The 127,205-nt window shown below is 39.1% G+C and overlaps 6 protein-coding genes and 4 long non-coding RNA genes across 14 annotated transcripts; 8 read left to right on the top strand and 2 right to left on the bottom strand.

Moving 5' to 3' along the window:
• The first annotated feature begins 36,110 nt into the window (after positions 1–36,110).
• Positions 36,111–37,825, top strand: LOC145422284 (uncharacterized). The gene is made up of 2 exons (XR_013903558.1): positions 36,111–37,150; positions 37,231–37,825. It is a non-coding gene; the product is annotated as an uncharacterized LOC145422284 (long non-coding RNA).
• Positions 37,826–38,376: 551 nt separating this feature from the next.
• Positions 38,377–44,775, top strand: LOC145422280 (uncharacterized). The gene is made up of 2 exons (XR_013903553.1): positions 38,377–40,095; positions 43,389–44,775. It is a non-coding gene; the product is annotated as an uncharacterized LOC145422280 (long non-coding RNA).
• Positions 44,776–53,323: 8,548 nt separating this feature from the next.
• On the bottom strand, positions 53,324–55,664 carry LOC113013489 (caspase-8-like). Its single transcript, XM_026154462.2, has one exon. The coding sequence runs from the start codon at positions 54,708–54,710 to the stop codon at positions 53,571–53,573; it is 1,140 nt and encodes a 379-aa protein (XP_026010247.1). The 5' UTR covers positions 54,711–55,664; the 3' UTR covers positions 53,324–53,570.
• Positions 55,665–56,102: 438 nt separating this feature from the next.
• On the top strand, positions 56,103–57,445 carry LOC145422287 (uncharacterized). Its single transcript, XR_013903560.1, has 3 exons — positions 56,103–56,544; positions 56,975–57,053; positions 57,253–57,445. It is a non-coding gene; the product is annotated as an uncharacterized LOC145422287 (long non-coding RNA).
• A 1,647-nt stretch (positions 57,446–59,092) lies between these two features.
• On the top strand, positions 59,093–60,150 carry LOC145422282 (uncharacterized). The gene is made up of 3 exons (XR_013903555.1): positions 59,093–59,206; positions 59,667–60,023; positions 60,119–60,150. It is a non-coding gene; the product is annotated as an uncharacterized LOC145422282 (long non-coding RNA).
• Positions 60,151–60,158: 8 nt separating this feature from the next.
• On the top strand, positions 60,159–62,232 carry LOC145422278 (uncharacterized). Its single transcript, XM_080293429.1, has 3 exons — positions 60,159–60,402; positions 60,504–60,618; positions 60,989–62,232. The coding sequence occupies exons 1-3, from the start codon at positions 60,322–60,324 to the stop codon at positions 61,108–61,110; spliced, it is 318 nt and encodes a 105-aa protein (XP_080149555.1). The 5' UTR covers positions 60,159–60,321; the 3' UTR covers positions 61,111–62,232.
• A 1,074-nt stretch (positions 62,233–63,306) lies between these two features.
• On the top strand, positions 63,307–66,941 carry LOC145423432 (uncharacterized). Its single transcript, XM_080295862.1, has 2 exons — positions 63,307–63,574; positions 66,566–66,941. The coding sequence occupies exon 2, from the start codon at positions 66,591–66,593 to the stop codon at positions 66,939–66,941; it is 351 nt and encodes a 116-aa protein (XP_080151988.1). The 5' UTR covers positions 63,307–63,574; positions 66,566–66,590.
• Positions 66,942–80,533: 13,592 nt separating this feature from the next.
• LOC113019627 (butyrophilin subfamily 1 member A1-like) lies at positions 80,534–85,954 on the top strand. The gene is made up of 6 exons (XM_080293414.1): positions 80,534–80,584; positions 81,654–81,753; positions 82,015–82,353; positions 82,571–82,852; positions 83,132–83,257; positions 85,285–85,954. The coding sequence occupies exons 2-6, from the start codon at positions 81,678–81,680 to the stop codon at positions 85,326–85,328; spliced, it is 867 nt and encodes a 288-aa protein (XP_080149540.1). The 5' UTR covers positions 80,534–80,584; positions 81,654–81,677; the 3' UTR covers positions 85,329–85,954.
• A 9,617-nt stretch (positions 85,955–95,571) lies between these two features.
• Positions 95,572–104,000, bottom strand: LOC113015296 (uncharacterized). 3 transcript variants are annotated; one of them, XM_080293411.1, is made up of 12 exons: positions 103,803–104,000; positions 103,638–103,688; positions 103,388–103,485; positions 103,237–103,302; positions 102,868–103,140; positions 101,771–101,821; positions 100,539–100,676; positions 100,388–100,456; positions 99,416–99,484; positions 99,148–99,231; positions 97,620–97,721; positions 95,572–95,964 (listed from the first exon to the last, which is right to left on the bottom strand). In XM_080293411.1, the coding sequence occupies exons 3-11, from the start codon at positions 103,392–103,394 to the stop codon at positions 97,621–97,623; spliced, it is 858 nt and encodes a 285-aa protein (XP_080149537.1). In that variant the 5' UTR covers positions 103,395–103,485; positions 103,638–103,688; positions 103,803–104,000; the 3' UTR covers positions 95,572–95,964; position 97,620. The 3 variants fall into 3 exon arrangements, with proteins under 3 accessions (XP_080149537.1, XP_080149539.1, XP_080149538.1); XM_080293413.1 differs by lacking the exon at positions 97,620–97,721; XM_080293412.1 differs by lacking the exon at positions 101,771–101,821.
• Positions 104,001–105,365: 1,365 nt separating this feature from the next.
• LOC113015286 (uncharacterized) lies at positions 105,366–114,423 on the top strand. 3 transcript variants are annotated; one of them, XM_080293408.1, is made up of 7 exons: positions 105,366–105,448; positions 106,615–106,726; positions 108,440–108,784; positions 108,869–109,126; positions 110,134–110,235; positions 111,370–113,013; positions 113,871–114,423. In XM_080293408.1, the coding sequence occupies exons 2-7, from the start codon at positions 106,621–106,623 to the stop codon at positions 113,876–113,878; spliced, it is 2,463 nt and encodes an 820-aa protein (XP_080149534.1). In that variant the 5' UTR covers positions 105,366–105,448; positions 106,615–106,620; the 3' UTR covers positions 113,879–114,423. The 3 variants fall into 3 exon arrangements, with proteins under 3 accessions (XP_080149534.1, XP_080149535.1, XP_080149536.1); XM_080293409.1 differs by lacking the exon at positions 108,869–109,126 and having other exon boundaries at positions 105,367–105,448; XM_080293410.1 differs by lacking the exons at positions 105,366–105,448; positions 106,615–106,726 and having other exon boundaries at positions 108,667–108,784; positions 108,853–109,126.
• The last annotated feature ends 12,782 nt before the right edge of the window (positions 114,424–127,205 follow it).

The raw sequence follows: 127,205 nt of genomic DNA, 5'->3' as shown, positions 1-127,205 counted from the left end.
GGGTTGGTTAGCATGGTGGCCTAATGATGCGAAGAATCATGAACGAATCGTTCAATACTCGAGAATCACTTTACTGACTCATGAATCATTCATGAGCCAGTAACTCAACTCCAACTGACTCACTGACTCATCCCTCTTGCGGTTAGTTTCATTATTAGAAATATATCTAGCTTATAATTAAAATTGTGGAGAAAAACACAACATCCAGTATCTTAACATAAACATTTCTGCTCTGAAATGGAAGAAAAAACCCTGAGTAGAATCTCACATCAAGACAATAGCTCCTCGGTTCACAGTAGCATCGCTCTGCTAACATGCTAACAACACATTTGAGCTACTCACCCCCTCCCTTCCTGTGCTGATTTGTAGGGTACGCGAATCACTCAGGACTCACTAACTCCTTCCTTTCCCGTGCTGAATCATAGTGTGAAGGAATCACTCACTCACTCACCCCCTCCCTCCTGGCTCACAGCTTCTTCTTCTTCTTGGTTGGCACCAATGTTAAGATGCATTACCGCCCCCTGGCTCACAGCTCAGTGGACATTTAGATGAGAAAATATATATTTGACACATTTAAGGAAAATATTAATAAAATAAAAATAAACAAAATAAATGTTCCCTATAGAATTTTTTTTGCTCTTTTTTGTTCTATAAAATAGTTGTTTTCTTTTAGAATCACTCATCTTAGCAGTAGGATATACATGAAAAGAGAAACAAATTAAGTTTGAGTGAAAATGTACATTTTTTGGATTCTCTGGTCAACTGACTCAGTGACTCAAAAAGTCCGATTCACTTTGGTGAGTGACTCATTAAAACCTGATTCAGTAAAAAAACAAATTTACCATCACTACTGGATACAGATGACTTGCTGAGGATTCAAGTATGGGTTTGACTATCTATCTATTTATCGATATAGTTACAGTTAAAAGCTTATATACATGATCATGGGCATGAATGTATTGGTAATGTGGGTTTAAGGCTTTTAATCATAACAACTGGTCTTTTTTCAGGATGTATACAGCATACGGCTGCAAGGGCTTTAAAAACATTTATATGGCTGATTTTTTATCTATGAGTGTAATTTCTGGTCTAGAGCTGAGTTTCCCACAGTGAAGGAGTCCCACCAAAAGCAGCAGCAGAGCCACCATCACAATAGTGAAAACAACCCTTAACACTAGGAAGGCCCAGAGCCCAGCCATTTGGCTTTTCTACCTTTAAAACCCGGAGAGCAGCCAAATGGCTGGTAGGCTTTTAGCTAAGCTTTAGCTTCAGGCAAGTGGAAGCTAAATTGGCTAGTCATTCATATGTAAATTGGGTTGTTACCTGGGAATTCTGGAGGGAGGGGAGTGGGGGTGTGTGGATGAGGGGGTGGGGGAGCTGCTAAAAGCGGTGAGCTTCCTTTTGTTTCATCTTGATGCATTCTCAATCATCCAGGGAAACAAATCTCCAAAAGTCACCAACTTGGAGTGTTTCAGTTTGCCATCTTAGGGAGAAATCAACACACATGGGTGTATGTCCTTTGTTGCTGAGATTTATTGATAAAAACAGTACAAAAAATCAACCATTTGTACACATTTTTACAAATAATTATAAAAAGTGAGTGAGTACATTTCAACATTTTCAACAATCACTCACAATCCTGGCACTGCCATGGTATCTGTAGTCTGCATTTACCACATGTGTATCTGTTGCAGTGAACACATCGCACAGTGGCATGATTGTTCTTGCAATTGTGTTTGACCTGACACATGGCTCTTTTTCCAGGGCTCGGTGTGGAGGGTTGTGTCAAAGGCAACTGTTCTTTTCTTGCCTTCTTCGCAGCTACATGAGAGTGAGCTAACTCCCTTGCAAGCTCCACCAGGAAGTCCACCCGTCTTTCCTTCGTCCCGGTGCATGCTTGATACAGCACATGTGCATTCAGTGCTGCCATGTCAATCATGTTATAAAACACGGCAACTGGCCAGCGCCGTGTTCCTCTGCGGACAGTGTACTCCCGAACCATCTGGTCCATCACATCCACGCCACACTTTGTTTTGTTGTAAAGGGTGACAGTGTTTGGCTTCCTTTTGGTAGTGTTATCAGTCTGAACCACGCCGTGCATGCTGCTAAGAATATAGACTGTCTTCTTCCGTTTGGCCGCATACGCCGTCAGCGTGGCAGCAGAGGTTGAAGGAATGGAGAGTTTAAATGTTAGTTGTAAACAGCTATATCATATAATAACTGCAGCTGTAGCTGTGATCAGACATCCCCCTGCAGGCCCTGAAGCTGAGCTCTGAGGTCCTCACAAACCTGCTGGAGCCAGCTTCCATCCTGGGGAGCACGTTTTTGTGTTTCAGCGCGGGGCGAGGCACAAAACCCAGATGGTCCAGATGGACCAGATGGTTCGGGAGTACACTGTCCGCAGAGGAACACGGCGCTGGCCAGTTGCCGTGTTTTATAACATGATTGACATGGCAGCACTGAATGCACATGTGCTGTATCAAGCATGCTCCGGGACGAAGGAAAGACGGGTGGACTTCCTGGTGGAGCTTGCAAGGGAGTTAGCTCACTCTCATGTAGCTGCGAAGAAGGCAAGAAAAGAACAGTTGCCTTTGACACAACCCTCCACACCGAGCCCTGGAAAAAGAGCCATGTGTCAGGTCAAACACAATTGCAAGAACAATCATGCCACTGTGCGATGTGTTCACTGCAACAGATACACATGTGGTAAATGCAGACTACAGATACCATGGCAGTGCCAGGATTGTGAGTGATTGCTGAAAATGTTGAAATGTACTCACTCACTTTTTATAATTATTTGTAAAAATGTGTACAAATGGTTGATTTTTTGTACTGTTTTTATCAATAAATCTCAGCAACAAAGGACATACACCCATGTGTGTTGATTTCTCCCTAAGATGGCAAACTGAAACACTCCAAGTTGGTGACTTTTGGAGATTTGTTTCCCTGGATGATTGAGAATGCATCAAGATGAAACAAAAGGAAGCTCACCGCTTTTAGCAGCTCCCCCACCCCCTCATCCACACACCCCCACTCCCCTCCCTCCAGAATTCCCAGGTAACAACCCAATTTACATATGAATGACTAGCCAATTTAGCTTCCACTTGCCTGAAGCTAAAGCTTAGCTAAAAGCCTACCAGCCATTTGGCTGCTCTCCGGGTTTTAAAGGTAGAAAGGTAGAAGCCTGGGCCTTCCTAGTGTTAAGAGGAGGAGGAGATCACGAAAGTTGTCAGAAAAGAGATTAGTATCTCTGTGAAGCCCTGCAAAGAGACCAGAAATTTGCATATTAAGAAGAAACATTTGCAATTTTTCTTTTTGCATCGTCTTTCACACCATGGTGTCTCTTCTAACATCATGATACCCTAAATTTAAAAAAATATTTCTATCCCATTGTAAGATTACTTAAAAAATATATAAATAAAACCTTGCCATGCAAAATGCACTTTTTAAAAGAATCTAGTTATGTTGGTTAAATAATGGTACATAATAATATTGAATGATAAAGCGTGCTTTTCAGAATTCATGAGCATTTATCTCCGAATGTAGGTTTTGCTAATCCTTTAATTTAAAATACAACCAGCCTACATGTTATTTTGAGCAATGCTTGGATGGCTGGACAGAACAGTGACACAGTTGACAAAACTGACAATGCTCCCAGTATGACTAAAATGATATAGGTTTGTCAAGTTTAAATGTGATCAATAAAGTTTATTATATAAGTTTACTACAAAGTGAACAGATATAAGTATGAAATGTAAGGGTTTTATTTTGAAACATTTACACCTCACCTTGGACAGACAGCCAACTTTCTGATGATTCTCCAACTCGTGATATTCTGCACTTGTAGAATCCTTCGTGAGACTTGTAGACTGTGCTAATGGTCATGTTTCCCATAGAGTTGGTACCAATGAAGATGTCATCCTTATAGAAGGAAGTAGCAAGGCTAGCAAAAGCCATTTTGGTTTTGCAGAACAGAGTCACAGATTCGCCCTCCATCACAGGATGAGCAGAAGTCTCCAGGATTAAAGCAACAACTAGACAAGATAGGGCTTGTCAATATTTATATAATTTAACCTTCCAACATTCATAAGGTCACTGGCAACCCATCTAAACTGAATGCAATTTTCAGTTCATTCAGTTTTAAGATGCGCTAATCTTTTACTACAGGCAGAATCAAATAATTAAAATGACAAAAGATAAACCAAAAACAAATTACAGTACACAATTTTGTTCAATTATTAAATGATGAAGCCTATAATTACACTTCACAATACAATATACAGAACATATTAAATTCAAGACTTATTACCTTCTCTTTTTTGTTCTTTCACAATCAACAAACTCTCTGGTGATTCTCCAGCCCCAGAGATTATACACTTGTAGAGTCCTTCATCAGACCTGGATACATTGTGAAGGACCATCTTCCCAGAATAGCCAGTTCCAATTTTCAGATCATCTTTATAGAAATCAGCTATGTGGTTTAGAAGAGCTCCTTTCTTTTTACAGCACAGGGTGACAGTTTTACCCTCCATGACAGGGAAAGTTGGACTCTCCAGTATCACAGAATTAACTGAAATTAACAGAATTAACTGAAACATTTATACAGTATGTTAAGGCCTAATATTCATTCATTAGAAATTATTTTTGTTGTTTAACTATCGGGTGTTTAGGCTTTCAGGACACCTGGTTTTAACTAAAGAATTATGGTTGTCAAAACATTCATGAAAAGTATAATATCTATTGATACAAAAAAAACATCTAAAACATTGTGCTGCCAAATCTATACATGTCATTATCTTGTTTTTTCTTAGTTTTAAATATAGAGGTGCACTTGTAAGCAAAAAAACCCCCACATTTGCACGATAGTTGGGATGGGTTGGATCAAACCTTTCTAGAATTTCAAGTTTCTCAAGTACACAACAGTACATTTTACTGGCTCAGGTCTGAGTGGGCCAAAATTCTGCCACAGCAATGTAAACGTGTAAATATTCTAGTAGGCAATGAGCATATCTTCACATTGCATATTGACACAAATATTGTGACACATATTGACACAATATTTATGGAAATTTGAGATGGCCATACAGAAAATATTCTAAAAACTATATATGATATTACAGTGGCTTGTTTTTTTTTTTTTTTTTTTTAAATACTTTAGTTTTTAGAATATACTTGTAATAGAATATAATTTTTTTTCCAAACATTTTTTACAAATAAATAACTGCAAAGTGGGGTGTGCGTAATTATTCAGCCCCCTTTGGTCTGAGTGCAGTCAGTTGCCCATAGACATTGCCTGATGAGTGCTAATGACTAAATAGAGTGCACCTGTGTGTAATCTAATGTCAGTACAAATACAGCTGCTCTGTGACGGCCTTAGAAGTTGTCTAAGAGAATATTGGGAACAACAACACCATGAAGTCCAAAGAACACACCAGACAGGTCAGGGATAAAGTTATTGAGAAATTTAAAGCAGGCTTAGGCTACAAAAAGATTTCCCAAGCCTTGAATATCCCACGGAGCACTGTTCAAGCGATCATTCAGAAATGGAAGGAGTATGGCACAACTGTAGACCTACCAAGACAAGGCCGTCCACCTAAACTCACAGGCCGAACAAGGAGAGCGCTGATCAGAAAAATGCAGCCAAGAGGCCCATGGTGACTCTGGACGAGCTGCAGAGATCTACAGCTCAGGTGTGGGAATCTGTCCATAGGACAACTATTAGTCGTGCACTGCGCAAAGTTGGCCTTTATGGAAGAGTGGCAAGAAGAAAGCCATTGTTAACAGAAAACCATAAGAAGTCCCGTTTGCAGTTTGCCGCAGCCCATGTGGGGGACACAGCAAACATGCAAACACTACTGTTCACAAACGCTGTCCATCGAATCTGACTGAGATGGAGCTGTTTTGCAGAGAAGAATGGGCAAGGATTTCAGTCTCTAGGTGTGCAAAGCTGGTAGAGAAAAACCCTAAAAGACTGGCAGCTGCAATTGCAGCAAAAGGTGGTTCTACAAAGTATTGACTTAGGGGGATGAATAATTACACACACCCCACTTTGCAGTTATTTATTTGTAAAAAAATGTTTGGAATCATGTATGATTTTCGTTCCACTTCTCACGTGTACACCACTTTTGTATTGGTCTTTCATGTGGAATTCCAATAAAATTAATTCATATTTGTGGCTGTAATGTGACAAAATGTGGAAAGTTCAAGAAGGCCGAATACTTTTGCAAGCCACTGTAGATCTTATATTGTGCTTAATATATGTTTTTCTTGGTACAGCTTGTAATATTTGCTCATCCCAGCATTGAAGTTGAATGAAAATGGCATTTTCTTAATTTTTGTGACTAAGAATTTCATGTTAAAAAGTATTTTTACAGTGTTGTGTAATTCATCTTTATACAAATCATCATTTGCAATTAGTCTGTGCTCAAATATGGGACTTGACAGGACTGTTTGGAAATTTTTTATTTTTTTTACATTTTAATTTGCCCATTAGTACACATTTTTAAAAATATTTGTCCCAAATTACAAATTCTAATTTTTTTTATGCTAAAAAAAGTCAGGTTTTTCTTGAAGATACTCATGTTCAAACATTGCTGTAGAATTCAATGTCAAAAAAGGGCCTGAAAGTGGGTAGTTGAACCATTAAAATATATATTTATAAATATCTTAAAGTATTTCATATATGAAGTTAAAATTTCACAGCAATAATTATAAATGTTCTGATTTTCTACCATAAAATACTATAATGTAAATTGGAGGCGTCAAAGCAGAAGGTTTGATTTGAAAAAGAATTACTCTATGGTGTTGCAGAGTTTTAAAGGAATGGTGGGTAAATTACTTTTCTTAAGAGACCACATGAGCACCTGGTAATGCTGTGGAGGACTGTACCAATAAGCATATAAAGACATAAAATTAATATTGAGCACAACTGAATTCAGCTTATTGGCGTCGCCCTCGGCAATATTACCAGTCTGTTTTGCAGCCCATCCCTCTTTTTAAGCTTTAATTTTAAATTTATACTCAAATCAGTAAAATGCTTTTCAAAAACATTGTACATTTTGACATTTTAAATTTTAAAGTGACGCTTTTCAGTTAACAAGCTTTTATTTCGACTCCATGTTTATTTCTCACCTCTGACAGCCAGCCAGCTTCCTGGTGATTCTCCACCTCCAGATATTCTGCACTTGTAAAGTCCCTCATGGGACTTGTAGACTTGGTGGATGGTCATGTTTCCTGTTGAGCTTGTCCCAATGAAAATGCCATCCTTATAGAAGAGAGCTGGAAGGCTGGCAGACAGTGTCTTGTTTCTACAATGCAGAGTTACAGCTTCACCCTCCAGCACATGAGCAGGGCCCTCCAGGATTACTGAAACAACTAGAAAACATTTTACCACATTTTTAAAGTGTAAATGTTTACTTAATCTCTTTATCAATTTGTTGGTGATCCATCAAACTTGAGGGTAATTATTATAAACACTGAAAAAATGATTTTGCAATGCCATTTATACTCAACACTTTCTTTTATGTCCAAGTGGAAGGAAGCCTTGGGCTGGACCCAGGACACATTAAAGAGATTATACATCTCGGCTGCCTTGGGAGGTAGGGAGAGAGGGAAGTCTGGGCATATCTGCTCATACTGCAGGCCTCAAAACCCTCATGAGTGGTCAAAAATACATGGGCAGAGTTGCATTTTTTATTTATTTTTTTTGTATTTAACTTAAATAATCTAAAAAAAACCCCACAATGTTCCACTGCTAAATGGTTAGATCTAACAGAGTTTCGTGTATAATTTAAAGGATACATGAACTTGAAAGCAAATACCTTCTCCATTTTGATTTTCCAAACTGCTGTTTATCACCACCAGGGAGGTCTCTGGTGATTCTCCAGCTCCAGAGATTATACACTTGTAGAGTCCTTCATCAGACTTGGAAACATTGTGAAGGACCATCTTCCCAGAATAGCCAGTTCCAATTTTCAGGTTATCTTTATAGAAATCAGCTATGTGGTTTAGAAGAGCTCCTTTCTTTTTACAACGCAGGCTGATAGTTTCGCCCTCCATGACAGGGAAAGGTGGACTCTCCAGGATCACAGAACCAACTGAAACATTTAATAAATGTACAATAAAAGTTCAGTCCTGAATTCAGATTATACAAAATTGCATTTAATGTGAATTATACATAAAATATTAGATAATGATATGCCATGTGGGGGGTTACAAAAATAGTTCATACATATGGTAAGAAACAAGGGGGAGATTCAAATTCATGTGACAAACTACTTAAAAAAACACACGCACAGGAAAAACATTCCCAGACATCACTGTGGCCATATTAACCTAACATGTATTAGACAAGAAAGTGGCAAAAGATAATTCATCATCACAAATATCTAATACTACGGCTACTTGTTCAGTTATTATACCTGCAGTGCAGGTTATTCAGTTTTGTAACTGTACAATCGAACAATATGCTGGGTTGGCTTCCAAATGGTCTAAAAATATTAATAATACTACTGTAATCAAAAGATACATTCCAAGGCTCTTGCCACAATACTACATGAAAACTACACAAACTTGCAAATTTAACAGCTACTATAGCTCCACATAGTGTAATAAACAAAGTTATATCTGTAACTGTTTAGTTAACCTAGGAAAAACTGCATTACCCTTGATGTTAGAATTAGTTTTTGTGGCCACGATAGAGTTGTTACTGTAATTGTTTTAAATTACCTGTATCAGAACCTGAGTCATACTTAACTCCAATTTCTTGGATAATGAATGTATTTAAGCACTTATAAGACATTTAACTGTATCAGGGATATTGAATGACAGACTTCCCAAAAGAGAATATTTTAGATATAATGGCATATGTATTATGTGATCATCTTCATGTAATTAAGCTATAAGGTCAACCAGACTTAAATTCTCACCTTCAGTCATAGGATGAGAAAGATGCTCCTGTGACACAGCTTCACCTGTATATAACAGAAAATATTCTGTAACCATATAATTTAGTACCGTATTTTTCGGACCATAAGGCGCACTGAATTATAAGGTGCACTGTCTGTGTTCATACATAAGGCACACCAGATTGTAAAGCGCATTACGCAAAACAAAACAGTCTAATAAGTCAAACTTTATTCAACTCATTCTTCTTGCTTCCTCCACTTCCATACAATTGATTCATGAATTCTCTCGCAGCTGCCCTATTCCGATGTTGTTGCAGTATATTAATAACTAACCTCGTATTGTGGATGGATTATCTCAGTTGCTCTCCTGTCTGAAGTTTGATCTATTTACAGCATCCTGCCATGCGATTGCGTTTGACCATAACCACTCGATGTGCCTCTAGCGATCACGTAGCACCAGTGTTGGGGAGTAACGGAATACATGTATCGACGTTATGTATTTAAAATACAAAATATGAGTAACTGTATTCCGTTACAGTTACCGGTTAAAAAGGTGGTATTCAGAATACAGTTACTTTGTTGAAATAAAGGGATTATACGGCTGTAATGCACTTGTCTCAATCTCTCCTTGTGACCTGCATAATGATGTGACGAAATATTTATTATTGTTCAAAAAATTATTTAATATGAAGGCAATAGACAGAGTTTTACAGGCATAGCCCTAAAGAATATAGTCTCATGGGGAGTGTAGCCCAGTTGTAAGTAAGCTATTAAGACTCGACTGTATACTGTGTTCGTGTTTTCCTCCAAAACAATAAGTTCCGTTGGAGCAGCAAAGTTGACCCAGACAACAAAGTAAAGCTAGTTTTTGGTTACGAACCCAACACGGAACCCAACGCATTAGCCAGAGGTCCTTTTACTACGGTTCAGAGCCGCGGACCTGTTTCATATACGCGCGGAATAGTTTTCTATACGAGATCGCTGCAAAAATTGCAGCCTTAGGTCCAACCTACTGTTACTCATTTTATATTAAGATTTAAAATTCTAGTTGGTATTGGTATGGCGAATAGCCTTCAGTAATAGTAATAAATCACACAGCAATAGTACATTCATGTAGTTGTAAAAAGCATGATAATATATTAAGTAAACCAAAGTATTCCGTTAAGTTACTCTATTTGAGTAATGTAACGGAAAACGTTACAAAATGGATTTTGGGGCATGTGTTCTGTAATCTGTAGTGGAATACATTTTATAAGTAACCTTCCAAACACTGCGTAGCACATTATTAAATACCAGCTAGCCCAACTTCAGTAACCCTACAAACGTCACTGCTGTTTAGTTTTCTGTCTTCATTTATGTTGGAAGTGATAGCAGAGCTGTACGTTTTAATTTTTTCAGAAATCTCTTAGTCAGAACATGTTACATCATGTTTGGGTGGAAACTAGCGAGCTAACTTCTAACTCTGTTAAATTTAATACATTCTGTTTTCATGGATGCCTGGATGTTAAACTTAGGGTTGCCAACCGTCCCTTAAAATACGGAATCGTCCCGTATTTCGAAACAAAAGTACACGTCCCGTATTGAGCTAATAAGGGACGCACTTTGTCCCGTAATACAGTGAGAATCAAAAGTAGTCTATAAATGTTTATGGAATTAACACTTTGTTTGAAAACATAATTCCCAGCCCCTCTCCTGCTCTGTGACCAATGAGCTGACAGCACACTTATGACAATTCGAGTATGACAATTCAGATTACCGCTCATCTCATTGGTCGAGGAAAGGTCGCTTGCGGAGAAAATACCGTAAGACAACAGATGACCACAACAAGAAGCATGGCCAACAGGGAAGCAAACGCCGACACTGCGGTGCAAGTCTCGGACGACAGTACACCTAAAGCTGGGCAGACACTGAGCGATTTTTTCAGTCGCGTTATTCAGCTCCTGCTCAAACTGCACGATTGACTCGCAGGGGTTAGAAATTCATAGGTCACGATGCAAGTCTCACACTATACGGCTCGATGCTCTGATGCGACCTGAGTGCTCACACTGTGCCTCCATAAAATGAAGGTTATAACAGAAAATCTGTCGCGCTCTCTGTCTTTCACTCACACAGACACACCACCACCATCAACTTTGCTAAATTGCTAATGAAAAACATTGATCAGGCAGCTGTGATTGAGCAGCAGTGTAAATCCAACTATTTTCACGGTTGTTGTGGTCGTGATCATTTTGTGATGCCACATCGAAAAGGCTCGGATGAGCTTTCCAAAGTTCTACAAGTTGTGCGTCCATCGCTTGTGTCCAGATCACACGCTGCACAGCCGTGCTGCGCCGTCTTTTTCACCGACGTTTACGTGTTTGCGAGTGAGCAGTGTGAGCAGCTGCGGTGACATAGATGAATAATGATGAGTTATGATGCGTAATCATGGGAACAAGTGGGTTTACAAACAGGAGCAGCTGATTAGAAAAGCTGAAATAATACCTCAACTGAAGCCAATTGTACTAAATGCACTAAATGTGCACTGTTACAAGAATATTTTTCTTTCTATTGTTTTCTATTATTTTAAGTTAAGCAGGACAGAGTTCTTTTAAAGAAAGATTTACTTATATTCTCAAAAGTTAAGCATGACAGGCTTCTGTTTAAGAAAGAGACCTGTTTTACTGTGTTAATGTTGTCATTTTGAGCTAAAAATAAATGGCTAAATGATCATTTGTTTCACATGTGTTCATATCACAAAGAATAGAATATGCATCTACTTAAATCAACTTCAAGTCAAATGGTTAAAAAAATAATTTCACACACAAAAAAAGAGCTAGAAAATTCACCAAACTGGGAAGGGTGAAGACAACTGGGTCGCCCGGCCCTGGCCACGAGGTGTCCCTTATTTATTTTTCAGGGAGTTGGCAACCCTAGTTAAACTTAATTATTACACCAAGTAAAGCAGCAACTCTGATCATTTTATTAAGGATGAAAGAATTTAGACCGTCTTTAACTTTCAGCATTGCAACAGTGTTTGTTTGACTTTGGGACCTGAATGAGACGGAGTATTGCACCCAGATTACTCTGCAAGGGTCCTGACTATGGTAGCCGTAATGCTCCGACAATCTATTTTTTGAGAGATTTTTGAGTGCCGTGTACCACACAAAATCCGTTCGAGGTCAGTGAGCACAACCAGAATTCATACATAAGGCACACTGGATTATTGGCGATTTTTGTGAAGATTTAAGGATTTTAAATGCACCTTAGAGTGCGGAAAATACGGTAAATAAATCAAACAGTGTAAACCTGTGTTAGCTCCTCAAAGCTGAGGCAACATAGTTACTGGAAACATTCCTGGTTGCCAAAATGTGCCCCTTAATCCTTAAATTCTCCTTGATAGAGTCAAAAATACCCTAAATTTCATCCTTGCATCCATCCTAAAGTTTGATTACTTTTGTTAAAGTGACATAAAAATAAACAACATTGAACATTTTTTTAAACTGCTGTATAAGTGCTGCAAATTTCTTGTTTGATCTTGCTAAAATTTGACACATATTTATTAAGATACATTTTAAATCCTAGAACAACTAATTAATCTATTCTTATACACTTTTATATGTAACAAACTTGAGGCTTTTATTTTGAAATATGTTTATGTCTCACCTCTGACTGACAGCCAGTTTTCAGGGGATTCTCCAACTCCAGATATCCTGCACTTGTAGAGCCCTTCGTGAGACTTGTAAACTCTGTTGATGGTCATGTACCCTGTAGAACTGGTCCCAATGAAGATGCCATCTTTATAGAAGACAGCTGGGAGACTGGCGGACATTCTTTTTCTGCAGCACAAAGTTACGGTCTCTCCCTCCATCACAGGATGTGTAGGACTCTCTAGCATAACAGGAACAGCTGAAATAGATCATTGACATCCACATATTATCAAAAATACCTTCTGCCCCACTGAAAATCTGCATGACAATCACATCTTGATGGTTTCATTTAACAGATGAAAGATTACAGAAGCTTTGTCAAATGTATCAACCTAACTGTATATTTTGACATATAAGACAATAATTCGTATATTTTTTTTACCCCTACAGTACATCAAAAATGTATCATGCATCCTGATAAGCACACAAATCCTGATGCGCATAGGTTGGTATCCAATTTGGAACCAAGAATATTTCCAGCAGTGTTACATTACGAATGGTATGCATACACCATAAACAAAATATACAATAAAACAAAATGACGACATATCCTTTGTGCTGTGCTTACTTTTGATAGCTAGCCAGCTCTCTGGTGATTCTCCAACTCCATGTATTTTGCATTTGTAAAATCCTTTGTGAGACTTGGAAACATTTTGGACTGTCACCTCTCCTTCAAAGCTGATGCCAATGAGTAAGTTGTCTTTGTAAAAATAAGCCGTAAAATTGGAGGAAGTCGTCTTGTTTCTACAGTACAGATTCACAACTTCTCCCTCCATCACCGGATGGACGGGACTCTCCAGTATCACAGAACCAGCTGAAAAATGTGTAGAACGTTTTTTTTCTTCTTCTGACTTTATAAAAGCTGGATTGTGTAATTTTCACATTTCAGATTTTAACTTTGAGAAAACATACTTGACACAGTGATATTGATGGTGTTACTTCGCTCCGCTCCACTCTCACACCAGTATTCTCCACTGTCTGATACAAAAGCATAGTCGATCGTGCAGGTCTTCATCGTAGTGTTAGTGGAACATTTCGAAACGATTTGCTCAATGTTCCTTACTTTCCATTCCGCTGAAATATTAAACCCATTACAAGTGAAATAGACTGACTCATATTCAAAGAGCTGCAGCCTCGATGGAAGGATTTGAAATGCTGAATCTGAGAAGAAAGCATGTCATAAATGTAAAATTCAGTTTAATGCAGAAATTAGGGGAAAAAAGAACAAGGTTAAGCAAAGCCCATCAAAAGAGTGTGAAAGAAATGTGTGTGCGTGATTTTTTTTGTTAAGATTAACGTTAAGTTGACTACTACTTACCAGATACAACATATGCAACCAGCAGCATCGACCCTTAAAAAAACAGCAAGGACAGTTTTGTATAATGTTGATTGTATAACGATATATATAAATATACACTAATTTTTATAATCTACTTTGGAGAGTGACAGAGCACCATACATATACTGTACATGCACTGCACATTAAACCATGGTTACCTGGTGATGCTGTCATAGTCTGGCTATACTCAGTATGTTTTTACTTCAAGTTCTGAAACAATTTTGTAATTTTCTTATTAGTATTGTGCTGTGTGGAAGGAGCTCCCTTTTTATTCAATCCTAATCTCAGGCTAACACGGTTCTTGCTCTTATAAATGAACAAGAGGGGTGTTGTCTAGTACTTTTGGGTCATGAATTCACAAAAAATAAATGTAAAAAAATATATAAACAATAACGGTTTAGCATATCTTATTTTATTTTCTTGAAATATTATTTTAGCTGATAGTTTTTACTATGAGACTTTTGGATGTCTATTATTTTACACTTCACAATTCCGTGTTGTAGAGATTACATGAACAAATGTTAAGAACCTAAAGTAAAACTAAAACTAAAAGAAAAGTCTTGCATTTAGATGCTACTACTATGGTGTCCCATATTTGAGCATAGGCTAATAAAAAGTAAAAACATATATTGTTGATTTTAATGCCTCTTACAATATTATAAATTTTACTTGAATTATATGACTGCTCGAGGGGAGTAGGTCTTAAAACAGCAGGTAGAGTAAGATTTTAAAAAATGTCTAACAAATCAATTTTCTCAGTTATAATTAGAGTATCATCTGAAAATGATAAAACATTTAAAATAAAATCTGTATTTATGTTTTTGTTTTTATGGTTAATAAAAAAAATAGCATTTTTGTCATTTTGTGTTCATCTTAAAAAAAAGCATTTGAAATGTTTTGTTTGCCTTTTTGTGAAATTCAACTATAAACCATCAGAAATTGCCACTAACATTTGACATTTGTGACATTTTAGTTAGTCAAATCTGGGCGTCTGCAGGAGTGCTGGCCTTCTTTCCACATTTTTTACTTGCTAGCTCTAAAATCCAAATCCTGGTAAATTACAATGATAAAAAAAAAATCACAGGAACATTTCAGGCTCCTTTCTTCAATAGTTTTTGCCTCATTTTTCAAAAAAGTGATGATTTTTCCCAAAAAAGTGTCTAAACAAATATATAAGTTAAAATTTACAGCAATCATTCTCTGTGTCCTCATTATAGACCATATAATTGTATGCAAATCAAAGACAAACAAGAAGAAGGCCCAAATAAATTTGATAGGATGAACCAATAGTAACTTACAGGTTAAAAATTACACCAGCTGATTACTTATTGATAACTTATTGGGACACACATTGCACATATTGCATTGCAAGTCTTGCGTTTAAATGTTTGACATCATCTCATTGATCATATAATAACTTGCAGAAATGTCCAATAAATAAATAAAAAAGACATTAACTTTGCATTATGCCGAAAGAAGAATGGTGGAAGTAGAATAATTTCAAAATCTTAAAACTAGCCAGTGAATGAAAAACAGCAACATAGTTTGCAACCTGTCATGCCTTACTTATGTGAAAGAAAATTTATGAGGACTACAGAATAATACACTACTCACAGATTGTGCTCCAGAAAGCTGTGACCATCATGCTGTCTTGATGTTGTCTTGGCTGTGACAATGAGACAACAATAAAGCTCGAAGTATTTGAGGTCTTGCACTTCCTTTGCTGTTTTTTTTTGGTTGTTTGTGTGTTTACGCTAATATTCATGAACTAAGATACAACTTTCATTTTTAAACCGTATGACCATTTATTTCTGTGTCTAGTAGGGTGTTTCTTCTGTTTGTTGTCTTCATGTGTGGTTTGCTTTTGATATGCTGCAGCTACTAAATAAAACTTTGAAGACATGCTGTAAAAACTCAATACATGTCTCTAAATGTCTACATGTACCTTCAGACTTGGTTATTAATATTCTACAACCAGTTAACTGTCAACACAGCAGAACTAAAAAGCTTTTGATCAGTAGCACACTCAGGCCTCCATCAAGTGATAAATAGGTTGTAAAAGGTAATTTTGCAGGAATTCTTTCTTTTACTCATTTAATGTATTTCAGTGCAAATGTATTAAATTTAAGTAGTAATTTTAGATGATGTAATATGCATTTTATTATATAACCATGATGCATTTCAAGTGTGACTCTTTTCTTATACTTTTTATGTAATATTATTAAGAGAAACTTATAAAGTAAAACAGCTCCAGGTTTTAATTTATAAAGATTTCAATATGAGCCACCACTGTGGTAGTGGCAGGAATAGTTATAAGTGAGGGGCTCCTCTACTCTGATGGATGTGACTTTCAACAAGTAAAAGTCATAAACTATGTATTATTTCTTACTTTATTTCTTGTCTGACTTCTCTGTTACATTTCTCTGCAGCTTTGAGTGATGTCTGTAATCACTGCTCTTTTTTTCTTGTATTTTGCATCTAATCTTTTGCATTTTTTTCTTCCACTTTCTTCATCATTCTTACATGATTTTTTCATAGTGTTTCTCTCATTTTTCTGCTGCTCTAACTTTTAGAATAGAATAGAATTCAATTTTATTGTCATTGCACATGTCACAGGTACAGAGCAACGAAATGCAGTTTGCATCCATCCAGAAGTGCTTAAGCCATGATATAGATATATTACAATATATATTAGCAATAATATAGATATGTAAGTATATTACAGAAATGGGTCTATTGTGGTATGTAATATGTACACGGTATGTTATGAATATGCTATAACTATAAGTATGTACAGGCTGTAGTGAGTACAAGCTATGTACAGGATATAAATATGAAAAAAAAACTATACAGAATATGAAATAAAGAACTATACAGAAATATGAGATATACAGCTATACAGAAATGGGAACTATGCAAGTTAAGGGTTAAAAATTATCGTATTGTACAGAATGATTATTTACACAGAGCTATACAGTAGTGCAGTTAAGAGGTTATATAAAGTGCTAGTGGTTGTGAGTGGTGGTTCAGTCCATGTTATTATTGTGTGTTTGAGGGTACAGTTGTCCATTGTGGGTGTGTGTATGTCCAGTCCATGTGTTAATGTGGGTCAGATGTCAGGAGGCAGAGTTCAGGAGTCTGACAGCTGTGGGGAAGAAGCTGTTCCGGTACCTGGTGGTCTTAGTCCGGAGGCTCGTGTGGCGCCTCCCAGAGGGCAGGAGGGTGAAGAGTCCATGTGATGGGTGACTGGGGTCTTTGATGATTTTCCCAGCCCTTTTCAGACACCGCTTCCTGTAGATGTCCTTTGTGGCAGGAAGTGGTGCTCCGGCAATGCGCTGGGCAGTTTTCACGATCCTCTGCAACGCCTTCCGGTCCGAGGCAGAGCAGTGCCAGTTGGAACAAACATGGTCTAAAGTCTTGTCTCCTCTGGTGTGGCAGGAGACATGTTGGTGGAATCTGGGGAGGACTGTCTTTAAGTTGGTGTGGTTGAAGTCGCCAGCAACAATAATCTTGATCTCTTGATTTGTTGGTAAATCACACATTGTCAATCAGCAGCAATGGCAAAAACTGTTTCAGTAGTACATCTATAATATGAAGTTTAATATCATAGATGCATCTACTAATCATATTGAACAAGTTCAAATCTTGGTGAGTCAGAGATGAGGTTTTCTGAAAATTTTGTGAATGCAATGAATTGAGAAATATGTCCCAAAGGATTTTCTAAATGATACCATAGCTGCATCTACTAAGTCTTGGACAAATAAATCCTGGTGACCTTGACCTTGAGGTTAGAGGTCAAGTTTTCTGAAAATCTTTCTGAAAATGAGTTAACTTGGGATTTGCAAATTCATACTATAAGTGCACGTTATCAAACAAATCAGGGACTGCAAAAATTCAAATTTTGTCAAACAAGAAATTCTGATGCTTACCAAATTTGTGAAGTTATTTCACATTTACTTACATAACCATAAACAAGAATTATCGTGTGGCTACATGACATTTAGTTATTTCATCCATATTTTGAAAATTTGATGTGTTTCCATTACAACATAATATTTTCACTATATCACTATAACACAACCATGCTCAGACAATCAAGAAAAATTTTTATAAAGAATTTTTTGGAAATTTACACACATTTAACTCAAGTCACCTTATTCCAAAAACACACACTAAAACAAAAACATTAGAAGAATATCTAATAAATGTGGCCCAATCCTAGCAAGTGAATGGGTTGGACAATCTCCTTGATTTAGCTGACATTCCTTTTAGTGATCTGTAAGGAGGGACAAGATGATTTCTCCCAGCTGTGTTTCCCTCTTGTCTCCCATTCCCTGATTACTCCAGTGTGTATTTTCTTGTGTTTTCCTTGCCCTCTGTTGCGTAGCTTTCTATTGTCGTAGTGTTTGGATTTGAGTTTGTAGTTCTATGATTTTGTTTTGTGTTCGGATTTTTTCTTTTTATCCAGCAATAAAAGCTGTGCTTTAAGGTTAACCTCCCGTCTCTGAGAGTCCTGCTTTAGAGTCCAATCCTGCCTGCCACATAGTGCATCATGACAGTAACATTGTTTTGTTTCAATCTCTACACTAAAACCCCATTCCATTTTTTAAAATATGCATTTGGCTACAAAATCAAAATTTTGGCAATTAAAGTGAGCAGGAAAATTGCTCTGTAGTTTTTGCAGCATTAACCTAGCCTGGCACATCTTTTAACTAGCTGCATAAAGCTGATACCAAGGAAAACAAACATAATCTGGACAAGTAAAACCAACAATTTATGTCAGTTTCAGGTGACATTTGACCATGTTGAAATTTGGAGTTAGTAAATAGTCTGTCTGGAACAAAAGAGAAATTGTATTTGACAATTTCTCGTATCAGTCAGCTATAATTACATTTTTAAACTTGCCTAGTTTTGTATTTAAAAATATATATATAAATAATTTAATAAAAAAAATAAATAAAAAAAAACTTGTGAAGGAAACAGCAATGCTACCTATGCCAGAAGCCCCAAGGACAGGCTACCAAAAATCCAGTGGGTTCTTCACACTTGTGTCAAGCCAGCCTCAACTTTGTTTTGTGTTCCCTGTGTATTCCATGTACTACGGGAAGAGATGTTGAAAACTGATTTCAAAATAAAGCCTGTGAGGTAGCATAACATAAGCAGCATGGAAAGTGATAGGAAAAAAGCATCTGCAGACTGTTCAAGTTTCTTTTAATTGTCCTTTGTTTTCTGCCGTCGCCTTTCAACAATTATTTCACAAAACATCAGAACCTGGCAGTTTCATATCTCACCTGCTTTATATAGAATTCCACTCACATCTGAACCTCATTAACCTCTTCCATTGAGAAAACAGGGTAGACTAAATAACACAGTATAGACAAAGAAAAAGTAAACTCAATCTTCCACTTAACAAACTCATTCACCCAGCTGAATGGTTTGAAAAGTCAATCTCTTCACAAAATCTGACTCATGAGGTTATTTTAAAGAAAATAAACAATTTTACACAAAAGAAACTTCCTTCATTTGGTTACACCCAATTGACATGATCAATGACATCATATCCTATAAAAACAGGAAGTACTGGGGCAGCCCTTCACAAATACCGGTTTCACAAATAGGACCTGCACAAAGGAACACACAATGGTAAGTATAACCAAACTGCATAAACAAATGAAAGATTCAAATCAACTAATGATGAAGTGACCTTTAGCTTTAAGAACACTTGCACAGATGTAATGAATGTAACCAATACTACCACAAACTACCACAGACCCAGGATAGTATGCAAGGTTACATGTGCTGTGTTTACATTAAAGCACTATGACTGACTATAAGATAACAGAACACAAAAGAACAATATATGCAAGTAACAAATGGTAAATTAATTCAGTCCTAGCCACTTTGTCACAAAGCCCAACCTTGGGTGAATTTAGCTTCAACATTTACCCTGATTTCAAAATAAAAGCCCACTTTGAGTGAATTAATAGACATATGTTAAGTACATAATAACAAATATAACTTAGTCCTGTTAAAAAACTAATATTAGATCCGCATGACGTACCCTTCCACCCTAGTAGCACCCTGTCAACATCAAGGCCATCTTCTTTTACATTTCAAAGGAAAAGCCTTGTGAATTTTCATTTTCTAGACTTTCAATGTATTCAGAATGCTCTTGAAAGGAAATCTCATGTTTCCGCATACTAGTTGTACATTATACAACCACACAGTGATACCATGTCAATTTCAAGTCAGTCGGATTCATCCATTCATCCATCCATTCGCTTCCGCTTATCCTTTTCAGGGTCGCGGGGGGTGCTGGAGCCTATCCCAGCTGTCGTAGGGCGAGAGGCGGGGTACACCCTGGACAGGTCACCAGTCTGTCGCAGGGCTAACACACAGGGACAGACAACCAGTCACACTCACATTCACACCTAGTGACAATTTGGATTTTCCTATTAACCTATCCCCACAAACTGCATGTCTTTGGACGGTGGGAGGAAGCCGGAGTACCCGGAGGGAACCCACGCAAACACGGGGAGAACATGCAAAGTCCACACAGAAAGACCCCGGCCTGATGTTGGAATTGAACTCAGGACCTTCTTGCTGTGCAGCAACAGTGCCAACTACCGTGCCGCCAGTCAGTCGGATTTTGCTTTTTAAAATAAAAGCCCTTTCCAATTGCCCATATATCGTTGTGACTTTAGAATGCTCTATAAAGGAAACTTGCCATCTCCACAGGATAATTACAGTCTATATTGACTGTAGAAAACCTCACACTTGTCAAGGGGTTTAAAACTGACTCAAGCGCAGACCAGAAATCCTTTGCAAAGAAGACAGTGCATTTATTTACAGTGGAAAACACCAGGTGATAATATATACAGAATGTGGCAGGGGAAAAGGGTCCGAGGGTCCAGGGAAAAGGGAATTAGTCCAACAGAAACTTCCTCAGCAGTTCGTTCACATACACTCATATGGTTTACGCTGCATTGCAGTGATTCGATTTGTTACATAGAATTTTACCGCTGTCCAGCTTCTTTTTTTAAGTGCTTTCAGTGAAGCCTCAATACAGGCAACGCACTCTGACTTTCCTGGTATTTTACCAGACTCAATGAAGGACATTGGTGTCTTTTCCACAGCATTGACCTCAGCTGATGTCCAAGTCATCTTCTTTGATGTTCCTAAAATAGAAAAGAAAGTAACTTAATACAGTTCTAATAATTAATTTAAGATAAATTAACACAAACTAAAAGGGTAGAAACTGCAGTTTTAGGGTAATTGTTGGGTTTGCAAATGTAAACTTCTGCAAACTAAACCACTCAACTATGACCTTTGATAGCAACTTTATGGATGAGAAAAAGAAAACTTAATGCAAGTCAGCCAGTTCAGATACAACAGAAGCAGGAGAGGAGTCAAAGAAACCCTGCAGGTTAGGTTTACAGGGTCTGTACCCCAGTATCTGACTCCATCCTCACTCTGAAATGGAAAACCCGGATTATACCTCATCACCAAGTTAAACTCAGAATTTTATCCAAACATGTTTTCTGGCACAGAGCCCTGATTCCTGGAATCCTCTTGTCCAGAATTAAGAAAGTGTACTTTATTGATCCCCGTGGGGAAATTCCTCTCTGCATTTAACTCATTCACTCAGTGAAGCAGTGGGCGAGCCATTGGGCTGTTCAGGGAAATCGAACCCCCGACCTTCCGATCATGGGGCCACCACTCTACCTACTGAGCTATCCCTGCCCACAATATAATATGAGATAAAGACTTCTGTCTGTATTCACCCACCCAAGGAGTATGACTTTGGTTGCTTCAGGTTAAAGTATTCACATACAGGAACTCTCAAAAAAGAGCTGACAGATGAAGTGTTTTTCTGTTAAGTAACAAAAGTAAATTCTTTGACCAGTAACAGTCTTTTTTGGACAAGAGCATAATAACCAGCTAATCAACGAGATAGTTAGCCTTAATTAAGAAATTTGGCACACATTTTATCCACTGTAACGCCTCTAAGTTTGCTTAGAGGTTAAATTAAGACAGGTATCTCAGATGTGCGGTAGGTGTGAGAAGTACCTGTTTTAGGGTCATCAATGTCAGATCCAGTCTCCATTCTTCTCTTAGGTGTTGAGGATGCTGTTTAAAAAAAAAAAATCAAATAATGATATATATATATATATATATATATATATATATATATATATATATATATATATATATATATATATATATATATATATATATATATATTACATTTCTGTGTTTATAAAAACCACAAAAGAATAAAAACAGGTACCATCTAGTTAGTCTGCTGGATACCTGTGGGTGTTTCAACAAACTCATTGGACGACACAACGGTGGTGGGTCTCATTAGCAACAGGGATGAGACCGACTACAGAAGTGAGGTGAGACGCCTGGCCACGTGGTGTGCTGACAACAATCTCTCTCTGAATGTGGAGAAGACGAAGGAGATTGTTGTGGACTTCAGGAGAATGCACACCCAACATGCTCCTCTGACCATTGACGGAGCGTCTGTGGAGAGAGTGAGCAGCACCAAGTTCTTGGGTGTGCACATCACAGAGGATCTCTCCTGGACGTACAACACCACAGCACTGGCCAAGAAATCACAGCAGCGTCTCTTCTTTCTCCGCAAACTAAGAAGAGCAGGAGCTCCAGCCCCCATCATGTACACTTTCTACAGAGGCACCATCGAGAGCATCCTGTCGAGCTGCATCACTGTGTGGTTTGGAGCCTGCAATGCGTCCTGTCATAGAACCCTCCAACGCATAGTGAGAGCTGCAGAGAGGATCATTGGTGTCTCTCTCCCCTCCCTCCAGGACATTTACAGCACCCGTCTCACTAAAAAAGCCCTTTGCATAGTGGCTGATCCCACGCACCCAATGCAAAGCTTCTTCAAGCTGCTGCCGTCAGGGAGGAGACTGCGGAGTCTCCAGGCCAGGACCAGCAGACTGAAGGACAGCTTCATCCATCAGGCTGTCAGGAAGCTAAACTCCCTCCCGATTCTGCCCCCCCCTCCCCTCTTCTCCACCACGGTCTCACTGAACTCTGTCACACACACATACACACACACACTCACTCTCTGACGCACTCACTGGCCTGCTCCAGTCACTTTGTGGAGCATTGGACTGCCATTACCTCATAAGACTTTGCTGTTACACTATCTCTTACCGTACACTACTAAATCTTCATGCAAATCAAATCATTTGCACTATTTGCCTATTTTGCACCACTATGCCTTCTTACTTGAATATTGTATATTGTATATTGCATAGCTTTTTTTTTGTTATAAGTAAAATTGTATTGTATTTATTTAAATTTTTACTTTTTAATTATTTTATTTGCATTTTTCTAATCACTAGGGTTTGAGAGTAACGCAATTTCTATTCTGTGTATGTCCTGTACATGTGGCAGAATTGACAAATAAAGTTGACTTGACTTGACTTGACTTGGAAGTTGGCTGGCTTTTCGATCTTTGGGATCATTTGACAAAAAAGAAAAAGTCAGTAATGGTATATGGTTGAACTCAGTGCCCATTCAGCCTTCACACTATGCAATGTATTTTTTGTTAGACGTATTAACTGTATGTAAAGATGACTGGTATGTCTCCACATCTTTGCACTATTCAAACATTAAGCCATAACAACAAGCGCAGACATCTTTTGCTTGTCGTTTGGACCAAGAGTCTGCACAATAGTGATGGGGCAATGCAGCAAGGGATGTAGTTCTTGTCCATCCACCTGCCAGAAACAAACTGAAATCAGCTGTCAATAATGACAACTCACAGCCTTTTTATAACATTGAAGTACACTTCAAACCAAACTGATAAGAAAATTTAACAACTGAACATACATTCACGTGATAAGAACTAAGTAAAAAGAGAGAAACTCTTTCGGAACAATTTATTTGGGATGCACTTTGAGGTTTTAGTTTATCCCCTTTGTTAACTAGTGATGGGATTTCCGGCTCTTTTTAGAGATCCGGCACTTTCGGTTCGGCTCACTAAAAAGAGCCGGCTCTTTCGGCTCCGAACCGGCTCTTCAGGTTGTTTTGTTGCTTTAATTAATTTATTATTAACAATAATATAAAATTATGCACAAAAGGAATTACTAACGTAAAAACAAGTGGTTTTATTTATATATGTTTATATATAAATATATGCGGTGGCCCCTAGAGACAAAACACGTACAAACTCCAAAATACATTTCTAGCATGAACTGAACTTCCAAAGCAGAGCTACTAGATCACTTAAATTACACAATTGAAAGCATGTGTGTATTGTTTGTGTATTTATACACAGGCACTCATATATATATTCAAATAATTTAAAAAAAAAAGTTCATTTACCTGTTATTACCACACACCAAATCCGGTCGTTGGTACTTGCTGGCTTGTGTAGCCACAAGATAACAAAGGCTCAACACTGCGCCTAGCATCCTGGAGCACTTCTGTTGTCTTTTGTACGTGTTTTGAGTTTTTATGTGCTTCTGAGTTTTTACGTGCTTCGGAGTTTGTACGTGTTTTGGAGTTTTTACGTGTTTTGGAGTTTGTACGTGTTTTTACGTGTTTTGGAGTTTGTACATGCTTCAGAGTTCATACGTGATTTGAAGTTTGTATGTGCTTTGTCTCTAGGGGCCACCGTAAATATACTTTTATTTATTCACTCCACATAAAATGTAATAAATAAATCATATAATACAAAAATCAACTATTCACATTTCAAGTTTTAACTATTTAAATTTTCAGCTTTTTCCTTTTAAACCAATTTAAAGTGAAAAGAACACAAAACACTGCAAACCACAACACAATTAAATATAAATTATAATATGAAAACAAACAGAAGATGCACATTCTCTGTCATATGGACCTGCATGAATAAACTTTCTCAATCCTTTATCATCTGCAACCGAAAATAGTTGTGGATGATCACTATACCTTTCTAATGTTGTTGTCCCTGGCTCTTTCTCTCTCTCTGGCTCTGTTCCTGTGCTACTGAGTGTAACTACCGCCCCTTCCCCCCTCTGCCCAGCGTAAAGCACAGAGTGAAGCGGAAAAAAAGTGCGAGAGAGAGGCTGAGAGAAAGAAAAAAAAAAACAAACAAACCACGTGACGGCTCGCGATAAGGAGCCGGCTCGCGTCGTTCACGTCTAAGAGCCGGCTCTAAGAGCCATTTCGTTCGCGAACGACCCATCACTATTGTTAACAGCCTGCCACCATAAGATTCCACATTTTAGCTACAAGTTTAAAAACTATCATGTCATCTATTTTTATACACAGTAAATGGCTGGATGCTAAAAACATTTAAACCTGACACCTACTCAGTGTTGAGGAACTGAAAGAAAGTCCTTTGATGCATTAGTCTCTGAAAGATCACTGTCCACATCTTCCTGCATTTTTTCTTTAAATTAATTTGGAAGTCTGATAGTCTGCCTTGTTCTAGAGCAATGAGCACTTTGGTGACTTTAGCCAACTCAAGTGTTCCTTCAGGCAGTCTATAGTACTCCCTATGAACTCTGATATCATGGCCTAGAAAATCTGCGAGGATGTCCATCTCATTGTCTCTCAGTTTTAGGACTGTGGACAGTGTGTGGACACATGCCTTCCCAACTTAGTTGAGGACAGCATTTCTGGTTGCTTCGCTCCACATTCCTTTGCAATCTGTCTGATGGTTTTCGATCCCCTGAAGTGAGTGTCTGCTTCAGGTCCAGAGAAGAAAAAGGGATTTTCATCAGACACACCACAGGCCCACCGATGTGAAACCAAGGCTTCCATTGAAGACATCGATGGCTTATTTCGATGCGCTGGAAATGCAGACAAAGTTTTGTTCACACTCTAAAAGTCCTACTGCCAAATCCGAACTCCTGAAGTGTCTCGCAGGGTGAATGCAGTTAGTGGCATTTTTGATACCTCACTTTATCTCCTGCGGTTAAACAGTATCACTTCACGAAGAGTCAAATTGGTCAGCATGGACCAGTTCTTCTTATTGAGATCACTGGCAAGTCTGGTTTGGTATTCTTTTCTGTTTTTGTCTTCATCAAAGCCAGCCACATCCTTGACTGCTTCAACCACAAAGTTGAAGTTGGAAGGTACATTGAAAAAAAAATTGAGGATTTCTGTCTCCCTGCAGAAGTAATCATGCTATGTCTCGCATTTTTTTGTCCGATGTACTTATGTTTGGTCTTGTCATGTCCATGTTTTGAATACAAGTGTCCTCAGAGTCTCAAGATACTTTTCTCCTCTGATGATGTTTCTGACTTCATCCTAATACATAGCATTCACCAGTTCCCAAACCGTTCTGCTGACACAATCTAGGACAGACTGTGCAAAGTGACTGGATCCAACTTTTGCCTGGTTTTGCTGTGCTGCAATTCTGTGAAAGCTTGCATCTTGAACTATGTCTCGATAATGCCTGGCAATGTTGGGTCTACGCTTCCACAGGCCCCGCTGGTTTAGAAACGTATTCCCGTTAACGACAAGGAAGCAAGACAGTCAGCGATCGTTCGATTTTACTTGAGCAAGGGAAGCCCCGGTCGGAGTCTCAGAGGAGCACTCTGAATCCAACTGCAAAATGACTCCGACTTAGGCCTCCGCTTGCCACCTTTTATTGAAAACAATTACAGTACACACAAGCACCTCCCATTGTAAAATCCCAGTTACCAGTGATGGGAATAACGGCGTTACAAGTAACGGCGTTACTTTTTTCAGTAACGAATAATCTACCTAATTACTATTCCTGTCGTTACAACGCTGTTACAGTTACAAACAAGAAAATGCGGTCCGTTACTATTTTTCATCAAACAGACGGTTGAAGTTGTGTTCAGGTTACCGCATTTTATATTAGTTGCACGGAAGTAGCTGTAAGTAATCTGGGTGCTACAGCTTTAAGCAGCTGTGCGCGCTCCCGCGGATGGTAATCATGATTACTGTCTAGCACAACACCTGGAGCTAAGGGGGCAAAACAATCGCATGAGTGCTGCTGTTTGACTGAGGAAGAATAAAGTAGTCGTGGTAATCCAGTCACATGGCCACTTAAAGACAAAGCAACAAGGTGATATATACCAGTTTATAAATTGTGTTGATAGGCCACGTAAAACCAGAGTCATGATAAACAATATATACGCGTGTTTTTCCTCAATAGTTTCGTCACGTTTACTGTCTAAGGACAGCGCAGCAAGCACTCTCTGCTTATGGGCGCAAAATAAAAATAAAAAAAGGGAAGTTTTAGGAGTGACGGCGAGAGAGAGAGAGAGCAGAAAGAGAGAGAGAGCGAGTTTTGAGATGTGAGAGATTTGTTACATTTAGCGTGTTTGGAGTGTGTAGTTAATGTGTTGTCTTGTGTAGTGTTGTGGATAGTTTTGTGTTGTGTCAGAACAATGAGGCGACTGCTGTCTCCAGGTAGAAACAGGAGTGATACACCTGCTGCTGTCAGACCTGCAGGTATCAGGCTGTGATGTTCTCCTTTAAAGTGGACAGAAATTATTTTTTTGGAGTGGCACAAATAATTTGTGTGGCATCTTATTGAATGCAGAACAGCTGATTGTTCTGTAAATAGTTTGAAATGGTTATTTAAAAAATCAAGGTAAAAGGTAAATGGCTGCAAATAACTTTGTTGTTTGGAAAACTTGTGCATAGGATTTTAAAACTGACAATTTATATTTGCATTTAAACATGTTTGTGGTTGTTACAGTAAAAAATATAACTTTTTCGACTCTGATTTTATGTTTTGTCCGATTTTAGATCAATTGTGTTAATACAGTATGTCAAAACGAAAACATAACTGTAAATTCAGACACGTGAGGTTGTGCTGAAAAGGATGATACCAAACAAGGCAAAGTAAATCGTTTTTAAAGGTAAAATGTGGAGGGAAAATCAAGTAGTTAAAAATGGCCAATTATACCCTGGAACCCAGAGGGTTCAACTTTTTTTTTAAGTAACGCAATAGTTACTTTTCAAGTAATTAATTACTTTTAGAATATTGTAACCCAGTTACTTTTTTGAAGAAGTAACTAGTAACTGTAATTAATTACTTTTTCAAAGTAACTTACCCAACGCTGATGGTTACAAAAGACAAGGCACTATGTGTGTATGTGTGTGCACGTGTAAGTGCATCTATGCATGTGCGAGAGTGTGTGTATGTGTTTGTGTTTGGGGGTGCGTTTGTGTGACCTCCTGCTCACCAAAGGGTCATAAAGGCAGGAAGTTTACTAAGCAACAAAACAGAACCCTCACATAGATGTCCCTATAATAAAACACTACAGCCTCCCCCACCAACAGACTGGCTGGGGAAGGAGTCAGAAACAAAGGAATGTCTTTGATCATAAATTTGTAAGTCGTGGGTCAAACTGTAAGTAACACAATGACAACACTTAACAATTCGACTCCAACAGGCAGTTTATGCAATGTAATCATTTGCCTTCACCGGTTTCTGAGTTTGCTGACTTAAAATTAGTGTCCCACAGCCAGCTTTCAGAATCTCAATATTACGTGCACGGTTCCCCTTGTTTCTAATGAAGTCAAAAAGTAGTTTTCGCTCCTTTGATTTCAAAGGAAAACTCATTGCTTCTGCTACAGCTAGTTCACTGCTGTGCTTGTGTATTAAGCAAAAAAAAAACCCCCAAAAAATCCCCGCTTATTTATCCCAGTTTTATTATTTCATAAGTTGACCATTTATTCATTTAAAAGTAATAAGTATTATACACGTTAATTATTTGATATTGTCTCCTTAAATGATATCAGTTGTGTAACAAAAAAAAAAAACAAAAAAAAAATCAAAAGGAAAATAAATGAGCTCCTCTTTGCTTCATCCAGTTTGGTGAGCACGAATGCGTGATCCTGCGGCAATATATTCATGTTCCCCTTGTTTTGTATCACGGTCTTATGCAGCGTGGGTCTGCTAAGGTCCTCCAGTGGAAGGGTTTTTAGTATCTCAACAAATTCTGTCAAGCCGCCATTAACAAGGTCCACCGTGTGCCTTGTTAAGTAGCCAGGCATTTGAAAGGCTGTCTACCACCACAAGGGACTTGGGAATTACTATTACCTCTAACTTGAATCCCCTGTCCAGGTTGGCAAAATCAAAGCCTCTTACCTTGTGCAAGACCTTTAAGCCTCCACAGACAAGTTACTACGGTCAAAGTGTTTCTTGATCATATGCCAAGAGCTTTTCAGCTGGTGCATCTTGAAGGGTGCCATGTTCAACCTAGAAAAAGGTATTCTCAGGCCTTCCAAGGCTTTTAGTTCCACCACCTCTCTGTCGTAGTCAAACTCAACTGTCAGTAGTTTCCTGGTGTCCTCAACGGTCGTCACCTGCAGCGGAATGATAATGTCAGGGTCCAGGAGTAAATCTTCAATACTTTGCGATCTCGCGAAAGTGTCCGCCAATCCCTTCATGTTTTCTACACCAACGACCTCCGTGGCTGTTGTGTTCTGGAAAGAACAGAAAGTGAAATAAGGTAATTAAAAAAACCTGTCAAACGAGGAAACGCAAAAACAGTGTAATTAGGTAAGTAAAGAACAGGAAATTGCAATTTGCAACAGTTAGGGATATGCAAAAATATTACCTGTACTGTAAATACAGTCTTTAAATCTAGCAGAGAAAAAAGTTGTGCGTGTTATCCGAGATGCTGTTGTCAGAAATCCAGAGACGCTGCTCCTGTGAGTTTCAGGGCCCGAATGACTGAGCTGAGCACTCCTCCCCTTATATAGGGTCTGTTTGGTAAGTGTAAGAAATAACTTTTTAAAAAACGTGTTTTTAAAATTGTTTTAAACAGCAAGGCCTTTAGGTTTTCCAGGTAAGTATGAATGTTTTTTTTAAATGGTTTTTACACTTTGTAGGCAAGTATAAACTGCTTTTTAATTGTGTAAGTATGAATTTTATTTGGATGTTTTCTTACATTTAGTGTTAGGGGAAGGGGACTGAGCCTGCCATCTACATCAGAATCAGAATCAGAATTGAAGCAGAAAAGGGTTAGGGTCATCCCTCCGGTAGGAAACCCAACTTGCTGGTTGTTTCGGTTACGGGAAGCCCTTCGTCTTTTCCCATAAAGGACCACGGTCAAGCCTTCTGAGGCCATCGGGTCCTCGGGTGTGTTGGTGTTGTTGTTTTTAGTGTTGTACTTGTTGTGTTTGGGTTCACCTTTGCTATATAAATAAATCACAATTAATTTTTTTAAAATAACTCTAATAGGAGTCTTTATCTGGCAAAAAAAAAAGTATATAATATTAAAATTAACAAAAACAAAAACATGAAATAAAAAACCTTTTATTTAATAAAAAGTTAAAAAATGGTGTGCCATATGCGCAACGTGCTGACCCTTCAAGGGTCTTCCTCAGGCCCTTGGCACGCACACGCACGCACGCTCACACACAGATCCAGAAAATGTGGCTCTATTGCACACTGTTGTGGCTTCTGTGAGAGATGTGTACTGGTCAAATGTTTTTTTACATTTAGGGTAAGGGGTTATGGGTTCGGTTGAGAAACGAAAGCCTGTCCCCATCATAGGGTAGGAACACGGAATGCACGAGCCGTCAACCCCCATGGCCTCGAGTCCCACATTCTTCTCCAAATTGAGGCCCCAGGTAAGTATGAATGTGTTTCCGTGACTGCAATCTCAGGCCATAGTTTCCAGGAAGATAGAAAAGTGTACACATACACACACGTCCAGTTAGTAAATGGTCTCACAAAACTCACAGATTCTGACTTGCAGATTTCAGAGGGACTGACGCTGATGGCACAACGATCCAGCGAAGAATAGCACAGGTCCACCATCTTAAATAGTGCTTCAATCTGCTGGAATCAGCCGCAGGTGTTATGGTGAGCGCAGGTGCGTGGGCTAGGGGTGGGAGCCCGTAATGAGCACCACCCCTGGCAGAGAGGAGAGAGAGCGACAGTGTTGGGAAGGTTACTTTTAAAATGCATTTCAATACAGATTACAGAATACATGCCCCAAAATGTATTTTGTAGCGTAACGGAATACTTTGGATTACTTAATATATTATCATGCTTTTTACAACTACATGAATGTACTATTGCTGTGTGATTTATTACTATTACTGAAGGTTACTCGCCATACCAATACCAACTTTATTTTTTAATCTTAATATAAAATGAGTAACAGTCGGTAGGGTAGGGTAAGGCTGCACTTTTTGCAGCGATCTCGTATAGAAAAATATTCCGGGGGTATATAAAACTGGCTGTGAACCGTAGTAAAGGGACCTCTGGCTAATACGTCGGGTTCGTGTCGGGCTCGTAGCCAAAACTAGCTTTACTTTGTTGTCTGGGTCAAGTTTGCTAGCGAGAGACAGAGAGAGGCGTTGAAAGTCTGCTCCAACTGAACTTATTGTTTCGGAGGAAAACACGAACACAGTGTACAGTCGAGTCTTAATAGCTTACTTAGTATGTAAGTAGAGGTGACATAGGGCACAAGATTGAGACACAGGAATTTGTGTGTTTTATTTGGGTTTCCACCAGTGGGGAATTACCAAAAAACAAAGAGCATAGGCTTAACATATGAAACAGAAAAAGGCCGCCGTGTATTCCCTTTATTTCAGTCCACCTTTTTAAACTGTAACAATACAGTTACTCATATTTTGTATTTTAAATACGTAACGCCGGTACATGTATTCCGTTACTCCCCAACACTGTATGCAGATGACACCCAACTCTATGCAGTGGTTTGTATCATATCTATCTAATAGACTCCAATTTGTACATGTAAATGGAGAGTCCTCTTCACACACTAAGGTCAATTATGGAGTTCCACAGGGTTCAGTGCTAGGACCAATTCTGTTTACATTATACATGCTTCCCCTAGGCAGCATCATTAGAAGACATAGCATAAATTTTCACTGCTATGCAGATGACACCCAGCTCTATCTATCCATGAAGCCAGATAACGCACACCAATTAGTTAAATTGCAGGAATGTCTTAAAGACATAAAGACCTAACTTTCTGCTTCTTGATTCAGATAAAACTGAGGTTATTGTACTTGGCCCTGAAAATCTTAGAAATATGGTATCTAACCAGATTCTTACTCTGGATGGCATTACCTTGGCCTCCAGTAACGCTGTGAGGAACCTTGGAGTCATTTTTGACCAAGACATATTAAACAAATATGTAAGACTGCTTTCTTCCATTTGTGCAACATCTCTAAAATTAGAAATATCCTGTCTGGGCCTTTAGGGCTGGGCCATATTATACCGTTCACGGTAATACCGGTATAATGTTAGGCAATGACAGGAAAATGAAATATCGCGATAGAATGAGTAAAACGCGCATGCACAGTTCCTTTGTTTTCTTACGCACATGGCCGATTGTTGAGTGAAACAAATGAACCAGAATTGGTTTGTAAAAATGGTGCAACTTCAGTGATGTGGAACTGGTTTGGTGTTTGTCCGTCAGATACACGACAAAGCACATTTTTTGCAGAACATGCAAGGGGCCGTCGTTATTGTCGTATTTGTCGGACTAAGATGCTCTTAAATCTGGGAGTAATCTGGGTCCTAAACTCCGTATTCTTCAGGTCAAACGAACACTGCAGCATCACTGAGAGTTAAAAACTGTCTAAATTCTTTCATCTTTAATAAAACGATCAGCATTGCTGCTTTACCAGGTGTAACTATGAAGTTTAACTTCTAGGCATCCATGAAAACAAAATTTATTACATTTAAGGGAGTTAGAAGTTAGCAGGAAGCTAGCGGAAGTTAGCTAGCTAGTTTCGCTAGTTACCTAAGCATGATATTGCTATCATGATATCATTATATATGATATAGTATGTTCTGACTGAGAGATTTCTGAAAAAAATCAAACGTACAGCTCTGCTATCACTTCCAACATAAATGAAGACAGGAAACTAAACAGCAGTGACGTTTGTAGGGTTACTGAAGTTGGGCTAGCTGCTATATAATGATGTGCTACGTGATCGCTAGCAACACAGCTATGTTAGCATAACATAAACAGTGAAGCTGGAGGACGAACACTAACACTTTTCCACTTATAAAAGTTAACGTGAAGGTTCCTGATGGTTAGAGACAAATGTATTGTGGATGAATAATCTCAATTGTTCTCCTGACTGAAGTTTGCCCCGTGTATAACATCCTGCTATGCGATTGCATTTGTCCCTGACCACCAGAATCCCTCACATTAACTTTTAGACCGTTTTCAACTCTGTGTTTGTTTGACTTTGGGACCTGAAACAGATGGAGTTTTGGACCCAGATTACTCTGTGAAGCTCCTCACTACGGCAGCCGTAATGCTCTGACAATCCATCACAAACATTTTTTAACAGATTTCTGCACGCCAAAATCGGTTTGAGGTCATTAAGCACAACCAGAATTCATACATAAGGCACACTCTCGATTTTTGAGAAAAAGGATTTTAAGTGTGCCTTATAATGTGGAAAATACGTTATTCAGAAGAAAAGAATATATCGCGATATATATCGTTACCGCATGTGCTTCAAATTATATCACGATATGGATTTTAGGCCATATCGCCCAGCCCTATATACATCTTTTCCATATGGGCCAGTTTGGATTCGGGAGACAGACACTATCTCTACTTTTAAGATTAGGCTTAAAACTTTCCTTTTTTCTAAAGCATATAATTAGGGCTGGACCAGGTGACCCTGAATCCTCCCTTAGTTATGCTGCAATAGACGTAGGCTGCCGGGGGATTCCCATGATGCATTGAGTTTTTCCTTTCCAGTCACCTTTCTCACTCACTATGTGTTAATAGACCTCTCTGCATTGAATCATATCTGTTATTAACCTCTGTCTCTCTTCCCCAGCATGTCTTTATCCTGTTTTCCTTCTTTCACCCCAACCGGTCGCACCATCGGCCACCTCTCCCTGAGCCTGGTTCTGCCGGAGGTTTCTTCCTGTTAAAAGTGCTTGCTAATAGGGGGTCATATGCTTGTTGTTACTACTGTTATTGTGATTTGGCACTATAGAAATAAAATTGAATTGAATTGAATACAGCAAAAACAAAACATATCGCCTAACACTAGGGATGGGTATCGTTTATCCGATACCGGTGCCAAACCGGTACTTTTGAAATGGTGCCGGTGCTTAAAGAATGGAGACCACAAAATTGGTCCAAAAACCTCTCATGTTCAGCTGTTTTTTTTTGTAAAAAGATAACAATGTTAGCCTTTTCTGCAGCTATGGGGCATATATGGTATCACTCTTGGCTGGAAGCAGTGCTTAAACAATGGAAAAAACACAAACCTTGTCCAAAAACTTCTCATGTTTAACTGTTTTCCACTTTTTCTTTGGTCATTTTAGCCTTTTTGGCCAGGGTGAAGGGAGCATCTGCCATCAAACAAGAAGACAGCCGCATGTAGCTATGATGGTGTTTGCTAGTTCACCTTACATGCATTAATTTAATAACGTGGCTAGCCTACTCAACGTAAGTTACACACGAACAACATTAAGCTACTCACGCAGAGAAGAACGGCTGCTGCTGCCGTCATCATTTCTGCTACACTGGCAGGGCTAGGGGCCAAGACTCTCCTCTTCGGGTTCTCGGGGGATGTTGCAAACTCCGAATCCGATAACAGGCACCACACCCGCAGTAGATGTGCTCGGTGTGAGGTCTCGCAGCAAGCTATCAAATATGGCGCATTTCTCGGCTTTTAAAAAAAAACGCTATGCGTAGCCAGGTGTTTCATCGGATTTGAGGTGTTACCTCCTTTGACAGTATTACAGTATCAGCTTAAAGCACTTGTTGCAGGCTGCTGAGTTTGCATCTTTTGCTGTGAAGTACAGATAGACTTTGACCGCTTCGCCTTGGGCATTTTTAATCTGTAGCTATGCTCTAAAAGAACGTACATACCTGGACCCGCCTACTATCCTCGGAAACGTAAAATGATTGGCTAGAATCTAAAGTGTATCACAGCTCGGGAAAAAAAGCACCGAAATAAAGCACCGAAATGTTCGCTGCTTTTCGGTCTGGTTACTACCGTTTATGTCAGAACACCGGTACCCATCCCTACCTAACACAGAGTCAGCCAGCATGCACGGGGACCATGACAACACTGATATCATGTCAATTTCAAGTCAGTCTGATTTTGGTTATTAAAATTTACCGAAATAGTATTGTCTTAAAAGAATCAAGACACAATGTTTTCAAAAATTTTTCCTTGTATTTCTCCTGTTATGAAATATAATAATTTTAATTTTAACACCGGTAACTCCACTTAACTTGGAAAACCAAAAAAAGTAACAGCTCAATAGCAGGAGAGTACATTACTTTTAAAGTCCCAAAGGTGCAGTGACGATAACATTAAAGGTGCACATAGGGTAAATGAAAATGTCACGGAAATTTGCAGTAGTGTTAAAACGTTATACCATACTATGCTGTTCAAATTATTACGTTGCTGGAGACAACAGAGTACATCTTCAGAGATTATGATGCAAACATCCGTCTCTGGTTTAACAGCACAGGAGAATTCCACGCTTCATCCCTTGCTTTCTTAAAGTCATCGTTAGTTGTGTCAAGGCACTGTTCATTATACCACCTTTGACATGTGTCATATTGTATCTATTAAAAAACCCCACAAAAAATACAAACAAAGCAAAAACAACAGTTATATTCAAAGACTAATGCACATTTTTCAGAAATTCAAATACTGTCCAACTCACCCAGTTCATTATTAAATGTTGATCATTGAATGTCCTGATCCTCAGAACAGAATTTTGGAATAGTAGCTGGTGGCTTTGTCATTTAACACAGTTGCTACTTGTGTCAAAAACTAAACTACAGGATCAAAATAAATCAGGCAGATACTTGTTCGAGGGCCAATTCGTGCATATGTCAGACTGTATACAACTTTCTATAGATTAGACCACAGCATAAAGTGCAATTGTGCCTTATAAAACGCCCTCCAAAAAAAAAAAAAAAAAATCACTAATAATAGTACTAACAAAATAATACATTTCAGGCTTCATACACACTACTGTGACAGCAACATGATGAACTTAGTCACCCCATACAGTTGAGTTATTCATTTCTAGACACATTGCAGAATCCCACAGTGCAAATGTCCATAAAAGGTGAACAGATAAGTGGCTGCTTGTAAAAAAAAAAAAAAAAAAACCTGTTCCCCACCGTGGCTCAGCTCCGTGAAAAACACACTCCGCTCCGGATTCCTGGTGAAACACCAGGGCCCTATTTCAGGAAGCCGGTTTAGTGGAAAAACTGAGTAAGTATACCCTGAGTTAACGAAAACTCTGGGTTTTCGGTTTCACAAAGCGAGTTCAGCTGCAGCCTGAGTGAGTCACTATGACGACACACTCCGCGAAGCTAACCTGCCCCCTAGCAGGTTTACTACAACTAACCCTGACTGTCTCCGCCCCTTTGTCGGAAACCTGACAGTAGGAAGTGTCGGACATGGCGTGCCACTTCCTTGAAGAGCCAGTAGATCGTGAAGCCCAAATTCTCCGCAGAGCTCTCCGCCGGGAGAGAGTGATCAGAGCGCGTTTGGACATTTTATCATTTCCTGATGATTTTCTGTGCGAACGTTACCGTTTCTCAGCACAATCTATAATTTATTTGGATAACATCCTCAGGCCATATATTACGCATGTGACACATCGCGGACATTCTCTCAGTTCTGTACATATTATTTGTATTGCACTTCGGTTTCTTGCAAACGGGAGCTTTCTGTATAATATTGGTGACGCTGAGCACGTTTCCAAGGCTACCGTCTGTCGGGCAGTCAGGAATGTTACAGTTGCACTGAAACGTCTCCTGTACTCGTCTGTGGTGTTCCCCGGTCACAGACCCACAAGATTTATCAAAGAGGGATGCCACAAAATTGCAGGTATCAGGATGACCAAAACTTAATGTATGATGTGGTGATACTTGGACTACTACTTAAATTGCACATTTATTTTCAGGGTTCCCAGGCGTGATTGGCTGTATAGATGGCACTCACATTCCAATCATTGCTCCTTCAGTAAATGAAGGAGACTATGTGAACAGGAAGTCTTTCCACAGCATTAATGTACAGGTACATAGTTCCCTGTAGCATGTCAAACTAACAAATTATTTCATTATAGTAATGGATGCTAATTTGTGTTCTCTGCACTGTGAAGATCATATGTGATGCTGCCAACATTATCACAAATGTGGAAGCCAAGTGGCCAGGCTCTGTCCATGACTCATAAATATTCCGTGAATGTACACTGAGCACAAAATTTGGACATGGTGAGTTGAGAATACTTTAAAATATATAAAGACCAATTGCTTCAGGGACATTTGAACTGAAGTGTACCCTTCTGTCTTAGGAGAGTTCACTGGCTACTTGCTTGGTGATAGGGGGTATCCATGTTTACCCTATTTGCTTACCCCTTACCCTGACCCTGAACCGGGCCCACAGCAGTGATATAATCTGGCTAATTGCAGGACAAGAGCCAGAATTGAAATGACTATCGGAATGCTTAAGGCCCGGTTCCAGTGCCTGCAAAGACTCAGGGTCACCCCAGAAAGGGCATGTGACATTATTGTGGCATGTGTGATTCTTCACAACATTGCCACAATTAGAGGAGAACACTGTCCTTCTGAACCAAACATCAGCAGTGATCCAAACCAGGAACATCCTGACCCTCCCACGGACATACAAGATGGAAGAGCAGTCAGAGACACCATATGTCACAATCATTTCTTTTGACCCATCACCTCAACATGTTGAAAGAAGAATAAACAGATTTTTTGTTCAACTGGCTTTATTGGTCGCCTGTGTTTCCTGTACACAAAGTATTAAAAGATGTAAACCTCATAAAGTGTCTCTGTTGCTTCCTCCTCTGTAACAGCTGTCAATGTTTCTTCATTATTTTCCTGTAGTAAAGAAATAGACAACATTGCTGTTCTACTGTAAACTCATATAATCTGTGGAGTATTACTCACAACTGCATGTTGGTCTGGCTCAACAGGAGGCTGCACCAGATGCAGTACACCATCACCATCAACTGATAGAATATGAGGTTTATACAGGTCACTTATAACTTACAAGGGACCAAATGGCAATTAACAAACATACCAATCACCTTACACTTCATTGTCATTATGCTCTCAAAGACAACCAAGACTGAGGGAAGGCAAAGTCAGTAGGAAAATAACTTCACTACAAAATAATCCATTATGGTAAAGAGTTTATCAAATGAATGAGTAGCACTGCAAAGGTGACTGTGAAGAAAGGATGTATGCACATCATGTATTATTTTGAATTTACCTCTTATGTCGGCACTTGTGTCTTGCGGGGTTATTGACTCAGAGGATGTCCCCGCAGAGATGCCTTCGGCCACAGGGCGCCCACTGTTTTGGCTGAGGGCCAACTGCTCAGCCTCTGTGAGTGGTGGTGGTGGAGGACCCCCACCTGTTTTTCGGGCCTCCGCTTTTTTTCTGTTGGCTATAACGGGCCACATTTGAGCATACAGAGTGTTAGGTATTTTAGTACCACGGTTAGCATTTACAGAAGATTGTTTTATACAGAAAAGAGTTGCTCAATAAGGCCCATCTACTAGTTGTTTTTCTCTTTCTCTGTGACCCAAGAATTAATGTGAGACTCACAGGCTGGTACCTCAAGGTCGAAAACACCACAGAGATGAGACCACTTCCTTACTCCCATCCTCCCTTTTTTCTTTATCTCCTGGAAAAGGCTCGTTAAAGGCTAGGTGGTTCGTTTCAGAATTCACTGATGAAAGAACTCTGTATTCTATGTCTAGGAGTGTATTTTGCTGGGATGATCATAAATTATAGCTGAACTGATAAACTACACACAGGATACTTCTTGGCTCACAAGGCAGGAAGACGTTTCCTTATTTGGTCTGTACCGGTTTGAACTAGGAAAGCTGACACACGAACCTTTTTTCATCTATATAAACTGCTGTGTATCAAATAAACCTTTGAGTTGATTTGGGAAAGCAACCTGAAGCAGTCTGTGTTTCCTTGTTCTCCCAAGCTGCTCCCGGCGCTGTAACTAACCCAGCTGAACGGCATACCTGAGTGTTACTTTAAATAATTAGGAATCTTAGAAGGAAAGGACAAAACTCTGCTTATCGCTCACGCCACGGAGGAAACCCGGGATGGCAATTTCCTTCAATTTTGGTGTCAGAAGTGGGATCCCTGACAGAAGGTAAATATGCGTCTTTCATATTTATATAAAGACCTATTATACCTCTCTCAGTGATTGATCCATAAAGAAACGGGATATGCTGACGAAGTTTCACTTAGTGATCCAGAGAGATACACTGACGACTTCCTCAGTCCCCGAATAAAGTAAATTAACCCTTGTGTGGTGTTGGTGGACACAGGAAGTTGCCTGTTGTCTTGAATATTTTAATTTTGTTTAAAAAAATAATAATAATTAATTGTTTAATTAAACGTACGTTAAAAAGTGAGAAGTTGCTCACTTAGAAAAGTGACACAGAAAGTTGCCTGTTGTCTTAAATACTTCTCGTTAAGTGAGAAGTTGCTCACCAAAGAGTGACACAGGGAGTTGCCTGTTATCTTGAAACGTACGTTAAGAAGTGAGAAGTTGCTCACTCACAGAAAGCTAGTAAATAATTAAATTTAATTTTGTTAAAAAAAAAAAAAAAAACGAAAGAAAACTGAAAACGGGTCTCACAGACCCGATTACCATACAAGGGTTAAAAGCAGTAAATTAAAAGCAGAAAGACACAGGAAGTTGCCTGTTGTTTTACGAGAAGTTGCTCGTTAAGCGAGAAGTTGCTCGCTAAGTGAGAGTTGCTCACACAAACAAAAAATTGCTAGCAATAAATTTAAAGTGACCTCAGCTGTGCCGCAGCGAAAATACTAACCTAAATCCTCCTAGCGTGTAAACCCCTCTGGAAATCACTGAACATGGGTCAGAATTATTCAAAGACCACAGACAGGTCCGATAAAAAATCTAAAGTACCTGTAAAACCAAAAATTAATAAAATACAAAATAAAGTCTCAAATAACGGCTCAGTACAACTCCCATTTCCGGTTACGTGTAACCTACGTCCGCGAATCGGTGAAGACGTCCATGATCACGTATCCAGAACATGCGGGAGTGCTTATGTGACTGACTTTGTTTACAACTTAAGAAGTTCAATGCATTCTAATTTCTTTTCGGAGCCTTATCCCGAACGATTATCGCCAGAAACCAGGTCAGTAGAAATGTTGAATATCATTTGTGATAAGAAAAGTAGTCTGCTTAAAAAGTCCTGTAGAAAATATATGATAGAATGCCGCGACGTGATGCATCAAATGTTACCGCTATGGACAAAAGGAGGGTAAATAATGACAAAGTCGCCGATTTCTTTAAGAATCTAAAGAAATTCCTGCTAACAATGTCCAGAGACAAAATTGACTTAAATGCAGTAACTATGTGTAAACAGAAGCCTGATGAATCCATCCTAGTATTCATAAAACGCTTTATGCACTGTTGGACAAGCTAGAGGTGCAAATTTAGCTCAGTTTTCCAGCAGCCGCAGACACCCAAAGCAAAAATGAATTTGTGTATTTCATTTAACATAAAGGGTGAAATGTTTGCTGACACTGATAACAGCTTATGTTTTCTCTGCCCTATGTACCGACATGATGGAGAAGGAACATCCTCTGTGTCAGCTGGACCCTCAGCAGAGAATGAACTCAACATCCTTTTGTCCGGTACTCTATGACACACACTGTGCCAAAAAAAAACGTGTACAGACGCCACTAACAGGTAATCCCATGACTGGGAGCCACACTTTTGTTTCTCTCACACTGTTCAACAACATGATAACTGCTCACACAAGTGAAGGTCAAACAGTGATTTTGTCACATAACTCAGACATAGGTTATGATATAACTACACCATGTCGTCACATAGATCTAACCTATCCTATCCACTGTACTATTTCTGCACTTATGTTGCCAGCTGAATACCAGAATATGACATTGTGGTCTAAAAGTGAGAATGATATAGGATTTATTGACTGCATACCTTATCACGCACAGCTAAAAAACAAAAAGCGAGTATATGTCAGGCAATGTCCCCTTTCCACGGAAAAAGCCGCAGCTCTAGATGTCATCATAGGAGATTTATTGACTACAGGAGCAATAAAGCCCACACTCCTGTCAATCCTGTGCCAAAGCCTAACAAACCTGGCGTATGGCGTTTCATACAAGACTTAAGGCAAATTAATGCAGTCAACATTCCTCTGCCACCTCTCGTTTCAGATGTTCACAGCATATTGACATGCATTGCATACACATTTTACCGTGGTGGATTTATGCTCCGCTCCTTTTTCTCATGAAGACACACAGCCGTTATTTGCATTCACACATGGAAATAAGCGGTACACTTGAACTCGTTTGCCCCAAGGCATGATAGACAGCTCTGCTGCTTTCTCTATGGTGCTTCACTCCTCCTGAGGGCTGTACTCTGATCCACATGTGGATGACCTCCTCCTCTGTGCTGAAAGTGAAAAACTATGTCAAACTGCTACACACATGCTTCTCCAGCACCTCCAAAAGACTGGCCACAAAGCATCAGCAAAGAAAATGCAGTACTGTCAGACTTCTGTTCAATATTTGGGATTCACACTGTCTCACGGGAAACGTTCCATGACTGCAGACAGGGTCAAAGCTGTGACCTCCGTCCCTCGGCCCACTACACAGAAGGACATGTTGTCCTTCCTGGGCATGGTGAACTATTGCAGACAGTGGATACCAGACTGTTCTTTTCATGACCACATTCTGCGTGACTGTTGTAAAAAAGAGAAGCCTCCTCGAATACTGTGATCCACAGAAATGACTGTCTCTTTCAATGCATTAAAGGGAGTGCTGACCTCCGCCGGCCTGCCTGAGAGCAGTAGCAGCTTGCTCTATCATGATAAGGGACTGCGAGAAGCTCACACTCTAACATGACACTATTCTATACACCAATCACCAGGTCACGACCATTCTAGCAAACATAACTAAACAGCATATGCAAATCTCACTATAAAAGCGAGCAGCACACCTGATTCGCCAGCACATTTATTGATCCTATACTGTGTTCTTCTGACCGACAGGATGGCTCAGACAGGCTTGACGATCATGACTGCATGACACGTATACAGGAATCCACAGCACCACGTCCAGATTTAGAGCAAACACCTATCTCAGACTCAGCCACGGTTTATGTGGACGGGTCCTGTTCAAGGCCGAATGACAACTCATTTCTTTGTGGCTATTCAGTGGTAACAGTGCCTGACATCATACTAGAGGCTCACTCATTACCATTTCACTCAGCACAAAAAGCAGAGCTCATGGCTTTAATACGCGCCTGTGAGCTACATTTGGATAAGCATGTGACAATTTGCGCAGACAGCCGCTATGCATTTGGCGTTGTGCATGACTTTGGCACATTGTGGAGACAGAGAGGATTTAGATCTGCTGATGGAAAATAAATTGCTAAATTGTGATTTTGTTCAAAGACTTTTTCAGGCTATACAGCTACCATCGGCCGTTGCAGTTGTAAAAACGAAAGGATACAGTACAGCTGACACAGACGAAGCAACAGGTAATGCCTTAGCAGACGTGACAGCCAAGGCTGCAGCTGCATCACAGCTCCCACCTCCGCAGGAAGTATTATCTGTGCCCCTACAGCTGCCACTTGTTACACTCCCAGACTATTTAGACACAAATGTTGATTTAAAATTCATACAAGAGCAAGCCTCTGCATAGAATAATGACTGTACCTTAGAAGACAGAGATGGCCTATACAAAAATCTTAAGGGTTTGATTGCCCTCCCATATTCCCTGATGCCAGTCCTTGCCCGACATTTTCACTGTGTGAGTCATGTCGGACAAAGAGGGGTAATAGGGGCAATAAAATTAAGATTTGTAATTGAGAAAACATTGCATGCAATAAAAAGCATATTAGCAACCTGTCTAACATGTGCGCGAACTAATGTAGGTAGCTCAAAAGCAGAACATCAGCATTTACCACAACCAGATTTTCCATTTCATACATTACAAATTGATTTCACACATATGCCAGCACAAGGAAGCATCAAGTACTTACTGGTAATAGTGGATCAATTTAGTAAATGAGTAGAAGCTTATCCAACCTCAAAAGAAACTGTAGAAGTAGTCTGTCAAAAGTTGAGCAATGAAATAATACCCAGATTCGGAATACCTCACCAGATTAACAGTGATAGAGGATCTTCATTCACATTAGAAGTAATTCAAAAGTGTGCTAAAACTTTAATGACCTGTGTCAAATTACTTCCTCAAGTCCTCTGTGAGATTGGAATGACTCAATCTGCAGTAACCAAATTATCTCCATTTGAAATAAGACTATTTCCAACACCATGGTCAGCTTCCAGAGGGGCACCGCTAGTAGAAGGTGATGTATATTGCATTGTCCACTGATGTTCACAACCTGGTAGAAAAACTGAATAATAACTATCAGAAAGTTTGTCTCTCTCAGCTTTTCCCCTCCACAGTTCCACCAGTGGAGACAAGGAGATGCATGTTGGAGAAGCCACTAAAACCAAGGACTCTCTGGGAGGCCGCGCGTGTTCCAGCCCCCAGACTGTACTGGCAGTGACGAAGAACCAGCATCCTCACAGACGGACAACCTCAGTGGATTCATGCCAGCAGGGTTAAGACCAGCCCAATCGGACCATCTCAGGCGTCGGATCAAGTAGACGACATCTCCGGCGAGCCAGCGCCCGGAACTAGAGCAAATAAACACACGGGTAGATGACATCTCAGGCGAGCCAGCGCCAGGATCCAGTACATACACACACAATCACTGATTAACACACAACGTCTGAAAGAACAACGACAAGGTACTCAAACATCCAGCAGGAACAGAAAGCCAAAAGTACCACATGATGTCTAACCTGATAAAGCCAGACTCATTTCATCCTGATAATGGAGAAAATGAAATGCCCATTGTCATCATACGACGTTTATTCAATGTCTCTCGAACCTGGGACCAGGCCAGAAGACAACTGAAGAACTGTTTTTCTTATATACTGTCTTATATATTTAGGTTATTAATCATATCTACTGCATTAACCTTAGGATTTTTATTTACTATTTCATATTGTAAAGTGCAACCCTGTTCACATTTCTGCAAGCCACATTTTCAATGATAACCCATATAGCTACCAGTACAGCCACTTCAATGTATTTGCAATTGGCACAAATTGATCCCGAGGATGTGCCAGATGTTACCAATGATGTTCCTGATGTGTATATTGAACATTAGGTTGTGAACTATTACATTTTATGATTTGCTTTTTATATTATGTTATTACATTTGTGATTTTTCCTTTCTATTTGAGTTATTATTTTTAAAAAATAATAAAAGAGGGGAACTGTTAGGTATTTTAGTACCACGGTTAGCATTTACAGAAGATTGTTTTATACAGAAAAGAGTTGCTCAATAAGGCCCATCTACTAGTTGTTTTTCTCTTTCTCTGTGACCCAAGAATTAATGTGAGACTCACAGGCTGGTACCTCAAGGTCGAAAACACCACAGAGATGAGACCACTTCCTTACTCCCATCCTCCCTTTTTTCTTTATCTCCTGGAAAAGGCTCGTTAAAGGCTAGGTGGTTCGTTTCAGAATTCACTGATGAAAGAACTCTGTATTCTATGTCTAGGAGTGTATTTTGCTGGGATGATCATAAATTATAGCTGAACTGATAAACTACACACAGGATACTTCTTGGCTCACAAGGCAGGAAGACGTTTCCTTATTTGGTCTGTACCGGTTTGAACTAGGAAAGCTGACACACGAACCTTTTTTCATCTATATAAACTGCTGTGTATCAAATAAACCTTTGAGTTGATTTGGGAAAGCAACCTGAAGCAGTCTGTGTTTCCTTGTTCTCCCAAGCTGCTCCCGGCGCTGTAACTAACCCAGCTGAACGGCATACCTGAGTGTTACTTTAAATAATTAGGAATCTTAGAAGGAAAGGACAAAACTCTGCTTATCGCTCACGCCACGGAGGAAACCCGGGATGGCAATTTCCTTCACAGAGTAAGCAAATATGTACTTGTAATGTGCTCAGATAATTTCAATAAGTGCTTACAGAAAGAAAATTAATGTAGCCTCTAACTGCAATTGATTTACATGGGACAAACAGACCAAGCACTATGGCTCATAATACAATTACACCTTACCTGTTTGGACTATATTTTTATATTTCATTTTTACTTGCTGCCAGGCACGTTTGGGGCCTGTTGGGTTGCACCTGCGCTCACATCACATCACAAAATAAAATGTATAAAATAACAAATAAAATAACATATGATAAAATAACGTGTTAAATGGGTGGAAATCCCTCGATCAATGTTTAAATTAACACTCACGCATTGACTCTGTCGGCTATGTTTTGCCGTGCATGCTCACTTTCTTTTGCAGCTGTGGCTGTGTTACTTTTTTCCGCGGAATTTGCATGTTATCGGCATATACTGCCATCAGAATTTCGGCCTCAAGCGCTGTGAAATACATTGACCGCGCCTTCTTTCCCTCCGTCTCCATGGTGACTCGCTTAATCTGTGCTCCGCTTATCAGGGCTTTATGTATCCTCGTCCGCGCGCTTCACTTGGGGTTAAAGCAACTCCGCGTTGAGTGAACTACTTGTTATCAGCCTTTCTGAAACCGAATATTCCGAGTTGGACAGTTCGGGGTTACTCAACCGTGAGTGTCGTTTTTCACTCTGAGTTTTCCAAACCGGCTTCCTGAAACAGGGCCCTGAACACAAATGTCAAAGGCAATCCCAAATCAGTGAAGTTACTTTCACAACACCAATGATAATCCACAGCTGTACTGATTAGTTTTGACTCAAGGATCTGGCGCTAACTGGAGCTCAGCCACACTCTTAACCCTTGGTGAGTGTAATCTGCTGCAGATAACTAGCAGCAGGTGTGGCTGCCTCCAGCGCAGGAACATTCCCGGAGTCGTGATCCCCTTAGGTGACCCAAAACATCTGAGAAGAACAACAACAAAATACTACCCACAGAAAATAAACATACAGTTGCTATAACTTTTTTTGGGTGTGTGTGTGTTAATGTGCTGCCGTGGCCTACGGGTGTCTGTGGTGTATAATGCAGTTTTATCATAAATAGAAACCAAAAGTCTAATCCGAAGACTGATTTTGAGAATCTAATTTTAATGTATTTTAATGTGTTTTAATGAGTGTGGCTGACTTTTATTTTATTTCACAATAAAACACTACACTACATACCCAGGTACACAAATTAGTGATAGGGCTTGTCATTTTTTTTTTAAATGTGTAATTATTCTTTATTTTACTTGTAGACGTTTCACCTCTCATCCGAGAAGCTTCTTCAGTTCTAGGATCAAATGGTGGAGAGTCCCAGATTTAAGCTCTGTGGGAGTAACCCCCCAGGAGGCACAATGGACCCCCTAATGATCCTCTACCTAATCACACGAGCCAAGGTGTGAAAACAGATGTAGGTCACAATCAGCCAAGCCATCAGCAAATTTTAGAAAGATATCAGAAGAAAGTAGAGGAAAAGGCAAAAAAAAGGGACCCATGGGGAAAAAAAAGACAATAATGGGGGTGTTGGGAAAAAACGAAGTATATGTATCAATCAATCAATCAATCAATCAATCAATCAGTCTTTATTTATAAAGCACTTTTCATACAAAAAATGTAGCACAAAGTGCTTTACATAGTTAAAAGCAGCCCACCCCACCCTCCAACTCACTCCCCACACTCTCATGAACAATCTGCAATGTATCTGCATCTGTAACAAAACACTCAAATTATATCCAGCACCAAAAGGACAAAACAGACGTTGGTACACAAAAACAAACCAAGTTTTGCTGTGTGTGTGTCTGTGAGAGAGAGAGTGTCACGGTTCTGGGTATTTGTGATCTAGCATTTTGAGCTCTTGTGTTTTGGTATTATTTTATATTATGGTTTATGTTCTGCGTACTTTGTGCTGTTTTGATTATTGTTTTTGTAATCATTATTATCCTAGGGTTCAGCTATGGCTGTTAAGGTTTTAGTTCTTAGGTTTTGTCAAATGTTCCATCTCGTGTCTACTCTGTGCCTTTCGGTCCCACGTTTCATGTCTCTATATTTTGTCTCCCCGGTCTCTGTTAAGTTTACATGTCTAGAGTTCAGTTGGTGTGTTTTCTGTTTTACTTTGAAGGTCCGTGTCAGGGTATGTAGTTTTGCTTTTCTTGTCTCATCTGGCCTAATTACTCCCAGCTGTGCTCTCCTTCTGTGTCTCATTCCCTCATTATCCCTCAGTTTATTTAAGCCCCATGTTTCTCTTTGTCAGTGCTGCACTCTCCCTCATGCAAGTCTGTGTGTTCTACCTGCCTAGTTTATGTTTGTAGTCCAGTCCAGTCTAGTTCTTTCTTGTGTCCAGCAATAAAACTGCCATTTTGAGTTCAAGTTTTACCGCTACATTGAGTCTGCATTTTGGGTCCTTTCCTGACTTCCATAACAGCTCTGACAGAGAGAGAATATGTGAGCGTCTGTGCCTGTGGGTTGTGTTTTTTTTTTTTTTTTTTGTTTTTTTTAAGTTAAACTAGCTTGAAAGATGAGTGTTAAACCATAGCATAAACCTGAGGTTGATGCAGCCCAAGCCACCCCAGACTACTACCCCCAAATGAGCAGGCTAGCAAACATGATTCTCTTGTTAACAAATAAAACAGACTACCATGAACATCAACAATGGATGTCCGCCTCCATAACTGCAGGTTGTGAAAATGTTTTTCAGCATTCTCACCAATATACGGACTTGCAAAAACAGCTACAGCACTTTGAACCATGTCAGTGAGGTCTTTTAAGGAAGTTGCAGTAGTGAAGAGTCCAACAGTGTGTATTGTGAGATGGTAGTTCAGTTTAAGAAGAAATTATCTTTAAGCTTTTCCAAAACTGTAATAATAATGTGAAAAGTTTCCCCAAATTGAAAAATGAGATGCCATGTCACATATCAAGAGCCAAAAAAACCCCACGCAAACACTAATAACAGGATTATACTTACTACTTTTTACAAATCTCCTTGGCATTCTTCATGACATGACTAAGACATCTATGAAGAATTGGAGCCTCAAAGTCTTGTTTCCTTTCCCAGAAGCGGTGTTGTAATAATGATTTATTGTGTCTGACAGATTTTTTTTTTTTTTTTTTTTTTTTTTTTTTTTTTTTTGGGGGGGGGGAATGCTAAACAGCTATTAGGGCCATTGATCCATCACAAATGAGCATTACAGGTGACTGCATGGCTTTGTGCCCAAAGGCCCTTGTAACATCGGTCATAAGTGCCTCCAGAAAATATGTGACAGAGGCAGTGATATGGTCGCTTGTCAAATATTTAGCCACTGGTAGGGGAGAGCATGTTTTCTGTGGATTCCTTACTATAAGTTTATGAACATAGAAAGGAGGCGAACCCTTCCTTTTTTGATGATACTGCCTGTAGCATCCAAATAAACTATGTCCTCCTGACATCGGCTCTGAAAAATTTCAATGCTCCTTTAAAACCATAAAAGAACACCTTTTGGGTGTAACATCACTTTTTGCAATACGTCATTTGGGTTGTTTTTCTTGTTTTCTACCATTACCTGGAGACAAATAATGTCATTGTGATGAAGCTGACTTTTCTTTCGTATTTCCAATGATATGATTCTCAAGACTTGAGCAAATTTGGATGATGATGTTGCACAATCGGGGTGCAGTAATGAAGTTCCAACTGATCTCTCTTATCAACTCTTACTGGTCTTCTTTTCAGTTCGTAGTGGTTGTACACACATTCCAGATCTTAGCAATTGACTGTCGCCTTCAGATCTTCCTCATCATCAACAGTGTCTGGACAATCCTCGAACCTGCATAACCCAGACACTAGAAGAGAGGGCCCTTTCTTTTTGAGTCTAAAGCCTTGACTCTATGCCTTTTTGAAAGCAAAATAACAATATGGAAACACTGTCCACAGTCCATCTGAAATAAGACTGGTCCACTAGTCCCATGCATCCTCTTTGTGATCTCTCTTTTTTATTTTTTTTTTATTTTTTAGATTTGTCCATTCTTTCCTTTCTTAAAAAAAAAAGTAGGTTTAAGTGGGACATCATCAGACAAGTTGCTGTTAGACTAAAAAAGAGAAATTTGTGAAGAGACTTTTTTTCTTTCTTTTTGCATATATACTATAATATCTGTAAATATGCTTGAAATACTAAGGTATTTTAAGCAAGTGATTTTAGTTAGGAATATATTGCAATAATTTATGTTGAGAACTGTCATTAAATATCAGTTATGTCTGAGTTCCCAGGCCGCATCCTTCGGAGGGCCTGACCTTTGTCTACGTGGTCCGGGTGCTTCTAGGGTTACGTTCACACTGCAGGCAAAAGCGCATCAAATCCGACTTTTTTGACCCTATGCGACCCATATTCGATCATGGTATGAAAGTGTGAACGGCTCAAATCCGATTTGGGACACTTTCGTATGTGGTACTGAATCCGATACATATCTGATGTTTTAGAAAGTGATTGCTGTTTGAATGGTCATGTCGCATTAAATCAGTCTTTTACGTCACTGACACAAGACAGACGCCACGTGCATGCGGGCCGCTTTGAGGGTTCACACTAGAGCGCGCTTGCTGTCACATTTTATTTTAAGTGTGAACAAGCAGACAAAAAAATCGGATTTGATCAAAAAATCGTAATTGAGCATTAAGACCTGCAGTGTGAACGTAGCCTAAGACTGAGAAGGCCAAAAGTGCGAGGCTGTGAAATGGGACGGTCTAGCCTTCAGATTTGTGTCACCAGCTGTCACGGTGGAATTCAATTAGGGCTGTTCGATATGATGATAGATAGATAGATCTATCTATCTCGTTTGTTTCATGCAAAATAAACTGTTTACGGCAATATTGTTTTTCATCGGTTTGATGGCCACTGTAGTGACTATATTATTTTCATAAAGTTCTCTTTCTCATATATTTAAAACAACCACACTACAGACAGGCAAGCAACTGCTTTTATATGTTGTCGTTGGCAACAACAATCATGTGGCCCTGCCAACCTTTCACAATAAAGCTAAAGGTCCAGTTGAGATTTTTCAAAATAAAATGAAACACGTGAAATCCGTCAGGATGCTTGGCGTAACACTCTCTGAGCCAATCCTTCATTAGGCTCTCCATCATCCAGCCTTGCTTATTGACTTATCACCACGATTTATTTTGGGTATTTTTCCTTTGATATTGTCAGCCACTTAAAAATCACAGTTGGTGGAAGCTTTAGTCTGGATGCTGTGCAGCTCAGAACACACGTAAAATGCGTTTCTCACGGCCACTTGTTTTCAATGTGATGGACAAGTTTTTATTAACAGTCAGAGTGAGAGGCAGGTCAAACGTCAAAGGTACTCATCCATATTTATAATATCATTTGGCTCAATGGAATTCAAATTCAAATTCAAATTTTATTTGTCACGTACACAGTCATACACAGTGCGATATGTAGTGAAATGCTTGGACAACTGCTCGTGACCTAAAGAGAACAAAAAAGGAAAAGGCTATGAATAAGATAGGAAATAAATATGAAAAATTAAAAAGGGTAAATTTAACTAGGAAGGAATAAAATATAAATTAAGGTTAAAAATGAAATAACTGTACAACACAAATTAGAATGAAGGGTAAATTTAACTGGGAAGAATAAGATAAAATATATAAATTAAAGTTGAAAATAAAATAACTGTACAACAAAATACACAATACACAATATAGAACTATATAAGAATGTATGAAGAAATCTAAATATAAATAAATATATACACAATAACAGCAGCTGTACAAGTATTAACCGGAAATGAAGAATATAGTGACCAGTGTTGTGCAAACTATCTTTGTTTGAGTCAATGTGCAGAAGTTAGCAAGTTTTTCCTCGTAGTCGGGACACAAAGCTGTGCGTGCCCCGACGGACAGGCCTTTTCGTCTCATATCAAAACACCACGATGGCCCACCTCTAAAATCTTCAATTTTCACTTCGGTAGCAATTGCTTTAGCCTTCAGTCTGATCTGCACTGTAACATCGCAGCCAACTTCTCTCTGAGTGTTCACCCAGCCTTTGTGAAAGTTTTCATGGTTGGGCTATCTGCTATGATTACCTGTGAAAGCTTTTGTTGTCTTCTTGCATTGACTCAGTTCTTCACGCTGGCGTCTCCACTGGCTCCCCATCGATTAATTTATGCCAAGACAACGTGCAGCAACTAGATTTCCTTCTTGAACCACCAGATTGATTGCCTTTAACTTAAAAGCTGCATGATGCTTTTCTTCGAGTGTTTTCCATGTTAAGGAGGACGAGTACAAATTACTGATTTACAAAAATTGTAAAAGTGCAATGGATTTATTGCACAATTTCCTTGGACCTCTGTGAACTACTTATCAGTTTTATTGGTCTGCAGTTACCAGACAATGTTTTTGGCGGCATGAAAAAAAACATACATTAGCCGCCCCATAGTATAGGCCACAGTCTTCAGTGTGGAGAAAAAGTAGTGGCTTATAGCCTGAAAAAGACAGTAAATGTAATGTCCAGTAGTGGGTGGTATAGGCTTGTGTACTTTCCCCCCCTGACCCGTTTGGCACTGTAGCAATCAGACTTCTTGTCTGAAGACGAAGAAAATGCCCAATGGAAGTATTTATTTAATAACTCTATTTTAATATTTACATTTTCAGCTATTATCAATGGAACAGCCATGAATGCTTGATAGGAAGGTAAAGACGTAGGCAAGAGGCGTTCAACAAAAGGAGAAAAAACAGAGGGGATGACGGACAGTGAGAAAACACAATGAAATTCCCTGGATTACCTGCTGGAAGAAAAAACAGAAAACAAGCAAAAGAGAGCAATGCAGTAGGGAGACCACAGCCACAACCTAGATAAGTATAAGTAACGGTAAATAATAAATATTGGTATCAGCACAGCCCCTCCCGAGAAACCTCAGTCTACATGTATTTAAAATTGAGGGGTGGGAACCGGCAACAGAGGTGAGGTTGAATACACAGACCATCCCTTGGACGCGGTTCAGTCTGCCCAGCCCCAAGGCTCTACGTGTATATATTATGAGAGTGAGTAATGTTGATATCTAGGTTGGCACAGGTGGTCAGAAGGGGACATAGGAGGAATGCCTCCCCTGCACCCCAAGGCCCTGCATGTGTGGTGGTGGGAAGAGGGAGGCAGCTGGAGATGGGGAGGGATGTCAAGGCAAAGTACACTCTCCATGGGGCCAGCTCCCCGCTGACCCCAGTAGGCACCCCTGTTCCATAGAATCCACCAAGGGCAAGGGGCCCGGGCCCATCCAGACAGGAGCCCATATTAGCAGCACACCAAACCCCACCTCAGAGGAAAACACTCAATTATCTCCCTGACTACCTAAGACGATAGACTCCCAGGTTGGGTTTATTCTCCAAATCTGTACTAATTTTAAAGTTAATTATTTTTATTTTTTGGAATTCTGGGGAATACTTTAGCACAATAAAAATGAAAAACAAAAAACTTTAGAAATGAAAGGACCTTGAAGATGTGAGTCAAAATGATAAAATTGCACATCAAAACATATTAAGGTAACAGAAAGGGGGGGGGGAATGGATTTAAAAGACTGGGTCTTATGTCGGCAACTTCAACAGGCCATTACTTTGAAAGGCAAAATCAAAATGACTTGATGTTGACATGATATGAATGTGAGGTTGTATACTGTTGATCAAGAGTAAAGGTATGCTGTGGAAACTGCAATTTTCCTTTTTAGAGCATTCTGAAATCATTGAAAAGCACACGATAGGTGGGCAATTTGAAAGGGCCATTACTTAGTGATACCATGTCAATATCAAGGCAGTCTGATTTTGCCTTTCTGTGGTTGTATACTGTATACTGCAATTATTCTATGGAAATGGCAATTTACATTTTAAGAGCATTGTGAAGTCATTGAAAGAGTTCTTCAAAAAAGAAAATTCAGAGGGATTTTACTTTGAAATCCCCAAATAAGATGGCCTTGATATTGAGAGGGCACTATTAGATTACAAGGTTATGTCATTTGGAAGATTGAATGAATTTGCTATTATCTAATTAGCAGGCCTTAAAATTCATTTAAAGTTGGCTTTCATTTTGAAATCAGGTTTCTACGTCTCTTGCCATGAGACCAGTGTTCTCAGGTTGTTAAAGTACGAATGAAGTAGTCTCACAATGCTTTCCCGCCTGTCCAAATCAACCAAAACCCTTAAAGCCTCCTGAAAATTAGTGTGAAACTTCATATAATATAGTAAAGAATTAAAATATGAATAGTCACAATATTAAAGAGGCTAAAGAGTATTGTTGTCAGTGAAAGTAGAGTGTGAGGCAAGGGCTCATCGTTATCTGGAAAAGAAACAAACAATTTATTGAAGAGTGTTATTTTATTTTATTTATTTATTTATTTTGTGTTCCCAGTCTGAGATTTATTCATTGATATAAAACTGCTACAGTATAAAATGCAACACCTCAATGCGAGATTCAGATTTAGAAAAATAAAAGATTTAAAATGATGACAGAAAGATGGAAAATATAAAGGAAACATTTTAAGAAACATAATAAGTAACTCTGATAAGTAATCATGCATCCCTAGTTGCACAGTAAGATGTGCTGTATTTCCATGATGACTTCAGGTGCACTGAGGTGGCAGCACAAGTTTCTTTCTCAGGGTGAATCTCACTTCAGGCATCTGCTTGGCCAACGAGGAGGTCTCTCGATGTGCTACATCATCGTTCACGTAGTGGAGGATGGAGACGATGTCTTCGCCCCTGGGACAGCGCTCCTTCAGCTGCTCACAAAGAGACTGAACGAACCAGCTTCCATCGACTATATGTCTAAGTGAAGCATGATCTTCAACAGTGGCCATGGCAACCAGAACATCAGCTTCCTCGGGGATGGTCAATGGTGAAGTATCATCATCAATCTCTATATCATTCATCTGCACTCCACGCTGTATGTTACTTCCTTGGCAGGCCTGGATCAGGAACACTTTGGGCTTACCGATGAGGACGGACTGGTCACACCCCCTGAACTTTCGGGTAATTTCTTTAATGGGGAGGGGGTTCCTGTCAGTTCCCAAAACTACACCCTTTTTTCCGTGACTCAGAATAGAGCAGATGAAAGCATCACCGTGCTCAAGGACCTGCTGAGGATCAACAAAGCTGCTGCCATCCCACTCTTTAAAGTTGAACTTCTGCAGCTGAGACATGTCTGCCAGGGAAGCAACAAACGTCAGTGCCTGATCCATCTGATCCTTGTTCAGGTCTTCACACATCAGCACTCTGAAGCCCAGACACCTGAACACCTCTGCCAAGCTTTGGGCGTCTTTATCTGTCCCTCTTCTCTGTGAACCATCCTTGAAGTTGTTATTGTTTATGATCACGCAGAGGCCGACGGGCCGGCTAATGATTTGATAAACATCCTGTGACATATTCCCATCGTGCTGACATGAAGACACTTGGACAGGCTCGGATAAAAGGGGGGTACAACTCAGCTGTAAACTCGCCAGCTGAGGGAAAGTTTCTTCAATGGCGCCATCGGTTTGCAGGAGGTTCAGGAAGTCTTTGCATTTATCTTCTCCTTTATTCATGATCTTATCCACGAGCTCAATGACGTGTGTCTCCGCATTTGCACTGTTGATGCTTTTAAGATTGTCCTGCTGAGAGATCAGCTTATTCTCATAAACTTTGTTGAGAATTAGCCTGTGGTCTCCGGACAGAATCTCATGAATGGCTGTCTTATTGCTCCTTATTGCATTTTGGGCCGACATGCTGAATGGTCAGTTGGAACTTCTGCTGTCCTTGAAAACGAAGCCTCGTTCCTGTTTTTTTTTTTTTTTGCCTGTCCCGTTTGGCTCTTTTGCCATCAGAATTGTTGTCTAAAGGCAAACAAAGAAGCCCAACGGATTTACTTTACCAAATTGACCATCCCAGCCTTGCCGTAATGGTCCATTTGATTCACCTTTTATTGTTTATTTTATTTTCACTTACTGAATACGGGACAGACTTGGCTGGGGGAAAGAAGGGGAGAAAGAAAGAGGGAAAGAGAAACAGCTGAGAAGAGGGACTGGGGAGAAGGGCAAAAAACAAAAACCAACAGAACGGGCAGAAAAAAAAATGCATATATCGATCACCTGGATCACCTGCTGAGAAAGAAAAAAGAAAACAAGCAGAAGAGAACAAGAGTAATAGAATAAACAGCATCACAATGATATATGGGAATATGACAGTAAATACTAAATGTTAAACATTATTGTGCAGCACATAAGATCAACAGAACACAGTGTGCTTTGAGGTAGGAGCCAAAAAGGGTGTAGTTTGTGGGTGTGATCACCCGTGTGTACACCTGTGAGCATGGACACGCTTGTTTTTTTTTAAAAGGTTCCTTCATGTAATGATCTGCTAGAGGGTGTGGGGGGGCCACAGCCCCGTCCTCCAGGGCATGAAGCAGATATGGAGGTGATCAAAACTCACAGCCAGCTGTGCCTGAGTGACCGAACCCCAGGCCGAGAGGCCGGGGGCACCCCACCTCCGAAGTGGCCCGAGCGAGCCCCAGGCTCCAGGCCCCGATAAGCGGCCGCCAAGGAGTGAGCCGGTGTGTACCTGGACGCCCATCCCCGGACACAAAGAACCACCAACGCACCGATGTCTGAGGGAGTCCGCCACTGGCAGGGGAAGTGGTGGTAGGGGGAGATAGGCCTCCAAACCTTGGAGGGCCTGAGATGTCCCCAGAAAGGTGGCGCCTGACACCCAACCTGACATATAGACACAGACATACAGGCACACACAGACACAAACATCCATCCCCACCCTCATGCTCTCATATGCACTTACTCCACACTCAACCAACGTGGAGACAGACATAAAGAGACGATGTACAAACGATCACACTCCCCAAGCGTACTCTACAAACCGGGTCTAGGTACCCTTGAGTGTTATTTTAAGAATTATCATCTAGCTGTCACCACACAACCCGTTCTCACTCCCGACGCGTAAAATAATGACGATTTGTCACGTCCCTTAACTTCTCATGCTGACGCCTAAGGTACCCTTCCACGTTTTTATGTGATGCTGTGGGTTGTCAATTCATTCCAATATGAACCCGCTCGCGGCGATCAGAGACGCTTCGAGCAGAGGCTCCAGCCATCCAGTTACTCCAATAATAACCCCGTCACGGCGAAACATGACGCCGTGAAGCACAATCTAACTGGAGAACCGGGGACCCTCTCCGCGAACGGGTTTTTCTCCCTAATTTAATGCTTTCTTTTAATGACATCGTTAACATTTCTCAACAAAAACACGAAAGTATCACTGATAATTCAACAATAAAATCGCTTCATGTTGTGGCCATCACACAGTGTTTTCCAAACTGATTCACGATCTGAAAGTGCGCAGATTTAACGTACATAATCCTTTGTTAGGTTTATTATTTTCATTTCACACGTAAAACACATTTATAGATTCATTCACCACTCCTGTTAGTTTTGGACGCGCTCGGCTCCAGCCAATCAGACGCAACCTGTGTAAGCAAAGGCTGATGGGAGAACGGAGAGACCCATTTATAAGAATAAGAAAATGAGGCGGAACTGATTGATTCTAATGCAGGTATGTAAAAAATACATATATTTAAAGTAATACCTTGATGTGTGTTTCAAAGTTTGTTTTTTCATAAACGCTTCAAACAAACAGAGGTGACTGATCTCGGAAACGGTGTAATGTATTTAAAAATGGCTACAGCTACCGTCAGCATGCTTGCTAGGTAACGACTACACGTGTCTACTGCAGCATTAGCCATTTAATCCAACGATGATGGATTAAATCTATTACAAACGTTAAAGGACTTGTGTGCTGCAAAATACCCTCACATGGTGCGTAAAGCAGTTTTTGCGCTAAGAGTTCTGCTAGCTCTTTACAAACTGATGATGCTAACGTTAATTGCTAACATTAACCGGAGCGCCAAGACTGAAAATCATTTGAATTGCGTTAGTTATGTGTTTATGTCACTGAGTTCTGCAAAAATCTCTTTCCTCTTTAGCTTGCAAATGAGTGATTCAGAGGATCCCGAGCTGGAGGAAGAGCTTCAGGCTGCTGACGAACTCCTTCAAGATATGCAGGTAACATTTTTAGTGGAAACAGTTGTTAAAGAGGGAACACGCTTGTCTAATATTTTGTACGGAGTAAACGTTGTGTTATTTGAATTTTTTTTTTAAGTTTATGTCAAATTAAGTTGGTTAACTTAACATGTTTTATAATCTTTGCTTTAATCATAGACTGTATTTTAGGTGTTCCCTTTTTTCCTTGTTAATTGCGTAGAATGATGCACAGAGTGAACCTCAGCCAAGATCAGTGCGCTGGAAAAAACGTGACAGACAGGGAGCTTTTATTCCTCAAAGACCATCAACCAGTCGAAGTACTAGTTGCATGCCACGTGGTCAGTGTTCACACAACCATTGATTTTATCTCACAACTTGTTTTCACCAAAGAATTTCAGTAAGTAAATATTCTTCATTCCCCCCCCCCCCCCCCCCCCCGTGTCCAGAGAGCAGCATCAATGTCCACGTGAAGAACCTAGTTATGTTGCCAGTGTCAACCCAACAAAAGGTACTTTACCTTCTTGTATATATTGTGATTTCTGTTTACTTTTATATTTGTTGTTATAGTTGAGTTATGCAGGGCTTTTGTGGAGTCCTAAGAAACATACTGCCTAGAGTGTTTTTCAGAGTTTCTTCCTTTCTTTATTTTTTTTCTGTTAGTGTGTGGAACTGAGGTGCTTCGTCAGGAGCTCCTTCAGTTGTTGGAGGATGGAGAAGAGGACGCAGCCATGACTTGTGAGACATCGTCTGAGTCAGCTGCTACTCACTGGGCGATCAGAAATATGGTGTCCTCGCAAAAGTGGAAAGAGGCCAGGCCTTGTCTTATAGACAATATGTTAGCTACTCTGGATCCACAGTCACACCGTGTGTGTCAGTGTGGCAAACAAGTAGTTGTGAGGTGTCTGGACTGCCTGCCTCTTCCATTCCTTTGTGCTGACTGTGATATTGCAGTTCACACACACCTTGTCCTGCACAACAGAGAGGCAGTAACAGGAGGGTTTTTGCAGCCTTCATCAGAGTTTCACAAGCCAATAGGTACAGTTTTTAAGTCTTATGCATTTCTTGCTATGTATGAGTATGAGTGGGTGCTGTTATTGTATATTTATTGTGTATCAGTTAATTTCTAATTCTTTTTATATATATTGTGTGTTTTAATGTTAGTTTGGCTGTTGCCTGTGCAAAGGCCAGACTGTGTGTGACTGCCCAGCAGGTAACGTTGAGGTTTCACCCGGCGCAATTGTGGCTCTTGTAACCATAAATGGTAAGTTGCCCTTTTGTCAAACACTACATACACAATAGATGTGTTTGGAGGTTTTATTGCAAATTGTGCATTGCTATCTTGGTTTTAATTACCCTCGGCCCGCAGTATATGTGGGCACCTGTCAAAGGTCATTTGGATTTACCAGACCGATTTGAAAACAACATGAAAAAAATGAATGCTTTGAGCAATGACTGAATTTATCCTTATCCTTTCTAAAGGCCGTTATAACCTTGCACTGCCAGTGGTGAGCTGCACCAGCTGTAGCCTAATGTGGTCCCCCTCAGTTAAGGACATCCTGGGTAGTGGATATTGGCCTGGCACCTTAAATTTCTGCACCCTGTTTTCAATGGATGTCTTTCAGTCTTTCTATGACATTAAGAAGGCTGCACCAGGGATGTCACTTAAGGCATTTGTCAAAATGCTGGATGAACGAACAGCCCATTTTGGAAGGGTGAGTTTCTAAATTTGCTAAGTTTAAGGAAATTGTGCAAATCAATGTTTATGATGACTGTCCTTGAATATTCTGTATGTCCTCTATGTAAAACAATGGCCGAATATCAGCTGATGCCTTCAGTAAAAGTTTCTTGGAGTGGAGTGCTGTAAAGTTTGAGGTGGACAGGATGTGCAAGGAGCCATGCTTTAGCTGCCCTGCCTGCACTCCAGACATGCTTGCCGTCTCAGTTGATGGAAACCGCAAGTTTTATCGCTTTCAGTCTAATGCAAGGTACGTTATGCATTGTGTACATAAGTCAAATATGGATTTGTAGAAAAATGTATTTTAATGTTTCTTTTCAAACAACTGTCACTGTGTTCGTTCAGCACTTCAGAGCAGGGGAACTTTGAAGGTGTCTTCATTGAGAAAGATGAGGAAGTTGCTGAGTTTGTGAAATACATCCAGAGACACACAAATCATGTAAGATACACATATATATATATTAGTGCTGTTAGCGTTACTCTTGTTAAAATGACGTTAATGCCGTAACCATATACACATACGTGTGTGTGTGTGTGTGTGTGTGTGTGCGTGTGTGTGTGTGCGTGTGTGTGTGTGTGTGTGTGTGTGTGTGTGTGTGTGTGTGTGTGTGTGGACATATATGGATGGGTCGATATTTTTTTTTATTTTTCTCTTGGTGTTGTCGTAATACTATTTACTTTACTTTATCTTAATGTTTACTTAATTTTGTCACCATGTGTATTTAAAAAAAAACAACATGATTTTTATTTTGTGTTATCAGTGCTGTCCTGGGGAGATCTGAGGTCTTGTGTGACTCGAGGCTAATTCAGCTAATTGTTATGCATTTGTTTTAAAAAGTTTGTCCCTGATAGGGCTTAATCATGTCATATCTTTTATGTTAAAATCTTTGAGTGTATAGGTCCCGGGGAAAGGGTTGTGCGGATCTTCATCTTGGACTGCAGCAAAGGAGTCGTCCAAAAAGTCCACTGGGAAGTTGGATGAGGAGGGCATGGAAATAGCTGTTTGTCGCCACGGAGTCCTCTTAGCTGCATTGAACATGTTTCGAGGGGAGATCTTTGCTTACCCCCTTTTTCTCCAGAGGAAGTTGGCAGCTAGCATCCCAGGACATATTACGTTCCTTTGCTCCGATGTGGCCTGTAAATATTTCCCCTATTTAACCAAGGTGGCTCAGCAGTGCCCTGAGCTGAGGAACCTCTTGTCAATGCGTCCTTTTCTCTCCGTCATGCATGCAAAGGCTCACACTTGGAAATGCGAGGTATACTGCAGCTTGTAGTTTTGGATTAGTTTGAGACATTTTGTTATAAGGTTGAATGAATTCAGCAGTCATGTATTGTGACCTCCTTTCTATAGATCAAATGGGGAGGTGCGTTTCAGGATGGGGCTGGTTCAACAGTTGGAGAAGAGGTGGAACAAGTAAACAGTTTCCTGTCTAGGGCGGCCATCACAACGAAGTACATGTCTAAAGCAGGTGTGTGTCCGTGTCTGAGATTCCACTCAGTCTCCTGCTCATTAATTCTAATTTGTATACTAACTGAAATGCAGGGCGAACAGACATGCTGACCCTCCTGGCTTTGGGGTGGAACAAAAGGAAAGTGGAACAACTGGGCCGCACTTTGAGCCAGCGATATCTAAAGGTCATTTTTTCAACACCCATTTTAATGTGTGTGGTAATGGGGGGAAAACACCAGTACTCTTTTAATGTCAATATGAATGACATTTATGAATGCATTCTTAGATCATAAGGATCCTTAGAGAACAAGTGGAGAGCCTGAATGCGACCAGAAATGAGCTGGGTGTGGATGACGACACACTGCAGCAATGGGTGGCCGATGTGCAGAAATGGGCTGAAGGTGAGTCTCAATATAATGCACTCATGTATAACAATAGGACCCACCATGGCCTCATTAAAGAACTTAGAGTTAAGATCTTTCTGACAGTGTCAACAAACAATGAAAAATAAGCCTTGTAAAAGCAAATTTATGGCAGAGTTGTTGCGTTTCATCAAATTGGATAGAACCTGGGTTGAAATGATGTCGTACTAGTTGGTTTTATAAACCTGAACACCAACATACTTGTTATCTCGTGATTATCATGAGATAGCAGCACATGAAGGCTCCAGATGTCTTATAATGAATGTCATCAAGTCAGTGATTACAGAGTCCACTGTAGTTTGGTGACTGTTACTCATCCTGTATTCTGATTAATATTCCTCTCACTTAGAAAGTGATCTAACTGATGGCAGCCTTGGAGCGTTGCAGGCACGAATAGAGGAGCTTGTCGTCATCATCAGAGTGCGAACACAAAGTCTTTACAGACAAAATGGTACGTCCCAGTTTCTTTGAAACGGACCGTTTGATGCTCAGTTTGTACAGCTTGTGCAGCTACTTTGTAAACAGAATCAAATCAGATCCAGGTTTGTTTAAGCTGGATGTGATTTGTTCTAGCAAACAAATTGATGAGTGTAGATTAAAATGAAACTATATACATTATGTGAAGGTGTGAATTTTTTATGATTATTTACAGATAGCAACAAGAGGCGACACAGAATTCGCAAGGTCATCTTAGTTGAGAAGAAACGCTTGGCGGCTGCTGTTGACGACTACAACAAGCTCGCTGAACCAACAAAGCAAATCGTATCCAGTGATGCCCTCATGCAGACCGATATTTGGCCCTGGCAGAGCACAAGTGAACGTAAGCTCTTGATTTATAAATATCCTTTTTAAACAAGCTCCCAGTATCTGAGCAGTAGTTGAATGTTTTGTTCTTGAATCATAATATGCTGCTATGTTTTCCCATCTGATGTTGTTAAACTGTAGCTGCTGCTGACCTCCGGACAAAGAGAAAGGTCTTTGAGAAGGTGATGGCTGTGAGGCGCCTGAGAGAGGAGGAGATGATCCTTTGCAGGGAGATGCGGCATCACTGGACAGTGTTGCGAATGCGTTCTGTGGTGTTGGGGACAATCTCCTCAGACTGTAAGCACTTTATTTATTTATTAATTTTTTGATGAATCGATTGAAAATAAGAGCAGATGCTAAAGTCTTACTGGATCTTTTACCTATATCTAGATTGCTAGCTAACACTGCCTTCTCCCTTTTAAAAAAATGTTTAATTATAGCATCCTAATTCCTTGTGTTTATGAGGTGATGTTTTTTTTGTTGTTTGTTTTTTTTACTTTTCTCATATTTATTTGTTTTGTTCTTTTTACAGCCTCCTTTGTTGGCATGTCGGAGGATGCACAGAAGGGACTCTGTAGCCTGGTTTTAAAAAAACAAAGTGAACTGAAAGCTGAAATGCTCAAAGTAAAGGACGTGTACAAGAGAATCCTCAGCCACCAACCACTCCTGGAAATGGACTCGGAGGAGGACATTCCAGACGATGCCACTGAGAGTGATTTGAGCACTTCTGATGAAGACTGATTGTGTCATCATTGATGTTATGTTTGGTAAAATAAAAAGTTAATCACATCTCTGTTCAATGTGATTTTTCAACAGACATTTTACATTTTGAGAAGAAAAATGGAATTTCCTTGGTGCAGTTGTTTACCCTGAATCATTATTTCCCATCTAAGTTAATGACTCGTGCACATGTTCAGATACGATAACATAATTTAATTCATGGGATGCTTTCTGGGCTGCTCAAATAATCACAAAATTTAAAAGCACCAGGCAGCACACTCACAAGTAAATTTTTTGTTCAGTGTTTTGTCAAAGAAATCAACAAGTACAATTGAGATGTTTGCTGTAGTGGTGTGTTTGTTAAGAAGCATGCCAGCACACTGGTGAACTGACAGTCCCAGAATGCACCCGAGCCATTGACTCGCCCCAGAGCAAATGAAATTGCTTATCTAGAAAGACAACCGTCATCAAAGAAGTAAAAGAGTAGGAAACAAATGGTAAGGGAAGGTACTGTGGGGTAGGAAAGAAAGGCCAGAGCTGTGCAAAATGACCTCCAGCAGGCCACAAATGTGCACGTCTGCTCAAACGGTCAGAAATGGACTCCATGAGGGTGGTATGAGGGCCCGACGTCCACAGGTGGGGTTGTGCTTACAGCCCAACACAGTGCCGTATGTTTGGCATTTGCCAGACAACACAAAGATTGGAAACTTTGCCACTGGCGCCCTGTGCTCCTCACAGATGAAAGCAGGTTCACACTGAGCACTTGTGACAGTCTGGAGACGCCGTGGAGAACCTTCTGCTTCCTGCAACATCCTCCAGCATGAGTTTGGCAGTGGGTCAGTTTTGGTGTGGGGTGGCATTTCTTTGGGGAGCTGCACAGCCCTCCATGTGTTCGGCAGAGGTAGCCTGACTGCCATTAGGTACTGAGATGAGATCCTCAGACCCCTTGTGAGACCATATGCTGGTGCGGTTGGCCCCGGGTTCCTCCTCATGCAAGACAATCCTAGACCTCATGTGGCTGGAGTGTGTCAGCAGTTCCTGCAAGACGAAAGCATTGATGCTGTGGACTGGCCCGCCCATTCCCCAGAACTGAATCCAATTGAGGACATCTGGGACATTATGTCTCGCTCCATCCACCAACTGCACCACAAAATGTCCAGGAGTGGGCAGATGCTTTAGTCCTGGAGTCTGGGAGGAGATCCATCAGGAGAGCATCTGCCACTTCATCAGGAGCATGCCCAGGTGTTGTAGGGAGGTCATACAGGCATGTGGAGGCCACACAGACTAGTGAGCCTCATTTTGACATGTTTTGAGGACATTACATAAAACCAGATTAATGATTCTGTATTGCATTGATCAAGGAACCAACCCAATAGGAGCTAAAGGAATCCTCTTGACATTACTTCACTCAGTAAGTTTATACTATGTTTAATGTGCATTTTCTTCATCAGTTTAGAACATAACATGTTAGCGCTCCCTGGTCCTTTTTGGAGACAGATCCTGAGACAGCAGGCAGCTTTGGAGAACTCATGCCAGCTGTGGTAATTAAGGAATACTTTGATTTAATATTGATTTCATGACAACTATCCTCTGGCACATATTCCTGGATATATATAATGACATAAGTAAACTCCCATTTTAGAATCATTGCCTTCTTTGATCTGACTTATTGCCTCAGACTTTGGCCCTGTGTCCCCAAAAGTATAGAAAATCCATGACACTGAGTAAGAGGCCTTTATCATGTTATAAGTGAGAGAGTTTGGTGTAACAGTGGTTGAACATGCCAAATCAATCCACAACATACTGCCATTCCCCAGCTGTAACCTGCATATGCATCAAACCAAAATCCAGTATCATAGCCACAAAAAAGACATAAAGATTAGGTTAAAAGGGTTGTCTCATTTTGCCAGATAGCTTCATCCCAAAAAAGATAAACATTCTTCAAAAACAAAAGTTTGTGAATATTTGCTGTATTGCCAGGCCTAAACCAACCTGTTAAACTTATCAAATTATTGTCATAGATACAAACCTATTGATTGAAACAGAATAATCCATTGAAGCCTCCATCATCATCCACAATCACTGTTACTGTTCAGATTATTTTATCTCTGTTTTCCTCTAGAATGTTTTGAAAATCAGCATTTGATCAACAGACTTTTTAAAAGTTTATTTTGATCCTATTGTTTACGTGTGTAATTGCATTTTTATTGAAATTATGACAGGAAAACCCTCAATCAAATTGTATCTTTGATATCTAATAATAATATTAACAATAATGTTACATATGTAATATGTACACAATAATATTGTGCAAACAAACAAGAAAAATAGCAAAAAATGTCAATTTTTTTAAATACCCTGTATATAAAGACCACATATGACCACAACTCCAAATGTGCAATTGTCACTGCATCTAAACATGACACATTACAAAAAGGTAGAAACATATAATATACAATATGTTCTGAAGCTGGTACTGGTGCAGTTAACTTTGCTTTAGGCTCCCATACACAGTAGGTGTTACTCACTATACGTGCAGTGCAGTATTACTTTACCTTGTAATATGTTATAATAAGCAAGTCACTTCTATATTTATGAGGATGTAGACAATAATGTTGGCTGATATGTAAAACTATGAGATGTCGAGTGCAGGGAAGATATTATTGATCGATCAGATTCATGAATATGTTAGGTACTTAAGCCACAATTAGAGAGTGAAACAGAGACTGACACTGGTTGAAATGTATAGTAAATATTTTATTTTGAACTTTTATGCTGAACTACAAGCTGTGAACTGTGCGATCTCTGCGACCTGTGGTGCCTGGTTTACTGTGTGTAAAACTGCGCAGGTTCCCATGTGTCATCCCACACTTTGCCACTGTCAGGAGAAAAACATAACAAACAACAACGACAACCACACACAAAATAGGACAATTTAGGTTGTGACACATGACAATTTTTTAGGATGAAATATCTTCTATATTCATGTCATGCTTTATACACCTTCATTGTAATATAAATTAATCAAATCAAGTCAGAGAGTATTAATATATGTAGTAGATGTCAAGCAGGACCACAGCAGCAGCCACGATCCATTGGAACCTGCTGGATGAGAGAGCACAGAAACTCCAGGGAAGAAGTTTAGTTAGTAACATGCATGAACTGCATTACTGAGACATGTGTGTTTACAGATGGTGGTGAGGGAGAGGGGGAGAGTTTTCAGTAAAAGGAGACGTGACTGCATCTTCAACCAATACTGAGCCTGCATAACCCTGAAAGAGACAGAGAGAGAGGGGGGGGACACTAACCCCCAGCAGTCTGGTCCTATTACAGCATAACTAAGGGCTGAGCTGAACCAGCCCTAACTATAAGCTCTATAAAGAAGTAAAGTCTTATGCCTACTCTTAAAAGTGTTGACCATGTCCACCTCCAAAAACTCATAATGGACTTTGGAGGTGGACAGCTATCAAGCTCCTCACAGAAGAGGAGCTCGATAGCTAAAAGCTCCCAATTTACTTTAGTCCAAATACATGAATTCAAATTGAGTTGATAACTATTTATCAACAATATGAATGTCTGTTCCCATCCAACAAAGTTGTTACTACATACCATGTTGAGCAAGGCTTCCACTTGACTTTAACTTCTTCTTTTTCCTGAAAAACATGATATAAACAAACAATTAATTAAGAAAGACATGCAAGTTGCATACAAAAAGGAGCTTATAAACATTTGTGTACTATTGAATGGCTCAATATATTATACAATTAGTTTACAAAAACATAAGAACCACTACAATGCTTGTACTGCCAGCATCGAGTGCATGTCAGCAAAGCAACACTGCTTACATTGTGGCTCACAAGCAAAACTAACTGAAGCAGATGTTACTGAATGGGAAGGAGCACCTCCACATCAATCACTCCTTCTGAGCATGATGTCAGGAGGACTTTAAAGAACGTAAACATCAGGAAGGCAGCATGACCAGGTCGTATCAGGTGGTCTGTTATTATTTAATGTCCTATTTGGAGTGAAATCCTGACTCAGTGGCTGAATTAGTGTAGATTCATCAAATACAAAAGCTTATGGATATTCAGTCAGGCACAGTTCAAATCCGGGAAGTCCAAAGACGCAAACAAATCTGCACAACAGCAGGCTAAATTACTTACATTTACAAATCTCCTGTCTACTATCTCTTCATATTTGAAAATCTTCTGTGTACGGTGTTTTTGGCATTCTGAAAAATAACAAATGAAATATTTACATGAGTTCTGTAAAACTGGAAAAAATGCAAAAATTAAGAAAAAGAAATCTTAACAAACTTAACGAACATGTCATGTGTTTCGTACATTTACAATACCATAACGTCTAACCTTTCCTTGTCCTTTTTTTGTTTGGGACATCCGAGGTGTACACCGTAGAAATTGAGGGAGATGCAGGATGTGGAGATGGAGAGGAGGATGCAGGAGAAAGCAGAGATGAAGAGGAGGATGCAGGAGGAAGCAGAGATGGAGAGGAGGATGCAGGAGGAAGCAGAGATGGAGAGGAGGATGCAGGATGAAGCAGAGATGGAGAGGAGGATGCAGGAGAAAGCAGAGATGGAGAGGAGGATGCAGGAGGAAGCAGAGATGGAGAGGAGGATGCAGGAGGAAGCAGAGATGGAGAGGAGGATGCAGGAGGAAGCAGAGATGGAGAGGAGGATGCAGGAGGAAGCAGAGATGGAGAGCAGGATGCAGGAGGCTGACAGAGGGAAGATGTTGGTACAGGCTCTAAATGAAGAATAAATTCCTCGTTTAGAGCCTCTGGGTCTGGGACTGGTCCAGCATCGACACTGTCAGCAGAGGATGGTCCAGCTGCTGGTGTAGAACTTTTAGCAGGAGGTGAAGCTTGTAATTCTGAAAAATTTTAAATATTAAACATTCATTAAAATGGGTTGAAAAAATGTACAGTACACATAAACACATAATAAGTAGTGATTTGCATGTTTTCAGTTAAGTTTTTACTAAAGATACAACTGGTAAATATTGGCATCAAATAAGTCATCTCGCACACTCACTGACCCAAATAATTCAGTACAAGTGCCCTCTAGGGTAGTGTGACATCTGTAGTGCTTTTCTACATTATACATTAATAAATTAATGAGTGTGACTATAAATCCAGATAGATAATGACTTTTTCCTCTGATGACACTACTTTCCTGACTTTGTAGTGAATAACATTTGACACTTCAAGCTAGTACTGTGACTTAGGAGTTTTGTACAATGGTGATGCTAACTACCTCAGGGAGGTAATCAGGTAACCTCTTAAGAAGTATATAAGTTATTTAAGAATCTTGGTGTTCATATTGGTAACATTATATAACATTTGTTATACTAGAAAGTCTCGAAGAGAATTATCAGGTCTGGTTTTCGTGAAGATTTTTAAAATTACATTTGTATATACATGAGTGTGAAAGACCATACTATACACACACACACATACAAAATTGTTCAGGTGGGTAACACCAGAGGTTCAGTATGGCTAGCTTTGGTGATGTGACCGACACATGGGGAGGTAATAAGGCAGATATAACACTATTTTCATGTTAGCAACAGGACACGTAGGGCAGCTGTCACCTCACAGCAAGAAGGTTACTGGTCTGAACCTTGGCTGAATAATAGAATAGAACAGAATAGAGTAGAGTAGAACAGAATAGCTGGTGACTGTTAACTATCCTCATCCTCACCATCTTGTTTGTCTCTATGTACCCCGTGATGATCTGCCTTCTTATCTAGGGTGTACCATGAGTATCACCCAAAGACAGCTAGGATAGGCTACCTGATAAGGACACCTGGTTACAGATAATGGACAAAGCATATCTTACTTCTCAGAAGGTGTTCATAAAGCTTCCTCATCTTCATGAGGATGTCACGTGCAGCACCTTCCGCTGGTTCGATCTGAGTGATCACGTCCCCTGCTATACGGCCCTTACGGTCAAACTGTCCAAGAAACAGAATTGGTTGGTAGCCCAGGGCATGTAGCTTTGAAACCTGCAAGAACAACAAAGAAAAACATGCAGCCAGTCTTTCATGTAAGCAAATTGATGTATAACAAACCTTTAAGTTTCACATCTTTGTTGTTTTATTGTTGTCGATAGTTAAAAAGTATTTATGGTGACCAAACCTGTAAATGTATGATAAAATCCATCTTGAAATGTTTTGTCTCTCAGTTAATAGCCGATTAAATTAAAAATCAGAAGTAGCTTGAATAAAAATAGTTTTTAACAAGTTTTTTCTAGTTTGATGTCTTTAGTGTGATGATGTTATTCTGATGTGAATAACTTTTTTATTTATGCTCTTTTATAAATTAATATTTTATGTGTATATACATGTCTTGTTAGTTTCTTACTTCATGATATACAAGAAAACATTGACAACTGTGATTAATAAAGAATTGTCTACCAGACCAACCACTTATTAGATCAGAACTTTTAAACTTACTGACAACTGGGCTGAATTAACCACCCTGCTCGCATTTCTGTTTTTTTTAACAGAGGCAGCCCAGTTACTGTTTTTAAACTGTTCTTGTTTTTTTTTCAATCCCTCCTTTAGGTTCAGGCTGCCCAGGCATCCACTGCATGTCTTCCTGTTGCAGGTGTTTGGGGCCTGACAGGAAGGGCATGGTTTGGTTTTTGGCTTTGTCATTTCTGCAAATGAAAATGGAACATGTAGGGATTATTTCAGGTCTGTTTTGGTGAAACGATTACAAAAATAATTTATGACCAAAGAAATAACTTATATTACGAGGCAGTATTACACCATATTTAGAAGAAAAAAATCAATTACGAGATTAAAGTCATTAATATTGAGTTAATTACGTGAATAGGGTTAAAAAAAAAACCCTGAATTGATTACAGAAAAGATACATTGCTAAAATAGAGCAGTACTAACATTAGCTGGGTGGCCAAGCAAGTGTCTTACACATGAGAATACATCACAAAAAAATTTAAATAAACTTTTGCAGAAGTAGTTCTCTTGGTACACAGACTGCTCTGTGAAAACATTTCAAGTTTAATATCAGTTTAATATCACTGAAATTAATATTTCAGTGAACATGCAAATTACCCACAGTTTATCACAACTTACTTAGCTAGGATCTGCCTCGTGTCCAGTCGAAAACTTCGCTGCAGGACCGTGAGTTGAAAGATACATTTACTACGACTCCCAAGATGCATTGCAGTAAAAACCATCCAATCGCCTTGCTTAAGATCTGTTGACGTGTCGCTAAAGGCGCGCTGTAGATAAATATTGCAATTTGTAAAAAATAAAATAATACAATTTGCATTTTTTAATTACATAATTAAACACTGGGCCAGTTTAATTTCGTATTATCGCTGGTTATTATTTTAGAGTAAATAAAGGAATAACGGGTAGCACCAAGCTGTTGTTATCTTCATTTCCATAGCGACGGCGGTTGAGGATTATGGGTAGTGTGCAGTTACGGGATTAGTGCGTCTGCGTAAATTGGTCTGATTGGCTGGAGCCGAGCGCATCCAAAACTAGCAGGAGTGGTGAATGAATCTATAAATGTGTTTTACGTGTGAAATGAAAATAATAAACCTAACAAAGGATTATGTACGTTAAATCTGCGCACTTTCAGATCGTGAATCAGTTTGGAAAACACTGTGTGATGGCCACAACATGAAGCGATTTTATTGTTGAATTATCAGTGATACTTTCGTGTTTTTGTTGAGAAATGTTAACGATGTCATTAAAAGAAAGCATTAAATTAGGGAGAAAAACCCGTTCGCGGAGAGGGTCCCCGGTTCTCCAGTTAGATTGTGCTTCACGGCGTCATGTTTCGCCGTGACGGGGTTATTATTGGAGTAAATGGATGGCTGGAGCCTCTGCTCGAAGCGTCTCTGATCGCCGCGAGCGGGTTCATATTGGAATGAATTGACAACCCACAGCGTCACATAAAAACGTGGAAGGGTACCTTAGGCGTCAGCATGAGAAGTTAAGGGACGTGACAAATCGTCATTATTTTACGCGTCGGGAGTGAGAACGGGTTGCACCACAGGTCAATTTTGGTCTAACAGCAGATTGCTCTTTAGGTATAAATACCACATGTAGCAGCCTCAGAGGACTGCAGACTAACATGTTCACAGAACTCATCTTACCTTTTTGTGTCTGTGGGTTTGTGACTTTGTTTGTCTCAGGGCTCAAATTATTAGCGGCAGGTTCAGTGTCTAAAAGAAAATGCCAGAGATGATGTGAATTTCAAACGGAACAGCGGTCAAGCATTTCTTGTAACAACTACAAAATATGTTTTTACAACTGCTCCTTATTTACAAATTATCCCACTCAATGCTAATACTGTGCATACTACAGTAATATTATGTGTGATATGTATGAAGGTGTGCAGTTTCATGTCGTAATGAGAAAATTAAAACTGAATCTCATACAACTAGATTCCATCAGCACAAACAGCACTGATGAACATAATTTCTACTATTGGTAACTTAAGGTAAGAGAAGCTGGAAAACTGATGTGTGGTAGGAAAGTGAGTCAGTACCTCTCTTTTTCTTGAGATTTTAGATAACACCACATTGTTCTTTTTTGAATTAGTCAGTATTTAGCTGTATTAACTAATAAGGATTTTCATTATTGTTATGGCCCTAGCTGGGCCTCCTGAAACTGCCCTTGTGTGGGCGTGGCGTTTTTCTCCGCCTCCTCCTCTCTTGCCACTCCTACCCCCTCAGTTTCTCTCACTCTCCTCTCTCCCCAGGAGACAGCTGCTCTTGGTTAGCCTCGTTTCCCACCTGAATCCAGTCAGCAATCGCCTCTGAGGCTATCTAAGCTGGGGATGAGCTGTGAGCAGGGGGTTTTTCTCTGGTGTTCCCACATTGGGTGTCGAAGTTGTTGGGAGAAATCTTATAGTGTGGAAGCAGTGTGCAGTGTAACTGCTTCACGTGAGTAGTGTGGGCTTGTGGGCCTCGGCAGCAGTAAAGCTAGCTGCTGCTAGTGACAGGGTGAGCTTGTGGGCCCCTGGAAGTGCCTCCTCATGGTGTGGAGTTTTTGTTTGGTTGTTGTGTTCTGTGTTGTTGCAACCTTTTTCCAAGTGTTATCGGTAAAACGGCAATGCCGGCTCTTTATGTTAGTCTTTATTATAGATAATCTTATTTTATTTACTAAGAACACCTGTCTGTTCTCCTTTCATTCTGTTCTGGACTCATTTGTTACTGGTCCCCTCACTCGTATGCCTAGAGCCTTTCGGGGGGGACGTAACAATTGTAAACATTTTATTTTTGTTTCAAACATGACATGTTATACCTAGTTTCATCTTCCAGTAAAGAAATTCCAACACCCAAAACTGCGGAGTCAACACAGCAGTGATAACAGCCCACAGCAGGGTGTGGTAACTATATAATTTCTTATTGAGATATTGGAACAATAGAAATACAGAAAGGTAGTTCTATATGTTTGTAAATTCAAATTATTACAGGTTTGTTGCAAAAATTGTATTTAATGAGTTAAGCCAAAGACAAATAAAAGGAAAGCAATAGAAATTAAGGTTAGGAAAACAAAACCGGTGAGAGGGCCTCACCTCATAACAATCACCATAAATAACAATCTGTTTTCCCTTTAAAAATCACCCTTTTTTGGGAATCCCCTAGATATGCCCTGCTCCGACCCTATCAGACTGGATCTTATTCCTCAGGTTCAAACTAACAAATTATCATGTTTTTTCAATAGGCTTGGGCCCACACTTCAGGAAGGGTACCTAGAATGCAAAAATCACATACTGGATAAGGCTTTAGGGTGGGACTCTCGCTATGAATAGAAACATAAAACAAGTAAAAAGTAAGACAAAGAAAGTCACTAAAGAAAAGAAATCAGAAGTAAGACAACAAAAACAAGTTGAAAGACAAAGGAAGAAAGTTTAAGAAAAAAAAAAAAGAAAAGCAAGACATTTGCCTTATCACCCACATGGTTAAATTTCTGATGTAATCAAAAACCAAAAAACGTTATTGTTATGTTTTTTAAGTTAATTGTCTCATGTTTTTATTTAACAAAAAAGCACAATACACCACTTTTTTTTTCCCCCAGAAACGTTTTTTAGTTTTATTGAAATATTTTTTAGCACAAATGAAAATCATTAAAAGCTTTCAGAGAACACGAAGTTTGATTAAAATTGCTAGCTTTACATATTAATACACATGTGATAAATCGTTTTACAAAACACGAGACCATGCTATCATTTTTGTTTTGATTAGAGCTATATAAAGCAAGTACATCATCATAAGTCTTTCCATGTGATTTCTGGGCTAGAAAAAATATACAATGCTGCCCACTGTAGACAGTGTGGCTTGTAGCTTTGATGGAAAAATACTCGATTAGCATGCTTTTTCAAAAACGTTACAATGCTTTTGGGGTAAAAAGGATAATCTGGTGGGAATCCAAACGAATCATAAAAAGTAGCACCTCCATCTTCATCTAAAGAAATAGCCAGCCAGTGAGTTCCAGGTTTGTTCCTTGGATCTGTATTTATGATCATATATGTAGGCCGTTTAAACAAGCTTTTGAGTAATGTTAATAATTCATCTTCTGCATATACTCCAAAAAAAAACTATCGCCCACTAGCAGTCTCATAATACTGTCCAATTGGTGATTGTTCATAATTCAATTAAAAAAAAAAAAAAAATGGTGAAACCTCAGTAATAATCAACCCAAACTTGTCTTTTGGAATTGATCTTGAGAATGGAATCATAACAAGCATAAACGATCAATGTGGTTGTGTGAGGTAGAGGGACTCTGAAGCGCATTTCAAGTCTCAAGTTGCCATTTATCACCGGTGACAAGGCCTGACTGTCATCTGAAGGATTCATATTGAACACAAACAATGTATACCATTGTTCAAACTCCTGTCTGTCAATGCACAAGGACAGATCTTTCAGGTTTCTCCCGGTAGCAGTGTACAGGCTGTAAAACTCTCTTATGGAGTGATTCTCAGCAAAATTGGGTTGAAACGCTTTGGCTGGCATTTGCTTAGTCTCATGACACAAAGCCAAAAACTCTAGATTGTTATGCTGGAAATTGAAAGGGCATAAATCATATCGACCTGTAAAACCCTTATGGTTAACCATGCCTATGACTAGGTAATGGGGAAGTGAGCCCAGAAACAGATTCTCATGATGTGATATCCGCAAATTCTCGGGTATTGAAAATGTTTTTTCATTAATCTGGGATATGGGATACAATGCATTCGCTTGCATGAGAGTGGACGCGTGGCCTACGCGTCCAGATTCAGACCGCAGTCTGCCTGTTAGTGACCTCTGGCATAGAAGAAAAGTGTCAATAGGGCCTTTTCCTGTGAGACAATACGTGTATTTTTATTTGGGTAAGGTTTCACAAAAAGTTGTTCATATACTTTTCTTCTTGTTTTTTTTAATTTAGAAAACAAAGTCTGACAGCTTATTGATTTTTGTTTGTCTCAGTCTACATCCATGTTGGCATGCTGAAGGAGCATAGCTCAGGTATTTTCCAAAGCAATTGTTAAAATTTACAGATTCTTGTATTTAAAACAATACTTTTTCATACAGTTGCATCAAGTCCTACATTCATATCATTTTAGGAGGTATAAATGAGAAAAAGTGGCCTTAATCCTGTTATCCGGTATTTTTTTTTTTTTTTTTTTTTTTTTTTTTTTACTATCACATACTCAGTGTGTATTTGATAATAGGTTGTGTTTTTGTTAATTCTTTTGTTGTTGAGTTTTGGAGGAGCATAAAAAGACTCAAATAATAACACATCAATTTTAAAATTACTATTAAATTGAAAATTATTTTTTAAACAAAATAATATTTCAGTGGAGTCATTTCATTCCGCTGTAGTGCAAATAACATCACACATGGACATTTAATAAATATGTTTTAATAATGTTTTTACAGTTCAAACAAACTTACAGCTTCTTTTCACAGAGCATTAGAGACGTTGTGGTTATGCTGCAGATAGTTTTCAGACGAAGAAAAATGAAGAAGAAAAAAGACTTAACCAACAATATAAATATGAATGTAGAGAGATACTGGGGTTTAGAAACCCAACAGACATCTTCAGTTTACTTCTGAGAAATTTCATCACTGACACCATGGCATGTACAGTGCAGTGGTTAATGTACATTATTGAGCTGCTTGGTCTAAAAATATATAGCTACATCATATGTTTGTTTTTTCCACAGTAGCATGACAGGTGGTGAATAGGACACTTATCTAGAGATATATTTTTCCAGACAGTAGAATTTACTGGTGTTGCGGGTTCAGATATTGAGGGTGAGCACAAAAACAATCATGGTCCAGACGAGCTTCGGTCAAAGAATGATTTTAATGAACCCACACATGTGCGGGGAGATGATCACTGGACACAGCAGCAATCACCTGCCTCCAGCTTTACAGAAACAATCATTTTATATCAGGGTATTGTTTATGACGCCCCTTCATTGCGTCAAAACACATACAAAGCACATACAATGATATTGACGACTTTCGACATGAATGGAAAGAGCCTTCTCTCCGTCTCGAGGCCAGATGCCGACTCTCACTTATCTCCTGGAGCATACTTTTGCAGCTACAGGCATTTGCAAACTGTTATTCGAACTCATAGCCTAAACATGAGCCCAACTATTGTCTCTGTGTGTGTGTGTGTGTGTGTGTGTGTGTGTGTGTGTGTGTGTCGACCTCCAACGCACTCAGCCTCACCCCTCCCGTTGGCGCTTCTAAATAATCTTAACTAAAAGTATGTGTGATCTATTGAATAAATGTTTTACCAAAATGCCCCTACTCAAGGCTTAATAAAAGAATGTAAAATATGTGTTGTGTAAGCGTGTTCTTTCCATAGTTCAACATCCCTTACACCATGTATTGTCTGATCATAGCGCCAAACAAAGTTCACGACCTTCAACCACTTAACTGAGCTTCAACTCTTTAAATAAGCACAGAAAAGCAAAGTGTATATAAAATGATTACAACTACACCTGTAATGAAAAGGTTAGTACGCGATTATGATAACACCAGTAACACAAATTATAACATAATGGCAACAGCTTCAATCAATGTTTTTGATGAGAATAAGAATTAATGCAATGATTAATGATAATGACTACAAAATTAATTATGATGATTATGAATAGTAACAGTAAAATAATGTCTTTAATTCCACACTGGACATTGAAGGGAGTGCCAGTTTATGACTTTGATAACTAGAGGTGCACTCCCCCCCCCCCCCCCCCCCCCCTCACTTATCTGTAGAAATAACTTTCAAAGGCTTTTATTGTAATATATCATATAGACGGGGGGGAAATCACATTACGGTATTGACTGATTAAGACTTTCTCACCAAGCATCAATAGACTAATTAATATGTTCTTAGAAAAAAAAATTGTCTTGCTACAGAACCTTGGTGACAACAAAAAATGTTTTCCTTCCCTCTACTTTTTGAAAATTCTATACATTGATGCAACAGTTGTTATTCCCTTTGCAATTTGCACTTGTGGACATTTTCTTCCTCAGTTGTTCCAAGGCTGACCTTTTCTTAATACTAACAGCAGCAGAGCGACCCATAAAACTGTGCCAACAGTCCTTATGAGGAGGTAGAGGAGAACAGGAAGCTGATCATAACAAAGGAGCGTCACCATGTGATAATCTGTAAAAACAACAACACTCGTACTTAATATTTCCAAAATGTCCAATTTTGTGTTTGTTTGTTTTTGTTGTTGTTGTTGTTGTTTTTCCAAAGATGGCCTTAACATTTGTGTAGCCAATAGGACATGACTATTGGCTCTTCAAAGGCTCTTCTGCATCTCTTTCCAGACCCAGAAGCTATGTTGTGCTGTCACTGCTGGTGTGTAGTAGCTCCACCACCCCACTAGGGGAAGGAGCTGGGCTTGTTAACCCAAGTGTGTGCAGTTAAAACAATAAGAATTAGAATGGCAGCAGTGGGCAGATTAAAAGTTCTAAAGTTATTTTCTCTTAAAGCATGGAGAATATATGCCTCTAGCATACTATGAGTTTATGTTAAATAAGGGACATAAAGTAGATTTTTGGACTGTCATGTTGTCAGGCTGCAAATGCTGATGACAGGAATAGGAATTTCCATAATGTGTTAGCATTTAGTGACTGGAAAAAAAGCCAACTTTTTTTACTATTTTCTGACAGTTATGTTAACCTGACATTGAGATAAGGTTTTAAACTATGTTGTGTAATATAAAAGACCACAATTTATGCCATTTCTCGTGTTTTGCAGTTTTAGAGAGACAAAATCTCATTTTGAAGAACTGTTTATCTATCTTGATATTGACATTCAATGAGGGCAGTAAGTACTTATTTTATATACAGTTTAAGTCTCACATCTAAAATGCCTCTAAAAAATACATCCAAAAAAAAGTGCTCTCACCTGTGTTGTCTCTGCTTCTGACAGCCAGCCAGCTCTCAGGTGATTCTCCAACTCCTGAGATTTTGCACTTGTAGAGTCCTTCATGAGACTTGTTGATATTGTGGATGATCAAAGTGCTGGTGGAGATGTTTTTGATAAAGAGGCCATTTTTATAGAAGGATATGGAAGTAGACGCATTGGTAGAAGCTGTCTTGTTTTTACAGCGCAGACTCACATCACAGGAAGTAAAGGACTTTCCAGGATCACAGGACCAGCTAGTATAATTATAACATATGGTATAATTACTACAGCACCCTGGGAAATCGTGTGTTTGAAAGACATAATCCTTTGTCATGTAATTTATAGGTTTTGAGCACTTTTGTGGGCAGAGGAAAAATACTATTACCAGCATTTAATTATGTCACTTACAAGCATTTAACAGATATCACATAATAATCAGAACGTTTAGCAGATTTCTCAACAAGCCTTCTGTTTAGTGGTGTACTAATAAGAATATACTTTTTGCAATCCAATTCAGTAATTTATTCAGCAATATATTTTATTAATATTTTATTCCAACATAGTTGGTGTGAAGCACTCAGAATTTCGTTGTACATTTACAATGACAAAGGACTATTCTATTCTATCCTTTAAATATGCATGTTAGTGAACGCAGGTACAGTAAACTTACGTGTAATGGTGATGTTGACAGTGTTGCTTTTCTTTCCATCTCTGCTCTCACACCAGTACTGCCCACTGTCTCCCATAAAAACATGTTTGAAGATGCAAATGTACCCACTGAAAACTCCCCAACTAGTCCCACATGCTGTACTTTCGGTTGGCACCTTCCTCATTAGTCTCCATCCAGGAGACACGTCAAACTCCTTACAGTTAAAAGACAATGTGCTGTATTCATAGTGCTGAGAAGTGTTTGGAACAACATGAGGAAAAGCTGCATTGAACAACAACGAGGGAGACAGGACCATTAAATATGCACCAAGTGAAAATTGTCAAACCAAAACCCACAATCCCGGCTAATGTTATTCATGCAAAATAATTATATTTATTTTCACTTACAAACTCTTTGAGCATCACAAACATCCCAAACTTGTGTCACCAGCAGCAGCCACATATTTATCACTGAAGAAAAAAACGAAAAAAAAATGCATTAAAAATAAGTGATAAGGAAAACTCAATTTGATCCCTTCAGTAAGATGATGTTGTGGCTTTGTTACACTTTGGAGGGCATTTTGAATATATTCTTTGCTAGGAATCAGAAAAAGGGAAAAAAAAATCTTATGCTATGGCTTATGTTAAATAAGTAACATTAGATTATTTTTTTATACTGTTTTAACAGTAAGCACCTGCAGTACCTCCACAGCCCACCTGCAGGCACCGCCCACACTTTCGGAACCACTCGTATAAAATTTAAAGTATAAATATATTTATTAAGCTGATCATATCAGTGCATCTAGATGAGGTAGATAGATGAGATGTTTCAGTCATACTGTAGCAATCATGTTCCATAGCTGGTTTTGGAACTAGAGGAAATGGTTTAGGAAAAGGAGGTGTTGCTCGCTTAGACTGATGTCCTTGACCCGGATACACATGGATGGATGGATTTGTTAAACTAATATTAATAAATGAAAATAATGAATAGATAATTAGTATTGCAGCACAGTGATGCAGTGGTTAGCACTGTTGCCTGAGTTCAGTTCCATCATCAGGCCAGGGCCTTTCTGTGTGGAGTTTGCTTGTTGTCTGTGTTTGTGTGGATTCTTTCCAGGTACTCCGGCTTCATTCCACAGTACAAACACATGTAGTTAGTGGGGCTAGGTTAACTGGTGATTTTAAATTGCATATAGGCATGAATGTGAATGGTTGTCTGTCTCTCTTTGTTAGCTCTGCGACAGACTGGCGACTTGTCCAGGGTGTACTTTGTTTTTTGTCCTAAGACAGCTGGGACAGGCTCCAGCACCCCTATGACCCTGAGTTGGATAAGTGGAGTAGGATGGATAACTACTAGTATTACCTTACTGAATCTTTATTCTTGTCTTTCTTTACACTTGTACTTTGATCTATATTAAGACATATTTAAATTTTAGACTCTACAGGATTTAAAAAGTCATGACCCTGGTAGTCATTGAATAGTTGTTACTAAAGCAATTTCAGAGCCTCTTTTCACACAGCTCTGGCAGTATCGTGGTTATAGTGCAGATAGTTTCTCAGGCTGAAACACTAACATTAAAAAAGATTGAACGAGTATAGTAATATGAATATAGAGACAATGTGTGGTGTGGAAACTTTGCAAAGGTCTTGACTAGCATTTCTGACAATGTGCTCACCACACAAATTTGCATCCCTTCATATCAGACTTTATGTGCTATCATACTCTGCTTTGCATTTAGTCTCAATGCTGCAATAGACAGGAGTCTTCACCAAAATCATCTAAATGCCTTTTTTTTTTCTAGAAAAATTAGAGTTTAGCTCACATTTGGAGATTCTGATACTTGTAAAATTAATGCGAAGGAATACTGAAACTCTTCTGGTGAAACTTTACGTTTAATACCAACATGATGATTCATCAAAGTGCTGTCAGCACCAGAAATAATTACAGCTTCTAGATAACATGCATGAAAAAGCAGCTGCACCCCCTGAACTCCAAATAAAATGAATTAAAAAAACAAAACAAAAATTATATCAAATGCTTTTTGTCAAGTTTGTAAAGTCAGGTAAAATCATACTACTCTACATTGCTGACTATTTCCTTGTGGATATTTTAATAGTTTTAGGAAAATTGAAGGTATTGGAGATAAAACCAGCTTTAGCACGCCTGTAAAATTTAGTAGGCATAAGTAGTTATATACTTTGGAACAACAGTTTGGCGAATCCGCCGAGTAATTTAAATTTTTGTATTTTAATTTAAATGTTTTCAATATCACTGATGCTTCCTTCTGTAAACATAACTCAGGTTTTCATGACACTGACTTTTCCCTCAGCTAAAGGAAAACTGGAACGTATAACAAACTCAATACTTACACAGTCGAACACAGAAAAGTGGAACCTCCATGTTGTCTTGCTGACAGAATTTCAGACCAATAAAGTGTTTAGCATAACTGAAGACCACTTCTTCCTGTTTGACTGCTGAAGTATAGAGGCGTTATCTTTCTACTTATGAGGCCTTATCCTGTGGTTGGATCTCGTACTTATACCTGTTCAGCCCAAAATCACCTCAGTAGGCCTTTAAAGGGCTGAAGTACTACAAACTAACTAAAGCATCATAATCCTTTAGTACTGAATTCAATGTGTAATTGCAAATCATATCATGTCACTTGGTTGTCATAGCTCATACATTATAGCTCACAGTGGATTCGTGCTGTTAATAACATACAAAATGATCCAGTGACCTCTACAGGGCATAGTGTTTAACAACAGTCTTTCTGGGGTTCCTACTAAAATGACAACTGTGAAACTGGTTGCTAAACATGATTTTAAATGGTGCACAACTTCTTTGCTTTGCTGCTTTTTTTGAACTGTATGTATGCCTAAAGTACACATTTATTCATCAGTCACTTACAAATTAATGTCACCCATATCAGTTTGGACAGGACGATTCAAAAGCATTTTAACAACTTTATATTCTAACTTTGTAAATAAATAAAATTAAAAATTCAAAGCATTTGCCATTTGAACTATATGGATATGGTCTTACTGTAAGACATATTCTGTTTGAGCTCATTTATTGACATGTACACTTAGATCTATAATATGTTTTTTTTTTCATCCCTAAATTTGGATATTGTGTATTCTGCATTTGTAAATTTTGTATTTATAAGACTGAGAGAATATAACAAAAGCTAAAGTTAGTATCCGGTTTAATGGTTACATTTTAACTTGAAGGTGATGCTTCTACATTATTTTACTGTGTCATGGTTACATGCAAATATGCGTGGTTATCTTAAACTAAACCAACTGCAAAAAGTGATGTAGTTGAAAGGAGGACTCTGGAAGGACTGCAGTGGGTAAGTAACTGTTCATTTCTAACTAAACATTATAATTTGTAGCAACCAAATTTTACCAACTTTTGCCCAACTCAAAATTTGTGTCTGATCTGTCAAACAATTGCAAGTAAGCACACATGGATGTATATAGGACACTGTATATGGAATGCAGTAAAAGTTACTTAATAGTTGTAAAATGCTATATTCAGATAGATTAAGACGGATGAAACACTTTAAGATAGTTTTTCAAGCTTTAAGCTGCATAGATTTATATAAACATGGCTAAACTATTTTCTTGTTTCTAACAACCCAATGGTGTGTCACGATCCTGGGTCTTTTGACCAGGCGTTTTGAGTTTAAGTTTATTTGGAGGTTTATAGTTTATGTTTAAGTTCACTGGGTTTTCTAAGTTCATTTGTTTTTTAACTTCCCCCTTGTGTTTTCAACCCCTGTGTTAAGTCCCCCTTTGTCCTTTATGTGTTTCATGTCTTTTGTTGTCAAGTTCATGTTGTCATGTCTGCGTTTCATCATGTTTCCTGTTTTATTTTGAAGAGGTCCTGTGTTCCTGTGTTGTGTTTAGTTTTACGGTTCCCCTGTGATGTTGTTCTGTGTCAGCTGTTTCTTTTCCCCATGTGTTCCCACTTCCCTCATTATCCTCCTGTATGTATTTAGTCCGTGTGTTTCCAGTCATTACTTGTCAGGTTGTTTGCTAGTCCACGTCGTGTTTCCAGGTATCCATGCAAGGTCTTCATGTTCAAGGTTTTTTCATGTTTTAATTTTAGTTCACCCAGTTAAGGTTATTCTTTAGTTTCACACATGCCGTTTGTTTGTATCTATTTTTGCCAGCCTTAATAAATGGCTCGTTTTTTGTTAATCCACGTTACGTTTCACATTCTGTTTTGGTCTGCACTTCAGTCCTTTTTTTTACTATACATACAGTCTGCCTCAGCCATACTGTGACATGGTGTAAATTCTAATTACATAAAGGGTTAAATATCCTTATCAGAAATGCTTTGATATATATATATATATATATTTATTTATTTATTTATTTCTAAAATTTAAAAAAAGGAATTTATTTGTTTTTCAGAATCCAGAATGTGTTTTCTGTAGAATGAATTCTGCTTTAAACACCCATTTGGTGCTGTTATTGATGGTGTTTGCCCAACTACCTTCTTCCTTTACTAAAGGTAACTAAATGAATCCACAAAGTTATCTTGAAGCATTTTGTTTGTAAAGGCAAATATGAATGTCAGTCGCAGTTTTTAGATTCGTTTCATTTGCAAAGCAGTGGCTACCAGGCCACTGTTATCACATTCCACTGTTCTCATATTTAATTTTAAATCTTCAAAGATAACTATTCATGATCGCACACTTTCTGTCACCCAACTCTAACTCTACAGTCTCTAAACCAAAAAAAAAAATTATTATTTTTCTTTCTCCTGTCTCAGGTACCATTCAGGTAATTGGTTCATCTCACCCAATAGTTGCTTTAGTGGGTGATGACATCATACTGCCATGCTATTTGAACTCCTCAATAAGTGCCTTAGACAAGACGGTGGAGTGGACAAAATACAAGCTGGATCCCAGATTTGTTTATGTGTGGCGTGATGGTGGTGAACTGGAAAGCAAAAAGAATCCCTCCTACAAAGGAAGAACAACGGTATCCCTTCATAAATTAAAGCATGGAGACATTTCACTGAATCTGTCTAAAGTGAGACTTTCTGATAGGGGAAGATATAGATGCTTCCTTCCAGATATGGGTGAAACTTTACTGGAGCTCATTGTTGGTAAGAAATATCTGATATTTATCAATCAAAGAAGTGGTTTAAGCTTAAACTCAAATACAAAGTATCGCCAGACATTAGCATTATATAACCGAAAAGTAGTTTCTATTCATATTAAAAAAGTCTGTAAATGTGCAGCCAAATCGATCTCTTATTTGGAGTTCCTCTTAATGAAATCATGGTGCACTCTGCCAAAGGAATATTGTGTGCTTCATCTTAGGGGCTGTATCCCTACCTGTAATATTGCGTGTTCAAAAAGCCAAGACTGGAGTTGCATTACAATGTGAGTCTGCAGGCTGGTATCCAGAGCCTGAGCTGCTGTGGTTGGACGGTGAGGGAAACCACCTCTCTGCTGGACCTACAGAGACCCTCAGAGGTCCTGATGACCTCTTTACTGTCAGCAGCAGAGTGACTGTGGAGAAGAGACACAGCAACAACATCACCTGCAGAGTCCAACAGAGGAACACCAACCAGACCAGAGAGACGCACATCCACATTTCTGGTAAAAACATGATGAAACTCAGGTCACATAGTGAACATGCACATCCATACAGTGTGGTCATGTCCAAACACAATGTTTACTCAGAACATGCGACTAGAAAGGCAACACAATTTTTGGTCCTGCTTTTGGTGATATTTGAAGCAAATCCCTTTTATTGTCTTTATTCTTTAAAATATTGGCAAAAATATAGGTCATATAAAAAAGAAATCAAATACACATATACAACTGTTGATTGTGTTATTGGGATGTGATTCATTATTTTCTGTTTTACTGTTTCAGATTATTTTTTCACGACCCCGCCAAATCCTGCAGTTTGTGTCAGTCTGCTTACTCTCTTTGTTATTTCACTTTTCTGCATTGTTCTGGTGATCTTTGTTTGCTGGATACAGAGAAGGAAAAAGATCAGTAAGTTGTATGCAAAATAATTTAAAAATTGTTTTTTTTTCTCGCAGCTCAGTGATTGATTTACAGTGAAGTGATGAATAAGAGTACTCAGACCTGTTCTTTAGTATCAAGAAAATCTCAACATGATGCTGCAGTAGTACACAATAATAAAACAGTCCACTCAGAACTGGCCAATTAAAGAAGTTTTTCATGTCTTCTTAGGATCACATTTGAATGCAATATACTTTAAGATGTCTTTTGTGAGTCTTAACGTTGTGGATGACCAGATTGTGTATTATCAACCCAAACAGATTTTTTCTAAAACAACAAGCAGTAAAGTGAAAAAAAAAAAGAGGCTGACAAATTTATTACACCACCAAATGTCCTGTTTTCTTATACAGGAAGAAAGAGGTTTCTGCCTTCCTCTTTACAATACTTTGTTTCCTCTTGTCATAAACCATTGCTCCTGTCAGCTCAAGCTGCTCTTGCAAAATGACTCATTTTATATACTTTGTTGTAGTAGCATTTATCACAAAGGCAGACCAAAGGTATTTTTCAAAGGCAAACCTGGAGAATGAGGAGCGGCTCAAATGCCACAGCATACAAGTAACTATTGTTTAAAGTAAAGACTAATCTAAAGTAAATATCCTTTTTTTTTTTTTTTTTTTTTTTTTAATAGAATAGAATTCAACTTTATTGTCGTGTCACAGGTACAAGGGAACGAAATGCAGTTTGCATCCATCCAGAAGTGCTTTAGCCATGATATAGATATATTACAATATATATTAGCAATAATATAGACAGAAATGGGTCTGTTGTAGGTATGAGGGTACAAAATATGGGCCTATTATGGGTATGTTATAATGTACACGGTATGAAGGTACCGTGCACATTATATGCTATAACTATAAGTATGTGCAGGCTGTAGTGGTGTACAAGCTATGTAGAGGCCATGAACAGGATATAAATATGAAAAACTATACAGAAATGTGAACTATGCAAGTTATAAACAGTTGTAGAATTAAAATTATCGTATTGTACAGAATGATTATTTATACAGAATTATACAGTAGTGCAGGTAAGATAAGTGAAATATGTGGATAATTCCTGCAGAGGCTATATAAAGTGCTAGTGGTTGTGAGTGGTGGTTCAGTCCATGTTATTATTGTGTGTATGAGGGTACAGTTGTCCATTATTTGTTTTTGTCCATTGTGGGCGTGTGTATGTTCAGTCCATGTGTTTAATGTGGGTCAGATGTCAGGAGGCAGAGTTCAGGAGTCTGACAGCTTTGGGGAAGAAGCTGTTCCGGTACCTGGTGGTCTTAGTCCGGAGGCTCCTGTAGCGCCTCCCAGAGGGCAGGAGGGTGAAGAGTCCATGTGATGGGTGACTGGGGTCTTTGATGATTTTCCCAGCCCTTTTCAGACACCGCTTCCTGTAGATGTCCTTTGTGGCAGGAAGTGGTGCTTCGGCGATGCGCTGGGCAGTTTTCACAACTCTCTGCAACGCCTTCCGGTCCGAGGCAGAGCAGTTCCCGTACCAAACTGTTATACAGTTGGTCAGGATGCTCTCGATGGTGCAGCAATAGAAGTTCACCAGGATGTCTGAGGACAGGTGGTTCTTCCTCAGAGTCCTCAAGAAGAAGAGGCGCTGGTGAGCCTTCTTGACCCGCTTGGAGCAGTTGGTCGTCCAGGTGAGATCCTCGGAGATGTGGACTCCCAGGAACTTGAAGCTGCTCACACGCTCCACAGCCGTCCCTTTAATGTAGATGGGTGGATGTGGGTCAGCATTCCTCCTGTAGTCCACAATGAGCTCCTTGGTCTTCTCGGTGTTAAGCAGCAGGTTGTTTGTGTCGCACCACTCAGCCAGACGATCTATCTCCTCCCTGTAGGCGGCCTCATCGTTGTCACTGATGAGGCCAGTCACCTTGGTGTCATCTGCAAACTTTTTAATTTATTTTTTTATTATTTTTTTTTGGCCTGTCCCGTTTGGCTCTTTTGCCATCAGAATTCATCTGATGGCTAAAGTAAATATCCTTTCTCTGTGCACAGGAATTCAGACAAACCACGCTGTAGCTCAGATGGAACAAGACTGAGACAAGCAGAGCCAAAAGAAGAAATGGAGACTCATAAGATGTTGGAAAAGAGAAGACAAGAGAATTAATCAGTGACAGTATGCTTTCATATAGTGTGTTTATTTCAGAACCTTTCGTCTTTCAGCTGCACCATTTAGGGAGTGATCATCTGTGTCCATCTATTTCTGTCTCTATCCTACTCTGTCACACCAACCTTCTGCACATCCACCTTCGCTACATCCATAAATCTTCTCTGTCTAATTCACTGAGCTGTTTCGTCCGACCCATTACTTGACATACTTCTTGAGGCAAACTTTACACATCTGTAGCAATGGGATTGAAAACACATGAATTCAAAAAGTAAGAGCTGTGGCTCAATACTTTTCCATATAATTTACTATGAAAGTAAAAACCACCACTCAGTAGACTGCATGCTTAAACAGCAGTTTATTTGAGTTTTGATTTATTTTCTTGCTAATACATATAGAAAAATATTTAAGCAGTTAAATGTGCTTTGGTATTTGCTATACATAAGGACGAAAAGGCAGTACATCCTGTAAGATACAGACCATATCATAAACATTAAGTGGTAACCATGAAGAGATTTTTAATGTAAAAATTCAGAGAACGAATAATCGTTTTGAGAAGTTAATAGATATATATATATATATATATATATATATATATATATATATATATATATATATATATATATATATTCTGCTTTGCAAACATCAACAGCCACAGTCATATTCACTCACATATTCAAGTTAGTCTTTTTTTTTTTGTTTCTTTTTTAAGGTAGTTGCAGAAATAAAATAATTTTTGAGTCTCTCGCATTGTCAAAATGCAATGCAAATGTATTTCAAACAAAAATACATTAAATGTAATAAAATAAAAGAACAACAGTAAAACTGTAGTAACCAAACTTATAAAAGTGTTTATGTGCTTGATGGTGATTTCTTGTTGATTATGATTGATTCATCAATCTATGAGTTCTTTTTTGGTCCGAGTTTCCCACAGTGAAGGAGTCCCACAAGCAGTATCAGCAGAGCTACCATCACAATAGTTAGGATGACCCGCAAAAGGAGGAGGAGGTGAAAGAATTGGTCCGAACAAAAACATGCCTCTCTGGGAAGCCCTGCAACGACACCACGTCATCATATGTCACACAAAACTCATTTACATGTTTTTCTTTTTACTTCTTACCATTTTGTCTTCTTGGGACACATTAAACTTCTCTTACTGTAATCCCAGGGGTAGGGTTAATTTTATGTATAGGGTCATTTAAGAAAATAAAGCTTAAACTGTATGCCATGACAGACAACAAATGTGTAGACAATTTATCCAAATTTCTCTGATGTTTTAAAGCAACAGTATTACAAAATACAACTCAAGAGTTCAATATAAGTGCTGTAAGTAGCTATTTATGGTTAAACAGACACAACAATCAAGCACAAAATCCTTATTTTGATATTTTGAATCATGTTTATGTGTCACCTCTAACAGACAGCCATTTTTCTGATGATTCTCCTACTCCAGATATTGTGCACTTGTAAAGTCCTTCATGACTCATGTAGACTTGGTGGATGGTCATGTTTCCCACAGAGCTGGTCCCAATGAAGAGGCCATCTTTATAGAAGACAGCTGGAAGGTTTGCAGATGTCTCGTTTAGGCAGCTCAGAACCACAGTTTCCCCCTCCATCACAGGATGAGCAGGGCTCTCCAGGGTCACCGTGATATCTGATTAAAGTAGAGTTTATGAATATTTTATAGTCACTGGGTCTTTTACTGAGTCTTATCAACACATTGTTTTTATTTTGAAGAGAGGGCTTGTGTCTATATTATATGTTTTATGTTTATTTTCTTGTGTATGATTTTCTTCTGTTCCTGTTAGTTCTGTACTATATTATTTGAGATCTTCAGTCTAGTCATCAATGACTTCTTCCTGTATGAGTTTTCTTCCTGTTCCCTCAGTCTTCTCTTTGTGTTTTTGGCTTCTGCTTCTGTTTCAAGTCTGTGTCTCCATTTTCCCCATTTGTGTGTGTGTGTGTGTGTGTATGCACTGGCCTATGGAAGACCTATGCAAAGGACTTTTCACCAGGTGTGTGAGTTTCAGAGTCAGACAGCTGGTAGCGATCAAACACCTGTCCTGATGATCTCATTTGGCAACTTCATAACGAAGCAGCAGTGGCTCAGGCTTTTCTGGATCATTTCCCTGAAAGCAGTTTCTAAAGCACTACTGCTGCAGTTTTTTGAAATTATTGTGAAGTTATTTTCACCAGTCTGTCACTTTGTGCAAGATTTGGAGTTTATGAGACATCAAGTGGTGAGACTGACTGGATTCTGTGAGAAAACTGACATTGTCTCAATTTAAGCCCTGTGGAAACTGGACCTTCCAACTGCTCTGACTTTTTTGAACTCTTTTGCTGTTCACTGTGTATAAATGCATGTGAGTGAGAGTCTGGCCTCTATTTACGTCACACTGAAAATGACTGTTTAATTAACAACTGTGACACGGTACTATGAGACACAGCACAAACCAAAACTAAACACACTGAAAATCTTTAAAGAGGCAAGACAGATTATCAGTGTATCTATTATGTAATACAGCATTTTCCATAATTTTTTATGTGGATTAGGAATTTGATGCAGTCAGCATTTTTATAGATGGTAAAGGTTGTGCTTTCTTTTGTTAAATAGGTAAGATATGTATGTATGAAGTAGTGTAAAAAAGACAAAAAGAAGTGTAAAAAAATGATTCAAATTCTCTCTAAATTCAGGGTAATCATCAGAACGTTGCCGAAATCTTCATTGGCAGTTTCATTTGCTGTAACTTTAAAATGTTTCTATTTGTGACTCACCTGGGATCTAATAGTTCCTTGCAAAAACAAAACAAACTCAAAACAAAACAATGAAGAGTTTGTTTTTGTTTTTATTTTTTTTCCAAAATTGTTTTGCAGTGAAATTACTGCATGTGAACCATGAAATGATAAGGCTTAACAGGAGGGTTTAGAGCAGCAGTCCCCAACCTTTTTTGCGCCACGGACCGGTTTATGCCCGACAATATTTTCACGGACCGGCCTTTAAGGTGTCGCGGATAAATACAACAAAATAAAACTAGTACCTGTACCGAAAAAAAGAAGATTTATTCATAACACACGTGAAAAGACCCAGGAAAAACCGAGTTAACGATAAAAACGATAACAAAATAACGCTGAAAACCGATAAAAACCCTGGAAACCATACATTTCACACCTGAGCCTTAACTCTCGCGGCCCGGTACCAAACGACTCACGGACCGGTACCGGTCCGAGGCCCGGGGGTTGGGGACTGCTGTTTAGTTTATAAACTACAGAAGATGAACATTAATGAGTATTACCTTCTTGGTTTTGTTCTTCCAGAGTCTTATTTATCACAATCAACCAGCTTTCTGGTGATTCTCCAGCTTCCAAGATGGTACACTTGTAGAGCCCTTCATCAGATTTGGAAACATTGTGGATGGTCATTTTCCCAGAATAGCTGGTCCCAATTTTTAAGTCATTTTTATAGAAATCAGCTATTTGGTTTAGAGAAGCTCCCTTCTTTCTACAGTACAGGTTGATAGTTTTCCCCTCCATTACAGGTACAGCAGGACTCTCCAGGATCACAGAACCAACTGAAAAAAGAAAAAAAAAAGAGAAATTGAAGCAGAGATAGTTATCATGAGTGACAAAAAGACTATCTACAAGTTCTAAAATAGGAGCTATAACAAAATACAAACTTATTAATTGTACAATGAAAAAAAAAACAGTGTTTAATAAATTGTTGTAGATGTTATTCATAGGTTCACAGCATTTCCAAGCAGAATATTTGTGTATTTTAAGAGTCTGTCTAATTTAATCTGCTTTACAAACCCCACAAGAAGCCTTCTTGCACTGGCATCACACTTACAATATTTATCACAGACAAGAAAGCAAATATGTGTTGCTGGGGCATCGTCAATAACCAAATGTGATTATTGACGCTGCTTACTTTACTAATAACATTCAAACAATATATATAAATGCAATAAATGAAGTTCACTAAACGTGCAATTTGACTTAACATTGGGATAATTTATTCAAAATAAGTACATTTTTAGCACTGCCTCAAATTGGAAGATTGAATATTTAAAGGAAATGTCTTGGAATTCTGCAACACTTAATGAATGTAATACTATTGTACGGGAATGAACTGATCAGACCAGCAATTTATGGTTCCGGTTAAATTTTGATAGAATCTTTCTGAATTTTTCTGCATTTAGTAATAAAGTTGTAAAACTTGGCAAAGGGGAGCTGTATTCAATAATCAATAAAGCTATCCTACAAGATGTAACAATTGGAGATGTGTACTTGTAATTTTTTAATATGCCCTTCACTTTATCATCACTTGCTGGCCACAACTGAGTTGGTTATTTGATGATTTACTTCTGATTTCATTATTCTTCCATCACCATTCTTGAATATATTGTCGGTCTTTTTAAATTAAATTCTTTAGATGCTGTAAACTTACTAGTGACAGTGATGCTGAGAGCATTGCTCTTCCATCCTTCTTCATCTTCACACCAGTATTTTCCAGTGTCAGTTTCAAAAGCATTATTTATGGTGCAGTTCACTGTTGGCGTCACTGTGTAATTTGTACATGTTGGAATGAAATCTTCAATATTTCTTACCCCTCTCCATTTAGCCTGGTGATTTAAACCATCACAGCTAAAAGAGATGGACTCATACTCAAAGAACTGCAGTCTGGTTGGGAAGACAGTAAGAATATCTGGATCTGAAAAAAGAAAAAAAAAGAGCATATGAAATTAAGGTTTTTATTTAATTATCCACAATTCTTATATAGTTATACATTTTTTTATTTTTTTATGTCATTATTTTTTTGATCACTCGATACACTTACTGATATCAAATGTCTAATTAGCAGTTTCACTTGAACAACAGTCATTCTTGGACTACCCGTTTCAGATGAACGGCCCAAGTTTAAGAACTTAGTGACACTTTTTTATGGGTAAACAAAACATTGAACACCTCATAATGAATACATGTTACATATATACATACCCATACACATATATTTTGTGCTAAAACACTTTGAACAGTGAATCCCATTTTTTTTGAGAAACTTTAATGATTAAATGATTTGGAATTTAAAAAAAAAATACATGTCCATGAACTAAATTTCTTTTATTTGAAAATTTTAATTAATTTTTAACCACGTGATAATGAAAGATACTCAGCTGTGATAGGGGTTTTGACTGTGGCTTTAGAGCAGTAAGAAATAATTAGCCTTGCAAAGCAGTTCAGCAAAATTCAAATATGCATCTGGTTTTGTAAAACTTAACTTCTCACCAGTTTTTGAAGCGTAACTGTGAGAACAGTGTGCAGTCAAAAGCAAGAACATGTTCGGGACTGGAGGAAAAAGAGAGTAGTACATCAGTCATGCTGTTGATGCTTGGATCCAAAGATATGTGTTAACATAGTAATATCATTGTAATATCATGTATATTATGGCCCAAAGAAACACTTTTTAAGCCCATTTTATGAAATTTAAATAATTCCAGGCACAAAGAAAGTTATTGCCCATGTTGTAAACATTTAATCTCTAACAATTCTTCTTTGATACATTTTTTATGTATAATATATGACAACTATATATTAAGAATAAAAAATAATAATAATTAATTGATGAATTATTGGTGAATAAATATAGGTACACTCAGTACTCACGCAGACAGGTGAAAAATGTTTTCATCTCCATGCTGTCTAGCCTGACTGACCGAGCATCACAGGTCTACAGAAAGACATAACTTATTTCATACTTCCTGTGCAGACTATTTTGGCACATATGTAGGTTTGAGTCAATAACAGTCTTGTTATTTCCGGCGCCATCTTGTGTGGCAGCCTGTCATGGCAGCTCTGCTTATTTGTGAGCTTTTTCTTATTTCCTACTTTTATTCTCGTAACCTTTTAACTTAAGTGGAAGCATTTTCATTCTGTTATCATGCAGTACGGTTTTGTGCTACTTCTGGTAATTTCTCTATCTTTTTTTCAATTTTTTTCACCCGTGTTTGGAAATCCAGAACGTGGCTCCTTTTTTTTTTTTTTTTTAAGGTTCAACTATACACTCTTAGGGGGGGTAAAAAGTTAAAAACCCACACTAGCAAAGAAACTAGAACAAAGGATCTTTTATTTATTTGTCATTGACAGCAATCAAAACTGAGAAAATTGTGCCCACCTGGCTCCAATTGCCACATTTACAATTACTTAAATTTTTTTTATTGTTTTCTTTTTAAATGTTGTGTTTTATAATGTGTTTTATTTTATATTAGTAGATCGAAAGCAAACTCTCTTGGTTGGGAAAAGAAAACACAATGGCGTCATTAATCTTCTAACTTCTCTGCTTCAACCTCAGACATTCCATGTGAGGGTGAAGAGGTGACCCTTATGGATAAGATGGTGAAGGTTTGCTGTGTTTTGGTGATCATGTGCCCCAGTGTGGTAGTGAAACCAGGGAAAAATGCTCTTGTTAAATAAGTCTTGTGCTGTATATGTAGTGATAGGTTTTCAAAAGAGCCAGTAAATTACAGAATGCTAGTAGTGGGTGATATTATATAAATGCTGTCATGAGTTTATGTGAGCATTTTGTCATTTGTAAACTATACATGACATTGATTCTACATTGATGTGATGTTCTACAAAGTGGTTTTAATTTTAAAAAAAAGGAAAAACATTTGTTTGTTTCTTTATTCAACATTTGAACAGTGTTACTTAGTTAGTGCATTTTCAGTAAATGCAAATTATTTACTTGGCAATGCACTTCAGGCATGAATCTAGACCCCCTAAATAAAACATGGGTTACTCAGAACACAGAGAAATATTTTCCCATCAGTTGATCCAACTCCTCCACAGTAGCAGGTGGAATTTCTTTTTTTGACGACAGCTTCTTTTACCTGTCACAATGAATGGTCTGTTTATGTTTTGATCGAGAGCCTTTTTTTTGGGTAGCTAAACAGTAGAAGTCTATCTTATGGCCAACCTCTGGCTGTATCTTGGTCATATTGCCCTGCAAAACCCAGTATGCAGGTTCATCTGTAACAGTCCTTGTGCCACAGATCACCACTGTTACTTCTACTTTAAACAGAAGAGCAGTGACATGGCTGCAGGTCTCCGCGACTCCGGCCGTGACAGGTGCAGTGGTCGGCTTCAACCTTCCCTGTGATGCTCACAATGACCAATGGCTGCAATGCTGGTTCATTGAGTCTTTGAGAGTGCAGGACCTGAAACACACAGACAAAGTTAATTTAAAGACAAGAACTTTAATGAAGCAAGGCCGACATGTGTTTTATCTACTTTCAAATCCATTTATCATAAATGTAACAAAGTAAGCACATACATGCAATTTTTTTCTTTTTATGTATCCATCTATAGTTTATCATAGTATCACTGGTTATATTCTAAATCTGCCTGTTTTTTTTGTTTTGTTTTGTTTTTTGTTTTTTAAACCTGCCAGCAAAAAATGAAGCTAAAGTATGTAATGCAAGGATGTATTCACTGTCAAGATGAAGAAAGCATAAAGTTTGACTTTAAGTGACAATTAGGGACCCCTAATATGATGAGGAGATTCTGCAGGTCATTAATCAATGTATAAAACCAAAAAATAATGTATTTTTAGTGACACAGGACACAAACAAGGAAGCAAGATGTATAATTAGGATTATTTATAATAAATATGAATTAATTTGTTCAATTTCTTTAACCATAGAGAATAACTAAATCCTTCAGGACAATGTCACATCAATGCACTGAACTCACTATGTTATCCATCTAACAGAGCCTCCGCATGTTCTCACTGTAATTTCCCCTCATGAATGAATTTATTAATTAATCTGAATGTTCAGGGTACTCAGTACTCAAGCTTACTTACCTTTGTTTGAATGACGATGTATTCACAACGTAGAGGCTTAAAAATAACCAAATCTTGTATCCTATCCATGGTGAATTGGATGTGCGCCTCCAGAGATTTATAATTACGAAATTGGTTCACCGTGTATGCCCTGACTCCACAGACAAGGTACGAGAATAGATCATGGCAAGTCAATAGCGGTTGGTCTTCAGGATTCTTCTCCACGGCCGTATTTCATATGGGTCCACATTTCCAATGCACACTATTTTTTGCCTTTATTGTCTCTTTACATCCAGACGCAATTTGTCTCTATACCGTCCTTTTTCTTTTGAGATCCTTTTATGTATGGTTCGTAGCAATCTTCCTTCCAACACAGTGTGTTTGTTTTGACTCGTGGCCTGCCAATATGGTGCCATGCTCGCACAATGCACATTGAGGCTTTTGTGTTAAGTCAAGTCCAAAGCCCTATATCCTTTGAACAGAGCCACGGAGGGCTGTGACTGCAGTAACTGCTGCCCTTATCATGCCAGATATTGAAGAAAATAAATGTTCAGAGATATATCTCAGAACAACAAATATGGAGCTGAACACTTCTTCAAAGGAAGTTTCCACCTGATGTTTTGCATGGATAAACCACACCTCTACTAGCCCTTGCAACCTATCCAGTGTGTACAGTATATAAAAGCATTTGGACAATGATGCCATTTTTGTAGTTTTCGCCTCTGTACACCACCACAGTGGATTTTAAATCAAACATTGGATGTGTTATTGAATTGCAGACTTTCAGCTGTAGTTGAATATTGTAGTAATACTTTTGAATACCAAAATTACAGCCGTTTTTATACATTGTATCCCACTCTCAGAGGCACAAAAACGAACATAAATTTTAAGGGGGATGCCGTGGTTTACACTTAGCACTCCCTGATTTGTACTCCTCAAGGTCCTTCTGCATGGCAACGGTCATAAACCTCCAATCAGGGATCTTGTCCTGTGTGAGAAAACCACTCTCTTACAGTTGTTACCAGGGATCTTTATTTTCATGTTAAAGTAAGCTTTGATGGACACAATGAAGTCTCTATTTCTTGTTGACTAGAGCATCCTGTTATTATACACCGTCCTGTCTGAAATTGTGTTCTGTGAGCGTTTAGCAATTTACCTTCAACACTCAACTCTTTCTATCTCTCTTAGTTAACACTTCATAATGCTTGTATCCTTTTATTGAGGAGTATATTAACTATTATGATTATACACTGCGATCAATATTGAAAAGAAACTTTATTAAAAACTTATTTCTAACAGTTGCTGTTCCCTTCTAATTATCCAGAGAAGAAAGGCTTTTAAACATATATTACATACATGTCAGAAATGAATTATGAAATAAACAAACAACTGTTCTAAACCTTTTTTTTTTTTTTTACCTTTTTTTGGCTACTAAAAGTCTTAAACCACTTTGAATCCGGATGACCTTGACCTCAAGGCCAAGTTTAGAGGTCAACTTTTCTAAGAATCTTGAGAATGAAGAGGCAAATTCATATCATAGGTGCATGTACTAAAAATCTCCCATGAGTTCCAGTCCTGGTGAAATGGAACTGGAAATACCATAGGTGCATCCACTAGGATGCTGAGGGGCAGTACTGCTCCTACCAGTATTTCTTAAAGTTACAGCTGTTCATTTTTTTTCTAATATTTTTTCTTGTATTTTTATATTTTATTATGAATTTATTAAGTTTTGCTTGTTTACTTGAGAAACAGAAAATATAACTTCAGTTAGTCAAAAAAAATCTACTTTTTGATTTTTATTGTAGATGTAACTATGTTCAGTATAGGAGATTAAGACCATTAACATGACCAAACAGACACACTTAGCCTACATGGTCCAAGTAGCTTCTTTTTTTCTAAAAGGAGCAATATAATTGCTTCACATAAATGGTGAAAAGAAGACAAAATGATCATTATGCCATAAATAATTGTTCTGTGTTTTCACAGATTAGTTTTTTTAAAATATGTCCTCATTATCATTTAATTACATCTCTTTTCACAAGAGAAAGAAGGGGTTTAATATGTAAACAGAATTTGTATCTGGAAATGAAATTTAATTAATTTTAATTTTCTTTTGTTGAAATCATGAAACAAAGCAAAGACTGCAACATTAAATCATGACAAATGAGAAATCCTGACAAATTTGTTAAGTGATTCCACATTTATTTACATTACATCAAACGAAGTCTTGTGGCTACATGAAAAATTAATTATTGCATCGTTTTTTTGAATTTCATTTGTTTGCATTACAACACAACTGTCAAGGCAGGCAGGACGGACTCAGGCGCACACTGAGAGATACAGTTAAACAGTGCTTTATTAATCCACACCATATATACATATATATACGCTGGGGGAGAAAGGGTTCCAGGGGTCCACAGGGTCAGGGAAATACAAAATGTCCACACACGCTCCGCTCCCTAACTCCTCACAGGTTATCCCTCGCACACAAAACTCTATGCCTCCGCAGGGACCATGACAATAACACAACCAAGCTAAAAAAATATGTTGTAAAGCATTTTTTTGAATTTTACTCACAATTAACTCAACTCGTCTTATTCCAAATATACACAGACTGAAAATGCAACCCGAGATGAATATTTAAGAAATGTGACCCAATCTTAGCAAACGAAACAGCACAGTAAACGGGTTGCACAGTCTCCTTGATTGAGCTGACACTCCTTTCACTGATCTGTAAAGAGGGAGAAAAGAGGATTAGTATTTTTAATAACCAGAGCTAAACCAGAACTAACTCATGTTTTGTTGCACAAGATTCATGTGTTCAACAACTATGTTTCCTACCACTAGGTGGTGACAAAGACATGTTTCATGTGACAAATTACTTCCAAATATGCTTTTGACCCATCTGTTCTTTGTTTTTTGTTTTATTTCACTTTGGAGTTTCAGCAGTTGACAGTATAATCCATCAAATATGCCATTCAGATATTTAAAAGTACATGTTGTCTTTGCATTTAATATATTCTTTTTAAATATTTATTTGTTCATAAAATCAGTTTATTATTTGAATATTAACAGCATAGTGTGTTACTAGCAGAGGCCAAGAAAATACTGTTGAACTGAAAGAAATGCACTTAAGCTGTTAAATTTAGTAGTACTCGATGTACTTGAGGCAATTAGTTGCCTTATTTTTTTTATTTTTTTTGGCGTTTCGTGTGACATGTTGTTCAGTTTTTCAAATTTGATGTTTGACTATTGTTTATTTAAAAAGGGTTACAACATTGAGTTTTGCTATACTAAAAAAGTGACTCTGTTGTACTCATTCCTTTTACGTTGTGTCAACTTTAAATTAGGGATATGAATGAAAACTTTAAGTACAATTTACTGAATATTTTTAAATTTAATTATGAAACATTTCTGTTTTTTAGTCAGACAGTACATTGTCAAATGTAATTAAAATACTGAAGTGCTGACAGCCTTCAACATTTATCTCCATCTATCCATCGATCTTCTTCCACTTAAGCAGCCTAAGCAGAGAAGCCCAGACCTCCTTCTCCCAAGCCATCTCCTTCATCTTATCCGGGGGAACACCAAGGCATTCCCAGGCCAGCCGAGAGATATAATCTCTCCAGCGTGTCCTGGGTTTGCCCTGGGGCCTCCACCTGGTGGGATATGCCCGGAACACCTCACCCACGAGGCATCCTTATCAGATGTCCGAACCACCTCAACTGGCTCCTTTCGATGTGAAGGAGCAGCGGCTCTACTCTGAGCCCCTGTCGGATGGCTGAACTACTCACCCTATCTCTGAGAGAGAGTCTAGCCACCCTTGAGAGGAAGCTCATTTCTGCCATTTGTATCCGTGATCTCATTCTTTCGGTCAAAACCCACAGGTGAGGGTAGAGATGTAGATCGACTGGTAAACTGAAAGCTTCGCTTTAACACTCAGCTCTGTTTACACCACAACAGACCGGTACAGCGTCTGCATCACTGCAGCCGCTGCACCAATCCGTCTTTCAATCTCCTGCTCCCGCCTCTCGTCACTTGTGAACAAGCCCCCGAGATACTTAAACTCCTCCACTTGGGGCAAGAACTCATCCCTAACCCAGAGTGGGCAATCCACCCTTTTCCGGCTGAGGACCATGGCCTCAGATTTGGAGGTGCTGATTCTCATTCCCACCGCTTCACACTCACCTGCAAACCGTTCCATAGCAAGCTGTAGCTGTAGGCTGGCACACAATGAAGCCAACAGAACCACATCATTTTCATCAATTTAGAAAAAAAAATAAGGAAATTGTTTGCCTTAATCAGTTCTGCTGACTTCTTTGGGTTTACAATCATGAAATGGACTAAAAAAGAAACAACAACCAAAATATCAAAAGAATCCCATACTTCACCACTTAATTGCAGAATATTGGCATTCCTGAGGAGTGAAAGCTGGATCTGACAGAGTAGCTTGCACCATGAAGCTGCATTCTCCTGAATCCACGGAATCTATGGAAATAACCAAGATTACAAACCTTTGTATATATAATATTTAAAAAACTGAAATTATGTTACGAAACAAAGGATAAAACTGATATTGGATTCCTATTATTTAGAACATGCATACATTTTTATATACACTTTTAACATTTGAACCATCTCTGTGAAGGTTCTCAGTCATCCAGGTCATCGTAGCATAAGCTTGGAAAGAAATCTTATCTGGACTTCAAGTTTGTTGAAGATGTTTCACCTGTCATCCGAGAAGGTTCTTCAGTTCTGAGAGCAATTAGTGCAGAGTCCCAGATGTTTAAGCCCTATTGATAGTGTCCCTAAGAGGGTCATGGTAAATGGGCTGCATTTGTATAGCGCTTTTCTAGTACATAGGACCCCAAAGCGCTTTACATTCAGTCATTCACCCATTCACACACACATTCACACACTGGCAATGGCAATGGCAAGCTACGTTGTAGCCACAGCTGCCCTGGGGCGCACTGACAGAGGCGAGGCTGCCGGACACTGGCGCCACCAGGCCCTCTGACCACCACCAGTAGGCAAACATGGGGTTAGTATCTTGCCCAAGGATATTTGGCATGCAGCCAGGATGCAGCCTGGGATTGAACCACCGACCTTCTGATTAGTGGCTGACCTGCTCTGCCACCTGAGCTACAGCCACCCAGTGGCCCATGACCCCCCCCCTAGTGATGCTCTGCCTAATCACATGAGCCAAGGTGTGGAAACGGGTGTCAGAAATGTCTTCAAGTAACTTAAAAAAACACCTTTCTTTCCAAGCCCCTTAGTTTTTTTCCCCTTCCCTGACGGGAACAGCCTTACTTCAGTCACTGGTAGTTGACAATGGAAACATTTTTATTTCTAATGGGAAAGGACTTAAACCTCTACAATATTTTCTTTGTGCTAAGCATTGATATGATGCTTAACGCTTGAGATGCCAAGTTTTTTATTATCGATGCTAAGTATTAGAGTAAGTTATTTTTTTCAATCATCCAGATTCTATTTTTAAAACACATATTCATATGTAAAGTTTTGGCTTAATCAGGAAAACTGTTGTGGAGCTTATGCAGCATTAGTGTAGGATGTGTTTTAAATAGCTCCATAAAGTGGATACCAAGGTGCGAACCTCCTGCACTGAGGCAGAAGCACTAACTACAAGCCAAGGTCCTGCTCATATAGAGTTGAAAAACAAAAATGTAAAAATCTGGACAAGTGAAACCAACACTGAACAAAAGTGAAAAACAGGCCTTTGAGCAGGTTGATGTTGCTTGCAGGTAAAAAGTTTGTCTGAAGCAACAGAGGAATTGTATTTGCCAATTTCTCATAACAGTCAGCTTTAATTTACGTTTCAAACTTGTGTGAGAAAATGTGTGTAAAATACTTCATACAATATAATATAGTAAAGAATTAAAATATGAATAGTCACCATATATAGGCTGCAGAGTATTGTTGTCAATGAAAGTAGAGTGTAATGTGTGAAAGGAGGGTTCATCTTTATCTGGAAAAGAAACTAACAGAACATATATTGTAGCATATACACATTATATATTGTAGAGTAGCATTTTAAGAGTTAACTTATCATCTAGCTGTTACCACAGGTCAATTTTGGTTTAACAGCAGATTGCTATTTAGGTATAAATATCGCATGCAGCAGCCTCAGACTGCAGACTAACACGTTCACAGAACTCACTTACCTTTTTGTGTCTGTGGGTTTGTGACTTTGTTTGTCTCGAGGCTCAAATTATCAGCGGCAGTTTCAGTGTCTAAAAGAAAATGCCAGAGACTATGTGAACTTCAAGCAGAACGGCTATAAAGCATTTCTTGTAACAACTACAAAACAACAATATATTTTTACAACTATTTCTCATTTACAAATTATCTTACTCAATGCTATTACTGAGCATATTACAGTGATGTTATGTCATGTGTGATATGATATGAAGGTATGCATAGAAGAGAAAATTAAAACTGGCTTTCATAGAAAAATATTCCAACAATAGTTTTTGAGAACTATGTTTTGGTAATCCGGGGCCCTCATGGATAAGTTGGTAACTGATGTGTGGAGGGAGGTAAACTGTTTTTAAGGGTGAAGACATGCAAGGAGGCTCTCTGTCTCATTACAGATAGTGCTTTGGTAAGGCAAAATGACTTTTTAAGTGTTTTAATATTTTTAAATTTTCCACTTTTTCCCCCACTTGATTTTCAACAGGTAAGAAAGGTCCATGTACATTTTCGCATAATTGTATAATGTCTTATACCAGTGTTTCCCAAAGTTTTCTTTTTTTTTTTTTTTGCTAGGCCTCCCTTTTTTTTTTTACAAGAAAATCTTGAGTGAACCAGGGGAACAAATTATGGCAGGTTCGGCCTGATATTATTTGTATCCCACTGTAACTTTACTGTATGAAGAGCTCACATCTCCAAAATTTCATTATAAGAAGTGTTTGAACTAAAAATCAAGAATGTCGGATACTGTTTGTCAGTGATTTGGACAGCCCAGACTGTGCTCCAGGGGGTGTGCCCCCCACTTTGGGAACCACTGGCTTATACCAACATCACATCCTTCCATTGCTTTTAAATATATATGTATGTGTGTATATGTGTATCTGTATACATGTATCTCCCAATAATGAAAATAGTAAGAGGAAAAAAAGTGGCTGAGATCCTACCTCTCTTCAGATTCTTGGCAACACCACACTGCCTTTTGTTTTGATCATTCATTTTGATCTGTAATAACACTAAAACATTAAAGAGAATTTTCATTATCAACATGTTGTGTATTTTACATATATATATTTTTAAAAACATAACATGTTATACCTAGCTTCATCTTCCAGTAAAGTAGTCCCAACACCAGAAACTGCAGTGCCAACACAGCAGTGAGAACAACCCACAGCAGGGTGTAGTAAACGTGTGCTGAAGGAATTTCTTCATGAGATAGTGGAAATACAGCTAATACTGGAAATGGAGAAAGAAAGAAGTTCTTTACGGTTGTTGTTTAAGTTATTACAGATTTGCTACAAAACAGGAAAGCAAACTATTTGACTAATGTGTACAATACTGTTACAATAAACTATACATATATTACAAAGGAAAAAGACAACAATTGAGAAGACTATGCAATCCTGTGAAAAACTAAGTACACAGTCACTGCTTTCATAGGACTTATAAGGTAAGTAGCAGACAGGTGATAATTCCCTTGATTAGTTGATCTCTGTAGCCAACTCTGTAAGAGGAGTTTTGATTGTGTGTTGGTCTAGAGCATTCAGATGTATATTAATACAATGCCATTATCTTCCTGTGAGTGAACATCTGAGCAAATTCACCCCAAGGTCAGACCTTGTAATGGTCAGAGAAATTCTAAAAATTCCAATAACTGCATCTCAAAGACTACAGGCTTCAGTTAACATGTTAAATCTTAAAGATCATGAGAATGCAATTAGAAAAATATGGCTTGTTTAAAAGGTTTGCCAGAAGAAAGCCTCTTCTGTCTAAGAAGTATATGGCAGTATAGATTAGCTGTGTAAAATTGCACCTGAAGAATCCAGAAAACATGTGGAAAGACCAAAGTGAAAGTATCTTGCAATAATGCACAACACAGGAGTTGGCAAAAACTAACACATTTAACAGCTGTCATGCATTGAGATAGAGGGGTGCAATTATGGGCTTGTATTGCAATCACAGGATCTGAGCACTTTGCAGTGACTGATCCAATTGTGGAGGTGGAAAAAAGTCCTGTCCATCAACACTAGTCCTTACCAGTTTCTCTGTGGCAAGCTGAATTGCCTTTTATTGTTATTTATATGTTTTTCTTTGTCTGCTTAGTGTATGGTTTTATTATTGGAAAGCACTTTGGTCAACTGTGTTGTTTGTGCTATATAAATAAAGTTGGATTGGAACTTTGATGATAAATATGAAAAAAAACATTGTAGATGTAAATGTGAGGCCTTCTGTATTTTCATGCATTGCAACATGCATGCATTGACCAACTTGCCTATAAAGAATATATCAGATATGAAGTTAATAAAGATAGTAAAGCCTGAAAGCTTTACCTTCAGTCGCTGAATCAGCAGAATTCTTAAGGGTCACAGCTCTGCCTTCAACTGACAAAAAATAATTTGAACCCACATAACTGTATTATAATATATAAGATAAGATGACCTTTATTAGTCAGCAAAAGAATGAATATGTGTCTGTTAGAACAACATCATAGGTATGCCATAACCACAAACCCTTTTGAAATCCTAAACTGTAACTTACTACAAAACTTGACAGTTCTTTAGAAATGTGGCTAGATATTGTGTCAACACATACACAATGACTGTAATTGTTCAGTGCACATTTTCTCATCAATACTTGCAGTACATTTCTGGCTACTTCTTCTGCCATCATATTTTTCTAGAAGAGATATAATCCTTTCAAACAGAGAAACTCTACTGCCAAATATTGATTTTAAGGCTATACATCAGGGGTTTCACACTCATCTTACTTTGCGCTCCACATATACCCCACTTTTTACTTAACTGGGCCACACCAGTGAAACTCCCCTTTCTGTCGGGGTAAAGAAGTTACATAACTGTTTTTTCTACACAATAAGGAAATAAGGAAGCCTTTTGTCCTCAACAATGAAAAATGGCTGGAGAAAAAAAACAGGTATTACTTTATTCAGCTCAGTGCACTCAGCTTTGCAGCCAGATGCTCCTCATTTTATGTTTTTGTTAGTTTCTTAAATTTCCCTGACATGCTTGCATTTAAATCAGGCTCCCCCAACGCTCTATGTACCTGGCCTGTACCACTAAACTTGCTGTCTTTATATGGAATTTCTGCCCCACTTCCTTTCAAGAGTTGTCTTTGCCTGTGATTGGCAGCATGGTGTCTTGGTCAAAATAAAGTCCTGCTCTGCCTGCATGTATTTTCATGCAGGCAAGGGTGTGCATTAATAATTGACATATGTAATTAGTTTCAATTCCAAAGTTCAGGCAGCACTGCTGAAACATTCACATCTGCCAAATAAGCCCTTTAAGCTGTCTTAACTTTACATTTTTAACAACTATCTGGCTATTTTTTTATTTAAGTCTATGCTAGTCAGTATTGCTGGGATTTACTGACTCAGGATTACTATAACAAAAACAAAAAAAATGTTGCATACCATCCTCTGCATTGGATTTCCTTCTGATAGCCAGCCAGCTCTCTGGTGATTCCCCAACTCCATGTATTTTGCATTTATAAAATCCTTCATGAGAGTTTGAAACATTTTGGATTTCTAACTTTCCATCATAGCTGGTACCCATGAGGAAGCTATCTTTGTAGAAATCAGCTGTGAAGGTTGAGTCTTGTTTGTCTGCCTTCTTTCTACAGTGCAGAATAACAGCATCTCCCTCCACTACAGGACGAACAGGACTCTCCAGTATCACAGCACCAGCTGAAAATGCAAAGAAATTTATAAATGTTACAAATGTGCAATGGTTTAGTCATTATAACCTTCACATTTCAGATTTTAATTCTGATAATAACATACCTGAAACAGTGATACTGACAGTGTTGCTTCTCTCTGCTCCACTCTCACACCAGTATTCTCCACTATCTGAAGCAAGGGCATAATTGATCCCACAATTCTTGATCACGGTGCTATTGGAACATTTTGAAAAGATTTGCAGAGTGTTTCTCACTTTCCATCCTGCTGAAATGTTAAACCCTTCACAGGTAAAAGAGACTGACTCATATTCAAAGAGCTGCAGTCTGGATGGAATGATGGAAAAAGGTGAATCTGAGAAAGAAGGATGCAATAAAACAACGACTGAGTTCCCAGAGATTCAAGAAGTAATTCCCATGCTAATTCATGGTGAGTGGTGGAAAACAAGGATTTAGACAGAGGGGTTGGAAAACATGATATGAATATAAAGGACAAATACTACTTACAAGAGATCTTAGAATAACTTTTCTGCACATCCGCAAACAGCAGCAACAACCCTGCAGAAACAGTTTGTTTTCACACCAACATGTAAGTTAAATCAGATTTGAGCTACAGTCTGTCATGGATCGCTGTGTGGCAGGCAGGAGGAGGACCCAAAATGCAAAACTCACAGACACGGGGATGAACTCAAAAACTCACAGCTTTAATGCTGGAGAGGTAGAACGTAGGAAATGCAAAACTAAACTGGGAAAACTAAATACAAAGCTCGCCAAGAGACACAGGGAGGAACACACACAACATGAGGGAGAACGCGACGCCGAACAGAGGGAGACGCAGACATAAATACACAGAGGGTTAACGAGGAAAGTGGGAACACACGGGGAACACAGCTGACACAGATAACCATAACGAGACAGGGCAGGTTGAACATAACACTGACGGGAGACGGGCAGAGTCAAACAGGAAGTACAGAGGTTCAGACAGGAGGAGAGAGAGCACGGGGAGAACACAGACATAACGGGCTGGGGAAACATGGAATAAAACATAAGGAGAGACGAGGGCTCACAGATACACAGAGGGGCACACAGGGGGTAAAAGCCACGAAGGGAAAACACTTAGGGAACAACACAACAGGGCAACTCAGGAAACATGGTCTAAATAGGGAACAAAATACAAACATACAAGAAAACTAAGAATACTGGGCCAACATGGCCCAGGACCATGACACAGTCAGTATGAAGGCATGTTTAATCATCTTTTTGTGCAAGAGATCAACATTTACATCTCCATTATACTGATATCAACATATAACAGTTCATTACTTGTGCAAATATACGAGTGCTAAAAAGTAATACATAATTTGTAAATTCGGTGTTATTAAACATTACATTTAAATTATTTGCATAACTACCCAACAGATTAAATGTATTAAGACAACTTTAAAATAAAACATGTTGGGGTAGAACAGGAACAGACTACTGCATAAAATATAAAAAAAAGATTTTATATGTAAGTAAATGGCATGAGGCAAATGCTGTACTCACAGAGTTTACTACAGAGTGCTATGACCTCCATTCTTCTTTCTCACTGAGAGTATCAAGCAACATTAAATCTAAATACACAGCTGAGGTCTTCCTCTTCCTGTGCAGGTCACTTTACTTCTTGTGTTGAGCAGACTTTATTGTGTAAGTTTAATGAAGACTGTTGCAAGAGCGTCACAATAATAAATATAGAACAGTGAATATGTTAAACTGGGGGCAAAAAGGTTTGGTGCCAGCGTTTTAGGACTTTTGACACATTTTGACAGTTACTGTTCCTTAGCACAGCAGCAGCATTCCCATAGTGCCCCCTTCTGACCAGTAAACACAATCATGTTTTCTGGTTATGAGTCCAATAAAGCAGCTCATATCACTGCCTCACAGGTGGCTCGCTGTAGCATTTTATAATCACCCAATTCGGCTGGTTGAGAAGGCCCCTAATGGCCCATATCTACGGGCTGATTTCTGCTAATAATACCCAAAGAGGGTGAAAGAAACTGCTGAAACCATTTTGAGCTCCTCTTTGGTTTATACATGATTTGTATTGATCTGATGCAGTATGCAATCAAGGTCAACCGTCCCTGTGTTTGTCATGTTCAGTGTTCACCTGATGAATAGACCAATGAATGCTAGAAAGTGATCCGACCGGAGTGTCCGGTTTGCAGTGACTCGTTAATACCTGTCTCGGTTTTTGTTTTTGTTTTAGCTTCCAGCGACTCGTTTCACTTTGACAGTAACAGTTTGGATCACTGTGTCGGAGTCTGGGGTCTTTAGCTGTGGTAAGTCTTTGTGTTTATTTGTTTGTTTTTGTTTTGGGTTTGTTTTTGAGTCAGAGAACAAAGAAATAAGAACTTTATAACAAAACACTAAAAAATGTGGTAAAAAAAAACAAAGGGATTTTTTCTACATGTTACTGAAGAAACTCTGAATAACGTCAGACTGTTTTTTCTCTGTCAAACTGTGAGCACATACAAGATGACAAATGATTGCCAGTTGTTAAAAGTGTGAGAGCAGGTTAATTTCAAAATAAAAGGTCATAGTCTAAGCTGATCTGTGTTCCTGGTGAGTGTTTGATGGGTCACCTCCAGCCTTGGCTGAGCCTTTGTGCTTTTCTTTAATGTATTTGCCAAATAGAGATAAAACACAGAGCTGACTGCAGCAGCAGGTTTCTCAGATTTAGTCAGGCATTAGTACAATGTCAGGAATGTTACTGTTGTGACTGAACCACAGGGGTGTGACTACTGTTTACTCCACTGTTAAAACCCTCATGCCCTCCTCAGGACTGCATTTTGCATCATTTCTACACCTTTGTGTACAAATATCTAAACAATGTTGATTTGATTGCATTATTATTTTTTTGTGTAGTGCCTCTCGACACAACAGTTCACTTTCAGCCCATATCACTGCCTCACAGGTGCTTTATAATTGCGGTAATCAGCTACCTGGCAACTGGGTCAAAGTACAGCCTTTTATTTATATGTAACCCATTATAGAAGGAGCTAAAAACAAGGAATAAAGAAAAAAAAACACATATATATTTATGATTTTAGTTCAACTATTAACTTGGTTTAAAACACTACAGTAAGATTTCTCTTTAGTGTAAACTTGATCATTAATGAGTAATGTATTCTTAACTCATATGTGACACTCTACATATCTAGTTCAGAACACAGTGTACATGCCTGAAGTCTGTCCCTGAACAACATTTTATATCAGACAACAGGTGTGGTTTGTTTTTGCACAGAGTAGATTTTAATAGACTGCGAGGTAGATAAGACAGATCGAGCAGGTGCAGGACAGGTTATTTGATTTAAGGACTTGACTTTGAACTTGCTGATTGAAAAGTGAGCCAACAGTAAGATATCCTCAACTTTTCTCACCATAATTTCATTTCCAGTGTGAAAGAAAATGTCTTACAACTGTGTGTATTTGAATTTTTTTGCAGCACACAATGCCTCAACACAAGGACAGACGATCCTCTAAATCTCAACTCAGTGTATGGACTATAGTGTTTTTCCACTCTGTTATCATTCTTCAACTGACACAGATCAATGCAGGTAATGTATCCTCACAATTAATGACAACAGCCAATATACTTTTGATATGTACGCTCAGGATATGCACAAAGTACAGATTTATTAACACCTCTGTGTAAATGAAGACATTGTTAAATAAGCACTGTCATATGGATGACAGTTTCAACAAGAACTTATCAGCAGGTGTAAGTATTTTCTTGGGTTGCATTAAAAAAATTAAATTAGTAGTTATATTAATACTATAAACTATGAAATACACATGCTTTAAATGTAATGTTGTGTACGATTTACTGAAGCAACGAGGGTGTTTCTAAATTGCATTGGTTGCATTATACTTTATGGCAAAATGTCATTACACAAATATTAGTTTGTAATATTGTATTCAAAAGTGTTTTGTAACTAGAGAACAAGTGAGGAATCAATCAAGAAGGAACACTTAAAAATGAATGTCAACAGTGCATTTGAAATTGCAACCAGATGTGCTAAGAACATTTGGATTCCATCACAAAATGTTTTTTAACTCAAGGTCTTTCAAATGTTGAAATAATATCAATGGTTACGGTTTAACAATAGTTGGCGGCGCCATTGTTCAAACAAACAGGTCAGTACACTACTAAGAATGAAAGTGAAAGTGTCCCTTTAGATTAGTCATATTTTATAACATGTTAAGGTTAAAAAGGTCTTCTATAAGAGAGAAGTGTCAGAGTTTATGACTAAGTTGTTTTTTGGGGAGTTTTTCACGTGTGTAACCTAATAAAATAACGACCATTTATTACTTTTTCAAATCTTCCTAACAGTTTACCATCGTTACATTTTCCAATCCGGTCGTTAAGTGATGACGTGACGAATCCTACTTCCGGGCCTAAAGTAGTCTGCGTTTAATATGGCTTTTGTGTTGTTAACATGTTTAATGTTTCGTATTTTCTTCTATTTAATCTCAAAAAGCTCCTAAAACAGTCAGTGATCACTGTTGATCTCCCTCGGCTTTTATTACCGCTAATCATTTATTTAAGCTCAGTTTTTAAAACCTTAGGATGTAACTACAGCCCAGCTAATGCAGCAGTATATGAATGACTAACCTCGTATTGTGTGCACCCTCAGAGGACTTGATTAAACATCCATAATACAGAGAGGAAAGATTTTTATTCTTCAACTCATCTATGTTTCATGATAAAAATATATTACACCCACATTCAATTCTAAGTATTTACACATGTTAACAAATTAGGTAAAAACAACCTCAAAAAAATGTCAGAACATAATATCTTCTACTGTTATTATTTATTCAACAACAGCTATGCCAAAATGCGGAGATACACTTAAGAGTACAATTAAGATGACAACTATCTCCCAGGCACTGCTAATAAAATGTACTTAATTAATTCATCAACAAGCATGACCAACTCTGCAAAAGCAGAGATTTGGAGAGCCCCTGTGGAGCGTTGATTTGGGCTTGTTTTACAGCCACATGACCTGACATTAGCATAAATTAGGTCAGTCAGTGTTATAATGTCCAACCACTGAATTTTAGTCAGGATAAGGTCTGACCTTATCCTGACTAAAATTCAGTGGTTGGACATTATAACACCTGTGCGCCAAATCCCACCAAATCCCACTGAGCCAAATAGTTCTATAACAATGTGAGAAACTAGTAAAGTATAGAAAATTATTCTTTGAAGCAACTTCAAGTTATTGAAGAAAAAAAGAAAAGAATGAAACCCTTTTGCTTCACAGGTGAATCTCTGACAAACAGTCAGTATCGAATGTTTGCAGTAATTGGTCAGACTCAAGACATCATCCTACCATGCAAATTGGATCATCCTATGGATGTCGTGGATGAGATGGTAGAGTGGTCAAGATCTGACCTGAATCCCAGATTTGTCCACGTGTGGCGGTCAGGTGAAGATCATCTGGTTGGCCAAAACCCATCCTACAAGAACAGAACGTCAGTGTCCACTGAGAAACTGAAAACAGGAGATGTATCACTGAAAATTACCAAAGTGAGGCTGTCAGATGAAGGAACATACAGGTGCTTCATTCCAGGACGGAATGCAGATTTTAGTGTTGAACTTGTTGTCGGTAGGTGGACAAACTCTATATGCTGCTACAGTTAAAAATTGGATTACTGTTTATATTTTATGTCACAGTTTTATGTGTTTTTAGAAGCTGATATTGAAATAACTGAGGTCAGCCCTGGAGTGCTAGAATGTAAATCCAAAGGCTGGTATCCAGAGCCAGAGGTGTTTTGGCTGGAGAACGAGGGAAAGATCATCTCTGCTGGGTCTAAAGAGATATTGAGAGGTCCTGATGACCTCTATGTCCTCAGCAGCAGACTGACTCTGGAAAAAGGACACAGCAACAATATCACCTGTAGAATCCAACAAAACAACCAGTACAGAGAAGCCAAGATCCATGTTCCAGGTTAAGTTTTTTTTTTTTTTTGGCCTGTCCCGTTTGGCTCTTTTGCCATCAGAATTGTTGTCTAAAGGCAAAGAAAGATGCCCAACGGATTTACTTTACCAAATTGACCATCCCTGCCTTGCCGTAATGGTCCATTTGATTCACCTTTTATTGTTTATTTTATTTTCACTTACTGAATACGGGACAGACTTGACTGGGGGAAAGAAGGGGAGAAAGAAAGAGGGAAGAAAAAAGCTGAGAAGAGGGACGGGGGAGAAGGGCAAAAAACAAAAACCAACAGAATAAGCAGACAAAAAAATGAATAAATAAATAAATATATCGATCACCTGGATCACCTGTTGAGAAAGAGAAAAGAAAACAACCAGAAGAGAACAAGAGTAATAGAATAAACAACATCACAATGATATATGGGAATATGACAGTAAATACTAAATATTAAACATTGTGCAGCACATAAGATCAACAGAACACAGTGCGCTTTGAGGTAGGAGCCAAAAAGGGTGTAGTTTGTGGGTGTGATCACCCGTGTGCACACCTGTGAGCATGGACGTGCTTGTTTTTTTAAAAGGTTCCTTCATGTAATGATCTGCTAGAGGGTGTGGGGGGGCCACAGCCCCGTCCTCCAGGGCATGAAGCAGGTATGGAGGAGATCAAAACTCCAGACATCCAGAGGCCCCCAGAACACAAGAGACCAAGGAAGACCAACAGAGGGGCAGCCGCGCCACTGTCCCAGAAAGAGCTGAGGAGAGTCCCAGATGAGGGCTCACTCAGCAGCCGCGGAGCAGAAGCCAGGGGGGGGTTGCAGTGACGCGCCCGTGAGCTCCGCCGGCAGCCAGCTGTGCCTGAGTGACCGAGCCCCAGGCCGAGAGGCCGGGGGCACCCCACCCCCGAGTTTTTTTTTTTTATTGTGTGATGTGATCCATATTTAAGCTCCAACCTAGCAACCTTGACAAAGCCTATGTCTGTTTATTAATAATTGTCATATCTTATGTACTTTATCATTTCAGATGCTTTATCAGCTAGATCTACCATTGCTGGTTTGATTGCTGGAGTCGTGTTTATTATTTTTGTTGCTTTTCTTGTTTGGAAGTGGAGAAAATACAATATGGGTGAGACTCTGATATATTTTAAAGGCCTTTGACTGATGCTGTTGTCGTGGTCTCAATGTACTGATGGATACCGATAATGAATTTTCCTTGTTTAGTTGAATGGTAAATGGCCTGTATTTGTAAAGTGCTTTACTAGTCCCTAAGGACCCCAAAGCGCTTTACATATCCAGTCATCCACCCATTCACACACACATTCACACACTGGTGATGGCAAGCTACATTGTAGCCACAGCCACCCTGGGGCGCACTGACAGAGGCGAGGCTGCCGGACACTGGCGCCACCGGGCCCTCTGACCACCACCAGTAGGCAACTGGTGAAGTGTCTTGCCCAAGGACACAACGACCGAGATTGTCCAAGCCGGGGCTCGAACCGGCAACCTTCCAATTACAAGGCGAACTCCCAACTCTTGAACCCAGTTGAAGTTATATTCCTGTTCAAATTTCATCATTTTATACAATTACTTGAAGTTTAGATCTATAACGACATTATTGATGGTTCTGGCAATGATGTTTATATATCACAACTAACTAAAGTCCACAGTTCAACACCACTGATGGCAGAAGATTAAGATAATATTGCCAATATACTGTTTCCTATCTTGTCAGATAAAACCGACAAAGTTCATAGCAATTTATTTTTGTCTATGAAAACCATCATTTTGTGGTAAAATGCATCACTGGTTTCCCACCAGTGTTGAAAAATATTAAAGGTTTGATGTTGGTGTTCCAAACAATGGTTCATGTCTAAGTCTAGCTGCAGCTGTTAAATGTTTACATATGTTGGTGTATGTTGCAGATTTATTTAAAATTGAATCCAACCAATACAAACATCATACCAGTAACATATCATTATGCACATGTTATGTTACTGTTACAATGTGATGTGTGTATGTTTGCATTATATATTCATCTGACTTATGCCTATAAAGTTTTTTTTAATTCACTGTTAAAATGAATATTTTAAACATTTTATTTACTTTTTTAAATGTTGTTAATATTAGAAGACATTTTAAGTTAGTTTCAAATTGGTCAGAAACATATTATTATCATTATTATTATTATTATTTTAATAATACTATAAATTCCTATAAGGTATTTAAAATTGTAACTTTTACCATCTGTACTTACACACAGAGACCAAAAAGTGCTCTAATGATGGAGAATCACAGAGTGGAAGCATGGATAAATCATGCCCGTCAGTTATAGAATCAGAAAAGGAACCTCTGATGAAGCAAGATATGGTTGAAGTGAATGACACTGCACATGTCAGTACAGAACCTGAATCTTCATGTCAAAATGAGGTGGAAAAGGAGTATGATATTGCCAACAAAAATATTCCTCAGACAACAAAAAGTGGCACACAACAAAATAATAACCAACCAGGAAGAGAGACAGCAAATGCTCTATACAGAAATGACGAGGCCCAATCAGGTAATGGGAGACAAGCACAACCTGAGCAATTTGAGAATAACACCAAGAGCAGAAAGGATAAAATCCCAAATCAGAGTCTGATGGATGACAGTGGACAAGAACATCACCCTAAACAAGGACAAGAAGCAAAGAATGATACCAGCACTGAGGAAAACAAAAATAAAACACAAACTATAAATGATGAAACAGCACCTCAGAGTGCAAGTGCAGAAGAAGGGAAACAAAGTACTCATTCTGAGGGCAAAGAAATGAAATGCCAACACAGCAATAGTGGTGTGAATTTTTATATAAATGGTGAGAAAAATCCTCCCACATCACAAGAAAGTCGGACAAACCAAATTCAGATTGGTAGTGATGTTGCTGCAAACGCATCAAAAACACCCGCAAAGAATCCTGATTCTGAGGAAAGCCAGTTAGAAAAAACAACTGTAATGAGTGAAGGTCAAGAAGAAGAAGCTGGAGGGAAAATCATCAATCCAGCAATTAATAACAAACAGAATAGATGTAATGAAACGCAAGATCTACCTGATGAAAACAAAACCCTGCCTTCACATTTTGGAGCAAATGAAACAAACCAAGACCAGTCAGATAGTAATACTCAGGAAAAGCAGCCAGGAAATAATCCAACAACAGATCAGATTTTAACAGGTGTTGATCATCAACAACAACAACAGCCCAGAGAAGGACAAGAACCAAAAAGGGATTCAGAAAAACATGTGAAGGATGGAAATGGAGAAGAAACACAAACTACAAATAATAAAACAGCAGATTCAAATAACAAAGACACAAGTCAAAATGATCCATCAGAGGGAAAAGAGCCAAAGGATGACAGGGAGAAAGTTTGCAAGTCAAAAAACAAAGCTCAGCCTTTGGATCCAGAAGGCATTACAACAAACCAAGAGCAGTCAGGCAGTGAAACACAGCTTAATACTGAGGAAAAACAGCCAGGAAATACTCAAACAACAGATCAGAGTCCAATGGAACAAGAAGAACAGTTGAGGAAATCAAGTGATGCAAAAAGTGTTCCAGAGGACGAGAAAAAGGATTTGAATGGAGATGAAACACAAACTACAAATAATGAAACAGCAGATTCAGCTAACAAACGCATAAGTCAGGGAGGAAACCCAAAGGAAAACAGAGAGAAAGATAGCGACTCAAAAGCCGGTGCTCAGCCTTCAGATCCAGAAGTCAGTACAACAAACCAAAAGAAGCCTGGCAAAGGTCTCACCTCAGTGAAAAAAATTCAGTCAGGAAAAAGTACAACAGAAGATCAGAGTGAACAACAAGAACTGTCCACAGAGGGAGGAGAAATAGAAAATGATGCAGAAGAAGCTCAAGACACAGAAGGTCAGGATTTGTTTTTGACATCTTTGCATCACTATTATTTATGAATGTCAGGCTTTTCATTCCAATGTGACACTGATTAGATGGGGATATTTCAATTTTCTAAAATTTGTTAGACAAACATGTAAAAAATGCCAATATTTTTAGTATTTAACATATTCTGACAGTTTGAGTAAAACTAAAATTAATTAGTCTGACCCTGGTAAATAAATATTATGTTTAATGGGGTCACACTAATGACACGCCACATCTAACTTTGATAGGTTGGAAGATACTGTTATACGCCCTAGGCAGTACTAGAAGCTGTCATTCATGGGTTGATTCCATACTAAAAGAGTTGACAATAAAAAAAAGGTTCTCAACTGATAATAAAAAGGTATATCGTTAATACTAATTCATATTAGTTGACATAAGCATAAAAACAATGTAGATACAGTAACTAAATTGTTAAAAAATTGTTATTTTTAGTGTTGCATTAATGGTTGTCATTTTATTTAAGAGAACTGCGATCTGTACATTACTAATCGGCTAGTAAGCCTTTTCTGGAATAAATTGATAGTGTTTCCATTCTCCACTAGGGGCTTTTTGTGCACTCTCCTCATTGCAAAAAAGGACCGCATGAGAGAAGCAACACAAAATCACTCTCATGATTCTTTCCCCTTGTTTTCTGGGATGTAAAAATAACCATATTTTTTATGTGGTTTGCTGCTTTTATACTGCTATTGTATTTATTTATTTTATTTTTTCAAAGTTTACATTGAAAATAATGACTACTGCAATGGTAAATATATGACAATTAGCATTTCAGGCACAGTTTGTCTGGATGTGTTTACTAACTATGTGTATGTGTATCCACACAGTTGACTGAGGACGAAGACTCATACAAGAAAACCTCACCTTGAGCCAGAGGAGGAACAAACTAAAAGAAGTCGACTTTAAATATGGCAAAAGGAAATGCAGACATGGAAAGTCAATCTACACCCAATTTAACAGCAGTATAAAGGAGGTTGATAACATCTGCTAGTGGAGTGGATGAAAGATAAAATACTGACCAGGTGGAAAATGTGGAGCAACTGGAGGCAGACAAGAGTCCACCTGCCAAAAAGAAAAAAGAAAAAGAAAACCAGTAGAAAGGGGACAAGACTAATATGGAGATGTTTAAAAAAAAAAAGACAAAAAAATGAAAATTCAGAAGCGATCACAAAAAAACTGTGTTACATGTGTTATCTGCTGTTGGACCTCCTTATCAATAATACCTGTTTTTTGATACTGCATTTTTATTTGTTCGTGTAGGCATTTAGTTTAACTACAGTAACTAAGCATGAGTAACATTTCCAGTGTACTTATGAGACTTGTTCAAAAAAGCCTTCTGATCCTGGAGGCATAGTAAAAAAAAAAATAAAGACAAAAAAAGATTTGTGTCAGAGTTTTTGTCCCCCCTTTTGACCTTGTCAAAAATATATTTATATATATATTTTTTTCTTTTTTAAATTTCTATAATCATTCTTAAGACCATATTAGACAATTTTAATTAAGGTATTGATTATTTTTTCTGACAATTTCACCAAAAATAGGTATTTTTGCATTTACACGGAGAGAACGAAGCATATGAAGGATGAGTCTGGAAAGAAAGGAGAAAGAACAGCTCATTACAGGAAGCAAGAAGTTTGAAGAATTACAGAAGAAAGAGGAAAGAGGGAAGGGAAGAGGGTAGAGATGGAGGGTGCGGACAGTGAGCTTCAGTCACTAGAACACAGAAAGTGCAAAGACCAAAGGGATACATCGATCTGGAAAACATAATAATGTAAAGCAGAAACAAATTCTTAGGGAAAAGACACACCTATGCAAATTTTCAAATGGCCACTGAAGAACTTTTGCTTTATACTTAGCAAGTAAATGTCAAAATGACAGGCAGGAAAACCGAAGTAAAGGAACAGAGGGAAAAATCAGTTTGCACGTGGCTGAGATACACAAACAGAAAGACACAATCCAGAGAAACCTCATTTAGAGCAAATCCTGGAAACCTTGAACATTTAACTACAACATATGTCAGGTTGTCGTGTGTGAAGGTGAGGAAGAGAGAACCCAAATGCAGGACTCGTTGATAGGTGAGGACTGCTGATTTATTGTAAAGAACGGAGGAACGAACAGCACATGAGGTGGTCAAAGGAGCTTGCAAAGAAAAGCGTCTGGACTTCTTTAAGTTGCTTGAAGACGTTTCACCTCTCATCCGAGAAGCTTCTTCAGTTCTAAGGTCAAATGGTGGAGAGTCCCAGATATAAACCTAGTGGGAGTAACCCCCCACAGAGGGACAAAAGGACCCCCTGATGATCCTCTAATCGCCTGAGCCAAGGTGTGAAACTAGGTGTGGGTCCCAATCAGCCAGAGTTTCGGGTGAGCTCATTGTGAAACCTGGCCCCACCTTATCATGCGATTTCCTGAGGTCAGATGGCCCAGGATGTGAGTGGACGTTAAGGCGTCTGGGGAGGGATCTCAAAACTGGATCAATAATCCAGTTTTGAGTTAAAACTGGATTATTGATCCAGATTTGAGTTAACTGGATCTAACTCAAAGAAGTCCAGACGCTTTTCTTTGCAAGCTCCTTTGACTACGAGGACCTGGATGACTGAGAACCTTCACAGACATATTGCCTTACATTTTGGGAGGAACACCCTTCAACTGGTGCGGGAGTATGAAAGGGAATCAAGGAAACTAGCCGATTATAGGAAACACCTCCGTTTCAACCTAAGATGCAGACAAAGCAGAGTTGTTCCTAAGAGCTTTCGCCTTGGAGCCACTGTCAGGGGATACAGAGCAGTCTTAATTCTAAAGAGAGCACAAAATCAGCTTTTAAGTGAAAGGATAAGACAGGTCCATTTCAATATACAGGGAGTGCAGAATTATTAGGCAAGTTGTATTTTTGAGGAATAATTTTATTATTGAACAACAACCATGTTCTCAATGAACCCAAAAAACTCATTAATATCAAAGCTGAATGTTTTTGGAAGTAGTTTTTAGTTTGTTTTTAGTTTTAGCTATTTTAGGGGGATATCTGTGTGTGCAGGTGACTATTACTGTGCATAATTATTAGGCAACTTAACAAAAAACAAATATATACCCATTTCAGTTATTTCTTTTCACCTGTGAAACCAATATAACATCTCCACATTCACAAATATACATTTCTGACATTCAAAAACAAAACAAAAACAAATCAGCGACCAATATAGCCATCTTTCTTTGCAAGGACACTCAAAAGCCTGCCATCCATGGATTCTGTCAGTGTTTTGATCTGTTCACCATCAACATTGCGTGCAGCAGCAACCACAGACTCCCAGACACTGTTCAGAGAGGTGTACTGTTTTCCCTCCTTGTAAATCTCACATTTGATGATTGACCACAGGTTCTCAATGGGGTTCAGATCAGGTGAACAAGGTGGCCATGTGATTAGTTTTTCTTCTTTTATACCCTTTCTTGCCAGCCATGCTGTGGAGTACTTGGACGCGTGCGATGGAGCATTGTCCTGCATGAAAATCATGTTTTTCTTGAAGGATGCAGACTTCTTCCTGTACCACTGCTTGAAGAAGGTGTCTTCCAGAAACTGGCAGTAGGACTGGGAGTTGAGCTTGACTCCATCCTCAACCCGAAAAGGCCCCACAAGCTCATCTTTGATGATACCAGCCCAAACCAGTACTCCACCTCCACTTTGCTGGCGTCTGAGTCAGACTGGGGCTCTCTTCCCTTTACCAATCCAGCCACGGGCCCATCCATCTGGCCCATCAAGACTCACTCTCATTTCATCAGTCCATAAAACCTTAGAAAAATCAGTCTTGAGATATTTCTTGGCCCAGTCTTGACGTTTCAGCTTGTGTGTCTTGTTCAGTGGTGGTCGTCTTTCAGCCTTTCTTACCTTGGCCATGTCTCTGAGTATTGCACACCTTGTGCTTTTGGGCACTCCAGTGATGTTGCAGCTCTGAAATATGGCCAAACTGGTGGCAAGTGGCATCTTGGCAGCTGCACGCTTGACTTTTCTCAGTTCATGGGCAGTTATTTTGCGCCTTGGTTTTTCCACACGCTTCTTGCGACCCTGTTGACTATTTTGAATGAAACGCTTGATTGTTCGATGATCACGCTTCAGAAGCTTTGCAATTTTGAGACTGCTGCATCCCTCTGCAAGATATCTCACTATTTTTGACTTTTCTGAGCCTATCAAGTCCTTCTTTTGACCCATTTTGCCAAAGGAAAGGACCTTGCCTAATAATTATGCACACCTGATATAGGGTGTTGATATCATTAGACCACACCCCTTCTCATTACAGAGATGCACATCACCTAATATGCTTAATTGGTAGTAGGCTTTCAAGCCTATACAGCTTGGAGTAAGACAACATGCATGAAGAGGATGATGTGGACAAAATACTCATTTGCCTAATAATTCGGCACTCCCTGTAGATGCCCTCCAGATCAACATCAGCCAGACTCTGCAGGAACTGGAAACACTTCTACCCTCTCCAATCTTAGTTTGTGGACAAGGCTCAGTGGGCCCAACACTCTAAAGGAAAAGAAAGACAATGCAGGAAATTTCAGACCTTGCTTTCAAAAACACACACTCCTCATTCTGAACCCACACAACTCAGAGGAGAAAAGACACCTGAAGACAGTCAGGAGAAATGGGTAAACCCCTTTTCAGACCGGAATCTCACTGAACCTGAAAAGAGAGTTTTAGCTAAAGGACTTAGTTTTGCCATTTCTCCGCAACAGTTGCCCATAGTGGACCTCATCGCAGCCACAGAAACCGCCATACGTATTAATAAATTATCACAGACAGAAGCAGAGCAAATCAGGATGAAAGTCTCAGCCACCCTCTCCAGTGCCAAAGTCCCTCAGTCTAACCTCACATTACAAGAAAAGAAGGCCGTCGCTTCCCTGAGCAAAGACCACAACATCACCATTTTACCAGGCGATAAGGGAAGGTGCACCGTGGTCCTAAACACTACAGATTACCATACAAAGATCACTACTCTCCTCAGTGACAACAATACCTACAAAGCCTTAAAGCGAGACCCCACAAGCAGCTACAAAAAGAAAGTTACAGCTTGCCTTCAAGACCGTGAAAAGGAAAAAATCATTGACCGCCTTACATATCACCGTCTTTATCCCGGGGGTGCCATACCCTGCATTTACGGACTTCCTAAAATCCACAAGGAAGGGGTCCCACTCAGACCCATAGTCAGTAGCATAAACTCAGCCATTTATAACATTGCAAAACACCTTGCTACCATCCTGATGAGACACCTGGGTCTCATTAAGACAATCAACATTTAAACAAGGAGGCGACTGCTGTTCATCGCAGGATCGTTGTCTACCACGCATTAGTGAAGTCAAGCTACAGCAAGTTTAGTTAAGAGTGTTTTCTTTTGTGCGTCATACTTAACCCTGTCTCCCTGTCTACAGAGCTTCATGGATTTTCCCCCGTGTGATTCCCGTGTGGCAGTGTCGGAGTGTGAGCCTGTGATTGTGTGTGTGGATGATCTGAAGAATGCGTGCTTTCCCCTTGGACTTCCCTGGAGACCCCTTCTTCCCTCACTCAGCTGTATATAGCACCCCCTGCACCTTCTTGTATATACACCTGGTGAATTGTAAATAAATCCTTCTTGTGAGCATCAGAACCGGAGTCCTGCACTTGAGTCCTCCTCCAAACCGTAACATCTTTGGAAGACAGGACCAACTTCACACCCGATCAGATCTGCACACTGTTAGACCTCTGCCTCACCACAACATACTTCAAATACAACGAAGGCTTACAGTTTACCGACGGATGAGTACAGCACCTTGAAATGCACTGTGTAGAACGAAAGACCATCGTACGTACAAAGGTAAGTTTACCAGTCTCACAAATCGTCTTCTTAAATACACATTCGTTAACCGTTTATTAATAGGACCTTTGAGCTCAACGGTAATTAATTAGTAGTGGAAATAATTTCTGGTACGCGTTACAGAAATGTAGCAGTGACAATAATATTGTATGCTGTAATCGTACTGGGCAATTAGTGATACAAAAAAACCTGTTTTATCCTGTGAATAAAAGTATATGTCAATGTACCATGGTAATAACAGAAGAGCGAGAATTTCTGTTCAGCGCCAGACTTGCTTGTAACCTATATCACCAATTATGTTAAGAAAAATGACGTATTAACTACTACAAAACACTGACCTTTGTGGGAATGCTTGGAGCAGACTAACATGTGAGCTGGAGTGTTCTGAGACGTTATATTTGGTCTTTGAATGGCTGCAATCCAGGCCATTCGTTGGCTCTTTGTTACTCCGGAAACATGGCTTGGACAATTTCTCTTCAACAACGTAATCAGATAACAACCAATCTTTTACCCGTCGGCTTCCCGTGGCTGTCATGCGACCGGCTATTGCAGTTAATAATACAACAGCTTCTTGCCATTTTTTGTGTTTCTTTTTATCGCTGTGTAACTGATTTCAATTGAAAGCCTGCGTGCGCTAGTACCTCTTGCCACGAGTTCCCAGAATCCTATACGGTTTTACCCCTGAATGACGTCACATTTTCAATGTCTATATGTTTGGCTACACCCTCTATTTTTGGTAATTCTGCGCCGGTGTAAACCCAAACAAAGTTCCGCAACGTTTTTCGCGTTTTTCGCGAAAAAGCGTTAAGAGTCCCTAATGCCCGTGTCTCAATCTCGCGTCTCATAATGAGGTGAAGAAATATTTTTAAAAATGATTTATTATGAAGGCAATAGGCAGAGTGTTACAGGCATAGTGCTAAATAATGTAGCCTCATGGGCAGTGTAGTCCGTGCTGCAGGGAGAATGGACTCCCATATCTGTTGTCTGTGAGCGACGGAGGGAGAAAAAGGCGAGTGGAAAAGTACGAGCAAAAACGGGAGCTTGAAGCATGTAAATATAATAATAACCACTGCAGCCAAAAAGAGTGCCTGACAAGCCCAGTTATAAGTAAGCTGTTAAGACTCGAGTGTACACTGTGTTCATGTTTTCCTCCGAAACAATAAGTTCTGTTGGAGTAGCCTTTCAATGCCTCTCTCTGTTTTTGTCACTGGCAAAGTTGACCCAGACAACAAAGTAAAGCCAATTTTTTGTTACAAGCCCGACACAGAGCCCGACGTATTAGCCAGAGGTCCCTTTACAAAAAAAGTGAAAAAGTACAGGCTCTGAAATTTACTCAAAGTATGAACGTAAAAAGTATCTCTTTGGAGGACGTTTCTACCAGCTATTTTTTGACAAGGATAGCTGAACCTTGTGCTATATTAATGTAATAACAAAATTAATTAATAAATGGGAATTCTAAATTTACTCTAATTTTATTTTGATTATATTCTGCTTGAATCAGTTACGTAGAACATGAACAGAGCAAAAGAAGGGAAATGAAATAATATCTTTATTTTCTATGTCCACATTGTTGAGGTCTACTTTGCCTATAAACTGGAAAATGAGTAGGGATGAAGTTAAAGCAGGATTCAGCAGGTGGAGGAACTATAAAATTGGCTTTCATAGTGGGGAGAACAATCATCACTCAAAATAGTTTCTATTGAGAGTTCCAGTAGATTCTATGGGTGTGCAAGCTGTGAACAGCTGACCTGGGCTACTACTGCTGCTCTGAGGTTCGCAGCTCTTTGTGGATGTACACAACTGATTCCAACAAGATGTCAGCAAAAGTTTCACAAGTTGTCCTGGCTGATTTAATCCAAAATGACAGTACACTCTTCATGCTCTCTTTAGATGGGAAGGTTGAATTCAGTGAATTAATCTGAGCACAATCAGCTAATGATCATATTAGTCTCTGCTGCCCTTTATGTTACCTAACATGAGCACAGCCACTGTGCAGCAATCACACGCTGTTCTTTACTTTAAACCCATCACAGTGCAGCAAACTAACCTGTTTATCCTGCACTAATATGCAACTTTTAAATAACAGTTATTCTACCTCAGTTTGTTTTTATTAAACCCGATTCTTTGATCCCCTTTGATCTTTGATGATAGAACAGAGAAAACCCGACTCAGAGTGGTCAAAACATTTATATATTCTTTATTTAATTATCTTCCGGAAGAGAGACCCCTGCACAGCCCAAAGCCAGTTGCAGAATCTCTAACATTCGAAGCTCAACATGTGTCTCATATGGTGTTATTTTGGTACTTCAGACGTCACACACGTCACACGTGACACACACAGTTTCACTAAAAACTAACTCCTTGTACTCAGTTCCTCATTTCTCTGTGTCTTACTTCCTGTGCAGCTTGCAATAAATTCCCCTTTCTGAGGTCTGTTGCAAGGGCAACCTGTCACCCTTAACCTAGTCTTGCCTCCTCTGAGCTCAGTTTCTAAAGGCCTCTGATATTAAAATGGATAAAACAATATAATCAGACAATAAGCATTAAAAAAAATAAATAAATAAATAAAAAATATATATATATATATATATATATATATATATATATATATAAAAACACCCAGCACGCCCCTGCGGGCGGTTTATCCTTCAAGCTCGGGTCCTCTACCAGAGGCCTGGGAGCTTGAGGGTCCTGCGCAGTATCTTAGCTGTTCCCAGGACTGCGCTCTTCTGGACAGAGATCTCCGATGTTGTTCCCGGGATCTGCTGGAGCCACTCGCCTAGCTTGGGAGTCACCGCACCTAGTGCTCCGATTACCACGGGGACCACCGTTACCTTCACCCTCCACATCCTCTCGAGCTCTTCTCTGAGCCCTTGGTATTTCTCCAGCTTCTCGTGTTCCTTCTTCCTGATATTGCTGTCATTCGGAACCGCTACATCGATCACTACGGCCGTCTTCTTCTGTTTGTCTACCACCACTATGTCCGGTTGGTTAGCCACCACCATTTTGTCCGTCTGTATCTGGAAGTCCCACAGGATCTTAGCTCGGTCATTCTCCACCACCCTTGGGGGCATCTCCCATTTTGACCTCGGGACTTCCAGGTTATACTCGGCACAGATGTTCCTGTACACTATGCCGGCCACTTGGTTATGGCGTTCCATGTATGCCTTGCCTGCTAGCATCTTGCACCCTGCTGTTATGTGCTGGATTGTCTCTGGGGCATCTTTACATAGCCTGCACCTGGGGTCTTGCCTGGTGTGATAGACCCCAGCCTCTATGGATCTTGTACTCAGAGCTTGTTCTTGTGCTGCCATGATTAGTGCCTCTGTGCTGTCTTTCAGTCCAGCTTTGTCCAGCCACTGGTAGGATTTCTGGATATCAGCCACCTCCTCTATCTGCCGGTGGTACATACCGTGCAGGGGCCTGTCCTTCCATGATGGTTCCTCGTCTCCCTCCTCTTTCTTGGGTTTCTGCTGCCTGAGGTATTCACTGAGCACTCGGTCAGTTGGGGCCATCTTCCTAATGTATTCTTGGATGTTTGTTGTCTCATCCTGGACTGTGGTGCTGACACTCACCAGTCCCCGGCCCCCTTCCTTCCGCTTAGCGTACAGCCTCAGGGTGCTGGATTTGGGGTGAAACCCTCCATGCATGGTAAGGAGCTTTCTTGTCTTTATGTCAGTGGCTTCTATCTCCTCCTTTGGCCAGCCTATTACCCCAGCAGGGTACCTGATCACGGGCAGGGCGTACGTGTTGATGGCCCGGATCTTGTTCTTACCATTCAGCTGACTCCTCAGGACTTGCCTGACCCTCTGCAGGTACTTGGTGGTTGCAGCTTTTCTAGCGGCCTCTTCATGGTTCCCATTCGCCTGTGGGATCCCCAAGTACTTGTAACTGTCCTCTATGTCTGCAATGTTGCCTTCTGGTAGTTCAATCCCCTCAGTTCTGACTACCTTCCCTCTCTTTGTTACCATCCGACTACACTTCTCCAGTCCAAACGACATTCCAATGTCATTGCTGTATAGCCTGGTAGTGTGGATCAGTGAATCGATGTCTCGTTCACTCTTGGCATACAGCTTGATGTCATACAGCTGTATATATATATATTTCTTAGCAGTTTCCCCCTTTTGACCTTTCCCCAGAAAGGTCACCATATTTCTATTAGTCAACCTAATTAACTGACTCCCTCAACAACTACTGTTAACTAAAAACCGATATAATTAGTTTTCCTGGTAAAAGGTCCTACATTACTTTTGTCAGTCTTGAGTCAAACTGCCTCCATAGAGTTAACCCGATTGCTCTTTAAAAAGTTTACTCCTGGTTTGTCACCCCCTTTAACGGGTAGCGCATATCTGGCATGAACACTGTGTTTGGGCAATTTACATAACACAGAAATCCTGCAACTATTCCTAAAGTCCTTCTCATTACTCTTCATTACTTTTATGCTCACATTTAACCTGTGTCTAACGACCTTTTAATCTCCTAAACAACACATTTTCTGGAACTGTGGTTCTCTGTGCTCTGTACTTCTTTTTTGGGTACCCCTTTTGGGTAAGCACATTTTACAATATGAAAAAAACATAATGTCACATGTGCAGATCGCATATCTGATTTGAAAATGCGTGGAGTTAAATGTAAATGTTACACTTCCAGTTCATCACACTCCACTAAGTGGTCCTTACCTGTCTAACATCTCTTCTTCCTCTCCTGTCTTGTCTTCTTTATCTCTCTATCACTGTTAGCTCTCTTTCTTATTAATACAGCAGCTGGACCTTTGTCTGCAGTTTGTCAAAATGTAATAAATAGAAAGAAGCAATATCAGCAATTCTTGCCCATTACTAGTACCATATAGATAGATAGATAGATATGTGTAGCCTATTTTAGAGTTTAGAAATGTGTTAGAATGTAGAATTATTGTAGAGACACCGACACTGCCCTCGATGTAATAAAGGCCTGAGTGTGTCAGGAATTTAAGAGTAGATTTCTAGGAGACCCTTCCCCTAGTTTGAACTGTGAAAGTGAGACAAAGAGAGGTTAATGTTGAGTGGAATTTCCTCAGGGCATGCCTGGGTGGGAGTCTCAAAGTTTGTAACTAAATAACTTTGGTTTGTAAGGGACATGGACTTTTATGACCCTCAGGAAGGCACGTATATAGAGATATACGCACATAGTGCTTTAACTGTTACGCACACACATCCACACACACACTCACTCACGTGCACTCACATAGACATACGGGTACGTGCACACATAGGCACTCACGTGCTCGTGCACATAGACACAGATACAGAGTTTGCAGCACACCGTGGGGGTTTTATGATAGGGTCGCTCCTACAAAACTGTGTTTCACAGACAAAGGAGTGAAGATTTTGCAGAGGGACACCGGCCTGGCAAGTCTTCCCTTCTAGAAGAATGCATGCTTAAATGAGGATAAATAAAGATGAATAAAGATGAATAAAGTTTTTGCGAAAATGACTACTGAGTCCGGTGCATCTCTGGAGGCCCGGGGAATGAAAAGAACCGGGGTAAAACTGATTTCCCAATGATAGATAGATAGATAGATAGATAGATAGATAGATAGATAGATAGATAGATAGATAGATAGATAGATAGATAGATAGATAGATATACAACAATATGTGTATGTGTTGACCATAAATTTTTATAACTCAAATACTGACCCTAGAGTGTTGTCACAAGACCGCTCTACAGGGAAATCTCCATGGAGTGAACTTCTTTTTTTCTTCTTTTTTTTTTCTTGTTTTTTTCTTTTTCTTTTTCTTTCTTCTATTCTTCTTTTTTTTTTTCCTTTTTTTTCTGAAACAGGCTTGTTTCTATCATTAGCAGGAACAATTTTCTCCCATATTTCTCAAACCACTGTGATGCGGTTTGGTCTGCATTCTCCACAAACAGGCTTATTAAGAGTTAACAAGAGTTATTTTTATAACTGAATTATCTAACTCTTGTTTCCCAATAATCTCCCCAGTAATCTCTTACATTGAATTGTAGTTTATAATTCGTGCTTGATCTGACAATGATGTAACACTGTGGTCGGTTTAGGCATTAAACACATGTCCAAAAGCTCAAAACAGTGATGGAAAATGGACAACGCAGCAAATATGAGCAGTTATTACTCAGTGTTTTTTGCTTCATGATTCACTAAAACTGATAAGAATCTAGTGTTGACTTTATGAGACATCTCCAGTTCCAGATCTAAGATTCATATTCACCATGGACAAATAACAATACAGAATTTATTTCCATCTCCAGCATCAGTCATTGACGTATGCCGCCATATACACTGTAAGCCCTCTTTGAGCTGCCTCAGAGGACTGCTCAGTGGAAACGATGTATTACAAGGTCATTTCCTCGTTGACCCTATAATCCACCTGATTGGCCCTCCACCACAGAGTTAAAAGTGAAAGCAGACCAGGGACCTTTGTATCCCTCCCACCCCTGTCCTGTTTTCTTTCTTTTTTCTTTTTTTTTTAATTTCTCTGCTGATGTGGCGTGAAACTGAAGTGTTTGCCCAGATGTTTCCTGATGGAAGAAGATGGTCGTAATTTCCTATGAGGTCACAGTGCTGCTGGTGGTGCAGTGACGGCTTTAATGGACTTTTCTGTTTTAGTCTCCCGTTTTCTTTTACTCTGTTTCTGGGATCTTGTTTTGATAGATGCTCCAATCAGATTTGTTTAAAAGAAAAAAAACCTTGCTAGTCAAGTCAAGTGGCTTGATAGGCCACTGCAGTGGTGCAGTACACAGTGGAACGAGACAATGTTCCGCTAAGACCACGGTGCTATATATGACATATAACAGACAATCACCACAGGACTACATAAAGTGCAAGTGTGCAAAAATGGCAAAAAAACACAAACAAATAGTGCAACACCAGACAGAGCAGAGCAATAAGACACAACAGTGCAACAATGACAGTGCGTTGTGCAAAAAGTAACTTGATCTATAAAGGTGTGTGTGTGCAGCAGGTTGAAGAGTGTGTGAGGGGTGCGTGTGGTCCTCCACAATGCTGGTGGCTTTGCGGATGCAGCAGGTGTGAAAGGTGTCTGATGGAGGGAAGAGAGGCTCCAATGATGTTCCAGGCTGTTCTCACTATCCGTTGTAGTTAAGCTAAGTTAACTTTTAAAGTAATTTCTGTGAATTAATAATGGTATCCTTCCATCCATTTATTCATTTTCTGTCTCTTTGCCTCCTTCCTGGGGCCTCTCCTGTGGCAGCAGTCTGCGCAGAGCCCAGATCACCTTGTCCCTGGCCACCTCCTCCAGCTCATCTAGGGAGACACAAGGCCCAAGCCAGCTGACGGATATCTCTGAAAGCTTTTCTTTCTCTCTGAGGAGTATCAGCTCTACTGAGTCACTCCCGATTGATCAAACTCCTCATCCTATCGCTAAGGAAGAGCCCACCCAGCTCTCAAAGGAAGCTCCTTGCCAGTTCTTCTACCTGCGATCTCATTCTTTCAGTCCCTATTCTGAGCTCGTTGCCATAGGGTGAGCGTAGGAATCTAGATCGCCTGGTAAATCGCCAGCTTGAGCTCAGCTTTCTTCTCCACAATAGACTGACACAGTGTCCACATTACTGCAGACATGACACCAACCTCCTACTTCATTCTCCCCTCACTCCTGAGCAAAACCCTGAGTTACTTAAGCTCCTCCACTTGGGGCAGTTCCAGTTAAGAAACGTGGACTTCTCATTCCCACTCCTTCACACCTGACTGCAAACTGGCCCAGTGCGAGCTGGAGGTTACCACCTGATGAAGTCAAAAGGACTACCGTAAATCATTTACAAAAAGCAGAGGCAAGGCCGCTGGTTTATAAGTAGAAATTCTCTCCATTAAAAATGATGAACATAACTGGAGACAAAGGGCAGCCTTGGGAATGTCAAACACCACCAGGAATTTATTTTTAAAGGGCTGACTGTATCGACAGGATAACCAAAACTGTGCTATGTGAAGATCCTCAAAGGTTTGAAGAGCCTAAATTAAATTCTGAAAGCTACTGTGAGTCGATGAAGGTGATCAGCTGATTCTTTAAAAAATGTCAAAATCTTAAAAAGTTGTTGCAAAGTAAAGATTAAAGATCAAAATAATAGAGACTCCACCAAGAATCAACACTTTACACTAGAAATATCTCAGGTGCACAACAAAACTGCCTTGTTTAGTTTACTCAGTTTGAAATATGGAATCTTATATTACGAAGGTTTCCTGGATTTTTATTTTTTTTGCCTTGTATAGCCTGCAGTTGTACTTTGTAGCACATTGATGAAGCATTTCTTCAAAATAAATGTCATGCATTTTCTGCGCTTATTGCT

The sequence above is a fragment of the Astatotilapia calliptera genome, chromosome 3 (assembly GCF_964374335.1).
Source record: "Astatotilapia calliptera chromosome 3, fAstCal68.1, whole genome shotgun sequence".
Taxonomy (NCBI): domain Eukaryota; kingdom Metazoa; phylum Chordata; class Actinopteri; order Cichliformes; family Cichlidae; genus Astatotilapia; species Astatotilapia calliptera.
Note: the sequence above shows the minus strand (reverse complement) of the source record. Positions and strands in the feature narration are given on the sequence as shown.

Excerpts from the sequence above, each read along its gene's own strand:
- LOC113013489 (XM_026154462.2), bottom strand. The coding sequence starts at position 54,710 with ATGTCGGCCCAAAATGCAATAAGGAGCAATAAGACAGCCATTCATGAG.
- LOC145422278 (XM_080293429.1), top strand. The coding sequence starts at position 60,322 with ATGCTGACCCTCCTGGCTTTGGGGTGGAACAAAAGGAAAGTGGAACAA. Across the intron at positions 60,403-60,503 it reads TGAGCCAGCGATATCTAAAG|ATCATAAGGATCCTTAGAGA; the intron begins GTCATTTTTTCA and ends ATGCATTCTTAG. Across the intron at positions 60,619-60,988 it reads TGTGCAGAAATGGGCTGAAG|AAAGTGATCTAACTGATGGC; the intron begins GTGAGTCTCAAT and ends CCTCTCACTTAG.
- LOC145423432 (XM_080295862.1), top strand. The coding sequence starts at position 66,591 with ATGCAGGATGTGGAGATGGAGAGGAGGATGCAGGAGAAAGCAGAGATG.
- LOC113019627 (XM_080293414.1), top strand. The coding sequence starts at position 81,678 with ATGAATTCTGCTTTAAACACCCATTTGGTGCTGTTATTGATGGTGTTT. Across the intron at positions 81,754-82,014 it reads ACCTTCTTCCTTTACTAAAG|GTACCATTCAGGTAATTGGT; the intron begins GTAACTAAATGA and ends CTCCTGTCTCAG. Across the intron at positions 82,853-83,131 it reads GACGCACATCCACATTTCTG|ATTATTTTTTCACGACCCCG; the intron begins GTAAAAACATGA and ends TTACTGTTTCAG.
- LOC113015296 (XM_080293411.1), bottom strand. Across the intron at positions 100,457-100,538 it reads TTACTGGAAGATGAAGCTAG|TGTTATTACAGATCAAAATG; the intron begins GTATAACATGTT and ends TTAATGTTTTAG. Across the intron at positions 99,485-100,387 it reads TGCCAAGAATCTGAAGAGAG|ACACTGAAACTGCCGCTGAT; the intron begins GTAGGATCTCAG and ends ATTTTCTTTTAG.
- LOC113015286 (XM_080293408.1), top strand. The coding sequence starts at position 106,621 with ATGCCTCAACACAAGGACAGACGATCCTCTAAATCTCAACTCAGTGTA. Across the intron at positions 109,127-110,133 it reads AGCCAAGATCCATGTTCCAG|ATGCTTTATCAGCTAGATCT; the intron begins GTTAAGTTTTTT and ends TTATCATTTCAG. Across the intron at positions 110,236-111,369 it reads GTGGAGAAAATACAATATGG|AGACCAAAAAGTGCTCTAAT; the intron begins GTGAGACTCTGA and ends ACTTACACACAG.